At 33.7% G+C, this 132,068-nt stretch overlaps 9 protein-coding genes, 3 long non-coding RNA genes and 3 pseudogenes across 17 annotated transcripts; 6 read left to right on the forward strand and 9 right to left on the reverse strand.

Moving 5' to 3' along the window:
- Positions 1–12,176: 12,176 nt before the first annotated feature.
- Positions 12,177–13,367, forward strand: LOC146958523 (transcription factor bHLH118-like). Its single transcript, XM_085740043.1, has 3 exons — positions 12,177–12,577; positions 12,667–12,996; positions 13,098–13,367. The coding sequence occupies exons 1-3, from the start codon at positions 12,254–12,256 to the stop codon at positions 13,179–13,181; spliced, it is 738 nt and encodes a 245-aa protein (XP_085596169.1). The 5' UTR covers positions 12,177–12,253; the 3' UTR covers positions 13,182–13,367.
- Positions 13,368–19,812: 6,445 nt separating this feature from the next.
- LOC146958524 (uncharacterized) lies at positions 19,813–23,479 on the forward strand. Of its 2 annotated transcripts, none has more exons than XR_015024663.1 (3): positions 19,813–20,510; positions 20,613–20,845; positions 21,951–23,479. It is a non-coding gene; the product is annotated as an uncharacterized LOC146958524 (long non-coding RNA). The 2 variants fall into 2 exon arrangements; XR_015024664.1 differs by having other exon boundaries at positions 22,040–23,479.
- A 1,679-nt stretch (positions 23,480–25,158) lies between these two features.
- Positions 25,159–27,602, reverse strand: LOC146958525 (receptor-like serine/threonine-protein kinase At2g45590 pseudogene; annotated as a pseudogene). Its single transcript, XR_015024665.1, has one exon. The product of XR_015024665.1 is annotated as a receptor-like serine/threonine-protein kinase At2g45590 pseudogene (transcript).
- A 4,182-nt stretch (positions 27,603–31,784) lies between these two features.
- SBT1.3 (subtilase 1.3) lies at positions 31,785–35,014 on the reverse strand. The gene is made up of 2 exons (XM_085740044.1): positions 34,137–35,014; positions 31,785–33,645 (listed from the first exon to the last, which is right to left on the reverse strand). The coding sequence occupies exons 1-2, from the start codon at positions 34,918–34,920 to the stop codon at positions 32,081–32,083; spliced, it is 2,349 nt and encodes a 782-aa protein (XP_085596170.1). The 5' UTR covers positions 34,921–35,014; the 3' UTR covers positions 31,785–32,080.
- A 6,570-nt stretch (positions 35,015–41,584) lies between these two features.
- On the reverse strand, positions 41,585–44,838 carry LOC146958527 (3-ketoacyl-CoA synthase 6-like). 2 transcript variants are annotated; one of them, XM_085740046.1, is made up of 2 exons: positions 43,257–44,836; positions 41,585–42,042 (listed from the first exon to the last, which is right to left on the reverse strand). In XM_085740046.1, the coding sequence occupies exons 1-2, from the start codon at positions 44,656–44,658 to the stop codon at positions 41,996–41,998; spliced, it is 1,449 nt and encodes a 482-aa protein (XP_085596172.1). In that variant the 5' UTR covers positions 44,659–44,836; the 3' UTR covers positions 41,585–41,995. The 2 variants fall into 2 exon arrangements, with proteins under 2 accessions (XP_085596172.1, XP_085596171.1); XM_085740045.1 differs by lacking the exon at positions 41,585–42,042 and having other exon boundaries at positions 43,063–44,838.
- Positions 44,839–56,522: 11,684 nt separating this feature from the next.
- On the forward strand, positions 56,523–59,716 carry LOC146958528 (alpha-L-fucosidase 1-like). The gene is made up of 3 exons (XM_085740047.1): positions 56,523–57,204; positions 57,426–57,665; positions 58,878–59,716. The coding sequence occupies exons 1-3, from the start codon at positions 56,660–56,662 to the stop codon at positions 59,572–59,574; spliced, it is 1,482 nt and encodes a 493-aa protein (XP_085596173.1). The 5' UTR covers positions 56,523–56,659; the 3' UTR covers positions 59,575–59,716.
- A 3,713-nt stretch (positions 59,717–63,429) lies between these two features.
- Positions 63,430–67,672, reverse strand: LOC146958529 (PKS-NRPS hybrid synthetase cheA-like; annotated as a pseudogene).
- Positions 67,673–67,860: 188 nt separating this feature from the next.
- On the reverse strand, positions 67,861–76,716 carry LOC146958530 (cytochrome P450 704C1-like; annotated as a pseudogene). The gene is made up of 6 exons (XR_015024674.1): positions 76,288–76,716; positions 75,967–76,182; positions 75,446–75,645; positions 70,820–71,237; positions 68,344–68,547; positions 67,861–68,144 (listed from the first exon to the last, which is right to left on the reverse strand). The product of XR_015024674.1 is annotated as a cytochrome P450 704C1-like (transcript).
- On the forward strand, positions 70,795–75,433 carry LOC146958531 (uncharacterized). Its single transcript, XR_015024675.1, has 2 exons — positions 70,795–70,870; positions 70,990–75,433. It is a non-coding gene; the product is annotated as an uncharacterized LOC146958531 (long non-coding RNA).
- Positions 76,717–78,878: 2,162 nt separating the features above from the next.
- LOC146958532 (DEAD-box ATP-dependent RNA helicase 7-like) lies at positions 78,879–83,651 on the reverse strand. The gene is made up of 15 exons (XM_085740052.1): positions 83,502–83,651; positions 82,737–83,206; positions 82,251–82,433; positions 82,022–82,162; positions 81,761–81,872; positions 81,585–81,655; positions 81,341–81,495; positions 81,129–81,240; positions 80,920–81,021; positions 80,773–80,833; positions 80,518–80,686; positions 80,327–80,423; positions 80,107–80,201; positions 79,666–79,799; positions 78,879–79,562 (listed from the first exon to the last, which is right to left on the reverse strand). The coding sequence occupies exons 2-15, from the start codon at positions 83,007–83,009 to the stop codon at positions 79,342–79,344; spliced, it is 1,926 nt and encodes a 641-aa protein (XP_085596178.1). The 5' UTR covers positions 83,010–83,206; positions 83,502–83,651; the 3' UTR covers positions 78,879–79,341.
- A 981-nt stretch (positions 83,652–84,632) lies between these two features.
- Positions 84,633–87,168, reverse strand: LOC146958533 (Embryo-specific protein 3, (ATS3)). The gene is made up of 3 exons (XM_085740054.1): positions 86,957–87,168; positions 86,752–86,865; positions 84,633–85,152 (listed from the first exon to the last, which is right to left on the reverse strand). The coding sequence occupies exons 1-3, from the start codon at positions 87,086–87,088 to the stop codon at positions 84,829–84,831; spliced, it is 570 nt and encodes a 189-aa protein (XP_085596180.1). The 5' UTR covers positions 87,089–87,168; the 3' UTR covers positions 84,633–84,828.
- A 2,101-nt stretch (positions 87,169–89,269) lies between these two features.
- On the reverse strand, positions 89,270–92,278 carry GT18 (glycosyltransferase 18). Of its 2 annotated transcripts, none has more exons than XR_015024673.1 (2): positions 92,086–92,250; positions 89,270–89,300 (listed from the first exon to the last, which is right to left on the reverse strand). XR_015024673.1 is itself a non-coding variant. In XM_085740053.1 (2 exons), exon 2 carries the CDS (start codon positions 91,382–91,384, stop codon positions 89,879–89,881), a length of 1,506 nt encoding a protein of 501 aa, XP_085596179.1. In that variant the 5' UTR covers positions 91,385–91,668; positions 92,086–92,278; the 3' UTR covers positions 89,582–89,878. The 2 variants fall into 2 exon arrangements, 1 of the variants encoding a protein (XP_085596179.1); XM_085740053.1 differs by lacking the exon at positions 89,270–89,300 and adding an exon at positions 89,582–91,668 and having other exon boundaries at positions 92,086–92,278.
- Positions 92,279–94,571: 2,293 nt separating this feature from the next.
- Positions 94,572–95,143, reverse strand: LOC146958535 (uncharacterized). Its single transcript, XR_015020719.1, has 2 exons — positions 95,029–95,143; positions 94,572–94,925 (listed from the first exon to the last, which is right to left on the reverse strand). It is a non-coding gene; the product is annotated as an uncharacterized LOC146958535 (long non-coding RNA).
- Positions 95,144–108,474: 13,331 nt separating this feature from the next.
- Positions 108,475–111,165, forward strand: LOC146958536 (uncharacterized). Its single transcript, XM_085752242.1, has 2 exons — positions 108,475–108,591; positions 110,410–111,165. The coding sequence occupies exons 1-2, from the start codon at positions 108,475–108,477 to the stop codon at positions 111,163–111,165; spliced, it is 873 nt and encodes a 290-aa protein (XP_085608368.1).
- A 4,514-nt stretch (positions 111,166–115,679) lies between these two features.
- PBS2 (cysteine and histidine-rich domain-containing protein RAR1) lies at positions 115,680–121,469 on the forward strand. The gene is made up of 5 exons (XM_085740055.1): positions 115,680–119,500; positions 119,601–119,683; positions 120,441–120,592; positions 120,712–120,953; positions 121,053–121,469. Exons 2-5 carry the CDS (start codon positions 119,619–119,621, stop codon positions 121,146–121,148), a joined length of 555 nt encoding a protein of 184 aa, XP_085596181.1. The 5' UTR covers positions 115,680–119,500; positions 119,601–119,618; the 3' UTR covers positions 121,149–121,469.
- The last annotated feature ends 10,599 nt before the right edge of the window (positions 121,470–132,068 follow it).

The raw sequence follows: 132,068 nt of genomic DNA on the forward strand, positions 1-132,068 counted from the left end.
TGTCAAATTCAATTCCAATTTCCATGTCAATGTCAATTTCAATCCCAATTTCAATGTCTATGTCTATGTCTCTGCCAATGTCAATTTTCAATTCAAATCAATGTCAATTTACTCTTGGGCCAACAAAAATGGTCATGTCTATTTTTCAAATCAAGTCAATAACAATTTACCCTCAATTGGTATCTTGTTAAGCCAGACTTTCAATTGGTATCTCATTGCTGGTCAAGTGCCGGGTTCAATCCAAAAAGAACCACTTGTACCTGCTTGTATGCCTGTGCTTCCGGACAAACGGCAAGTTCGATAGAACAGTTTGTACCCAGCGTATGCTTTGTTATCGGTCAAACGGCAAGTTCGATAGAACAGTTTGTACCTAGATTATGCTCTGTTATCAGTCAGACGGCAAGTTCAATCTGAAGAACAGTTTGTACCCCAACTTATGCTTTGTTATCGGTCAAACGACAAGTTCGTTCTAAGAGAACAGTCTGCACTCCTCCACATGATGTGGTGATAATCCAACAAGCAAGTTCGATCCAAAGAAACAGCTTGTATCAATCCTTTTGTCTACGTCTCCAGCCAAACAGCCAGTTCAATCCAAAAGAACAGTTTGTGTCTGTCTATCTGTTTGTGTTTTCAACCAAGCGTCAAGTTCGATCCAAAGAACCACTTGTATCTGCCTATATGTCTATGTTTCCGGTCAAGTGCCAAGTTCAATTCCACGAACAGCTTGCACCTATCTTTTGTTTTGTATTTCTTGGTCAAGTGACTAGTTCGACCCAAAGAACAACTTGCACCTTAGTATTCTACTCCCTGGTTTGTCTACCCTGTCAATGTCTATCTGAATCCCCAGTAACATGACAGGTTCCATAGACTCCAGTTGTTTGTCTTGCATTCATAATCAAATATTGCAAAGCATTCATATTTTTGAAAATCTGAAAGCGTATTTTTACGTCCAAAAACAGTGCAAATGTTAATATTTAAGTATCTTCGTCCCGTCAACTCTAAGACTTCGTCTCTTGACTCTCCGGACAAAGAAACTTAAATAGGGGCAGCTGTTATACCCTAATTTTGGACCTAAAAATACTAGTCAATCTTTCTTTTCTTGCATTACAAGTCATTTGAACTATCTCTGATCAATTGAATCTTTCTCTGCATTTTATTTCAATTTTATTTGCAAAATTTACATGCAAGGGTATTTTAGTCATTTCCTATGTCAAGTGTCTCTCAGTCTTTCAAAAGTTTGTTTGAAGTCCTTTCAAGTAGTGTGAATAGGTCTCTGTATCATTCTATATCAAAACCCTTTCCAAAAATTGCATTTGAAGTCATTTTGGGTCAGTTTTGCCCCTAGGGGCATTTTAGTCTTTTCAAGTGTCAAAGTACTGTCTAAATCCTAAAAAAATTGTCTCTGAATCTTTTAATTTTGCTTGCATGAGTCCTTGATTCAATTCCTTGTTAAAAATCCATTTTAAAATTCGTATCTGAGTCATTTACAGTCGTTTTAGCCCCAGGGGCATTTTAGTCATTTCACACGAAATTTCGGCAGAGAGGTACTTTAAAGTACCTCATTTAGGCCATTTGTTCGTTTTAGTCCGTTTTGTCAATTTTAATCGTTTCACTTTACGTTGTGTTCCAATTACCATTTTTTAATTCATTTTTATTTTTATTTTTTATTTTTTAGTCCTAAACTTCTAAAAATTGCATTTTTGGTCCTTCTTTCCAAGTCATCAGGTCTGTACACATGTCAGTTCCTCATTTGTCCACTTGTCCAAGAGTTTGTTACAAAATTATGCCACATGTCATTTTTTTATTTGTCCAAATTGCACAAGTGTCAGCTATAAAGCCCAGTCATCTCAGTCAATGCCAACAGACCCATTCATTCAGTGCCAACTCACACAAACACATCACAATTTTCTCTCTCTTGTTAGTTAAGATCAAGATTCAGAAATCTGAAGAAAATCTTCGAAGTTCATCAAGAACTTCGCATGAAGTTCATCTTCTCCGAACCCTAATCTCTTCAATTCTCCATCAAATCCTTCAATTCACACGCAATTCAATCCCACAGAATCCTCACAGTCCTCAAAACAGTTTCAATTTCACAGGGAACGCAAGAATGCACAAAATCACATAGGAACCCTAATTTTCCTGAATCAACAATTCGAGGCAGACTTATGGATTTCGTCACAATTCTCAGTGAATCCATTGCTGGATTCTCATCATTGAACTGTGCTTCGCAATTCTAGTGCGAATCCATCACCTACAGTGACGAATTCAAGCACGATCACGAAGTCTGGATAGCGCGAAGAGAAGAAGAAAGAACGAAGTGAATTCTGGAACGGCAAGAAGCATCAGAAAACTCAAAAGCTTTCTCAAGAATCTGTGTTCGAATCTCCACTAAAAAATCCAGGTAACTTCGAAAAGACCTTTTCGTTTCACCTCAAATCTTCATCAAAGGTCCATAAACAAAAATAAACGGTGAATCCAGTGGATTAATAAGCCTTGAGACTCATTCAGTTGAAAAAGGTTGAAAGAAGTTCAGAAAACTTGAAACCGAAACCCTAAAGTACAAATCCACGAAGATTCACGGTTTATTTTACAAATACAAGTTCATATTCATAATCAGTAGAGGAAATAGTCCAGAGTAGAGCCTCATTTCAAGAGATTTCGAAAAGATTTGAAAAGCTTGAAACCGTAAGTTCGAATTGTAGATCTACAAAGATTCAATGAGTTTTAGAAAAAACGAAGTAGATCTTCAAACTCAGGAAGGAAAAACGAACACATCGGTGTAAAAAGCTTTCGAAAATAGTCAAGTATGGAGTTCCGGCACGGTGGTTCCGTCACCGGAAACCTAACCGTCGCCGGAAACTTCATCGGTGTTCATATTTTTCCAGAAAGTCACGAGGTTGAAGATGAAGGTTGGGTGAGAGCTTCTCTCACTAAACCACAATGTAGAGAGAGAAGTTAGGGTTAGAAATGAGGGAAAAACCGGTTCATGGCCTTATATAGGCCACTGAACCGGTTCACCCCATGGACCAACCCGTTTCCTACCCCTACCCGGTCCATTCATTTAGTTTAAGCCCAATTCCCATGTCTGTGCATATGCTGCTCTTTGCGCCCCCATCTCTGCATGCTTCTTGCTAATTGTTGCTGTTCATACCCCCTGCATGTTCAAAAATCTTAGAAAAGATTCCAATTAACTTTCCATAGGTTCTTGATGATGTTCTTGATGTTTTTATGACATTTTTGCATGATAAATTTTGTTAAAAAATATATGTAGCTTTTTCCTTGTTTTTTTTTTATTAGAATTGATCATTTTCTTGTCATTTTTAGTCCAAAAAACCCTTTAAAAAATTCCTAAAAATTCACGTAGGTTTCTTGATATTTTTGTAGTATTTTGTGATAATTTTCACATGTTAAAATTGGTTAAAAAATTAGGTGTCAATTTTCTTGCTATTTTTGTCATATTTTGTGCTAAAAATAAGTGGATCTTTGCTTGATTTTAACCCAAATGGCTTGATGAATGTTGGTGACCTATACTACTTGAGTTCATAGGATTTTTAGCTACTGTTTGTGTTTAATTTTGTTGCATAATTGTGAATTTTGGTAGGTTACTTAGCTTACAAGTCATTAGGTAGTTAAATAATGTAAATATGCCCCAAATTTGTTTTAAAATGTCAAGTATATCATGTAGCCTTAATTCCCATTCCAAAACTTGTTTCTAAACCTTTAAAATGTAATTGGAATGTGAGAATTATAGGTCACTTGGTTCTTGCATTTTATGAACAAATTTTAGCTATATTTGCACTATTTTCTATCCTTTATATTCTAGTATTTCTCTTACTCCATTTCTCTTGATATTGTCATGTGCTACTAACTCCTTTCATTTCATATTTCATATTCATTATAAGCATCTCCATTTCATCCCATTTTCATCTCTATTCTTCTTGCAATATAATTTGTATTAAGACTTAGAATGTAATGTTTAGGAGATTTTGTAATATTCTTTCATGCTTTTAATTTCTTGGCAAAGAGGCCATAGAATGTATCTAGGGTATGATGTAAAGGACAATGGACTCTAATGATGTACACCGACACAAGCACCGGCACATGCACACACACCACCATAGCTAGAATATGCATGTTTAGATGTATGTTTAGGATTGTATGTTTAGATGAATGCCTAGGGCTTTAAACTTAGAAAAAACCAATTTTCCAAACAAATGTGAACAACTTCACACAAATTTTTTTTCAAATAAACCTTGGGATCCAATATCCCATTGAATTTTCCTTTTATTTTCTAAATCAAAAATCCAATGAAAATAATCATACTTTGACTTGTTTTTGCAAATGACTAATTCAACCTCACAATTTTCCAATCTCATGCCCTTGAGGCCTCTTTCTATTCTTCAAACTCCATTTTCAAACTTAAAATCAACCAACAAAAACAAAAACATTTTTGGAAGAGAACTACGGTGGATTTGATCCCTTAATCGGGTACGTAGGCAAGGAACCAAAATTCCTTCAATTCAACTAAAATAAAAATCCAAAAACATTCTTCTCCCTCCAATTCTTCACTTAGAACATTCTTAGGTTTAATAAACATTTTCAAAATAGCATTTAAAAATAAAGCGCGCGCGTAGAAGTTAAAGACGGTTCCTATAGGTTACTATAGTCGTTATGGGTGCCTAACACCTTCCCGTAGCGAAAACAACTCCCGGACCTCGATTCTCAAGGGTTTTGCTTACTTTTTCCCTTCCCAAGAAAAAATAAGATATCACCGGTTTGAAAGGTTCAAACGTAATCAATGTTTGACACCCGAAAACCAAGATAAAACATAATGCAGGATGAATTTGAAATGAGCATGATGGGAGAGCTGAAGTTCTTCCTTGGCATTCAAATCAATCAATGCAAAGATGGAGTCTATGTTCATCAATCAAAGTACACAAAGGAGCTTCTGAAGAAGTTCAAACTTGAAGATTGTAAAGTGATGAACACTCCAATGCATCCTACGTGCAACCTGAGCAAAGAAGATGAAGGAACTAAAGTAGATCAGAAGCTGTATAGAGGTATGATTGGTTCTTTGTTATACCTCACTGCATCTAGGCCAGATATTTTATTCAGTGTATGCTTGTGTGCAAGATTCCAATCAGATCCTAGAGAATCTCATATGACTGCTGTCAAGAGAATCTTCAGGTATTTGAAAGGAACGACCAATCTTGGACTCCTTTATAGGAAATCCTTAGATTATAAGCTAATTGGATTATGTGATGCTGATTATGCTGGTGATAGGATTGAAAGAAAGTCAACCAGTGGCAATTGTCAATTTCTGGGTGATAATCTTATATCCTGGGCTAGCAAAAGACAAACAACTATTGCTATGTCTACAGCAGAAGCAGAATACATTTCAGCTGCAAGTTGTTGTACACAACTACTTTGGATGAAACATCAGTTGGAAGATTATCAGATAACTGCTAACAGTATTCCCATTTATTGTGATAATACTGCTGCTATTTGTTTGTCTAAAAATCCAATTTTGCATTCAAGAGCGAAGCACATTGAAATCAAACACCATTTTATCAGAGATTATGTTCAAAAAGGAATTTTAGATATACAATTCATTGATACTGAAAATCAATGGGCTGATATATTTACTAAGCCTTTAACTGTTGAAAGATTTAATTTTATAAAGAAAAATTTGAACATGCACTTTGTATCTGATTAAATGCTTGCTTGCTCCTGAATAGGATTTTAGGTTCTGAAGTTAGTTCAGAAGCGGTAGTCCATCAGAAGCTCTTTATTGAGGTTCTGAGGAAAACTCGCTTCTGATGATGACGTCAGCATCTGAAGTCCAGAAGCTGGATTTGTTGCTTCTGAATAGTTGAATTAGTGGAAACGTTGGAAGTTACCTTTTAAAAAGTAACTTCTGGCCCACTAACTTGGTAGTTACTCTGTGAACTTCTTACATGGCCTATATGTGTTGGTGTATAACTAAAAGGGCAATGATGATTTAAAAGCTTTGAAAGTACTTTTCACGCGCCCCCAATTTTGTCATTAATGTTATGTTTGTTTGTCTCTTTTGAATTGCAATCGTTTTACTTTTAACACTTTGACAATTCACACACTACTCACTCACAACAAACACATTTGCTCTCAAACCTCTTGCGAAGTAAGCGCATTCTCTCAACCTTAGAACCCTAAAATCTTCATCTTCTTCAAATCTTCGTAAATCATCAAATGGCATCATCAAGCTCAAAAGTTTCAGAATCTACATCAAACAAGCAAAGCGTATCAGAATCTGGGTCCATCTACAAAAAGAAGACTATGGATATTCCATGGGAATCCTTAATAGTTCAAGTAGAGTCACCGGTGGATTTTGCTTCACTCAAAAAGTATGAAGTAAACATGGAAGGTTTGATAGAAACTCAGATGATGTCTGAGTATTTCAAGATGCTAAATGGGCCAACATATGTGAACTTGGTCAAGGACTTTTGGTTAAAAGCTGAAGTGTACAATGAAAAGCCTGCAAAAGTCGTAAGCAAACAAGCGGGGTCAAAGAAAGGGAAAATGGTCATGGATATGAATCCTACATCATTTGATAGCTTAGAAATAAGGTCTGAAGTGATGGGCATTCCTATAACCATCACTGAGGACGTTATAGCTAAAGCTTGTAGGATGCATGCAGAGGGAAGATTCCAAGAAATAGTCAGGAAGGAAGATGTCCTGCTAAAAGGTTACTACAACTCTCTTCTGGGTGGGAAGAAAGATGCCAAGCCTTCAGAGATGGAGATTCACAACAGAATGTTGGTGAAATTCAGTAATGATTGCTTCTTTCAAAGAGCAGGAGGGTCTGACCAACCCAACAACCAACAGAAGCTAGCAATTTATTTCATGACCAATCTTGAAAAGATAAACTTCCCCAGATATGTAATGGATCATCTCTGCTGGGCCATAAACGAAAGCACTACAAGAGGAAGAAAACAAGTACCCTATGGAAGATTGCTTTCTGAAACCTTTCATCAAGGAAGGGTGCTGGAGTTCTTAAAAAGGACAAGGAGTGCTTCTGATAAATGTTTCGTAGTCTCTACTGCTGAAAGGACTATCAGTAGCAGGAGCTTATGCTCTATGAAGTTCATCAAAGAAGCCCCTAAAGATGAAAAGTGGTTAGAAATGACAACTGCTGAAACTGAGATAATCAGGGACTTTCCTCCCATCTTTAAGGAAAGTGACTCTGATTTCCTAGTTCAATCAGTAGCTGAGTACGCCTTGGAGGAAGATGCAAGGTCTCAGGAGGAAGCTGCTCTTGCTAAAGGGAAAGGCAAGAAGGCCAAGGCAGTTGCTGTGTCAGAAGCTGCTGTTTCTGAGGCACCTGAAGGGAAAAGGGCCAGAACTAGTTCTGAATCAGAAGCTGCTCCTACTAAAGGAAAGAAGGCCAGAACTAGTACTGAGTCAGAAGTTGCTAAACCTGTTTTTATCAAGGAAAAAGGAAAGATGCAGAAGGTTGGTGCTGCTTCTATTCCACAGAAGAGGAGAAAAGGTAAGGCAGACTTGGTAATCACTCAAGAGCAGCTGGATGAAGCTCTTGAAGAAATAGAGAAAGAGGAGGCTGATCCCAAGCTGAAGAAGAAGAAGGCTCCCCTTCAACTTGTGAGTCCTATGGTTGAGATGACAGGAATAAGGAAAAGGATGGCAGATGAACGTGCTGTTGATCTTATATCAGAAAGAAAGGATCAAAAAGCTCAATACACTCATCAAAGAGATGAAAAGCTCAAGGCTTTGGGATTGGAGGACTGTGATAGGTTCTACAAAGATAAACTGGCTGAAGTAAGAGCCATTGCTGGTAAACCTACTGAAGACAATGAGGAAGACGATATGATGCTCGTCTTTGAAAATGCTCCAGAAGAGGGAACTTCAGAAGCAGTTTCTCAATCTGCTGATCCACAGAAGATCACTTCTGAAGCTGGCCCTGCAGATCAAGTAATTCAGATTCCAGTCACCTCTCTCCCCATTTCACCCTCTTCATCATCAGCACCTGAACCAATAGAAGACACTTCTGTCTTAGACAATCTTGCTCTCCACTACTCAGGTGAGTTACCCATAGATAAATTTACTTCAGAAAAGGCCTCTGAAACAACTCCAGAAGCAGCTGCTTCTGAAAATGTTGTTTCAGAAAACCCCCATCAACAAACACCTGAACCACAAAAACCCACAACACCCCCACAATCACCAATAGCCATCATTGACCCCCAACTCAACAATCAAACAACAACTTCACCACAACAACCACCAACTGAAACTGAATTTCAACCTTTACCTGAACACTCTCCAGAACCAACTCCCATGGATGTTGACATCTCTCTAGTCAATGTTCAAGACTCAACCTCCACCACACACATTGATTCTAACCAGCCTTCATCTTCAAACACACAAACACACTTTACCATTCCAGTTCCTAACCCTGTTCAAGATTTGGAAATCAGTGATTCTGATCTTGAAATCCTTGAACAACCACCCTCAAACATCCTGGAATCTGGATATATTAATTCTGAGCTTCTCTCAATCCTGAGTCAGTTGCATAATCTTGTGGATCAACGAAGGACAATTGATCTCACAAGTGCATATGATGACTCCTGGGCATCTCTTCAGAACCGGGCAACTGAGCTAATTGAAAGCATAAGGGTTAAATGCATCAGAGTCAAGCAAGCTTCAGTCAGAAGGCTAATGGAAAATCTGAATCAGAGTCTTAGAGTAAGAAGTTCTACACTGCTCCTGGCAAACCAGCCTTTCTTCTTTGAAACGGATTACTTGACCAGAGAAGCCAGGTTGTGTAAGCTTCTGAAGAAACAGATGGCACAGCAGCAGCAAGAAGCTAGAGAAAGGGAACAAGCTCTTCTTCAGAGGCAACAACAACTTGAAGAACTGTTGAAGAAGAAGATTGAAGAAATGGAAGAGATGAAGAAACAACAACAAACCAACCCTTAGTTGCACACCCTTGTGTTTTTCTTTGTTTGTTGTCTGTTTTAAAATTTCTTAGTCCTTGCTTCTGAAACCATCTTGTCTTATTTCTCTTGCTTCTGAATGCTTACTGATTCTGACTGTTTAGCTGCTTCTGACAATTGATATGCATGTTCATATATTTTGCTCTGACTTATTTAGTTCATTTTCTTTTATACTCTCTCCTGTTTGAGTTTTTCTCATATCTTTTTGTCTTTTATGCTTAAATTTATTTTAATTTTTTTTGATAATGACAAAAGGGGGAGTATATGTGACAAGTATTTAAAGGCTCTGAGCCCCATTAATGGCATTTGAAATTTTTGAAAACCTTCTATCATTTTTTTTTACCTTATTGGTATAAGCTATGAACGAACGAAGGAGTATCAAAATTCAAGTAAAATTAATTGAACCATTCTTCTTATCTATAAATTAATTCTTTCAATGATTCAATTTTGTTTTTAAGCTCTGATAATATTATTGTGCGAAAAATGAATTTAATTAACCTGGATAGAACTTAGGGGGAGCTTACAAACCTCACCTTAAAGACTATCAGACTCAGGGGGAGTTTGAGCTTACAAACCTCAGATTCTGAGCTTACAAACCTCAGAACCCCAAAGTCAACTTGTTAATTAGATTAACAACAATTGATCAATTTTAAATACTTTTGTTTGTCATCATCAAAAAGGGGGAGATTGTTGGAACAAAATGTGTTTAACAATGAACCTTAAAGGATTTTGATGATAACAAGGTATTAAAAAATTGTAAATTGGACTAGCTAATATTTGTTCAAGTGTACAGAACCATAATTATAAAGTTACATCATCATTGGTTCTGAATGAGCAAATAAAGAGCTATGGAAACAACAAAAATTTGAAGCTTGGACGCTCCTGAAGGCATCTTGCTACTGAAGAGAAAAAGCGCTCCTGAAGAAATAGCGCTCCTGAAGTAAGCTGCTCCTGAAGAATAGTGCTTCTGAAGACAAGAGGTCCAGAAGCCACATCATCAGAAGCTGCGTCATCAGAAGCTGCAGAAGTCATATTATCAGAAGCTGCATCATCAGAAGCTGCCTCATCAGAAGCCATTTCACCAGAAGCTGAATATCAACTGGATTTGCAAAGAATCAAGAATTGAAGAATCATCAATGCAAAAGCTGTCTATTGGATTCGAAAACACAAACAAAGGATTAGTGGAGTTTGCAACGGTCATTTCAAAGGTGTTTGAATGCGTGTGTTTGCAATTTGGACGAAAGCGTTGACATTGTACTTTGTACGAATTGTACAACCACGTTCTCCACTACTCTGTTTTGTGTCCGCACTACAGGACAAGAAAACAGCTCCAGAATACGGTTTCGCCTGCATAGATGTTCCTTTGGATAAGGAATGGATTTCAAATTTGTTCTTCATAGGACAACAGCCAAATCAGGCAAAAGATTATTGGTGAAAGATCAAGCTTCAACAACGACTCTTTGGTGTGCTGGCAATTTCACAACGTCTCTCTCACACCTCTATATAAAGGAGTGAAGACTTAGAGAATTGGTAATGCAAGAACGCTGAACGAAAGACTCACAAGATTTTCACAAGTACCAAACCTCTGCTGAAATTGTTCTGCATTCACTTAGAATTTCTGTGTCTCAAAGTCATATCTTAGAAATTCTTAAGTCCATTGAGTCTGTATCTGATTTGTATTGTGAGCACCTCTGATTGTATATCAAGTGTTCAACCTTAAACAATTTTCTGTGTAATTTTGTTTAGTTAGGAAGTCTCTTGCAGTTGTGCTTGAGCAGGAAGTCTCTTGATTGTGTTCTTGAGCAAAGGAAGTCTCTTGCTTGTGTGCTTGAGCATTGGAAGTCTCTTGCTTGTGTGCTTGAGCATTTGTAATCAGATATTACTCATAGTGAAATCTCCTTGGAAGTGCAAGGGGGACTGGACTACTTCCGGATTGTGGAAGGAACCAGTATAATTGCTTTGTGTCGTTCTTCTTCTCTCTCTCTCTGTTTTATTCCGCTGCATTTAGATTCTGATTATCACTTCAGAAGCTGTCTCACTTAGCTTCTGATCAGTGTGTTCAGTTTTTAGGAGAAACGAAGAATTTTTCAAAAACACAATTCAACCCCCCTTCTTGTGTTTTTCTCACCTTCACACAACGCTTTGAAGTTTTTGTGAATTTATCATTTTGTTTTGTGTTTGTTGTTACGTTGTGTTTCTTTTAAACTATCAGGACCGTTGTTGTAACTCTGTTCTCTTCCTTTCGGTCTGTCTTGACACTCCTTATACGGGATTGGCTAGGAAGTTCAATTAATATATTTTATTTTACTTGTTCAAAAAATATATATTTTATTTTAACTTCTTAAAAAAAAAATAGGAACTTTATTGTAACAAATGAAAGTACCCGTAAAAAATGAAAAACTTTTTTTGAACCAAGAAAAAAATATGAAAAGTTAATGAACTACATTCACTCAAAAAGAAGCCAATCGATCAAAAACACAAATTTAATCCTTAATTTCCCATGGGAAAAAATTATCCGTAATTTATTTTCTATTTTTTCATTTTACCTATGTTTGGTTATGTTTTACAAGTTGTCTAGTATGAACCTCTTAAAAAAACCCAAAAATAGACTTTTACATGATAAAATTAGTGAAAAGATATATTATTATTATTATTATTATTATTATTATTATTATTATTATTATTATTATTATTATTATTATTATTATTATTATTATTATTACATGCAGGGGCCGGGGTTCGAACCCCGGACACCCCACTTATTCACCTTATAAGGTGAATTCTAGCCACTAGGCTACCTGACAAAAAAAAATTATTATTATTATTTATTTATTAAAATAGTAAAGTGTCCACACGATATTAATTAATTTCTTGAGGGGGAGAGTCTATTGCAATGGCCTAGTGCACTCCACTATTTAGATGAGGAAAAAATCTACTCGAATATTTTTTTCTATACAAATTTACACTTAGAAACCCCATTTTTTAAAATGTCCGATTTTAAATCAATGGATGTGAATAATTAGAGGTCAAGCAATGTGAATTTCTAGAACAAGGTCCCAGTCTGAATTGTGAAATACATATTGTACTTGTATTACTTTCACTTTGGTGAATGGGAGGAATATTTGCTTTTTATTATAAATTCATATTAATTAAGGCCCTCAATATCCCCTTTATTAGACATATCTTCCCCAAAACAATCCAACATATATATGATTCCTTAGCCACCAATAATTAGGAAAGTCTTTGAGCTGACCAAACCAAACATGTTTCCTTTACAACGATGCAATGAACTGGCGAAACCCTTATCTAATAGTCTCAACCACCACCCACAACATCACAAAATCTCGGAAGATCTGATTCTTGATGATTGTGATTCTCTTGTAATTGATTTTTCTCTTAAAAAAATAGATACTAACCGGCCACCAAACAAATTATTTTATATAGATCGTACAAATCATGGTAGTAATCGTAATTCTATTGAAGATAAGAAGAAAATGGTTCATAGGGAAATTGAGAAGCAAAGGAGACAAGAAATGGCTACACTTCATGCTTCCCTTAGATCCCTTCTCCCTCTTCACTTCATCAAGGTGAAATATATCATATCTATTTTAATCATTAAAGTTTTCTAGGTTATCATCTGTTATAACTTTAGGGTTATTTATTGTTTCTCTAACAGGGAAAACGTTCTTTATCTGATCAAATGAATGAGGCAGTGAATTACATAAATCACTTGAAGAAGAATATGGAAGAACTAAGTTACAAAAGGGATGAACTGAAAAAACTCTCTAATCCTAGCCTTAAAAATAAAAGCCATGTTTCTTGTAATTTCACTATCCACAAGAATAATAGAACTGTGGGAATTGAAATCAGTACTAGTACTTGCTTTATAGAGGAAGGTGCCCCACTTTCTAAATTTCTGGAACAACTGATGAAATATGGACTTGATGTTGTTAGCTGCTTTTCTATTCAAGTCAATGGAAGATTACTCCATAGTGTGCAGTGTGAGGTATATATTGTTTACATATTTTTTTTAATTGTCAAAACATGTAGATACTCTAATTAATATTTTGAGTTTTTTCTTTAATTATTGAGCTTGATGATTCACAGGTTATCGATTCCGACAGTGTAGATCTAACTGAGCTAAGAAGGAATTTTTCCAATATGAATCCATCATTTAGTTGTTCAGATTAAACACAATATTCTGCATGCCTGTTTACAAAAAATTGTCATATTTATATTCTCTCTTTCTAACTGGCTGATGATTTCTTATAGAGTGAGTTTGCTTGTGTGCAATGTAAATATTGAATCCATGTGGGCTCTCTTTGGTTTCTGCTTCTGTCTTGGGTTTTAGAAATTTACATATGAGCATTTTTCTCATTTCTTATTGTGTTTCTCAAAATTAATTGTGAAGTTTAGGATGAGAAATCTATTGCTGTTTTGTATCTGTGAAGTTTCATAAGCCACAATGAAAACCAAGTTGCATAAACATGTGGCTTGAAGGCTACCTCAGATTTCATGTTACATATATAGGAATCAATTGTATCCCAAAAACTTCAACTATTAGGTGAAAGTAAGGAGCAAGATGTAGAGGAGAGTGAAGGAGATGATGCAATTTATAGGTGAAATGGTTTTTATGAGTACAAAAAACTGATAGGCGAAACGGTTTTAAAGACTTGAATATGTTTTTAGTCTCTTAAAAGTATATAAGTTATATTTCTGAATCTCTTAAATGATTTTATTTGGTAAACAATAGTGCATAAGTTAGAGATGGTAAACAACATATAAGTTAGTTGATAGCAAATAAACTAGTGAATTGAATTAGCTGATAAATATGAAATGATATATAAAGACGTGTTTAAATAGTACTTAATTTTTTTTCTTCCAGTTATAAGATAGTAAGGGTAAAATAGAGAGCAAAAATGATAAGCTATAAACTTCAGCGCTACTTAAAATAGCTTATCGAATAAACGCTATAAGATACTAAAAAAATGTTATAAGTTTGTGAGAAAAAGTTGATGCGAAACAAAGTCTGTTTTGGTTGCATGAACTTATAAACGGTAAGTGAGCTGCTATAAACTCGGAAACTAATCTTGCATAACAGAACTTTTGCATCACATTTGCTCTTACTGTTTAGATTTAATCAACTTTACTATGTAGCTACTAACCTCGTTAGTCAAAAAGCTAAGGTAAAAGCCATTCATTCTTGGTTGTATGTTACATGAGCTTGGACTGTTAAATGCAGAAGGTCAACCATATCTTTGCCAACCCAATCGGTTCCATAACCAAATAACTAAAGAAACTAAATTTAGAGTTAACTAGCTAGTGCATGGCTATATGTATACTATACTGCCTTTTGCATGTATCCGCTCAGGCTTCTAGGTGTGGAATATAAACTGCGTATGTATACATAACTATAGCATACCACCCCTCTTGAAAATCAATATAGAAACCAATCATTTTATACAATCAAAAGTAATTACTAGTAGTTTTTAAGAATATATTCAAATGATCCATATCAATAAAAATATTCAAATGATTAATATTTCTTAATCATAATCAATATACAAATCATTATTCAAACCTATCAAGTCATTAAAAAATAATATTAATTATCAATAATATCTAAATACATACTCTATATATTTAATTAGTGTTGTGCGTTAGAAAAATTCATTACATAGAATATTACAGTACTGCTAACAAAAAAACAAATATATATATATATATACACATCCATAATGTGTGTGTGTAACACTTCCAAAATATATTTTTGAAGAGTCTCCACTAGTTTATATGCAAAAACAAGTATTTAAGCAAATAGTGTAAAAGTTAACTTTCATGCGTGTTTCTTCTATAGATAAAAATATAAGTGGTTAAATTGTTGAGGTTGGGGGTTAAAATTAATTAATTATTAGCGGTGAACATCGAATTGTGTACCTCACTCTTCATACATATTCAGGTTCCAACGTTTACATTACCGTATGAAAGACGCAACATATGACTTACAAATTCGTATGTAACTAGAAGAAGAGAGGGTTTATTAAAAAATAGAGACAAGGTGACTCTGTATATGATTTGTTCCATAAAAAATTATCATTATTCACATTATTATTAATATTTAATAAATTCTTGTGAGTTTTTTCGGTTAAAAAAGCAACAACAAAAAAGACGGGTGCGGATAATCGTACTCGGCGTTATTATTTTACAATGGTCCACATTTATTGTGCCAGTTAGGTTCCGAATCCACCTCTCTTTGCTGGATTTGTTGGAAGACTATTCTAACTGTTTTTTTTGTCTATCCACAAATGCACAAATCTTTTGGAAGATAATAACTTTTGAACGATATTATTTGCGTTTTTTTAGCGTTCATGAGAAGGCTTATGATAGAGTTACTAGAGAGATTCTTTAGAAATCCCTAGAAAAGAAAGATGTTATGATTGTTTATATTAGAATTATCAGGGATATATGTATGTGGGAGTTCTGACTAATGTGAGAACGTAGGGTGGGGCTGCCGACGATTTTCTTATAATAATAGAGTTGCACCAAGGATCAACCCTAAGCCCTTACCTTTTTACTTTAGTTTTGGATGTACTTACAAAACACATCCAAGAGTTAGCATCAAGATGTATGCTTTTTGCATATGATGTAGCCCTGCTTGGAGGATGTAGCCCTGCTTGGAGAGTCGAGAGAGAAATTGAATAGGAGGTTAGAGACTTGGAGACAAGTTTTAGAAGCGTATGATTTCCGCCTGAGTAGAAGCAAAACAGAGTTTATGAAATGCAACTTCAGCAAAAGGCGGAGTAGTTCTACTTTGGAGGTGCAAGTTGGAGATCATACCATACCTTGAGTTACACGATTTAAATATCTTTGGTCCATGGGTTAATATGTGTTTACCCCCCCTGTAATATAGGTCATTTCCGGTTTTCCCCTCTGTAAAATATTTTTTTTGAATTTCATCCTTGAAATTTGAAAATATTTTGGTTTTAGACCTTCATTGAAAATTTCACCCCCTGTAATTTGAGCAAATTTAGGTTTACCCCTCTTGTAATTTGAAAAAAATTTGGTTTACCCCCTGTTCATTTGAGCAAATTTCGGTTTACCCCCTGCCATATCTTTGATTTTGTACTGTCAAAGCTCATGAAGGTCCAAAACCAAAAATCTTCAAATTACGAGGACGAAATCCAAAAAAAATATTTTACAGGGGGTAAAACCGGAAATGGCCTATATTACAGGGGGGGTAAACACATATTAACCCTTGGTCCATTCTTTCAAAAAAAAAAAAACTTGGGTCCATTGTACAAAATGATGGAGAAACAAAAGCAGATGTAAATATTGTATTCAAGTTGGATGGTTGAAATGGAGAAGAGCATCAAGTGTTTTATGTGCTAAGAAAGTAGTGCTTAAGTTGAAAGAAAAATTCTATCAGACAACTGTTAGAATGACGATGTTGTATGGTACGAAATGTTGGGCAGTTAACAACCAAACACGAGAATCAAGTAAGTTTAGCGGAGATGAGGATGTTGCATTGGATGAGTGGTAAGACTAGACGTGATAAATTTGAGAATAACACTATTAGAGAGAGTTGTGGTAGCACTTATAGTATGGTAAAAAAATATGTTAGGTGGTTTGGACTTGTAGGGAGAATATCAATAGATGATGTGGTATGAAGAGTAGATCATATAGAGAGGAGTCAGATCAAAAGAGGTAGAAGAAGACCTAGAAAAACCATAAGTGAAACTATTATGAAATCTTTATAAGGTTAATGAGTTGGATTTAAATAAAGTTGACCTCATTTAGTAGGATAAAACTTGGTTGTTTTTGTTGTCGTTGTTTCGAGGGTTCGGAAGATAACTTATGGAGATAGTTTTTTAATATAAAGAGCAAATAGGGGGTCAAAAGAGCAACCTCCTTCTGATATATGGAAACCTGGGCTTGGTAGGCTTTGAGTTATGAAAAGAGCAGGGTCGTTGTTTTTTTGTGATGAATTCTACTCTTTACCCAATTGTTTTTGCTCATTCCCAAGTGAAATTCTCTTTCTACCCTTACATAAATTAACATGCGCCAGTGTATTCGTTACGTGAGTTAACTCACGCTAGTGTTAATTTACAAATATTGAACGTGAGTTAACTCACGTTTCATAATATGCAACTTTTTTTTCAATTTATTTAAATGGTAATATAAATAATATAATTAATATAAATGCTAATATAAATGGTAATATAAATTCTCAACAACGTTATTTAGATGACAAAATCATAATATAAATAATAAAAAAGGAAGAAATGAACATGAATAATACATATAAAACCTCATTTTATTATATTAATATACTTTGATACAATTACATAATTTGATACATTTTATTGGAATAAAGTAAAGCTGCTTTTTTGAGGTAAAAATAGACCAACTTTGGGGTAATAAAGGATCAAGGTTGGTGGAAAAAGAGATCAGCCTTCTTGTGGTAAAAAGACATCATCCCTTCGGGGTAAATGTAAATGTGGTTCTTTTTATACCCCAAGAAAGAGTCTTTTGACCCACGGTAAAAAGGTTTTGGGGTAAAAAGAAACAAATTTACTTTTACCCCAAGGGTTGACCTCTTTTTACCCCAAGTCGATTGGTCTATTTTCCCTCCACCCTTGACCCTTTTTTACCCCTCAATTGACCCCCAAAAAAGCTAAAAAAATAAAACAAAAACTATAAAGGTGAAAGAGTTGAGGAGAAGAAGGAGAGAATGTGAGGAAATGGTGAAGGTTTAAGGGGGTATTTATAGGGGGAATAGTTGTATAGGTTTTATATGCACTAAATGCAGTCAAAAAACTGTAAAAAAAAGTGTAAAAAAACAAAAAATCAATGTTGAATAACTGACCAAAGTCCAAAAAACGTGTTCTTGAGGTGTGACCACCGACCAAACTGGCGTGAGTTAACTCACGTTGCATGGATGGGCCAGCGTGAGTTAACTCACGCTAAGATGGTGGGCAGTTTTTTTTTTCGCAACCACTAATGGTACCATATGTCGCGCGCATTTTGCTTGACATTATGATATTTTGAATAAAATCGCGTTTTGAATAATTTTGAATAAAAATCGCGTTTGGAATAATTTCGATTACAAAGTTGCGTATTCGAATAAAGACTGATTAAATCTAACGTGAATTCGAATAAAAATTGCGTAATCAATAAATAAATTCGAAAAGTGAATAAATATATTATTGTTCCATTCAAAACAACATGTATTATGCATAATCAACTATATATGTTATCACATCAAATTCTCTCGTATAAGACGGGTCATCACATAAAGAATGAGGTACATTCCGTGACACTCATCTTATACGAAGGAATTTGATATCATAACTTATATAGTTGATTCTCAATAGTACATGTTCCTAACTTATATAGACGATTCATTACATTACATTAGATTACATTCGGGTTGCACCTTCAAACTACAACAATTGATGTCAGCTGGGTGAATGTTGGGGAACTGGCGTTTAGCCAGATTGAATTTCCATTTCAGGGTAAGACAATTGTTGTAGTTGGAAAGGTGCATTCCCTACCTAATCACGATCTTCTGGCGGAATCAAACTCTTGATAATATCTTCAGTTGATCTTAGCAACGTTACCTGCATATCGATCCACTGGAACATGCTGTGCTCCAAAAACATGCTCGTCACGTTTTCGTCGTTCGTTAATTCCATCCAACTGAATGATACTCTCCCCTCGTCCAGCGTTGGACGTTTATACCGAACGTATTCCACCCTCCTTGTGTCTCCAGGGTTGACTCCTTGGTTGAATTCATTCAGTTCATCCTTGAGGCCTCTTAACGTTACACCATGGCACCGAACCTTCAACCTCTGAGGTTCTCCGCCGTTGAATTGTGCATGAACGTCGATCCACCCGGCCATTGTTTCAAATCTACACAAAAAGAAATTAAAAACAATCAATGAAAAATTCATTCAAACATTTAATTAAACACTTGGAGTGCAAATTATACATAAACCCTAAAAATGATAACTACAACATAAACATGCAAACATCTAAACAATTAAGCAATATTTTGATTTCTTGGCAAAAAAATCAAAATTTAAACTAAACCCTAAAACTAAAAAAAATCTAATCTAAGTGCAAAAAATCTAACATAATCATGCAAACATCTAAACATCATAACAATTAAGCTCTATAAGTCATTTACATGTAACATTCTATCATTTCTTGCAAAAAAAAAATCAAAATTTTAACAAAACACTAAACCTAAACAATTCTAGTTTAAGTGAAAAAATCTATCATACCAACATAATTTAAGTGAAAACTTACTTGTTCTTGTTGTTTGAGTGTTTTTTGATTTGAAGTTAAAGGAATTTCGGGGTAATTTGAGAGAGATGTGATTGGAAATGAGGAAATGAAGCTCTGCCTGGGCATATAACAGCACGTAGCGTGAGTTAACTCGCGCAGCGCAAGTTAACTCACACAGGAGCAATATGGACATTTCACTTGGGAATGAGCAAATACGTTTGGGTGAAGAGCAGAATTCTTTTGTGATTGTTCATCCAACCCTCTAAATTACAACATTTTACTGGAAGCAAAATTTTCAGATAGTGTATTTCATATGAAAATATTTGGTAATGTATTTTGACATATTCTAGCATATAAAAAGGTGAACAATCACCTTGCTTTTTGGTTTTTAAGTTTTAATGCCTCAACAGAAACAATCTATCAAGAGCTTGTGGCTGTAGCTGTCCGAATGGCTCGAATTGGCTTGGGACACTGTAACATTATGTTTGTGAATCTAGGGTTTGTTTGAATTGTCTTAGTTGAGCTTATCCATTGACATCATACTTATTTCTAATCCTAATTAACATTGCAACAACCACTCCTAACCCTAACCCTAATGTTTTTGGCTCCAAATCATTCTGGCCGTTGGATGGATCAATACTAATCTCCACACAATCTATGAGAGTGTATTTCCCATATATACGTGTTTCCAATGTTTTGTGCTTATGCTCATCTGTTAACCTTGCCTTCATATCGACATCAAATACTCAGCCTCCCAATTATATTGGAAATAACAAACAATTAATGTCATCTGTTTTCAATATCATGCCTTATGAACTCACGCGCATCACATCAAAGCCAAATGAATGAAAACCTCAAGTTTGTTCTCAATTTCACTCTCAAACCATATAACCCTTCTTCACCGATTAAATCTTCTTCTTTTGGAATCATTTATTCTTCATTGATTCTCAATTTCTTTCCCTTTCCAACGTTTGAGATGTTTCAATTTCTTATCTTTACCAAAAATCGTTCATATTTTTCCAGAATTGGAGGTCTTGAATATTCAGATTTTCCCAATATTGTTCCTCTATTCCTTTCACCTTCTTCTCCTCTGCTACCCTAACCTCCCACCACTATCGACCTTTCTTCCGCCGCCGACAACCTCACTGCCGTCTCTCCCTTATGGACCTATAGGATTTACGTTTTTCATTTCTCTGTCGAGTTTTGCATCTCCATCAAAAAAAAATCAAGGTAAGGAATTCTTCAAATTTGAATGCTTTTGTAAATGACAAAACTTATTAAATCTCTTTAAATTTGATTTATTAATATTGATTTAACCATCCTCTTTTTCAGCGACGATTCGATTTCGACCGTTAAGCTAATGCTTAGATCTGCTTCTTTTATGGTATTAGATGATTTGTTGTGAATTTGAAAGTGACTGAATCATCGAGGAAACGCAAACCCATCAGCGACCACAATTTAAAGTCATGTTAAGAGTAGTAAATCATTTTGTAATCTAATGATCAGGGCTTTAGTAATTTTAATAACTTCGAATTATGTGGTCCATAGGAAAGAAATTATAGAAGGTATGTATGTTCTCTCTAACCTATTTCTCTAATCATGGTTGTGTGATATCCTGTGAAAAGTGTTCATTCTTTTGGAAATAAATTTCCAGTAGCACCTGATTCAGTTAACTCTTTAATATGATTGTGTTTTCTTTGGTTTTTTCAACTTTCAAACTTCCTGGAGAGGCAAGCAATTGCCTATATATTGTTTTTTTTTTTTTAACAAAGTTGCCTATATATTGTTACTTTCGCTGCCAATGTGAATTTAGTGTCAGCCACTTGGGGAATGAATTTGCTTTCTCGGTTTGTAAGAACAAGAGGTGTGCAATTTCTTCATTTGGAGTTTTGAATGTCTTTTATTGACTTTGCATTAATGTTGAGCTTTGATTTTGATCAGCAACCCCGTCATTCCATGGGTATATTCTCCTATACCTTTTCACATGGATTCTTGGCATCAAGTCTCCCAAGTCAATCCCATTATTTCAGAGTTATGAATGTATTCTGGATAATTTGACATAATCAGTTTGAGTCATGTGAATTTTATTCATGTTACTTTTTTTTTGAGAGAATGTTACATTTCTCTGTCACTTCTTGCACTATCCATCTATTTTCTTTTAAAACGTTTCATGGTCTCTTGGTTTCTTGAAATTCCAAGGTTGTTCTATCTTTTCTTCTTATTTTGTTACATTATTTTTTTGGGTCATGAATGTTGAGTACAAACATTTTTCTGAACACTTTATCCTGATATCTGTGTAATTTATAGTGCTAATGGTTTTCTTGGTTGTTTAGAATTATTTTAGCATTTGATTATAGCCATAAAAGGAGCAATATAATTATGAGTAGTTTATAGTGAACCTATCAGTATGCTTTCATTACATGTAGTGATTTTTTTAAGATATTTAGATGAGAAATATTGATGTATAGAAATCTTCATCCATGCAACAATCCATGTTTTAAAAAGCTTTTTCACTATAGACAAAATAAGTGTGAACAATCCATTGGTTAGGCTGCCAATGGATTACTTTTCTTCACTATAGGAAAATAAATTATTTATGTTGAAAGACAATTTGAATTTTCCTTTTCTTCATTCAAATAGTAATCCTTTAAGCATTTTTTGTTATGGTAGGTAAGCGTAACAAGCCTTTAGGCTATCTGATATAGGAGACAAATTTATTCCCAGCTTTTCAAGTTTATATTGTATGTAAATGTATGCAGACATCATACATTTAAGGAGAAAAAGATGAGGATGACGAGGAGAACATATATCACGACAAGTGATATTTTTTTATTTTAATGTATTTGATAGGCAGGTTATATGGATTGTATCAACACCACTTCAAATGTAGTATATAAAGAGGTGTTTCAAAATGTCAAAAAAAAAAAGTGTGAATTGTTGTATGTCCTAAAAGATAGTTTATGTCCTAAAAATTGTTATGGGTGAAGAAAGAGATTTCTCCAAGTATGTTGACACTATTTCAATCATTGACTGCTACTCCAACCCGATACTTTTTCTCTTTGATGAACTAGTATGAATCAATGTTTTTTTTTATCTCTGCCTTTGAGTTTTTGAAAAAATCAATATATCATGAAAATTTGATTGTTCAGAATCTAAATGTGACAATTAGTTTTCAAAGGTTGCTGGATATTGTGGAATTGGTGTTTATTTTATGTTTTTTTTTGTTTACAATGACATCAATTTAAAGGAGCTGGTGTGGAGCCTGAATTCCACTTGCTGTGAATAAGAGATGTGACGCTCTACTTTCCTTTAGGTTTAAAATTGCTGGCATAAATTACATCTTCTATTATCTATTTGATCAAATGCATTATTGAATCTTACTTTCACCAATTATCTTTTATTTGGATTGTGTTGAATGATCTCCTTACTGTTTTTCTTCTTTACATTATGTTTATTGATCTGTCAACTATAAACAAGAAGAGTTGATGTTGTTGTTCAACTTATTATGTCATTTCATAAGTGACTTGATGGCATAATTATTTATTGAATAGCTTCTTGACTTAATCTATAGTCTAATATTGTATATGTGATAGGTTTTTATGGTGTTAATTAGTATATATGGGATACTCTTTTTATGTGAAGTATATATGTGATACTTTTTTTTGAACAAAGTATATATGTGATTCTTAACTGCATTTTTTTTGGGATCTTTGTATATTTCCTTCAACAAAGCAAGGATGCTAGATGGTCAACAAATATTTTGAAGGAAAACGATGCATTTTCTTGGGATCTTTGTATATTATCCTTCATCAAAGCAATAGCTAAAATTAGATCTTTTTCAAGGCAAGTCATGTGCTTAATTAGTTTTGACTAGGTGGTTCGCCGTGGCAGGTTTTGCATCAGGGGGGCTGGTTGTGTTGTGTGTTTCTGGAGTCGTTTCTGTTTTGGTTATGGAACAGAAGGTGTAGCAAGCGCACTGCTGGCCTTAGCAGGTTCTGCTGCCTGCTGTTTTTTGGTGGAGTGTGCAGCTATTCTGCGAGTTTTGGTTGGGGATTTTGGGGTTTTTTATTGGTTAAGGATTTTTGTTTTCAATACCCTCTCTTATGTGTGCCTCACTAATTAATTTTGCCATCTCAAATGACACACTATTGCAAGCTCTCTATTGTTGTTATAAATTAAAGAATGAGATGGTTACGGTAGAGGTTCCATTGTTATTACATATTGAAGAATTGAATGAGAGTATTTGACATAAGAAAATAAATTTATTGTAAAATATTGACCTGGCCCTTTGTGAAATTTGGGAAAAGATTTATTTTGTATTAAATAAATGTATTAATAACAAGATTCATAAATTGACAAAAAAGTAATTGTTTACCTCTTATAAATTGAACCAAAAAAATAGAACTAGAAAGATTATTCGTTAAAAAATATTAGCTTCTAAATGTTTTCTTATCTATGTAATATTAATAACAAGATTCATAAATTGACAAAAAAGTACTCCCTCTGGTCCTTTTTACAAGAGACAAATGAGTCAACTAAAATTGATGTATTTGGTTCAAAATGTAGACCAAATACATCAACTTTAGTTGACCCATTTGTCTCTTGTAAAAAGGACCGGAGGGAGTAATTGTTTACCTCTTATAAATTGAACCAAAAAAATAGAACGAGAAAGATTATTCGTTAAAAAATATTAGCTTCTAAATGTTTTCTTATCTATGTAATTGATCATATTGCAATATATTAGCTTCTCCATTGTTTATGACCCGGGCGGTAGCACGGGTAAAAGTTCTAGTAAGTTTTATGAAACTGTTTTGAAAAACTTTTTAAAACAGTTTTTGACATTTTTTTAGCTTATTTTCTTAAATTCTTCAAGATAGTTTATGAAAACGGCTTATAGCATATACAAATTCAATCAAATTTTATATTGTGGTAAAAAAAAAAAAAAAACTTTTGCTATAAGCTCCAAATAAATTGTTTATCCAAACGGTAAATTAGGATCCAAGGAAATGGAACAGTAGCAACTGAATCCTAATTGTTTAAATCTTTCAGTACAAAAAATAAAAAAATAAACAAGTTGATTATCATTAGAATATTGCAAATCGAACATTTATCACCTATTCTCTGAGTTTGCAATTTTTCTTTTAACTCACAACCGGTTTTTCTTTAAGTTTTCTTTTTCTATTAACATAATGTCCAAATGTAGTCATCAGCACCACATTGCACAAATAAGAAAAACATCACGCTCAAGATTTATCATGATGACTAATAATAATAATTTTGTTGGCTGCAAAATTGCATATCAATGCTGCAGCAATAATTGAGCAAACAAATTATTTCCATTCATGGGACACGTATAAGCTTATACAGTGATCTGGACAGACTAAGAAAGTTGACCAAACTGTTGGAGCAACGTTCTGTTAAGGTTGGGTATGAGCATGTGGGGGTTGGAACCTACAAGCATTCTGGCGATTAAGTTAGTAAGAGAGCAAAGAGTGAGAGGTTCAGATATAAAGTGTGTGTGACTGGTGTTGTTGTGAGGGGAGGTACTTATACCGTCACTGGGGAGTAAAACATAACCATTGCAAACGGCACTCTTCAATGGCATGTCTCGTAGCCGTTGGAAGTCATTGAAGTTGGCGAGGCGTTTTGGATCGCGGGAGTCCTATGCCAGGCGGACTGAGTCTTATGAGTTATGGTGAGTGTCATTCCGACAGAATGGGCACTTGGGTTCAGTCCGGAACATATAGAAAGCACACACCTTGTGTGTGCCTCTGATCAGAATATACATCTACGGAAGTTAACATTCCGAATTAAGTCAAAATTAGCACAAACAACAAATTATAATGGACGACCCAAAAGAGTAGTCGGTATATATATATATATGAAAGGCAACACGCTTTTTCTTTATCAAAAGTTATGTGAACTACAAAGATGACCCTACACTAAAGCATTGACCATAATTTCCAAAACACGCCTAAAAGTCAGTGTGACATAACATGATTCTCTATATACAAAAATCAATCCTAAGGACAAGTGAAACAAATGGAGCCTACATGATGTCCAAAAGCATATGGTATACTACAGTAGCCAGAACACAGACTTTAATCTTGTGCAACTAATTTTACGGTGCACCCCGCTGCACATAAATTATTTTGGTGAGAACACAACTTTCCCAAATGTGGGATTTGGATTCTCTATAGCCGAATGCAGAGAAATTTTCTCCCTATCTAACGATTGTCACAGTTGCTGCACCGTACAGCTGATGTACGGTTATCAAACTAACTACCACTGGCCGTCATGAACATTCTTTTCGATTCTTGAATTGGAATCGAGATTGTGAGTACTCAGGTGGCAATTGAGGTGGCTCCAATTCCCCGCTAAGCATTTCCACAATCTCTTTCATTGAAGGTCTCCGATTAGGCGACTTAAGCAAACAAAGTAATGCAATTTGGATGCATAAAAGAGCCTGCTCTTTATCATCCAAAACCAACAATTCAACTGATGGATCAACAAGTTCGAGCAGTTTCCCATTACGCGCACAATGTCTAGCCCAAGAAACCAAATTCGCTCGCTTAAACTCTGACATATGCTTGAATCCATCACCACCACCACCAGCATTCACCTGAAGAGGTCTTCTCCCAGAAACAATAACAAGCAATAACACACCAAAACTATAAACATCAGACTTCTCTGTTACATCACTATAACCATTTTCAGGAGCAACATAAAAAATAGTTCCTCTCATACTTGGAGTACTACTAATCTCACCACTCTTGTGAATTTCTCCACTATTACATGAATCATAACTATTCCAACTCACTCTCCTTAATTCCCCACTTAACCATGAATCACCACTACCACGTTCCTTCCTACTACGGTTTTTATAACTCATTTTCTTCACATCACTACCATCATCATGATCATGAACATGATCTCTCTCCCATTTCCACCAATTATCACCATGTTTTCCACCCTTTTTCTTATTCTGGTTCTTGTTCTTGTTTTCAAGCTCTTGACAATACTCCTCCTTCCACCATTCTCTTATTGGTCTTCTCTTCTCTTTTTTCAAATCACCCTTTCTCTTTCCTTCATCCATTGATTCCCACCACTCCAATTTCTTCTTCATCTTACTTTTCTCTCCCTTTCGACTTCCACCCACCAAATCATCATTCTTTGTTCTTTCTTCCTTCACCTCTTTTCCAATCCAATCCATCACATAATCCTTCACACTCCCACTCTTCTTCAATCCACCACCAACAACACCAACCATCTCCCTCTCATATTCCTCAAAGCTAGTATTAACACTCTCTGTTTCAGCACCATCACTCTCAAAATCTTCTCTTCTTCTATAATCACTGATTTCGAATTGAAAGGTTTTGAACCTAGCAAGTCCGAAATCGGCAATTTTAGCAGAAAACGAATGATCGAGCAGAATATTACTAGGTTTAATATCACCATGGATTATTGCAGGATCACATGAATGAAGATACTGAATTCCTATTGCTATATCAACAATTATCGAAAAACGCGTTTTCCATATCGTTAATTCAGGGCTTTTGCGACGGAAAAGCGCGTCGTGGAGGTTACCGTTTTTCATGAGATCATAGACAAGAACAAAACGACGGCGTTTAGGATCAGAGGAGAAACCGATAGCAGGGACAAGGTGTTCAGATTGGAGTCTGGAAGCGAAGAAGAGTTCGTTGTGATACTCGCGTTCTCCTTGGCTGCCGACGGCGCCGAGGGAGGTGGAGTTCATGAGTTTGACGGCGATGGGTTTACCGGAGGAAGGGAGGGTGCCGGAGTAGACAGGACCAAAGCCGCCGTGGCCGAGGATAGTGGAGAAGGAGTTTGTTGCGCGGCGGAGGAGGGAGTAGGAGAAAGGGTGAGGAGGGTTGGAGTCAGAGTCGGAGGAAGGAGTGGTTCGTTTTTTGTTGCGGAGGCAGTGGAGAAGTGCGAGGATGAAAGAGCAACCGGGGATGACGGTGGTGGTGTGGTTGTTGTTAGGTTGAGACGGTGGTGGTGATGATGACGTGGACATTGCATTGGTGAATGAGTTTTGTTGTGGACTTGTGGTATTTATTTTGGAATGGGAAGGTATTTGACTTTGTGTTGTGCGTGTGAATAGAATTGAAGGAATGGAAAGGGAAGGTGCAATTCACAACACCTCAGGAAATACAGAGGACGGTGTTCAAAACTCTGTTCTCTTTGTTTATTGTCGACATCGAGCGAAAGGATTCTATTTGCTCCCACAAAAACGAGGGAGCTTCTAGGGTTTATTTAGTTAGTTAAAAAACCAACCAATTAATTATTTTAAAATATTCTTTAAGAAAAAATTATTGTAAAATATACTCTTAAATAGAGCTATGAATATTTTAAAAGGTTTCTCACTTTATCAAATTTTGTTTATATTCAGTCAAAAAAAATATATTTATGTTACTACTACTCAAAATATATTATGGACCAAATTAGTAGTAATAAGTGGTTATAAAAAAGGATAGGGATCAACTAGAAATGAAATTGTGAAGATATAAAGACCTAATTGATAGTAAACTGTTAAATTTAGAGACCAACTTGATAGTTTAATAGAGTCGGAGATCTTTTTGAAATATCTGTAATCTCTCTAATCTATTAGAAGATGTCTTACAAAGTCAGAGATTAATTTGGTGGTTTACTCTAAATATAATGGAACCTTAGAGTTTGTTATATAACTAGCAAAAATTATGTGCGGTCTTATATGATTAAAAGAACGACTTCTGACGAGCTTGAGTGTGGTGATGAAACCAATATGAAGGCGTTTAAGGTGAATATAATCATACATTGAGTGTTACGATCCATAAATGATGAAAGAATAATTATTGATCGACAGGTCTTATAATTGTTGATCATTGGTCATCATTAAAAATAGGAAGTGTTAATCAGACGAATATGACAAACTAAACTTTCATAGATTTATGGTCTTGTGGGTGAGGTTTATTACCTTAAAGAGTTCAGCTTGTACTATTGAAACATTAATCTCTTAGGTTTTTATGAGCCCTAAATCCCCTTTAGCAACAACGGTTGCACTAGTTATTTCAGGCTACAATAACAAACTTTTTATTGGCAATAATACCGGTTAAAATCAAATTACGAATCCAAACGTACAACTGCATAAGAAGCCTCACCCACCAAGCATAAATGTGAAAGTTATAAATAAATTTTAAATATTTAATAATTATTTAACTTTAAGAATTATTGATACATAATTTTTTTAACCAATAATAAAATGTTTAACCAATCAACACTAAATAAAATGATATACTTTTTTTTTTGAAGGAATGAAATGATATGCTTGATGATTTTCGTTTAGTAATTTTTGATGATTTTTTAAATTTTCTATTTCTCATATTTGAGCTACGTATTTAGAATGATACTAGTTAATCATGGTCAACTGAGAATGGTATTACTACCATTTCATCTGCCACATTTTTTTTGGTGTAATTCATATATGCTACAAATGAATTTGATATGTTTAGAAGACATAATAAAATCCCTCAAAAAAAAAAAAGAAGACATAATAAAAGAAATATCCTACTATTGTAAAATAAAATATTGCAAATTGGAAAAATTAAACGAAACAAAAACTCAGAAACTTTAATTTGTATTTTTACTCCTATGTACTTTTTCTTTATTAACTCTTCAATTTTTTAAAGTAAAATAGACTCTAACAATTGAAAATTCAATCAAATGTAAGTAAATTTTAGTTAAATTTCAATTAAAATATTATTCTACAAAAGATTCATTCTTGAAGTTCATTAGCTTGTAGTAGTACTTAGAGGATCGACTTCCTACAATTAAATAACTTTAAAACATCATCCATAAATTAGCCAAATAAAATGATTTCAAAGTTTTTTTTTTGAAGGAAAAATAATTTCAAAGTTATTTGTCAAAATAAATAAATAATTTTAAAGTTGAAACTTGATGGAACCCTAACCTTATTCTAAAGACGATATTGTAGACCACGTGTGGTTTGCACAAATGGGACCTATATAATCTACTACGGTACTTTTGACTTCGGATTTGGTTTATTAATTAAAGGAAATTCAAAAACGTGTACCGTACCTTCTAGATTGAACAGCTCCTCTTGTTTTTTTTTCGTGACAACAACAGCTCATTTTCTTTAATTTTGTTTCTTTGATCTAAACAGAGGTTAGCACAAGAGCTACACCAACCATTACATTACTAATTGGTGTTTATTTATGGGTATTAAGCTATTGTGTTTAATTCGATCTATATGCGTAACACGTACAAGTTTCAATAATTCAAACGTGCAGGTAACTATCATTGTATCTATTGTCAAGTGTCAACATAAAAAAACTAATATTGAATATTTTTTTCTTAAACTGTCATTATAACAAAATATCAAATTTATTGGCCGGCACTATTTTTATTTCTCATGTTTTTCTGCCCTTGTACCTCTTTTATATTTATCTGTGGTAGCTATATCCGTTTTTGATATTTTGTTTTTTCATATGAGGTAAAAGATATCTAATTTGAATTATCGTAAAGGGGAAAATACTAACATAAGAATTATTTATTTATTTTTTAATATTCGGTATCCAGCCTAGGACCGATTAATCTAAGATGTCTAATCCTACCGTTCACTTGCGAGAGAGTCATTTATGGACTAATCCACTGAAATTAGCACCGGAAAATCTAACTTAAAAGTTTTAGAGGTGCATACTTCAAAGTCTCAAACCAATATTACCAAATCAACCCAAGTGAATTTACTGTAACATACCAACAACATTTGTCATTCGAAAAACGTTTGGGAATTAATCAAAGTTAAAGAAAATCTAAGGACTGAAACAAAGGAGCAGATGTACTTAATTATGTTAGAGTAAAAGAGAGTATTTATCAATGGATTATTGATATGATATGAATAATGTTTACATTTTAAACAAGAGTGCATAACTGTAACTAACTATAATAGTTTCTTCTCCAACTAACTAGCATACATATAATTGGGCCACTGCATAGATCGCTAACACATAATTAATACAAGACCCAAACACTTGACTCAATACATTTGATTGTACTTCCAACATTCCTCTTCAATCTAAAGTATCTAACTGTACCTAAATCACTTATCTTTTCGAGGAGTGAATCGAGTGATATTTGTACAACCAATTTTATACAACTCTTATGACAATTGTTTTTCTCCTCTTTTTATTGGACAAAAACAATGGAGAAAGAAAGAAGAAGAGAGAGAATAAAAACACATGTGAGTATGAGAGAGAGTTGTTTCAAAAAAGAATAAGAGAGAGAATAAAAACACATGTGAGTATGAGAGAGAGAGGGAGTTGTTTCAAAAGCTGTCAAAAAGTATATGTATAAATATCATTTCTCTTCTCACATGAGAAGATCATCAAAATAGAGACATATTAAGATTGCATCAGTGATGACAATTGATCAATCCTTCTATTTTGTTTAAGTCAATACATTGAACAGCTCCTCTCATAGATGCATTTCTTTAAGGTTTGTTTTGAGAGGGGTTTTGGATAGTTTTGGAGGGAAGAGTTTTAGAGGCTTAAGTTTATATTTTGATATATTTTATATTTTAAAAATTTAAAAGAACATTATAATTAATGATAGTATAATATTTCAATTAGACTTAATTGATTTAAAAATATTTTACAGTGTGTAATTTAAAAAAGAAAAGTAAGTCTTATCATCGCCTTATAAATCCTCCATCCAACACATACCTTAAGTGTTTTCCTATGTTTTGAGAAAGTTATGGATTTACATAAATTACATGTTGGTAAGTTAAGAATTATACGAAAAACACATAAAAATGTCCATATAAATTTTCTCCTCAATGTACTCTGATTAATCTGTGAAGCACTTCATAATTTTTTTTTTTTGAAAGAACACTTCATAATTTGATCATCTCAAAAAACCAAGTCTGGTTCCGTCACTGATGATGCATGATATCAATGGTGAATTTTTTTTTTTACAAAGTGAACAAATTATTGTAAAAACTTTACATGATTTTACTATATGAAAATTTTACTTGTATCAATCATTTCTTAAACATTAAATAAACATGGCGATGAGACGGTACTAAAAGGTTGTACATATATTTGATGTGTTGAGACACGAGTTTGAATCCACAATGTCTCTTTTATCTTCATTTAGTGTGTGAATTTTGCTTCCAATCCAAGCTATTTAGAAAAGAAGAAAGAAAAAAACAATACATATGACGATGCCATCAAAATTTGTAAATATTTTTATAAAGAAAGATGCTTACATTTTTTACTTATACTAAATTTTCACAGTACAAAATCTTGTAAAATTTTAAAAGCAGAGGATCGATTTTTACCGAAACCTGCATCCAAAAAAAACGACAGGTTCCTGATGGACCCAACCTATTCTGCTCTTGCTCACATGCAAGGAGTACCTTGTGTCTCACTCAAAATAAATTCACTACCATAAGATGTCATAAAAATTTAAAGGGGAAGCAGGATATTGAATACAAAACATTAAATGCTTCTCACACTATTGTGGTAGATATTAGTATCATTTTTGTCACATCTGTTTTTTTTTTGGTGGAATCATTTTTGTCACATCTAAATGAGTAACTTATGTTATTACAAGAATGGTTCTATACCTTCTCTTTTAATGGATTCTCAAGTAATTTGATGATAGAAACGCAAATTTAAGATAAACGAGTTCACTTACTTCAAAGCACATAAAATTTGCTTATTACAAAAAAAGAAAAACTGCTGAATAGTAACTAGTCTTGGACTCCTAGGGGAAGAACCTCACATTGGTGGCATATAAGTTATCACAATCGGACTTCTTACTTTATGCACCCTATCTTTCCACACCAAACCTCCAAATTCTGGTTCACTTTGCCTAGATGTCACTTTGAAACTGATCTTGTAAGATAGTTTCTGATATTTTCTTGTAAAATTCAATGTATCTGGCTCAACTTTAACAACAGCGCCTTTAAATGGTGTAACAATGACATGATATTTGGAAACAGCAGGACCAACATTGGTAACAGTGCGGTGAATCGTCGAAGCAAAATTGGTTGGTTTTGCTGGAAACACAACTGATATAGCAGGATAGTTCAAGTCACTAGCACTAGCAAGAGTGTGTTTGCAATTTCTGTTTGAATTTTTAGAAAAAACTACTAATTCTGAAGGGCTCAGTTTCTTTGAGCAAAGAAACTCAAAGTAATCCTGAGGTTCGATATCATATACTAAACCTGGATCAAGAGCTTTTCTAGGATTAATATGGCCAGCACCATGATCATAAGGTGTTGAAAATTCAGCAGAAGAAGCATCTCTAAGAGGTTTGATAGTATTATCATGAACATAAGCTGTTGTCATGATTGCAGATTTTATAGCAGCTGGACTCCATTCAGGATGTTTAGCTTTGATCATAGCCGCGATTCCACTTACATGAGGACATGACATTGAAGTTCCGGAAAGTATGTTAAACTTAACCCTTCTATGATCTATTGGTAAACTTGATGGACCAGTAAGTCCACTCCAAGCAGCAAGAATGTTCACACCAGGTGCTACTATATCAGGTTTTAGAATTTCAAGTGTGAGTAAACTTGGGCCTCTTGATGAAAATGCTGCTACTATAGGAGATGGTCTAATTCCTAATCTTGTGTTATGAAAAGCTAATGTAGCTGTAGCTTTTTTAGTTGTTAACACATATTGTTTGATATCTTTGCCTTCTTTTTCTCCTACTGCTACTGCTGGAAGTAGGTGACAATCTGCTACTAATTCTTCTCCATTTGCTGCAGTGTTTGTAAGAATCATTCCTACACCTCCTGCATTTTTCACTACCTGTCCCTTTTGCACTCTTGGACTAATTCCTCTATCACAAATCACAATCTTTCCCGTGACAGTTCGACGATCCAAAGTACCTTCCAAACACAAAGATCTTGGATCAGGACTGCTTGAGTTGCTTCCCATGTAAACCAAAGGGTATTGTTTTCTAACTGAGAGCACGGATTTTCCTTTATAGATTGATGCTCCTGAGAATTTTCTTCCATTTCCAAGGCTAACATCTGCAGGAAAATCTCTATCCATTGTGCTAGCTCCAACCGTGGTGATCCATGGTGAAACATTTGTGAGACTGACAGGGTCAGGTCCTGAATTTCCAGCTGAACATGAAACAAAAACACCCTTTTCCATTGCTCCAAATGAAGCTACAGATAAACTATCATGGGAGTAAGATGAGACTCCACCACCTAAAGAGATGGATAAAACATTGACTCCATCAGCTACAGCTGTATCAACAGCTGATAGAATATCTGAGCTGAAACATCCACCAGTCCAACACACTTTGTAAGCTGCAATTCTTGCACCTGTACATAAAGATAATGGATGGTTAAACAATTTTCATTATCTCAAGCTTCATTGACATTTTAGCTTTTGAACATAAAGATAGTATTAGATGGTTAAACATTTTTCATTCTTTCTAGGCTCATTGACATTTTAATTTCTGTCCATAAAGATAATGCATGGTTAAGCTTTTTTCATTCTTTCTAGTCTCACTGATATTTTATCTTCCGTCCATAAAAATAAAAGATGGTTAAGCATTTTTTTAGCTTCTGCCTTGTATGGTGGTAAAACTATGTTCATATTCTTTTTTAAATTTTCCAATCTGGAATTGTACTAAACATATCTTCCAGCTTGCATGGGAAATTAGAGATAAATTTAGCTAATAGTTAGTTAAGACTTAAGAGTTTGTTAGTTAGTTATTAATCTTGTCACCTTCTTCATTTTCATATGAACTGATATGTATAAAGAGAATCTCTTGTATTAGTCATCAATAAACAAAATATTTTAGTAATACCTGGTGCCATTCCTCTTGCTGTTCCATAGGCATAACCAAGAAGATTAGCACCATGAACCGGAGATCCGGCAACAGTAGCTGCAGTGTGAGTTCCATGACCATCTTGATCTCTTGGTGATTTGTAATCTTCTTGCTCATCAATCTTACCTGTTGCTGCTTCATATCCATGGTAGAATATTCTTGCACCTACAATCTTCTTATTGCAGTGATGTTTCCTGAATCCCCTACCAGTTTCACATGCACCTTTCCAGTGAGAAGGTACTGGTTTCAGTCCTGTATCAATGAAACTCTCACTCTCAGGCCAAATACCAGTGTCCAAGACTCCAACTATAACATCATGGTTAGCTAGTTTTTCTGCCCAGCTTCTGTTGGTGTATTGAATTGGTTCAAGACCAAGGAAATATGGACTTCTTGTTGTGTGTAGTTGGTACTTTGTATCAGGGAATATGGCTACAACACCAGCTTCAGATTCTAGCTTTTTTGCTTCTTCTGTGCTTAATTTAGCAGCCATTCCATGAAAAGCAGTGCTGTAACTGTAAATGATTCTCTCTTCTTCATTGTTGTCCATTTCAGCTTCTACTGATTTAGAAAGTACTGATTTCACTTTTGATGAATACCACTCTTGGTGACTGGAAAAGATGTCTGGTTTTGCTGATTGATCCATATGAATGATGTAAGTTTTTTTGACAAATTCAGCATGTGTAGTTAAGAGTATACTCAAAAGGAAACAGGTTGTTAAAATGCAACTCATCTTTTCAATTGGAGTGATTTGATACTTAGCCATGTATACAAGCAAGGAAGATGGAAACTAAGATTTTTGAAGCATTGGTTATAAAGTGAAATGGATAGGTGAAGAAAATTTAATTATAAGGGTTTATGCTCTATTCTGAGTGAGATATATTTATTTAAGACTTAAAGAGAAAGGATAGTAGTGAGTGATATTTAGTGTGCCAGCAGTGCAATGGAAATAAAGATGAACGGTTGATTCTTGTTGAATTGGTAAATTGAAGGGTGAATTAAAAGATCTACCTATAGAGGTTGGTGATTGAAGTTAATATGGGTATGGTTCTCTGACTCTACTTTTATTGTGTTATGCTATTCTAACAATAAGTTGGTTCATGTCTGTTAAAGGGCCTCAATATTTCCTTTTTTTTATCAAATAGTTATTCAATTGTATACTCAAAATTTGATTCAATACTAACTTTTGTACTACTAGTAAATTTTAATATAGGACATGATAATGTTAAAAAGCTAAAGGTCTACTGATTGAGGACTCAACTAAATTTACTTTTCTTCACTTTGAGATGGATTCCTTTTTTTTAACTAATATGAAAAATTTAAGGGAGTTGGGTTGCAAAAGTTTACTAGGGTGAGGACAATTTCCAAGGTTAAAAAACCACTTCAAAGTTGCAGTAAAAAAAAACACTTTCAAAGATAATTAAGACCTAAGGGAGCGAACAACAACGGGTCAATTATTTAAAATTATCAAGAGATTGGACACAACATGTCGTCCAATCATGTAAATCAAAAACTTTAAGAACTAAATATATATCTCATCTCTTTGATGTATCCAACATTTTTCTCATTCACGGTCGACTTACACTTGAACCTAACAATGAGTGGTACAAGACCTAACCTTACTAAATGGATTAACATTTATCTCATTGTACAAGCACTAAGCACTCAAATCACCATTCACCATAAACATTGGGCTACGGAAAATCTGAACAAACGCTTAAAAAATAGAGTCATATTATCAAAGATGAACATAATATTACATATTACAACTAAGGACAACAAATTCTTAAATGGATTTATTTAGTCCTTCCTGCATTGCATGTAAACAAATCTCTGATGAAGGGTCCCCACATTCACAGAATGCATGTAATAAATCTGAGCACCGCTGAGTTAATTTGGATTCCCCAAGTGCCAAGTGGTCAATTATTCCTCCACTTACTCAATTATTTGTGTTGAACTTGCACTATACTCATCTTTTTTTCACTATGCATAGTGTAATCTTCCATTGCAATTTTTCATTTTTTGAGCAGTTCACATTGTACATTTACTATGATATGATTGTATGATACTGAGATATGCTAACTAAATATTTAAAATGCTATGTTAGAAAATAATGGTTTATTGGTTGCTGCTTTATAATGATAGAAGGAATGGTCATAGAAAGTAGCAGAGTTCACAATCTATGTATACATGCACACGTAGTAGTCCAGAACAGACTGGTCCCGTGTAAACCTTGCAGGACATAAATGTAGTATTTATTACTGAGGAACGAAAGTTGTTAGAACATAATGAACGAGCATTAATTTAGTGAAAATAAGACAAGTTGTATGGTTTCATTATCTTCTTTAATGCTTTTATATAGTACTACTACTAGTTATTTAGTCTCTAATATAGTACTCCCTCCGGTCCTATTTACAAGAGAAAGTTGACTTTTTAGATACATTGAATAACGTATGTATCTAGTCAAGAACCTAAACCAAATACATAAATTATTTAAAGTATCTAAAAAGTAAATTGTCTCTTGTAAATAGGACCAGAGCGAAGAGGGAGTAGATCATATCTGCTTGTCTACAACACACTTTAACAAAAAGCAAATTAAAGGGAATTGCTTCTTTAGTGATTGCTTTATCAGTAGCAAAGAAAAGGGACAACTTTTGGTGTAGACTTTTAAAGAAAGTATATGCATAATTGTATCTACAGCTCTGCACTTTCTAATTTTATGATTTCCTGTAATCAAATGTTTAGTAAAAAAAAAATATCAAATAAGTGCCACTAATTGTTTCTTTGTTGGATACGTGTGTTTATGTTTCTAAGTGTATGTTTAGATGAGCGACGAACTTTATTGAAACTACGAAGTGTAATTTTTGTCAATAAGACAGACAACTCAACGACCAATCTAAATATTCACTAAATCTAACAATCAGAGGATCGAGGTATGGAGACATAATTGAAGTTACGGATCACTAGAAGAAAAGTTAATTATACTAAAAGGGTAGGTCTAGAGTAAAGCCACAACAAGTAGGGTCGGAAATATGTTAGGCCAGATTATAGGGGTCCACGACCTAACCTACGTCAGGTTAGGTTAGACTTTTTTGTTAAATAAAAAAGGGAAATGTTAACTAAAGCTAATGCTTTTTCACAAGTCTATTTAACGAAAAAAGGGACATGGAAAAGCCTTTTAGCCTGCCAGACTGATCTACCCAAGTAAATCTATAATAAAGTATGAAGGGAATATGAATTTTTATTTTTTGGCTGAATTAATGTAGACCAATGAACTTTAAAATAAATGAGAAAAATTTATAATGAAATTTTTTGAATATAAACAAACTAGAACCCCCCTAGTGATTTATTTTTTCAATAGACAAAAAATCTACATTAATTATGAATATGAAATTTTTTTCTGGATTAATGTTAAATGTTGACGATATATGATATTTACTTTAGATGAAATATGATATCGTACATCTTCAAATTCTCGAAAACATTGTGTTGTAAATATCCAAAGAGAGTTCACTCTCATTCTCCTATTAGTTCAAGTATTTAACCATGTATTGGATTATTTCTTCTTTTTAAGCAAGATTACTTATTTAAATAGGTTCATATAAAATATAAGCATTTAAATATGTTAAGATATCAAATTAGACTTTCAAAAGGTTGGACACAATCTTAAAAATTAAGTTTATGACAAGTTACTTGTTGGCTTAGACTTTAATTTTTTTTTTACAGATCGGACCAAGCTTACAAAGCTTAACTTAGTTCAACCAATTCCCACCCCTAACTACGAGTATATATAAATTGGTTAGTGGTAACAAATAAGACTATATTTATTGTTCGCGGGAGATTAAAAAAGAGTTTAATGAGTTATACAATAGTAACATCTAATGAGTTTCTTCTATATTTTCAAGTTCTTTGCCTAATAAATATTTGGTTTAAATGTGTCATTGGTCCATGCACTTTCATCAGATTTTGGCATTGGTCCCTGCACTTTTTTTTGCTTGGCATTGGTCCTTGCACTTTGTAAAAATATTGGTATTGGTCCCTCTGTTAACTTTCTGTTAAAAAAAAACACAAAACTTACGGAGTGCCACGTGGCCCAATCATTTCACGTCACGTAGCACCAATACCAATATTTTTACAAAGTGCAGGGACCAATACCAATATTTTTACAAAGTGCAGGGACCAATACCAATAGTTTTGTGTTTTTTTTAACAGAAAATTAACAGAGGGACCAATACCAATATTTTTACAAAGTGCAGGGACCAATTCCAAACAAAAAAAAGTGCAAGGACCAATGGCAAAATCTGATGAAAGTGCAGGGACTAAAGGCATATTTAAGCCTAAATATTTTAATTTTTTTCGCAATCATGTTTAGTATATTATAGAATTCTCTCTTGCAAAAGTTTAAATTATTTTAACAATAGATGAATTAAATTATAAATTTTTATGTTTTTGACAGTTAAAAATTCATGTTTAATTCATACTTTGTTAAAAAAAATTGTGAGAGATTATTATAATATTTTAAACATTCATATAAAAACTCCAAGAATTGACTATGACTATTTCTTTCTCCTCAAATCTTTTCTCTGGTCACATTTCCTTCTTCCTGCTACTCTTATTCTCACTAAGAAGTGAAAACACAATTTTTGTTTTAGTGGCTTTAAAATATAGTTTGTGCTAGCACAAGCAAAAACCATTGTTCCATCGTCTTTCCACTGCTCCAAGAGGCAGAGAGCAACAAGAGGTTGGCACCAAAAGGGTGCATTTCACCATAAAATATTGTAACAAGAGCAAAACAATCTACTGAACAAAGCAGCCTTCAAACCAGTAATGTTGAACAGATAGGAGAAATAATGATGATTATTTTGATCAAGTGATAGAAACGTTTATTCTTAAAATTGATAATATGAAGAAGTTGATGCAATGAATGTATGATACACCTTTTTTTTTCCCGAAAGAAAATGTATGATACACCTTATATAGTGATTATCTATATAGTGATTATCAGGTAACTAATATATCCAACTTCTAATAAATAAAAATTAATTTCTTTTTTTTTTGTCAAGTAGCCTAGTGGGTAGAGCTCACACAAGTAGCCTAGTGGGTAGAGCTCACACAATAAAATGTGGAGAAGTGTGGTGTCCGGGGTTCGAACCCCGGCCCCTGCATATAATATGCAATATCCCTACCAATTGAGCTAAGCTCATGGGGATAATAAAAATCCCTACCAATTGAGCTAAGCTCATGGGGATAATAAAAATTAACTTCTAACTACCCTAAACAATACTAAACCAATTAAAGATGAAAATGACACAAAGTGAGCAAGATCAAAGTTGGAGAAAGTGAGCAAGTGAATGATCGCATGAATATTTTTACACTAAAATATAAGTCATATTTATATGATACACATAAGAAAGTGAATGATTGTATGCATGTTAAGAATTCATTCACTAATAAAAGTTATAAGAATGTGTCCCTTCGGAGACATCCGATAAAATTGAAACGATACAATAAAGTTATAAGAATGTGGAAGATCAAGAATGAACATCCACCAACTTTATTATTCATAACAAATAAAGCTATTTTAAGGTGGGATTTAGTATGGGAAAGGGTAGTTGTTTCCCATCATGGGAAAATAGTTTTTGACCATTAGATTAAAAAGGAGTACCGATTTTATCATGGTCTATCCACACTATATTTTTTCTCTCTTTCATCATTTTCTTAACCTCCATCAGACTCTACCGTGAACCCCCCACCACCACTGACTTCAACCTCCATAAGTTAAGATTTTAGATCTGGAATAATTAGCAACACACCACTTCCGATCTTCAACCTTCAATATTGAAGGGGATAATTAGCAACATCATATTCAGATCTGGAATTTTACAATATTTCCCACCCTCCCCGTCCTCCTTTAAATGCACACACCACTTCCAACGCCATCTCTTCGTCTCTTCCTCTCTCCCTTCCGTCCGACGAATCCAACCTCTCCGTTGCAAACGATGTTGCTATTAATCACACGGCAACACATCTGTAACAAACGTCGTCGGAACCGTCGTCTGAAAAGAAGATACTCATCGGTCTCTCCTTTAATTAACACACTCAAAACAAGAATTAGCATCAACTGTATAACTTTTAACTAATTATCCCCTTTCTTTCTGAAGCCCAAGAAATCAATTCACGCAAACATCAGACAAACACTTTCAGAAAATTTCATTGCTATACGATTTTAGATCTTTTTATTATTCTTTGAAATAATTAGTTAAAATCAGGTCCTGTTTTCCTTTATTATTATGACTATGATTTTCTATTTGTCACCATGAGATTTCTACCAAGTTTGTTTAGTGGAAAATGTTAAGTGATTGTGTTGGGGGTTTATGAGAAAAGGTAGAGAAGTGGAGAGGAGAATAGTGATGGAGGGTTGAAGAAAATGGTGAAAGAGAAAGAGAAAAAATATAGCGTGGATAGACCATGATAAAATTGGTACTCCTCTTTAATCTAATGGTCAAAAAATACTTTCCCATGGTGGGAAACAACTATCCTTTCCCATACTAAATCCCACCCTATTTTAACGTTCATTGTTTTCTTAAAACCCACACCAATTTAGATTCATCCATTCGAACGGATGTATCGTTTTTTCTCGTGCCCTGAATGAGTAAATTAAAAAAAAAATATGTATTTACTTTTGTCTAGGGACGAAGCTGTTTTTAATAATCAAAAGGTGTAAAAAGAAACTCTCTAAAAAATAAAATTACATACAAAAAAGCCTATCAACATTATTCCTCAACTTGGGAAGTCCTCTAGGCCCAAATCAGTTAGAAGAGTCATGATAAAATCAAGCATTTGGACAGTTGCTCTTTACACGCATCAAAATCGTTTGAATTCTGCTCTTCCCCCTGCACTTTTCGCTCGCGCCCTGCAGCCATCCCAAAAATGCTCTTACGTTAGTTAACTAACACAAGCGTAAAATTATGCGTTACTTAACTAACGCAGCGTGACTTAAGTCACGCACGTGTAAAAACCGTTTTTTTACACTTGCGTGAGTTAACTCACGCTAGTTTCCAAATTTCAAACGTGAAAGATGAATCACATGCATACATAGTTAAACATACACAACCTGGATACATTAAACTATTATTATCATTCCAACACTTTGCTTATATTCAAGAATCAGATGCATAGATAGTTAATAATCATGCTCTTGGAATCTTGCCACGTGCCAAATTGTAGAAGACATAAAGATATTATGCTCCTTGCTGCTTGCTACGTGTTGAAGCAATGACATAATTAGCTGCTTGCAATGACATAATATATGACGCAAATATTGCTTGTTGCTCCTGCTTTTGATTGCACAGATACATGTAGAATTCAAGCAGAAAGCTTATTGTGCAGACGAAAACCAGCGTGAGTTAACTCACATGGGGTGCATGAGTTAACTCACGCAAGTGTAAAAAACGATTTTACAGGTGCGTGACTTAAGTCACGCTGCGTTAGTTAAGTAACGTAAGGGCATTTTTGGGATGGCTGCAGGGCGCGAGCGAAAAGGGCAGGGGGAAGAGCAGAATTCAAATCGCTTTTGATCAGTTAATTTTGTAGGTAAAATCCGATCAAATTGTGACTCTAACCGGATATTTTCAACAATGTGAGCAATTTCCACGTGGTTAAAGAACAATTATCAATGTTTTTCGGCTTATCACTTTGAAGGTCTATGAATTCAAGCCCAATCCAGAACTAACAAGCCAATCAGCCTAGAGTGTACTACACATCTCTGGCTCAGATTCAGTCCACTAAATATCCCTGCCAGCAAACAATATTGGCTTGGGTGCATTACTGTATTTAAGGTTTCAAAATGGGGATAATTTTCGGTGCTGATGCCGATTAGTCATGTCCCCTGCAGAGTAAATAAATGTTTCTGATCAGCCTATATCATGATTCCCAGGAGATAGGGTAGAAAGGGATAGGGTAAAATTGACTAACCAGTTCAATGGTCTCACTTCCTAGCAACAAACAATTAATGATGCAAAACTAAAACCTACAAATTATAAATGCATACTTGATCTTTATCTTAGCCATGTTTAGACACGTACTCAAAAAAGTAAAAAGAATACAATAATTAAATGATCTAGTACAATTTTATGTGTGTGTCTAAATATTGTTTATTTAAAGTTGTGACAAAAATATTTCCCTATAGTAAATTATGTATACTCAACTAGGACATTTAAGAAATGCTATGAAGGAGATCAAAATTTCCTACTTCCCGTAAGCTTTTTTGGTTGAAAGTTGATGCTACAACTTTGAGATTTCCGGTTTGAATCTAGCGGCAATCATATAACAAATTAACCAATATCTCTATGTTGTAATGCAACAGTTAGCACTCTTGAGACATTGGGTGTGTATGTTAGTATGAACCCACGACACCCCTTTCCTCTCTACTTTTTTATGTATGTACAAGGATTTTCAACAGTTGAAGATGTTTTATATTGAGTAGTGATATTTGTACAACTCTTTGGTACAACTTTCATGCCAACTTTGATTTTCTCTCTTTTGATTGGTCAAAAACAATAGAGAGAGAATAAGAAGATAATGTGAGTATGAGAGAAAAAGTTGTCAAAAAGTTGTTAAAAAATAGTTGTACAAATATCATTTTTCTTTTATATTAGGTCATAGTGTAAAGGTTTTTTTACGACGTCAACCAATCAAACTTGTTTTTTTGTTAAAAAGAATCATATTTAATTCATCCTTTGATAAAAAAAAGTTTAACTTTTGTAAGAGAGAATTTTATAATATACTAAACATGACTGCGAAAAAAATTAAAAATTTCAAATGAGACACAAACTATTTGACTTTAAAAACTACAGTACTTAACTTTAATCATATCTATTTTTAAAATCAGACATATGAATAGTTGTGGTTTAGTGATAAGTCGGATTTTTTACTCATGCGGTGCATCAAAATTAAACTCTAAAAAAAAGCAACCTTAAGAACTTTATAATTCATATACTAGGTTCCTTCAAAAACAAAAAAAAAAAAATTAATTCATATACTAGGTAGCAAATACTGGGTATTGATGAATGCAATCACCCCATGGTCCCTTATGAGACTCACCAAGTATTGGCCTAATACACTTCAAAACAACACTGCAACACTTGGTCCCACTTCCCACTCCAACTTGCCAAACATTATCACCTTTCTTCACTTTTTCCTTGGCTTCCAAGTAAGCAAGTTCATACCATAATGATGAAGAAGATTGATTTCCAAACCTATGCAGTGTCATCAAAGCAGCTTCAATCTCTTTCTCACCAAGCTTCAACCCTTTTCCCACCTCTCTTATCACACCCCTCCCTGAACATGGCAAACAAAAATGTTGTATAACAGTCTTAAAATCAGGCACATAAATCCCTTCACGTTTCATAAACACAAACCTCTTTTTCATCACAGAAACTAAATACCAAAATTTCTCTGAAACTGGCAATATTTCAGAACCAATAATTGAAATATTTGAACGAAGTGTTTCACCAGCTACATGAAGCACATCCCTCTTGAGTGTCACCCCAAGTTTTCCATCTGAATCTTCTTCCCTTATACAGGAAAAATAAGCTTTATCATCAAAAGCTCTTTGTGTTCTAAGTGTCCTAAGTAACAAATATTTTGCATTTTTACTTGCTTCTTTTTTGTTTGAAAGAAGAATTGCTGCACTTCCCATTCTAAAGAGACAGTTAATAAGCAACTTTGATTTTTCCTTACCTGGATACCAACCGTGGGACAAAATCTCTGTGCTTAAGACAATAACATTAGAATTTTTATGAACTTTGAGAAGATTCTGAGCTAAATCAATACAAATAGCACTAGCACTACACCCCATACCAGAGACATTATAGCTTTTAATGTCACTTCTCATAGCATATTTGTTAACTACAATGGAAGTTAAAGAAGGTGATGAACAAAAGCCACTACAGTTTAAGATAAGTATGTCTATATCAAAAGGTGAAAGCTTTGTTTTTGCAAAAAGATCATCAATGATAGGGAAAAGAACCATGTGAAGTTCTTTGATGGATTCAGAATGATGGGTTTTTGGTGGTATGTAGTGTAAGGAAGGAGGGAGACAAGTTTCTTCACTTTGGCCTGAAGAGTGAAGTACTTTTTCCATGAAAGCCATGCTTTCATTGTCAAAACATTCAAACAATGAAGCATTTTCAAGGAATGTTGAGAAAGGTACCCTACAATAGTTTGGTGGTTTAAGACATGAGAAATCAATGAGGTAAACAGGTGAGGGTTTTGAGAGGAAGTGTTTTAGAAGGAAAGAAAGTAGAAGAAAACATAGGAGAAAAACATGGAACATTGGATCATAGTTTTGGAGAGATAAGAATGCTTCAACAAATGTTGCTAGTGTTATGCTAGAAAGCCATAGGAAATGTGAGAAGTGTGAAACGAGGTAGGTTGATAAGAGAGTGAAGTTGGTGCATTCATTAAAGATAGAGACATGGTTTGGCTTGGAAGTAGCTTCCATTACTATAGCAATAATGGTGCTCAGTTTCAAGGCTTATGATCAAGAAGCTAGGCCTATGAATAAATAGATGGTGAAAATAACAACTAATAAGAAAATCGAAATCTCTGACAAGAGAGACTTTCACAAGTTGTGTTTGAATTTTTAACTATGAATGGAGTGATTCAATGAGAAGGAAAAAGTATGGTAAAAAATATGCCCAACGTATCTTTACTTGTTGCGGGGACAGGTGAGGTTAGGTGAGAGGAGGTATTGACCGCTTAACAAGAATTGTTACAATCTTTAGGACAGAAGGAGTAGGACGTAAAATATATATTAAAAAAAAAAAGTAAATAGTCATTTTGGTTTAGAGATATCTAACGAATAACTACAATAGTCTTTTAATATATCAAAATTTTAAAATAATTCTTGATTGTGCACTGTGTTAGTCAAACTAATCGTTGATATTAGTTGTTCACTGCCTCTAACAGAAACTAAAAAGTTTTTTTTTTTTTGAGCAAAGAAACTAAAAAGTACTTGTCTTTTCATCTTTTAACTTTTCTTCTTTTATAAATAAAAATTTCATATACAACAACCAGTAATGGACACTAGTGTTGCTAGTTCATCTAACAAGGGTGCAACAAGGACTATTGCTGCTACAAATACTTTCTCCTTACAAGTGTCCGAAGCCATAAATGTTAGGCATGAAAATGCAAAAAAATAAAATGCAATGAAAATACTCTACAAGATGTTTTAGATAATGGAAAAGAATTGAATATCCAGCCCTGCAGTTGTATGGAATTCGAGTCTATTGAAATGGTTAAAGAATTTTATAATTCATTTGCAAAGAATAGAGGTTTTGGAGTACGTGTTTGTTCAACTAAACCGGAAAGAGCAATATTGGTGTGTTGCAATGAAGGTCACCCCAAAGTCAAAGTGTCTACGAATGAAGAAAATCAAGATACCTTGTTGAAAATTGTCTTATATGAGATGTCATAAAAAGATGCATGATTTCGCAAAAAGGGGGGTTGTGCTTTATATGATCTTTTAACCAAATAAAGAACACTCCCACTCATATTGTAATAGAGTTATGCTATATGGTACGAAACAATTTGTCGTGCATGCCACACGAATGCACACTTAACTTTACAAACTCTTTGTTTATGGACTTGTTTTATTATTTTAATATTAATCATAGCAAATAATTCTTATTTCTAGTGCCACCGCCAAATCACCTCTATACTTGCCGTCATCTTTGACACCGCCATTGTCATGTTGCATCCCATTGCCATGGCTTATACAAAAATCATGAGAGAGATCAGAGCAGTGAAGCACAAAACAGATGAGAGGTAGGTAGTGGCAAGGGAGCAGAGCACTGTAGCTTAAAAAGAAAAGAAACAGGTGGATATCATCACAAAACAATTAAAATATTCATCTTTTCACATTAAACCATATTGTTTCAAATGGACGAGGATTGTGCATTAGGAGCAAAATAAAAATGGAGAAGGGGATGTGAAGATGAAAACACAGCATAAAAATGGAGAGAACCGTGTTTGATAAGGTCAAATAAGCATAAGAAACAACATTCGCGTGATTAGCACGAAAAAAACTATCGTGTTATTTAGCATTTTTCATTGTAATAAAGTACAACCGCATTGTCGATCAATTTTATTTGGTTGTGTTTTATTACAAGATGAGTCAGAGAATTCTTTCACATAGCTATTTAAAATGGCAAAAGTTATGGTGCATAAGTCATTTTCTTATGCATGGTGCATAAGTGTTGGAACAAAATGTGTTTAACAATGAACCTTAAGAGTTTTGATGATAATAAGGTATTAAAAATTATCAATTGGACTAGCTAATATTTGTTCAAGTGTACAGTACCATATACAAAAAAATTACATCTTAAGTAGGTTCTGAATGAACAAAAGAGAGCTAAGAATCAACAAAAAAGAAGCTTAAAGCGTCTGAAGAGAAATGCTCCTGAAGTCCAAAAGTGCTCCTGAAGAAATTGCTCCTGAAGTGGTGACCTCATCAGAAGCTGAAGTTCATCAGAAGCAACTTCATCAGAAGCTGGAAATCACCAGAAGCTGAAATTCATCAGATAGAAGAATTAAAGCTTCAAAAGTTGTTTAATGGATTCGAAAGCATTGCAGAAGACTTGGAATGTGAAGCAACGGTCATTTTGAAAGGATTTGAAGGCATTGGATGCTTATCTTCAAAAAGTGTTGACAAAGTACAATTGTACGAAGTGTACAACCACTATCTCCACTACTCTGCAGTGTCCTTGCTACAAGACAAGAAAACAGCTCTGAAATACAGCTTTGCCTGCAACAATGTTCCTTCACAATGGGAATGGATTTGAAATTGATCCTTCATAGGACAACAACCATATCAGGCAAAAGATCATTGGTGATTGATCAAAGCTTCAAACGACTCTTTTTGACGTGCTGGCAATTTCACAACGTCTCTTTCACACCTCTATATAAAGGAGTGAAGATTCAGAGATTGGTAATGCTGAACACAAGACTCATCAATATTTTACAAGTGCCAAAACTCTGCTGAAATTGTTCTGCATTCAAATTTCACTTAAAATTTTTGTTTTTAAGTTCATATCTTAGAAATTCTAGAGTCTTAAGAGTCTATATCTGATTTGTATTGTGAACACCACTGATTGTATATCAAGTGTTCAACCTCAAACATTTTTCCTTGTAATCTTGTTTGATTAGAAGTCTCTTGCAGTTGTGCTTGAGCAATAGAAGTCTTTTGATTGTGTGCTTGAGCAATTTGAAGTCTCTTGCTAAGTTTAGCAGTGAGCAATTGTAATCAGATATTACATTTTAGTGAACTCTCCTTGGAAGTGCAAGGGGGGCTGGACTACTTCCGGTTTGTGGAAGGAACCAATATAATTGCTTTGTGCCTTTCTTCTTTCTCTCTCTGTTTTTATCCGCTGCATATTAGTCCTGAATTTCACTTAAGAAGCAGTTCTCACTTTGCTTCTGATTAGTGCTTTCATCTTAGGAGAAAACGAAGAAAAGGCTAACACAATTCAACCCCCCCCCCCCTTGTGTTTTTTTCACCTTCAATAAGGACTTCACAACCATCAGATTTCACTTATGTGCTTTTTCAATACAACGGCTACAGTTTCACACTTTCTCACTCCATCCAACGCTTCAGATTTCTCCATCAACGAAACTCTACTACTCTTCTTCTTCTGCACCACCGCTTCCAGATCCACCGGCGCCGGCACAGGAGCCTCCGCATTCGAATATCCCTCCGGTGGAAAACCCTATCGTATCCCAAAGCTTCACAACGCTTTTGCCGTTGGCGATTTCCGATAGCGAAAATATATCGGTAATGTTACGACGACAACTGCGTAGAAATCCGTCACCGTTGCCAGAGCCTTTTAATCGGAAATATTGACCTGATCTATTTTCATCTTCTTCTTCATCATCGCCTTCAGATTCCGAGACGTGGATGACAACGAGCAGGTTTCGTCATCGTTGTCGCTGAAATCATCTTCGGCTATGAGAGGAGGAATAGAAGAAGTTTTTTGGGAATCTGATGATGAAAATGGTGTCGAAGAGTGAAGAATCAGTGGGAGCGAAGAAAGTGAAAGAGTTTGTGGCGTTTGAATTAGGATAAAGGAAACCATTAAGTACATCTAATGGTTTTGGAGTACAATTCACAGAAACCATTTCCACAACAAAATGATTTTGGAGTCCAACTCACAGAAACCATTTCCACTGCAAAATGGTTTTGGAGTCCAACTCACAGAAACCATTTCCACTGCAAAATGGTTAATGTGTTGGGACTTATGCAGGGTGCATAAGGATTTCCTTATGCACCATAACCGCTCCTATTTAAAATATGGCTTGATGTAATGAACGGGAAAAAAAAAAAAAAACCTACATCTATAATGGTCTCGTTTGTTTTGGATTTTTTTAAAAAAAAATCATTTATTTTTTATTTTTAAGTGTTTGTTTAGAATTTTTAGAAAAATCATTTTATCAAAAAAAAAACCTATTTTGACCCTAAAATAAAAAGTTATTAGGATTATCATTTCTTAAAATCTATTTTTTTTTCAACAACAAGGAGATAACACATGTGCATGTTAAAACACATTTTTTTTAAAAATGGAATTTTATGGGTAATGAGCAATCAAAAAAAACTTCAGATTTTTTTTAAAATCTCTAAAAATTAATCTCTAGATTCTTTTAACACAAAATCTATTTTTTTTTAAAGGTAAAACAAACACACCCAATAACTAATCAAGATTAGCAATTGGAGCAGTTGGGGAAAAAGTATTTCCAGAAACTCAACATCATCTTTGCTTGTGGCACAAAAGAAAGAAGATTCCTGAAAAGTTTGGCACAAATATATCACAAAAAGTCTATATTCAAAGGTGATCTAAAAAAATGCATTAGAGATTCTCGTGTCCAAAGTTTTGAAGAAGAGTGGAATTGTGTACATATTGGAGAATCATAGATACCAATTTATAATAGAAGCACATTTTAAGCACATTAATACTACTCAAAGAAGCAAAAGTATTAATGTTTTTTTTATTCTTTCGTGGATGCAACAACAGCTTTGCAATAATTTATGGTAAAGTTTGAGAAAACAGTAGAAAGAAGGGGAGATTATGAATCCAAACATAAAAAGCGCATTTTAACTACTGGATGAGCATGCTTCATTTGTTTATAAAAGAAACATTTTCTGCAAATTTCAAGAAGAGCTTGCAAAGGTCAACAATCTCACTAAAAAGAAGATTCGAAGAGAAGGACCAAGATATGAGTATGAAGTGTCTAATGGTTACAACCCTAAAGATGCCTTCATTGTCGATGTAGATTTAGACTCAGAAGTTGCTAAATCTGGCAGCCAACTATATGAACTCACGGGCTTGTTATGTAGACATATACTAATGATTTTTCAATCAAAAGGTAATATGCAAATCCCTGATCATTTCATTCTGCAACGTGTTGGACCAAGGATGCTAACAAAGGAATTGAGTTTAGTGATACTTAATGTGGTTTTGATACTCGGGTGCATGCACAACAAAAAGCAAGTCAATTAGTTGCTCTTGCTGAAGAATCAGAGAATTTATACAAGTTCATTTTTCTAGAATTCGGTAACCATCGTGTTTCGGCTATGAAAATGAAAGCAAATTTATCATTTGGTGATAGAGTACAATACTTTTTAGAATTCACAGTGCAGGTATCTGAAGAACCCAGGATATCAAGAGGGACAGATTGGCTACCAGCAGAATGTGATGTTTCAATTCGTCCAGGATGGTTTTGGCATAAATCAGAATCACCAAAAAAACTAAGTGAGCTACTTGATGTTTATTTATTACAAACTAGACTTTTCTATTAAAAAACACAAGTACATAGAAACAACTCCAATGGAGCTACACCCGTTTGTTCCAGTCTCAGTAGTGGTCAGTCATCAGTGCCTTCCCTTCGTCTTCTCTCGTGGAGCTTCCACTTAGACTTCTCGATCATTCTCTTTTCTTCTAAATTTGTTCACTATCAAACATTTAGAATGTAAAGTACCAAATGAGCATAGAATCAAATGAATCAAGGTTATTACATAAGCATCAATTAAACAAAACTAACCATGTTGTTCATAATTCAATTTTCTACCATCTACCTTAGAACACACAATTCACATACTACAATATGATGGTTTTGATACCCACTTTCAAATGAGTGAATTGCACCATGCATATTTGAAAAATATTTAGGTAGTCACGAATATTTAGACACACACAAATAAAAATATATTTCATTTCATTATTTTTAAAACATATTTTATATAATTATTTTCTCTTTCTATTTATTTCAAGTGTGTGTGACTAAAAGGTGTGTTCAAATGCTTATGTCAGACTCAATTGTTTTTGAACAATTTATATCAAACTCAAACTTAAAATAGCCAAACTTTGCAAAGTCTGTCCTTCTAACTTCTAAGCCATTCCCATAATCGTGATACACGGGAACTAACTATTCGATTAAGCCAAATCATAATGCTGATTTTTTTTTGTGGTAGACTATTTTTTTTCCCTCTGCATGTTACTCGTTGTGTATCAAACTAGTAAAATGTTTAGTTTAGCGTAATTGGAATAAAATCTCTCAAAATGCAAAACAAATCAACAGTTTTTTTTCCTTGGTGAATTTTTTTTTTTTTTGAGGGATGGTTCCTTGGTGAAATTGAAATTCCAAACAACAATGGTTAGTTTTTTTGTTTGTTTTGTTACAAAGTTTATCAAAACAACAAAAAAAAGGAGGAAAACAGGAAAAACCAAGAACTAATCCTTAGAAAAAAAAGTTTCTGCTGTGTCAATCTTGAAAGAAGACTCATAATATCATCCAAAGGAGAAAGATGGATGAGGAGGTCCACAATCGATAAAGCTCCAAGTTTGGCCAAAGAATCGTTTAGTCATTGAATTTAATTATTTTAATTACATAAAAAATGGACTTAATTACACTTGTAGTCCAAGTATCGCGATAGAATGTGATTTTGATCCTCCATTTTTTAACTAGTAAGTTAGATACTACATATTTATCTTCGATTGCAATTGCGTGGTTCCCTTATTTTCTCTATTTATTTATTTTTGGGTTAATTAAGTTTTTAGTCCCTATAAATATTCACAATTTTGTTTTTAGTCCCTACCAAATAAAATCACACTTTTTAGTCCCTGTGCCATTTTCCTTAAGCATTTTAGGGACCAAAAATGTTGACGGAAAAATTTTATAGGGACTAAAAATGCTGATGAAAATTTGTATAAGGACTAAAATGCTGATGGAAATTTTATAGCGACTAAAAAGCGTGATTTTATTTTGTAGGGACTAAAAACAAAATTATGAATATTTATAGGGACCATTTAATTAATTAACCCTTTATTTTTTGGGTAAAGATGAGATTGAGGTCCCCACATTTTCCATAAATAAATAACAAGTTGTGTCAAAAAAAAAAATAACAAGTAAATTAAAAATCCGAGATTCCAAACGAATTTTTATGAAGAGCAATGTTATATCTCTAGAAAAAAAACATCAAGAATTCTTCAAGAATAAAGAGCAACCAATCACAATGCACTATTTGCCACAATTCAAGGAGGTGTGGCTGAAAAATAGGAAGTAGACAAATAAATCATGCAATTAAAACTTGCCACATGTGTCTTGAAAAATTCTTGATGCTATTTTTCTAGATAAATAGCATTTTCCTTTTATGAATAGTATTAGGAGTTTCATGTTATATATGTATCGTGTACATGTTGATTGTTACTCTTTACATAAAGTAAAAATAAAGCAGTATGTCATCCATATATTTAGTAAGGCCATTATTTATTTCTGTGAAAAGCATTCACATGCAGTCCATCATCAATTTGTAGAGTGAGCATGGTTCTATATTTCACCAATTTATTTTGGTTTGCTAGTTTAAAGTTGTGGCTACCTAATAGAACTGCAGAAAATATCTTCATATGTATGCAAAACTTCTTGCCAAGGCTAACTCTTGGACCCGTATGTGCTAGGAGGTCACATTTATAGTAGAGTTACATACAGTTGTATTGTGAGACTGTTTGAAAAATAGCTAGGTATGGCAACGGGACGGGGCGGGGTGGGGCGGGTTTAAGTATTACCTCCCGCTTCCATGCACCCGCCCCGTCCCCGCCCCCAAACCATACTGGAGGTAAAAAAATGAACACCCAACCCCGCCCTCAATGGGGACGGGTCTCCCGACCCAGCCCCCACCTGCGAAAACTCTATTTTTTATAAAATATTTAAAAAATGCACATTTTTTGATTTTTTTCATAACACCAAAAAACAATAATTATACTAATAATTAAATATCTAATAAACTTTTTTCAAAAGAGCAAAATAATTATAATAAACATGTTTCTAAAAATTAATAATATATTAAAATAGGTTGGTGTTTATGGAAATAAGATTATAGAATTTAATAAAGTAAATTTCAAAAAACGGATGCATGGCGGAGGTGGGTGCGGGGCGGGTATAAGCATCCCCGCCCCCCGTACTAAAAACCCAGATCCCCCGTCCCCACAACAAATATATTCTAATCAACAAAAATAGTACAACACTTTGCCAAAGAAGTAATTCTATTATTTTTAGGGTTAATTAAGTTTTTAGTCCCTATAAATATTCACAGTTTTGTTTTTAGTCCCTACAAAATAAAATCACACCTTTTAGTCCTTGTGACATTTTTCTTAAGCATTTTAGGGACTAAAAATGCTGATGGAAAAATTTTATAGGGACTAAAAATGTTGATGGAAAATTTTATAGGGACTAAAAAGTGTGATTTTATTTTGTAGGGACTAAAAACAAAATTCTGAATATTTATAGGGACCATTTACTTAATTAACCCTTATTTTTATTATGTTCTGATATCGATTATTTTTATTATGTTATTAGTAGTATTTAAAATATTTTTTGCGTGTTGAAGTGCAAGGTAACAATTCAGTTTGGGAGAAACCGAGCGAGATGTGGTTGAAGTGCAATGTAGATGCCGCGTTCCATGATCGTAACCATATTACTGTTGGAACAAAATGTGTTTAACAATGAACCTTAAAGAGTTTTGATGATAACAAGGTATTAAAAATTGTAAATTGGACTAGCTAATATTTGTTCAAGTGTACAGGACCATAGTTAAATTTTTACATCATGAATTGGTTCTGAATGAGCAAATAAAGAGCAAAAGAAACAACAAAATTGAAGCTTAGACGCTCCTGAAGGCAACTTGCTCCTGAAGAGAATAAGCGCTCCTGAAGTAAAGCCGCTCCTGAAGTTAGTAAAGTGCTCCTGAAGAATAGTGCTCCTGAAGACAAGAGGTCCAGAAGCTGCGTTATCAGAAGCTGCCTCATCAGAAGCCATTTCACCAAAAGCTGAAGATCAACTGGATTTGCAAAATTCAAGGATTCAAGAGTTGTTTCATGGATCGAAATTCATCAAAGGACAGCTAAAGATTAGTGGAACGTTACAACGGTCATTTCAAAGGTGTTTGAAGACATGTGCTTGCAATTTGGACGAAAGCGTTGACATTGTACTATTGTACGAACTGTACAACCACCTTCTCCACTACTCTGTTTTGTGTCCACGCTACAAGACAAGAAAACAGCTCCAGAATACGGCTTCGCCTGTAAAGATGTTCCTTTGGATTAGGAATGGATTTCAAATTTGTTCTTCATAGGACAACAACCAAATCAGGCAAAAGATCATTGGTGAAAAATCAAGCTTCAACAACGACTCTTTGATGTGCTGGAAATTTCACAACGGCTCTTTCACACCTCTATATAAAGGAGTGAAGACTTAGAGAATTGGTAATGCTGAACGAAAGACTCACAACATTTTTACAAGTGCCAAACCTCTGCTGAAATTGTTCTGCATTCACTTAGAATTTCTGTGTCTCAAAGTTTCATCTTAGAAATTCTTAAGTTATTGAGTCTGTATCTGATTTGTATTGTGAGCACCTCTGATTGTATATCAAGTGTTCAACCTTAAACAATTTTCTGTGTAATTTTGTTTAGTTAGAAGTCTCTTGCAGTTGTGCTTGAGCAGGGAAGTCTCTTGATTGTGTTCTTGAGCAAAGGAAGACTCTTGCAAAGTGTGCTTGAGCAAAGGAAGTCTCTTGCAGGTGTGCTTGAGCAATTGTAATCAGATATTACTCTTAGTGAAATCTCCTTGGAAGTGCAAGGGGGACTGGACTACTTCCGGATTGTGGAAGGAACCAGTATAATTGCTTTGTGTCGTTCTTCTTCTCTCTCTCTGTTTTATTCCGCTGCATTTAGATTCTGATTACCACTTCAGAAGCTGTCTCACTTAGCTTCTGACCAGTGTGTTCAGTTTTTAGGAGAAACGAAGAATTTTCCAAAACACAATTCAACCCCCCTTCTTGTGTTTTTCTCACCTTCAATTACATCTTTTGCGTGTTGTGTTAGAGACTCCCGCGGGCAATTTATTCGGGCTAAAACAAAATGGAAGCGGGCAAATATGACAATTTTGGAGGGGGAGGCATTAGCCTTACTCGAGGCCCTTCACTTTGCTGATGCGAACAGATGGGACCGGGTTGTGTTCGAGTCCGACTCATCTACTCTAGTGCAAGCTTTATCTTCTCCGTGCCATGGTGATTCGGAATTCTATGCTATTGTTTCTAGTATTATTTATCAGTTATCTTTACATTCCAACTTCGAGGTGAAGTTTGTTAGGAGACAAGCGAACATGGTTGCTCATAGCTTAGCTTAGCTAGGGCGGCCTGTTATTGGGCATGTTATTCTTCTCCTTCTTGTATTGAACATTGGTTGATTAATGATAATAGTTAACTTTGTTTCTGTCAAAAAAAATATTTTTTTAAATAAGTAATTAGTATTTACAATCTTGTTACTATTAAAGTTTTTTTTTTTTAAAAACGTTACTATTAAAGATATATTTCGAAAATATATATTTAGTGATCATTTTAAAGAGAAATATGAAATTTATAATTACAATATTTCAACACCAGATACGTGTGCGTACACATAAGATCACTGCTCCTTTTTTCGATCGATTACAATTGTGTTAAATTAAAATAATTTTTCTTTATTATTAAAAATTTGATATATTTTGTAAATATGTATGGGAAATGTTAACGAGTGTCTCCAGGTCACTCTTTAAGACCTTTAAATAGTATTTTTTTATGAAAATATGTGTAATCAATGCATTGAAAATCAAAATATTTAACTCTTTTATAAAATAATTTCTTCTTTTAAAATTCTTGAAGAATGCACCGGAAGCACTCGTTAACAAGACATCATTGCTAAAACAGAGTAGTACAACACCTTGCCAAAGAAGTAATTACATGATCACGTTATTATTACTTATCACAACAAATCTATAATAATCCCAGAAAAAAAAAAGTACACCACCTTGCCAAAGAAGTCATTCCATTATTTTTAATTTGTTATCAATACTCTCTTTAAACCTAAATATATGTCGCATTTTAACTATATACACTATTCACATAACCTATTTAGAGCATATTATTATAGATCAGATCTATATTATAGACCAGATTTATAATGATCAAATAAAGATAAATGTTAGTATAGATAACTAAAAATATTACTAGTCAAAAGTATAAAATAATTAATTATGGTGGAACTCACTTAATGATAGAACTTATTATCTATTTTTTGTGTTTATCTTTCTCCAAATTGTATACTCAATTTATTCATCCATATGGAGAGATCCTAACATAAAAGTTAACTGGGTTTAACAAACTAAACCAACATAAAAGCTAATTGGTCTTAACAAACTAATAAATATCCCAGTAGCACTAACATGACTTAATAAAAAATGAGCATAATAGATTAAAAAGTCAAATAGATTTAGTTCAAAACCTTGATCAAAACTATGTGATTTTTTTAATCACTTTTGCTTATTTATATGACCCACGTTTATTACTGGGAAATGCTAACGAATATCTCAGACACTTTTTACGGACCTCAAATGGTATGTTTTTATAAAAATTTGTGTATCGATTGCAATGAAAATTGTCATATTTAACTTTTTGAAGTAATAATTTTAAATTTTAAATTCTTAAAAAGTGTTCGAAAATACTCGTTAATAAGACCATTAATTAATATTTTATTACTCGAATCTTTGTGAAATCCGAGCCACTCTTTTATAATTAAAATTAACAAATCAATGGTCACATGTGAAATGGTCCGTTTATGATAATGGGTTTACCTTAGACCCCCCGCACAAGCAAAATGAAAGCGACGCATAGAAGCAAACCTTTTTTATCCTCGTGGAAAGTGAATGAGAACAGAAAAATCAACATGTGAACCATTGTAAAGTGCGATGATGACTATAAGACAAATAATCAACTGAACATAACACACATGATGATTTTATCTTCACTTCACCTTTTGTCTTAGCTCTATTCAATATTCATCCCATTTTTCAACTCTTGTTCCCATTCCCCTCAACCCTCAAAAGAAAACCAAACAAAAAGAGAAAAAACAATCAAGATCACCATGGCTAGACTATGCTGTTCTTTTTTCTTATTTACACTATTACTCCAACTAAACAATTTCTGCATTTCTATGCTAGAACAAGTACCAAGTCCACCATTACCAATTCTCCCACTCCCAACATATTCACAATTAAAATGGCAACAAAGGGAGATCATAATGTTCCTTCATTTTGGTGTCAATACATTCAGTGACAGTGAATGGGGCACAGGCGATGAAAATCCATCAATATTCAATCCAATTGGACTCAACACAACCCAATGGGCCAATGTGGCAGCTGAAGCAGGAATTTCATTGATGATATTAACTGCAAAACACCATGATGGATTTTGTCTCTGGCCATCTAAGTACACTAAACATTCTGTCATTAGTAGTAAATGGCAAAATGGTAAGGGTGATGTTGTTAAAGAGTTTGTCAATGCAGCCACTCATAAAGGAATTGATGTTGGGATCTATCTTTCACCTTGGGATAGACATGATTCTAGATATGGTGATGATTTGCTTTACAATGAATACTATTTGGCTCAATTGCAAGAGCTTCTTAAAAAGTGAGTCTCAAATTTTTCTTTTGTATATTGTGATTGCTTTGTTTGATCTCATAGATTAAGTGCATGTTTGGATCGACGGTAAATTTAGAAGAATGGTCGTACATTACCGTAATTTTAATAAAAGTTACGCGTATCACCGTGATTTTATCAAATTTATTGTCAATCCAGATATCCAATGATAATTAAGAATTTGACATTATATTGTACACTTTTTATTATAGATATCAAGATGTTAGGGAAATTTGGTTTGATGGAGCAAAAGATCCCAAGGCACAAAATGTTACATATTATTTTTCAGATTGGTTTTCTATGGTGAAAGAGTTGCAAAGTTCTATCAATATTTTCTCAGATGCTGGACCTGATGTTAGATGGGTGGGGGATGAAACAGGGACTGCAGGGGACACGTGTTGGTCTACCATTAATCGAACATCTCTTTCAATTGGAGCTTCAAACATAACTCAGTAAGTGCTCTTATTTTTCTTTTTTAAGCAAAAGCATGCCAAAAAAGTGGTTGATTCTACATTTTGCCACTTACACTGAAATCTATGGTGATTAACATAGCTAGAATGATAAGGTACGGAATGTGAAGCTTGAGTGCTAACTTTTCTTTATAAAGAAAGTGCATGATCTCCACTCAGATCAAAAGGAAAGAGTAAAGAAACTGCATTCTTTTGTGATCTATATTCCTTTCTAAATCAAAAGGTAGGTAGGTACTAAATCAAATCAACCATCCTAAGCAAAAAAAATGTGGGTTACCAAACCGTTGTCTCATAAATCATGTTTATGCTTAGTTGTGTAATTTTTGTCCCTAAGCAACCAACTAATTAAGTCTTCAATTATTTCGATTGTTACATTTCGTTTCAATAAGTCCTTCCAAAATTTAATGGTCCAAATGTTAATGTTAGAATGCTAAGCTAGATGTGAGGTTAATACTTAATTAGTCAAACATGACAACAACAATTAGGGCGCATGATTGAAAGAGAGAACACTAACAAAAGGAACTTTATTTTAGGAATTGAGGTATGTGAGATACCTAACCCTAAGATTGATGATAAAATAGATTATAATTTAGACAAAAACTCTCCAATTTATATTCCGATCAAAAGTATTTTTTTTTTTTATAAACTATGATCATTATAATTATATTAAACAGTTTTGAGGTCTTCTCAAACTTTCAAAACAGTTAGTCAAGTTTTAAATATAAGCAAAAGTAAAATGCATTTGGTCTAAATTTAAATCAAATACATTTGACTTTTTGGTTATATTTATGACCGAAGATGTACCTTAAAATTGAATGTAATATGTCGGTCTCATGCTAAGGTCAAACTTAGGTTTTGTTAAGTTTATCCTAAACTATTTCCAGCCATATGTGTGAGAAGAAAATTGCATAATCATGATACATGGGGACCTAAATATTCAATTAAGCCAAAATAGTAGTGTTGACTTTTTCTTTTTCTTTTTTAGAGGTATAGACTATTTTTTTCCCTCTGCGTGTTCCTCATGTGTGTATCAAACTAGTAAAATATTTAGTGGGATCGGAATAAAATCTCTCAAAAAGCAAAACAAATCAACGGCTCCATCATGAACAAATTATATTAACTCATACACTAGCATACCTATAATATTTTTATTATACTTTTTAGGATTAATAATTCATGCTAATCACAATGCAGGTATCTGAACACTGGTGATCCAAAAGGGACAGATTGGCTACCAGCAGAATGTGATGTTTCAATTCGTCCAGGATGGTTTTGGCATAAATCCGAATCACCAAAAAAACTAAGTGAGCTACTTGATATTTATTACAAATCTGTTGGGAGAAATTGTGTGTTACTTCTTAATATACCTCCTAATACAACTGGTCTTATATCTGAAAATGATGCACATAGATTAAAAGAATTTAGAAGTGCAATTAATACAATATTTCATAAAAACATAGCTGAAGATTGTTATGTTAAAGTTAGTAGCCTGAGAGGAGGAAAAGAGGGAGGGTTTGGTCCAGAAAACATGTTGGATAGTGACCATTTGTGGTCATATTGGACCCCACGGGAAGATGATAAGGAAAAGGACCATTGGATTGAAATTTGGGATAATGATGGAAGTTTAAGATTTAATGTGATTAGAATACAAGAAGCAATTGGACTTGGTCAAAGAATCGAACGGTATGAAATTTATGTGGATGGTAAATCAATAATCAAAGGGACAACAATTGGTTACAAGAGGCTTCATAGGCTTGATGGAGATGTTGTGCATGCTCGTGTTGTGAGAATTAGATTTATAAAAGCTAGAGGAGTGCCTCTTATTTCTTCTATTGGATTACATTTTGATCCTTTTTGGCACTCAAGGTTTACTGCTGCAAGAAGAAGATAATTATACATTGTTCTAGGAAAATGTTTATCGTTAAGAAAAAGTTTGACAAGAAAATAAATGATTATATGTGGCAGCATGTAACATAGAATTTGATGGGTCAAATCTCTTATTATTATGCATTCTTCTCTTTATTTCTTGTATAGATCTTTCGTAACAAATAGCACTGTTAGTTGTTTTATGTCAAAAAGAACCAAAAATAAAAGTATTTTTATTTTTCCATTCAATGTTTTTTCATATATATTTTTGTCTCAAAGTATCGTGATTGGATGATAAAATAAAATCCCACTAACTACTTTTCTTTTTTTGACAAAAAAAAAAAAACTCATTAACCATGGTCTTGGTCGAAAAGCATTTAGTACACTAAATTTAATTATTTTAATTACTTAAATAATATGCTCAATTACAATTCATGTGTCACAAATCACAATTGAATGATTTTGGTACCCACTTTCAAACGAGCTAATTGGACAATACATATTTAGAAAATATTAAGACGGTCACAAATATTTAGACACGTCATTTAAACACACACACACACACATATATATATATATATATAGGGGAATGCTAATACACACCCACCTTAAATTTAGAAGGTGTGCATTAGCATCCTACACCTATCTACTTTTGACAAAAAATACCCCTTTTCTCTTTTTTAATTGTCCTTATATGAATACCCTTTTAAGTAATTTCTCACTAATTAAAAGTTTCTCTTTCTTTCTCAAAAGAAACCTTCACCACGTCGGAAAAAAAAAAAAAAAACCTGCACTTGATTTGTTTGTTAGAGAAGAAGGTGGATAAGCCATGGAAACTAGCCATAAGCAATTGAAACCAGCTGGGATCCAAACGCAATCCAACCATGACCAAAAAACAAAATCTTCATATTCTTGATAAAACAACATGGTCGGTCATGTCAAAAAAACTCACACCACACCCTCAACAAGCGTTGGGAAAGCGCCGTTCCGCCGGCATCTAGTTCCGATTCCGACCTTCCATCCTCCGTGCACTACCCTCAAATGGAATACGGGGATGCGGAATTCCTTTGACAACGGAATACGGTGGCGCGTAGCTGGAGATTTGGGTCCCTTGTTGTTGGCGTGTTATTGCAATGAATGAGTGGGCGCGTGGCTTGGAAGGATTCTTTGAGAAAGAGAAAGAAACAATTAATGTGTTGAGAAATTATTTAAAAGGACATTCATATAAGCACAATTAAAAAAGAGAAAAAGAGTATTTTTTGTCAAAAGTAGCTAGGTGTAGAATGCTAATGCACACCTTCTAAATTTAAGGTGGGTGTGTATTAGCATTCCCCATATATATATATATATATATATATATATATATATATATATATATATATATATATATATATATATATATATATATATATATATATATATATATATATATATATATATATATCTTGTAAAATATATATATATATATATATATATATATATTTATATCTCAAACTCAACCAAAATTAACAAGTTATGTCAAATTCTTCTTCTTTTTTTGGGTGGAACGTCAAATTCTTACTTTTTTTTTTTTTAGGGAAAGGTGCTTATAGCATTTCATTAAGAATCAAAGATTCAATACAATTGGGTATATAAAAATAAATAGCGGGACTTGCGAGAAATGTGGCTTCCCTTGCAAGAGTGTGAGCCACCACATTAGCTTGTCGCCTAATAAACTCCACCCTAGAGTTCGTAAATTTGAACGAGAGTAAAGACCGGGAAGCTGTGATGATGTTACCAAATTCGGTTATATCTTCCCGACCCGAATAAAGAGCTTCTTTTGTGGTTTTAAAGTCGACCTCAAAATCAATATTATCAAGCTGCATATCACTCGCCCAATGAAGCGCATGGTAGAGGCCCAAAGCTTCCCAATATCAACCGGATAAACACCAATAAAGCTAACTGTTCTAGCCAACACAAAAACACCCCCTTCGTCTCGGATACAAATACCAATGACGGTTTTGTTTCGGTGACTAGAAAATGCCGCGTCTACGTTGCACTTCAACCGACCATGCTCGGGAGGCTTCCACCGCTGCTGGGCAGCAGTTGGAGCATCGCTAGCAGCAACACTAGCAGCTGCCAGTTGAAAAACAGCAGGAGCAGCAGCTGTTACTGCAGGGGCATCAGCTGTTACAGCAGGAACAACAGCTGTTACAGCAGAGGTATCAGTGTTAACAACTGCTAGATGCGTACCAACAGGGGCTGCATTCATGTTTGCAACAGCAGGGCCATTCGCAAGTTGCCAATCATCAATTAAGGACCGCGCTCTTTCCACAACTGTTGCGCAAGTCTCTGTAATGTCATCCCACACCTTTATGTTCCTATGCTTCCAAAGGCTCCAACAAATTGCAGCCATCCGTTGGGAAAGTGTAACAGATAAAGATTATAACAAAGCAAAAATGACCTCAATGGCTGAAGACGTCAATGTCACCGCACCTTGAACCTCTTGCCATAAACCTGCTATAGTCCAGACCTGAACAGCAAAAGGGCACTCAAAAAATACATGAGATAAATCCTCATGATTAGAATCACAACTTACGCACTGAGTGGTACAATGAACACCTTTATCCAACAACCGAACACGAGTTGGTAAACAGCCATGACACATACGCCAAATCAGATTTTTCACTTTCGGGTGGGTTTTAAGCTTCCAAATTCCATCCCAATATCCCGGTTTGTGAAGGTGGGAGAAATCAACTAACTCACTGACACATAAACGGTACGCACTACGCACAGAATAACGCATGTTCTTCTCAGCCTTCCAAATAAAAGTATCTTGTTGAACCTGCTCAAATAAAGGAGTGTTAAGAATTTTAGAAGCTAAATCCTCACTGAAAACTTGTCGGACAACAGGTTCATTCCACCGTTTGAAATAAGGATCCATAAGACTATTTATCGAAGCATGATTCACAAGATTAGCTCCTGGTATGTCACTTGGTATTGATTTCCCATTTAGCGCCACGACTCATTCAGAATTGGGATTTGGCCACCATGCCCAATACTCCATCGCGCTCCTCCATGAACTTTGAAACGAGCCCGGAGGATGCTACGCCACACATAACTCGGATTATGGCCAAGAATAGTCGTAAGGTAGGAATTGTTCGGGAAATAACGCGCCTTAAAAATACGAGACACAAGGGAATTAGGTTCCGTCTGAAACATCCAATCTTGCTTGCCCAACATTGCTAAATTGAACGCCGAAAGATCCTTAAAGCCCATGCCTCCTTGAGTTTTATGCATCGACAACTTTTCCCAGCTTAGCCAATTGATACCGCGGTGGGAACTACGACCGTGACCCCACCAAAAAGAGTTCATCATTTTTTCGATGGAATTAATTAAATTAGATGGCAGCTGAAATATACTCATAACATAAGACGGAATAGCTTGCAAGACAGACTTTATCATGACCTCGCGCCCTGCCTTCGACAAACATTTGCTACTCCACGAATTGATTTTTTGGCCTATCTTTTCTTTTTTGTGGTAGACTGTCTTTGTCTATCAAATTAGTAAAATATTTAGTGGAAACGGAATAAAATATCTCAAAATGCAACACATATCAACAGTTCCATCATGAAAGTGGTTCCTTGGTGGAATTGGAATTGGAAGCTTTTCTTTGTGGAAGTTGTTGTTACTTGGTAAAGAATCACTTAGTCACACAGTTTAATTATTTTAAGAGTATTACTTTTCCCACCCTATGTCTTTCCTAGCGCGCCCTATTTTTTTCCAAAATTACCCTCGGGGATTTCCGGATTATATAATCCGGAATGAAGCAGTGCACAGAACTAAAACAGAACTGAAACAGATTTTCATGTCATCGTGGTTTTTATCATTTTTTTTTCAATAAATCATTATATATGTTTGTATAAAAGACAATTAACTTAAATATTATATCAAAAAATGATTATATATATATATATATCATTATACCAAAAAAAGTTGAATTTATATCATTACACATTTCACCTAATGATATACATTTCAACTAAACTAATGATATATATCTAATCTATGGCGCCGAAAGATCAATGGGACTATCATCCACTTCAACCTTCACACCAGGAGCAGGACCAGCACCAACCCTCTCATCGGGATCAAGATTTTCAACAACGTACAACTCTTCATCATCTTCTATGACCTCAACACCCGCCGCCTGACTTAGCTCATTATAATCTGCCATCCGGCTGACATATCTATCAGGCCATGTGTCTGCATCCTCTCGATGGTATTGTCTCCATAGAGCGGAAGTGGGAGGAATCGGACAACCATCCTTCAATTTCAAGGCCATAAAATGGTTGTCATTCACATATGCCAGACATATCAACGGATCGATAGTTGGAGGCGGCGGTGGACCACATAGAGGGAAAAAGGTTTCTGATTTCCCAATGGACAACACAACAACCGTTTGGTTGAATTTCTGTGCGATGAGGAACCCCATATCCGGCATTGTCATCCATTTATCCGATGGTGCAATGCCAATACCGGAGTAGGATAGAGCATCCAAGACCTCGTTATACCGCCTATCATCATTAATCATCCTCCGATAGCGGTCATTTTCTACACCGATAAACTCTTTGTAAAGGTTGTACCGGACTAATACATGATCATCAACAGTCAAGTTACGTAGGACCGCAACTGCTTGGAACCCACAATGGCCATCACCGGGTACATCCGTAACCTTTTCAATAAAGCCATGCATCCAAATTGGGATTTGGTCTTTGTTTGGTATGTGGACCTCAACGGGTGTTGGCTTCTTAGGATTTTTTGGAATTGGCTTAGGAGGAGTAGGAGACATGTTGCTTTTCCGTGCTCTCTTTCTACTTGTCCCTGTTGACCATGTCTGTGAACCCTGTGTTTCTTGCTCTTGGGAGTCAACAATCTCCCATAGGGAAGGGGACTGCCTTGTCGATCGAATGCTTTGCTTATCTTTCTTTGGAGCTCCTTTGGTGGTGACCTTATTTGGCGGTGGACGCATAGAGGTGGTTTCTGGTAAAACAAATTGCCGGAATTGTTCTTTCAAATGCACTTTCATGTTGTAATCGGCGTCCTTGAACCGCGCCTACAATGTGTAACAAAACAGTCAGAGGAAAACCAGTCAGAAACATGCCATTTTGTTACTACTGGTGACTTCCGGATTATACAATCCGAAATAGACAAGCTAATCCGGATTGTATAATCCGGAACTTCCCGATACACCCTTTGCATGAGCCTTAAATGCACTTGCATGGGGCGTAAATGCTACTTATCCGGATTACATATTCCGGAATACAACTGTTATGTCCGGATTATATAATCCGGATTGCACCAGTACATAATACAGAAACAGATATCCTGGGCAGAACATAAACAGAGACAGTTTTGAAAAAAATACCTGGAGAATATCCCATTATGGCAATAGAGAGATGTCTTCTTTTTTAAGCTTCGGGTCAACCTCGTACTCGAACCCCAACCTCTTCCAGTGGGTGTGAATTTCTTCCAAACGAATGGCGGTGTCGTTCTTGATCTTCAAAGCTAGCATACATGCACACGGTAACCCGTATGTGATCAAACTCAAACAACCACATCTTGATTTATCCGTACCAATTTCAAGTGCTTTATTGTACTCCACTACGAGATGATGCAAAGCTTCCCTTGAAATGTTCCAGATCAACCTAGACCACAACACCTTGTCTTTGAACCGATGTTCAAGCATGATAATGCTCGTCTGAAATGAAGCATGTATTGCGGTATGTTGCAGCTCTAGCATGGCATGAACGGATTTCCAGTTTGTGCTCAAATCACCCATACTACTACTCAGATACTTTTTCAACCGAGCGTGTGCAGATTCAGCTCTGTTTGTTGTAGTATTCCCCATATGAAGGTGTTTGTCAACCCAAAACCTCACAAACTTATCCTTAACCGGATCCAAAATTGTCTTTTCAACATAATCCAAAAACTTGGGAAATTTTGTGCATACAACTTTGAACCGGGTCCAATTATCAATATATGCTTCCTCCGTGTCGGAGTCCACAATAACCATCCATGCAGCCATCACAGTCTTCACAACCGAACCAGGCTTAATCGGTTGCCCATTCTTGCCTTTGAGATCCGTCACTTTGCAATCCACTTTACACTTTGCTCTCACATTTTGCCCAATGTGATATGAGCACAACAGAGTAGTAGCTTTAGGGAAAACCTTTTCCACGACATTGATCAAAGCATTGTCCTGATCAGTGACAACTACTTTGGGATAGAGATCTTTGGAGTGCAACATCTCACGACACCTCTCAAGAGCCCAATAAGCATTGTCTTGCCTCTCAGACAGCATATAGGCAAAAGCAATAGAGTATGTTTTCATGGTAGAAGTATTACCGACAAACTCAAGCAATGGAAGACGATACTTGTTTGTCTTGTATGTTGAATCCAACACAAGCACCGTGGAGAAAGTGTTAAACAACTTGATAGACTCTGGATGTGTCCAAAAAACATCACTGACTTCATCAGAATCATGATACTTCCTACAATGAAAAACGTAACCATTATCAACCAAAGACTTCAAGAGATGTTGCATGTCATTCCTCGTATCCCTAATGGACCGCCTATATCTGTAAGTAGCATTATAAACGTGTTTGATGGTAGTTGAAGTGGTACGGTTCCTCTTCTTTAAGTTGGTAAGCATTTGCCTCGGAGGAACATTAGATTCCACCATCTCTTCAAGGTGAACACGTTCATTTGGGTTTAGACGACCGACGGTTTTATGACCTTTCAACACATCTGTCATGCCATGGTTGTGTTTACCATCACCAACTTTGAGGCTCCACTCACCACCAGTCAACTAGTAACCTCTCAGCCTAAATGGACATTCACATTTAACCGAACCAGCTATCCCACGCCGACTATTTCTCTTGTACTCAGTGTATGAACCTCCCCTTTCACATATCAAAGTAACAAATGCATTTCTTCCGTTGCCACCGTTATCGGATTTACCAATAACAGTGGAAAACCCAAGCTTCCTAGCTTTCTCCCGAACCCACTCCAACAAATCATTCCGTGTTGCAAACTTGTGTTTGGTGGTAAAATGTTCGCGCTGGTCAATACAAACAGCAACAACTGGAGGTGGTACAACAGGAGGAATATGAGGAGGAGCATCCACTACTTTCGGGGGTGGTGGTGGGGGATTCTCGGATTTGGCATCTCCGGAATCATGTGCATATTCAAGTAAAAGAAGCTCTTCCACAACAGGAGGTTCATTCTGAGGTTCATCATCATTCAGGTCCATCATCATTCGAGGGATCAACAGGAACAACCATAACTAAAAACAGTGCAAAACAGAGTCAGAAAATGAACACAGCTTCTCTACTGCTGGTGTCCGGAAAATGTTATCCGGAATGCATGAACACAGTCCGGATTACGTGTTTCGGATAAGTACAGTGAAGATCATACAACGTGATCAAATCTTAATCGCCTAAAAATCGACTAGGGAAAGGTTTATATACACATTACCTTTGCATTCAGACGAAAATGATGATGTTAACACCCTTTTATGGCCAGATTGCTGCTCCAAACCAAGATTTCGCCCAAATGGAGTGTTTTTTAGAGGTGTAGGGAGTGTTTTTGATAAAGGTGGTCTGCTTCAGCTAAGTTCTGGAGAACTATATATAACCTAGCTATCCGGATTACATATTCCGGAAAAAGACGTCTACTTTTTCCCGCTTGTTTTGAATACAGGGCGTGCGGAATATCTTCTCCGGAATACAGCTCTTATGTCCGGAGTATGTTATCCGGATTGTATTTCAACTGACCAACCCCAAGTTTCGCAAGTCCTCACGAGACAGGGTGATTTTCAAACGGTACGGATTATACGTTCCGAATATTGTCCGGAATATATTTTCCGGATAAAGGGTATTTTGGTAAAAAAAAATAGGGCGCGCGAGAAGGCCATAGGGTGGGAAAAGTAATACTCATATTTTAATTGCATAAAAAATAGTCTTAATTACACTTGTAGTCCAAGTATAACGATAGAATTTGATCCTCTATTTTGTATCTACGTGTTTATCCTCAATTGCAATTGTGTGGTTCCCTTATTATTATTTTTTTTTTTTTTGGTAAAGATGAGATTGAGGTCCCAATATTTTCCATGATGTTATCCAAAAATAAATAAGAAGTAAAAGAAATCCGAGATTTCAAACTAGTTTTTTTTTTTTTTGGTACAAATTTCAAACTAGTTTTTATGAATACATGTTATGTATATCATGTACACGTTGATTATTAATTATTTATTTTTACTATCATGTACGTTAATTATTACTATTTACATAAAGTAAAAAATAAAAGTAAAATAAAGTAGTATTTCATCCATATAGTATTGTAAATGTGTGCCATTTAGTAAGGCCATTAATTATTTCTGTGAAAACCATTCATATGTAGCCCATCTTCAATTTGTAGAGTGAGCGTGGTTCTATATTTCACCAATCTATTTTGGTCTGCTAGTTTGAAGCTGTGACTACCTAACAGAACTGCAGAAAATATCTTCATATGTCTATATGCAAACTCCTTCCCAAGGCAAATTCTTGGACCCGCCTGTGTTAGGAGATCACATTGATAGTAAATTTACATAGAGATATATTGTGAGACTGTTTGAAAGAACTTATAAAAATAGGATATAACATATTTGAATACAATTTAATTTTATCTTTTGTCGTAGAAATTGTTTGTACATAAGCACTTATATTATATAATAAGCGATTATGCTACAAGCGCCTAATTAAGTTGTTCATACCTGGAAGGCCGTGAACTTAAAAGGGCTTTCTCTCTGAAAATTTCCATTTTCATCAAGCCATCTCTCTGGTCTGAATTGCTCAGCATCTTCACCCCACAAGAACTTCATCCTTCCCATGACATATGGTTGAAATGAAACAAGATCACCTTTCCTCACACTATATCCATCCGGCAACGTGTCATCTGAAAAACAATACTTGCTTTCCTATAAACAAACACCATAACATGAAATTAGTTAAGAGGTTCAATTTTTATATGACTCTTCTAAAGTGAACAACTCATGTAAAGTGAGTGATCTAAATTGTTAAAGATTAAATTAAAGACTAATATTCGTTAACAACTAGTAACAGAAGATTTAAGAAAACGCAACTTGCAACCAATGGAGCATGATTGTTTGTTTACGTAGTTAGGCCAATTGTGCCTACCTCTGCAACTATAGAGCATCTATAGTTTTGTATATTACTTAAATGAATTAGGGTTTATAACGTTACAAGACATATATAATATTACCGTTCAAATTACAACAATACTCTTGAACTGTACCGCAGGGTTGTCACCTCCACAACAAACAGTTTGGCCTAACACACGTTTGGGCCAAATGCAAGGGCAGGGGCGGAGGGAGCTTTGCACCAATATGCTAGCTTAGCTCCGGAGGCCTTTGCCCCTCTTTTGTGCATATGCATAATTAATCATAGATGGTTTGATACAGCAGCTTCATTTTCCTCATTTTATGTTTGATTTTTTGTTTGTTGTCCTTTGTGTATAGATATGTTTTAACATTGACTTTTCAGCTCTCAGGACAAATTAGTAGTATTGGAAAGTAATATATATATATATATATATATATATATATATATATATATATATATATATATATATATATATATATATATATATATGGCATATCAAGTGAGATGACTAACTATTGTGAGAGATGGGAGGCTTAAATTCTGACCCTTAGATTCATCTTTACGGTGGTATTCAATTGTAATAGCCACATCATAAACTTATGTCACCTTCATCTCATCTGCGTCTTTTCCTTTCTTCTTTTTCAACCAAATTAAACCCTTTCTGCATCTTCTCTCCCATATGTTATTGTTGCAATTTTATCTTTCAATTCTGATTTTTCCAATTCTTGGCAAGGCTTGTTCGATGAATCCACTGTATTTTATTTATCAAAAAAAGAATCACACTTGTTTAATCAAACCATCAAATTATCATTTGAATTTACCATTCGTGAATCAGCCCTTTTGAATGTGTTGTGAGCTTTGATGGTAAATACAACTTGTCTTTACTTTGGATTATTGTTGTTCACTGGTTCAATTTTTTGAGGAATTTGGGTTTAGAGTCGTCATAAATCTATGCCTTCTCCTTTGCAAAACTGACTTCTTTAATTAACAGTGATTCCCTTTTTGCAGAACCGGCTCAATTCGCGTCAATCCACCATGAGAAATTTCAACCCGTATTTGCAGTATCAGTTTTCGGCCACAGATAATCACTAAATTGGTTTTAGATGATCAGATCTAACGATTGAGTGAGCGATTCAAAAAATTATTCGATGATTGATTATGTTCTTCATCTCTATACATCTCTATGAGTGGCCAGCCATTGATGAGTGGTTTTGGAGTTGAAGAGTTTTTTTAAAAATCTGTTTGTAGAGTTATTTATTGGTTCTAATTTCATGAATTTTTCCTTTGATTAAAATATAATAATATAATTAGTTCTCACTTTAAATCCAAAATAAAATTCAGTAAAACATTTATATGATATGTTGAATTAAATCTGTATCTGGAATGGGGAAAAGAAAGAAAAAGGATCAGTTTCACATTGTTGAGATGAACTGGAATGGAATACAAAATAATAATATATGTTAAACTGAATCTAGCAATCAAATTGTTGAGATGTGATGCAAGGAAAGAGTTGGAACTATAATCGGAAGAAGAAAGAGAAAGAATAATCCCATGTATAGAGAAAGGAGAGACCACATAAAAATCTGAACCGTTAAGATTGATCTAAGGGTTGTGGTTTAACCCTCTCATCTCTCACAATAAAACTCCTCTCATTTGATATGTCCTCTATTTTTATATATAGAATAAAATAAATTTATCTAATAACTTGCAACTAGCCTTATATTTAAGGGGGAATTAGTCACTTTAGTCCCTGAATGGGAGAGGATTCGTCACTTTAGTCCCTGAATGAAGAGAAATTGCAAAACAGTCCCTGCATGGTCAATTTCATGGACTAAAGTGACTAACGGAGTCTACATTCAGGGACTAAATTGACTAACGAAGTTTGCATTCAGGGACTAAATTGACTAACAAAATCTACATTCAGGGACTATTTTACAATTTATCTGCATTCAGGGACTAAAGTGACGAATCCCTTCCGATTCAGGGACTAAATTGACTAATTCCCCTATATTTAAGAGCAGTTTTTTCCTTTTAAAAAGAGCATATAATTAGGGACAGAGATAATACCACTGGAACTGGTGGATGGAGCCTGAGTGTTTCAGTCAAAGCTGCATGCAGGTACTGCATCTTTTCCATGCTTTCTTCAGTAATTCTGGCTGCAAGTTCATCAATGGTTGATCCATCTTCTACTTTTGTTGCCTCCCTAATCTCTTGTGCAATTTTTTCCTGAACATGAGGATGCTTGCAAAGTTGGTAAAGAAACCAGGAAAGAGTGATTGCTGTTGTATCTTTCCCTGCAATGATAAAACTCAAAATTATGTCTTTAAGGTACTTTGAATCTGTCTCATTCAATTCCAGAAACCTTGACAAAATGTCTCCTTTCAACTCAGAAGAGTTATTTTGTGGCTTTTGAGATTGTTCAATCTTGCTTTTGATTACTGTGTGCACGTATTCGTCGATCACTCTAAGGTTTTTTTTTTAAGTACTGCTTGTTGTATAAATTCGTCATAATAATTATCTCTGAATAATAATCAACATATATAAATACAAGCCTCAATAAAATATAACTAAAAGAGAGAACAATAAACGTATCTGTTCTTCAAATTGCGATAATTTGATGTCGGCAAAATCGAAGTAAACAAACATGAAACCATGAAAGTGATAACCTGCAAAACACTAAACCATTATTATGTAACCTGAGGCGTGACATAGTCACTGTCCTTGAGGATTTTATCCGCCTCATAAGCGCATATCCTCCCATGATACAACAGTTCTTCCCTGATATGAATCATATCAGAGGTGACAGAACAACTTGAATTTGCTAAACACATGAGATATAACCCAGGAAAAATATTGAAAAAGAAGAAGTTTTGTGTAGGTGAAAAAGTGGTATTTTACTGATCAGGAAGTGTTACTCCAAATTGCTAAGAGAGAAAGTATATATTTAAGTATGCTTTTGTGGATGTGGTGATCTCTAATGTACAAAGTATGTTTCTGGTTGTTTTTCAAACGTAAAAAGACCTCTCTTATTATAATATATATTCCCAAGATATATGTGTGAGAACATGCCACTAATTCCACAAAAATAGCCACATGACTAAAACCATTTTTTCAGTTGAGAAAATTAAGGTAAGGATTAATTGACTAAGTAAGCATACTGAGATAAGGATTAATTGACATGGTTAGCTTATTTAGAAAATGATAAAAACATGTGGAAACATCATTTTTGGATGGACTTAGATAGAATTAACTTTTGAAATAAAATAAAACTCTAAAATTACAACAATCCCCCACATATTTCAAAAGTTAAACTAAAAGGTAAAAAAGAGTTTTTCCTGGGTAAACATCGTAGATGTAATGCATCGGAACGGTGTAGCAAGCTATGGAACCCGTCCTAGATTAATAAGATTTAACACACAGTGAATTGGTTTAGCAAATTATGGAACCCAAGACACTTGTTGTATGCCAGAGGTCTCATAATCACACTACACCCCCACAATTCATGCTGTTACGCGGTTGTGCGCGAATAGGCCGTGCGCGTGCCTGGTATTCATGAGTGCTCTAGAGATTTTGCCAAGATCTCATGCAAGCGGCCCCACTTGACACTCATATAGGCGATTTCATCAAGTGTATGCTGCAAGTCATACACCACCCATAAGGGATATGATAATCGTTGAAAGCATTATAGCTTATCCTCTCCATATTGCAGTGTCTAGCACTTACTCAAATACACCATAGGAAAGAGACTAGGATTAAATTTAGCGCTAGCAGAACTAACATGTGACTTGTTCTTACCACATTGAACCTTCTTCATGGGATCTCCAATCACAAAGGTTGGGTTCCTATCACATGTCAATTTCGATTGGCTTAAGTCTCAATCCCCTCGATGCTCACAAATTTATTTCATCCCAGGGGCTTTATTAGTACGTACTTTACACACATTGATGAAGACAAAAATTTCTTTCATCAAAGAATATTGACTAAGACGTCTCTCAATCAATTAATCTCATATTTACCAAGTTAACAATTATAAACTTGTTCTTCATAATAAATTCATACAGGTCTGCTTAGGTGTCTACTAAGCGACAACAAATTCATCAGTAAGATAAATCTACTTATTGATTTATTCTCATTGGATTCATATCTATTTGACATCTTTGTATTATTTTAATACAAAGGTTTATCCATTCTGTAAACAATATCTCATATATTATGAAACTAATTTACATAATATATTTCATCAGATCTACTTAGATAAATACTAAGCGACAAACCCCCACATTGGGAAAATATGACTCTGTGTGAATTTATATTATACAGGTTTACTTGAATAATTTTCAAGTGACAACGGTTCCACAATGAAAAATAAATCCCATAAATATATATTTTCTCATAAACAAATTTCATTAAACATCATTGTCTTGTTCTAATACAATGGATAACCCATACTATATTTTTTCATAAATTTATCAATAAAATAACTCCTCGATCTTCTTTTATATAAGTGTTGGCATCATAAGAAATGCTCAACAATTTAGATCCAAACCACAAACTGAATACACATAAAATATACTCTTAAAGCAAATCGTCACTGTTACCACTAAACCACAAAAACTAACAGAAACTATCAATGTCACAATATCTAAAAACATGATAGCATATATATTTGTCAACTACAAATGAGTTGCACAATACACCATAAACACAAGTGATAACTATCAACCTTTGAAAATACATTGGCTATATATTTCAATTTTGATAAACCAAACCAATTTTATCTACTGCCCATCACTAATTAACACTTAACATATATAGCATTAAATCTCAACATAGAATATGAGTTCAAAAGTAGGGAAAACTAAGTGGTATCCAACTAACACTGTCACAACATTCATATTTCATTCCGGCACAGTTTTCAGATTTGTTTGTTGATTAAAGTCAAAGCTATGCATCATGTTTCTATTAACAACCACATTAAGCCCCAATACGGCCCTCCAAAGTAATAGTGACATTATTAAAAGAATATCAATGGATAAATTAAACTCAATCATATGCAACCATTAAATATGAAAAGCCACTCTTTTTAGATATAATAAAGTAGAAATAGCATATAGTTCAATAACACTCTAGACAGTTCATCCCATTACTTCTTAAATTTAATATAGTGTACTTCAAAGTTATTCAAGTCCAGGATGACATTGGTTTTAAACAAAACATTCATTTATAAAAAGAACCAAATATTATGATTCATTTTAACCTATTCAAAATCAGTAAGCTGAAAAACATCCAAGACCCCATATGCTATATGTTCTCATGGCTTAAGAATATGTGAAGATATACACACAAAACTCATGACAAAATAATAACCGTATCATAGATCCCTAATGTAGATCATGTAAATGATATACTTGCACATTCTAATAAGACTAAAATACTGTAAAATGCAACATACCATGAATGACATTTCAGCTGCCACGTTTTCTCCAAAACAGGACACGGCATCCTCATCTCCATGGTCAACCAAATGAAGGGTTCTTGCCATCCAATGTCACAAGATAATCTAATAATTTTGTTCGTTTGGGTTTGCCATCATCATCTACAAGAGCACTGTCATTTGCAACCTCCTTTATTCCTTTCATTTTGCACCTCATTTATCTCCATGCTCTTCAAAGGTTAATTCACGATAACAAACTTGGCTTTCAGATCAAATTTCTAGCACATAACAAATAAAATAATATCAAATTTATAACCTTTCAAAAACAATTGACCCGATCACATTTTACTTCAAATTAATATGAATTACTAAACTTCACATGGTAATTTGGAGATAAAACCATATAATATTGATATTGGTTCTTATGCTTCATGATTCTTTTTACAGCTTTACCATTAAACAATTAATAAAATCCTCAAGATTGTTGTATAAATTCGTCATAATAATTATCTCTAAATAATAATCAACATATATAAATACAAGCCTCAATAAAATATAACTAAAAGAGAGAACAATAAACTTATCTGTTCTTCAAATTGCGATAATTTGATGTCGGCAAAATCGAAGCAAACAAACATGAAACCATGAAAGAGATAACCTGCAAAACACTAAACCATTATTATGTAACCTGAGGCGTGACATAGTCACTGTCCTTGAGGATTTTATCCGCCTCATAAGCGCATATCCTCCCAGGATACAACAGTTCTTCCCTGATATGAATCATATCAGAGGTGACAGAACAACTTGAATTTGCTAAACACATGAGATATAACCCAGGAAAAATATTGAAAAAGAAGAAGTTTTGTGTAGGTGAAAAAGTGGTATTTTACTGATCAGGAAGTGTTACTCCAAATTGCTAAGAGAGAAAGTATATATTTAAGTATGCTTTTGTGAATGTGGTGATCTCTAATGTACAAAGTGTGTTTCTGGTTGTTTTTCAAACGTAAAAAGACCTCTCTTATTATAATATATATTCCCAAGATATATGTGTGAGAACATGCCACTAATTCCACAAAAATAGCCACATGACTAAAACCATTTTTTCAGTTGAGAAAATTAAGGTAAGGATTAATTGACTAAGTAAGCATACTGAGTCATGGTTAGCTTATTTAGAAAATGATAAAAACATGTGGAAACATCATTTTTGGATGGACTTAGATAGAATTAACTTTTAAAATAAAATAAAACTCTAAAATTACAACACTGCTTCCGTTCCAATGTTCAGGAACCGCTGAACCTTCCAGAGAAAGTTAACATACCGAAACATAATAGCAGCACTAGCTTCATCAAAAGCATTAGAAAATTGTGTGCCTTCTCTATAGGTTCCACACATTGTGTCCAATTCTACACCAAGAATAACTTTGAATACAGAATCTAGAGTTGATTTCATTAATAGGTCCTGCCAATAAGCAAGATATGCAGATTAGACCAAGATTGTTACTACCTCTGTCTCTAAGTATATGATCTTGTTGACTAAATCATAAAAATTAAGAAAGTTGATTGTAGTATTAAATTTACTACTACTGGTTGCAGAAAAAGATGTAACATAATACGTAATTATGATATGTTGGTAATGAAATATTTAATGCAGTTAAAATTTAAAAAAATTGTCTTATATAAAGTGACAAGGGAAAATTTCAAGAGGTTATATAGTTAGGGACGGAGGTAGTATTACGAAGATATAAGAATTTTTTGTATTTCAAACCAAGCAAAATTTTACCTGCAGCTCAATAATATTGTTTGAGGTTGCAGCTTCAGACACTATCCCTGCAAGTTTTACTGCATTAGATTTGAACACTGAGCTGCTGAAATCTCTCAATAACTTAGTTGAGAATTGATAGCTTGCTGATTTTCTCTGATGTCGCCACTTCTCTCCATCTACCGTAAATATACCATCTCCCAGTAGATCTTCCAAGACACTATGGTGATACCAACCCTGCAATAGATGAAGATGTTTTAGTAACTATGAGTTTGGGCCAAACCTAGGTGGAACATTCTCGCCTTAATGACATGTCGACGTATTAGTAACTATGAGTTATACCTTGCCATAGTTTGAGAAGTTCGTCGCCAGTATATGCTCAATATTAGCAGGATCTGAAGTGTACACTTCACTTCTATTGAAGCTAAGCAACCTATAAGTTTTTCTTTTGCTTGTGAGGTCAGTCATGTACTCAAGCAGCCTATGAAAGTTGAACAGTTGGTGCAAGACTGTGCCAGCAACAGGGTGATATCTTCTTTTCTTCTCAAAAAATCTACTGCCATGGATTTTGATGATAAAACCAGCTAAACCAATTGCTATTAGTATTGGAAAAAGAGGTTTCAGTGCAAAGGGAAAATCAATGAATTCCATTGCTTTTTTTTTTATTTGTTAGAGACATAGTTAGTTGCTTGTAACTAATTATATATCTCTTCTCTAATATTTTTTTCTAACCAATATGTGATCTTTTTTTTGTCCCAACCAATATGTGAACTTCAATACTAGGGGACTAACATATATATATGTAAAGGGCAATCCATAATACGGTGTGATTTTTTATACGCGCATGAATGATATATTGAAAGTTTGATGTCGTGGTTGCATTAATTTAAGTAGTGAAGGAGGCGTAATTCGATTTCCACATTTAGAAATTCATTCACCTAATCATGTTTTCAATTTTGATCGGTGTTCAGACCAAAAATGTAATTATAAACATGTTAAGAATATCTAGAAGAAAAATTCTATGGTGAAGTCATGATAATGACTTTTTTGATGAAGTTAAATTTACCATATCATATAGTATATAATTCAGCAATACTGTATTATGAAAAAAAATACTAATATACAGGATTTTGCAGCAATTAACCACCAAACCAACACTATAAGTACCTTAATTTTCTTAAGTAACTCATAGCATGTCATCACTGGCATGCAATGGTCTCTGATGACTTAATTTACTTTGGATCCCTGCAAAAACCACAAATAGTCACTTGTTAGCTAGTGAGAAATGAGAAATGACTTGTACGAAAAGAAGGAAAAATAAAGTAAGGAAAAGGAAATCAGGTGCATTAAAAAAAAACAGCCAGAAGATGATGCTGAGGCTATTCTGCCACTGCTTCTCTTACTATTCCAGTAATTTAGTCTAAAACTCCAAATTATTTTATTAATCTTAAGATGAATTTAATTTAATTTAATTGAGACTTTATGATAACGTTTAGCCTTAGAGTGGTCCACCAACAGAACACTAACTTAAATGGCATCGGCCGTTATATTATTGGCTAAACAAAATAGCTAAACAAAATAACTTTTTCAAAAAAGTCAGTTTCGTGACTGCACCGTAGAAGTGCCCTATCTAGAAACCGTGAAATTAAGAGGAATTTTTATAAATTTAAGTAGAATCAAGACGGGTCGTTTGATTGTCGGGATAAGGAGACGGAATATGATACATTTATCGTACATGCTTAAATCCTATGTTTGATACACCAAAGAGATAAGATAAAATAAACCATTTTTCTATCATATCATAACTTGTCTTTGTATTGTTTATCCTGAGTATAGACTAGTTTAAAAATTATCCTGACATGATTAAGAATTCATTCCTTATTTATTACCATGATATTCTGTCGTTTTTAAAATGTTGTCATTCCTTACTTATTTATAAACTAATTACATGTCGTTTTTAAAATATTTAATTAATTACGAGAATAATTTTTTCATTTAACTATAATAAAATAATGATATAATCTTTGTTATCATGTGCACATCAAACACATATGATTAATGTTTATCATGTTCATATCATATCTCATCTCTATCCAGTTCTATATCATATCTTATCTCTATCTTATTTTGACCAAAAAACGAGTCCTAAGGAGTTTTAAGACAATGGGCAACGCGGAGGTTCTTCATTCCAAACCATTCACGTAATCATCATATTATAATTAACATCATTGCTTTGTCATTAATGTAGTTTTACATTTTCAAAAACCAAGATTCATGTGGTAACAATAAAACTTGTAAAAAGAAAATGATTAGATTCTTGTGGTTACGATAAAACTAGTAAAAACCAAAGGAAATTTTAAGATTTATTTGATTTGTGAAATTATATGTTTCGCTTTTGATTATAAAAATATTATTTTATGTTCATTTTTCAAAGATCTGTATACTAATAGTAAAATAAAAAAAAAATCTAGAACTGTTGAGTTCTAAAACATATTTGCACCAAAGCAAATTTTTCCTTATTTTTTTGTGTTCTACCTGAGTTCAACAATGAACCTTCAAGTTCTGGGGTCACTAGTGAAAACTACTATGTTGCCCGTAAGTTAGAGAATGACAGTGGAATATTTACAAAAGGACACTTTCACGGCTGAGTCGGATAGATAACCAAGTCTACAGAATGTGAGGAACATGGACAAAGTTATGAATTTTGGTCGTGGTGTATATATTTGATTAAATTGACGGTTAGCTTGGCAAAATCACGATAGACAAGCACAAAGTGAATACCGGTCACATGACTGAAAGATGAAGTAAAATTGCAATTAAAAATCTTCTTTTTATACTATTTAGTGAGTAGTTGTATAAGTTTGTTAAGTTTTTCAAACAACAGGGGTCATATGTATGTTAATGTTAGTTATGTCGAATTTCTGGTAGCAGGCTTTGATTCAAGCTTGATTTTCATTCCTTCTGGACATGGAGCTTTCCAAGCTTTAAAATGAAATTGTGTTACACTTTGACAAAATACGGAAACTGATTTTTAACAGACTTACCAAACATATAGTATCTCTGTCTTTGCTGTTAGTTTCCAAACAAATGCCAAGGACACTTGTGAAACTTTGCTGTTAGTTTCCAAACAAATGCCAAGGACACTTGTGAAACTTGTGTTAATAAATAAAAAATGCTAAACCTAAAACAAATTATGTTAATGAATTGAGGACACATTCAGCTCATCTGAACTTGAATCCTCCAAAGTCAATGAAGTTCAGCCACAACCAAGCCTCATGTAGTTGAAGCTCTCACATTGAACAAAGTGAACATTCCTGTCAGCTTCATCATACTGAACTAGTCATCTCCATTGAAGCATCATGCAGTTATGTTCCCATATTGAACAAAAAGTAGGCTTCACCATTTGTTCCCACCCCAGTTGCCGCCACGACCTCTACCACCACCATTGGAAAACCTATCACTTGAAAATCTACCGTTCCTGCCACCACCTGAAAACCTACTACCCCCACCACGACCACCACCATCACCAAATCTACCCCCTCTTGATTGATCTCTCTGTTGCAGACGTGGCAATTCTTTCAACACCTCTAATCTTACATCTGAGACATTTTCCTTACCTAAAGAACAAATATGATTGAGTTAAAATATGAAAATAAAAAAAAATAAAAAAAATGTCTAACTATACTCTTTAAAAGTGATGATTCAAGCGAAATTCTCTACCAGCAAGATATGTATCTAAATCTTCGGCTGCTACATCAAAAACAACACCATTTCCATCTGCAGTGATAGTAAGACCTTTCACAGCCTCAACCTTCTCTTCAGGCAAAAACCTCCTCAAGATTTTATATGCAAAACTGACAACAGTAGATGAAAGAGCAAGTCAGACAAGTTGAACGGGTTCCTATAACTGATAATTGTGCAGAGTACATAATGAAACACAGACACGCATGCAGAATTATAATATCATGAAAAATAATCCTAGTTTACATTATACTGATTAAAGTTAAATGTATATGCCATAATTTGTAACCACCAGGGTCTAGCAAAAGTGGTTGGTGCACAATGTGTGAGTGTTGTAAATTCCAGATACTGAGTTCAACTCCTACTGATAAAAAACTGACATAATAAGTTCGTAACCAAATTCATTTGTAAAGTTCTTACGTTGGGGTAAAGATAGGTTTCCCGTTCTCGAGAAGTAATGTAACATAGTTCTCCATTGAAGAGAGAAGAGATCTTTTCTTGATCTCAGTATAACCCTGCACATACATGATAAACCTCTCATAAAAAAAGTAGAAAGAAAAAAAAAACATGAAGGATTTGGTATTTTTTAAAATAATTGCAAGGAAAAAAATGGAGAAAAAGAGGAAGAAAAATGACTCACAACAGCCTTGGCAAGAGCCTTTGCAAATAAATCAACAACTGATAAACCGGAGTTATTCAAAAGCTCCTCAGCAGCAGACTTGAATGCAGGAATCACACTGCACTTATGACACATTTTAAGAGCAAAATACAGCATTAAACAAAATAGGCAAATAAAAACATACCTATCTTTGTACCAAAAGATAAACATACCTATCAGACACCTGCATAATCATTTCTGCAGCTTCTCTGCCAACAGCTTTGGCAATATCATTGGCCTGAGGGGCAGATATATGTTCAAATTTAACACCTGACTCTCTCTCTATTTTAGGTATATTTGACCTCCTTGGATCATAAAGCATAACAGCAACTCCAGTGTTGCCTAAAAATGGAAAGAAAGAATAAAATGTCGTATAACCCAAAATTTTATAACCGCAATGTAAAACAATAGTAAAATCTGATGGATACCTGCTCTTCCTGTGCGCCCAGAACGATGGATATAGGCTTCTACGTCCCTTGGAGGTTCACACTAAATCAAGTACAAATATCAGCATACAATGTCGTGATGAATTTACCAACGATCCATAGTATCGCATGCATAAGCATCAAAAGTACCTGAATAATTAACTGAACATCATTAATATCCAGACCCCGCGCTGCCACGTTTGTGGCAACTAATGTCATGAATTTCCCAGACCTGAAGCCAGACAAAGTAACCTGCCAGTGACAGGACACAATCAAAAGAGAAAATTGAAAAAAAGAAACACATCAAGTTCATAAGTATACTGAAGTTTCAACTATAACAAAATTCATTAATATCTCACCTCGCGTTGTGCTTGCTGAATGTCACCATGGAGAGCTCTTGCTCCAGGCAACAACTCTGCAAGCTGAGATGCTGATTCCTTTGTCTCGGTGAATATAATCGTTCGACCTTCACTGAATTAGAACAGTGTACCGAACGAAACAATGAAGATTAAAATTCAACAGGAAGATCTATCTTATGTGAATATAATCCAAAATCGAATCATTAAATCACCTGCTGTAACATCGAATAATGTCTGGGATAAGCTGGGACCTAGCAGAACCAGTACAAGGAAGAATATAATGCCTAACACTGGTACTAGCCTTCATTTTTGTATTTCCAACAAGGTCAGCAGTTTGCTTATCTTCTTTAAGAAATCTTTTTGCGATCTGGTAAAAACAAAAATAAGATAATGTCAAAAGACCCCAAATATAACATACAATCAGCATAAAGAAGAAATTATCACATAGAAATATACATTCTTAACCCATTCTGGCAAAGTAGCACTGAATAGAAGTGTCTGAACTTGATCAACATTTTTTACCTTACCTGCAAAGATATAAATTGTTAAACACACAATTGCTGCAAATTTTGACACTGTTAGCAGTATCCCATGCATTGGGAGCAAATAAATAGATAAATAAAAACACACACCTAGAATCAATTCAACATCTTCAACAAAACCCATCCTCAACATCTCATCTGCTTCATCGAGGACACGAAACTTTAGTTGGCTGAGGTCAATACTTCCCCGCACTATATGATCCTACATTGGTGAATTCAACAGTGAAACAATAAAGCAATTTCCAAATATTGTCTTAGACACAAAATCTTTCTTACAATCTACCCTTACACGAATTGATATTCATATCAAGAAAACAGCTACATATAATCAATTAGTATCACACCAATTACCTTTATGCGGCCCGGTGTGCCAATAACAATATCGACGCCTCTCTCAAGCTTGATTTCTTGAGCTTTATATGGAGCTCCTCCATATAAACAACAAGAAGTCAATCCCATTGCCCCACCGTAAACTTCAAAATCAGCATTCACCTAATGCACAACACCCCACACACAGTAAGCAACAGAATAACATCCAGCCAGCAATGCAAGCACAAGTACAAATTGCGGCTGTACCTACCTGACAGGCCAACTCCCTCGTAGGTAAAAGCACAAGAACACTTGGTTTCGGAGTCCCCCCATAGCCACCCTTCCTTGATTCTTTTGCATTGCCATTCGTCTCTTTTGTTTTGGCGTTTGATTCTTTTGCTTTGCCATTTGTTACAGATTCTAATATGGGCAATACAAAGGCAAGTGTTTTACCCTGCAGATTCACAAAAGTAGACAATTCGGATCAAATAAGGGTCTGTTTGTATTGTCTTTTGGTTTATCTACTGGTATAAGAGTAATTAATTAATGATGCACTTCCAACTATAATACATCAGGACAAAATGGACTGAAATTACACACAACTTTAGCAATTTTATAATAAATAACTACAAAACATTGATACGAACACTCGACATGACACTTATACTGACACGTTATCATCGGACACGCTTTCAATGTAAAATGTCGATGCTATAGATAAAGAAAGGGAAAAGAAATGAAGAGAATGACACCTGACCTGACCAGTGCGAGCTCTACCAACCAAATCACAACCTTGAAGAATGATATCAAAAGTCATAGCCTGAATAGGAAACAATGACTCAATTCCCTTTTCCTTCAACTTTTCTCTCAACGGATCAGATATCTTAAATTTAGAAATCCCATTGGGATCCTCCACCTTGTTTTCCATTACTACAAATTCTTCTTCAGACTTTGCTTTTTTCTTCTTATTCTTCTTTTCTTTATCCAACTCTAAACTATTCTCATTATCGTCTCCATTGGTCGTCGTCATTGTCTCTAACACGGAAGCCTTACGCTTCGTCTTCTTCGAAACCACATCTGGAGGTTTTCTTGTTGTTGTTTTCTGAGATTGAACCTTCTGGTTCGGTTTGAGATTGGGTTTTTTTCTTGTTACGTTTAGATTCAGCAGACATGGCGGCGTAGTGAGGTGTAAAATGTGGAGAAGAAAGAGGAGTGATGATCCTTGCCCTGCGTTGGAAACATTCTTCAAATCCAAATATATATACTTTTTTTCTTCTTATAACAATCTTTTTTGTCAGGTACCCAAATCCGTTAACTAAATAATTGTCGCTTTATTTTTTATTCTTTATTTCATTTTCAAAATATTTAATTATTTTCCACAATATATATATACACTCATTAATCCTTAAAAAATCTCTATTAATAAAATTTGAGGTGTTTAGAGATTATTTAGGCCCACTCATTGTTACATTATCATGTCTTTTTACGAATATGAGAGTACAGATTAAATTTGGTCACTCACAATGATTTAAACCGGATATCCTCTTCACGTAACTATAGAGATTAATCCCTCAAACCTTATGAGGCCTAAACGGACGGCAAATTCTTCCTAAGAGTTTTAACTCTGCTGCATACTCAATGCTGGATTCGAACTATGGTTTTGTTGAATCTATGAAGTATAGCTTTTTCAAAATTCATATGGTGCCATGTAATTTTGTCAAATTTACTATCAAAGTTGGGGAATTTGTTACTTGTCTGTTGCGGATTTTGCCTTTGAAAAAAATAAATAATTCAAAATCCAGTTACAGCCTTTGTAACTTAATTTTTCATGTTATTTTTTTTTATCCTGTTAACTCTATATTTTGGTTGAAAGAGCTAGTCACATTTAGTGTCCGACATGTGTCAAATAAGAAGATTCTTGACTTTAGAAATGAACATTTGGCATATGATCGTTTCAAATGCTTATATTAATGAATTAAGATCTAATTTGTTTCTTGTCGTTCAATTTAGTCTCCGACAAAAAAAATAATACCAAATTAGTCCCTAATATTTTTAATTTGGAGAAAAATTAATCACTTTGTAATAATGAGTCGGAGATTAATTTGTCTTTCATACAAAAATGTTTGAAACTAATTTGGGTTTATTTTTATTTTTATGAGGAACCAAATTGAATCATTGTGACCAAAGAGCGCTTACATGGGATATGACGCATGTCTCTTTTAGATTAACCAAAGTCCTGAGTGTCACCTGAATTTTGTCAAATTAAGGTCAATCCAAAAATGCACTGTTTCATTAATATCACGTTCATTTCACGTTGGGATGCAAGAAAATCAAATGATGTGCCTAAAAGATGTTATTAAAATCGTTTTGATTTCCGAAAAGCTTCTGCTTACGAAAAGGAAGAACAAATTTGATTAACAATTTGTGATGAGAAAAACTCAAATAAAACATATCTACTCAACTTAGTAACGATTTTGATTAGCTCCAAGTCTCCAACCGTGCAGAAGCATATCAGTAATCCATGTCTATCTCTATGATAATCGGCAAACCATTGACCATTAATATATGAGAATATCAAACCCTACTTTTGTGTTGCACCAAATTAACCTTGTCTAACTCATCTATCTTCATATCCTATGAAACATAAATTGCATTTTTCTGTGCCATAATTTATCAAAGTTTTATTATAAAACAAAGAATTTGAAAAGGAGCTGGAAAACCACATAATAAGTAATTAACCAACATGACCATCGGTTTTCCACATCTTGTGTCTCTACTTCTGCATACAATACTTAACTACAAAGTTTCCCGGTTACAAGTATAGGAAATGTATGGGAAAGTACATAAACTTACAACCAGAAACTCAGAACAAATCCTAGAATCACTAATATTAGCCATTTCTGAGCACTTACTTTATATGAAGAAGCAGCATCATTGCACAAATTAAACCCATACCATGTATCCCTGGGAATGAAAGTGTTGTAATAGAAAGTTACAGGCCCGCCACTATAACCATTGATTTTCACACTTTCAGGTTTCCAACCACTCGAGCCAGATCTATAGAGGTACACATAGCATATCTGATATGCACATGGACCATTTATCTGAAATGAATCTGAAGAGCAGCTCTCGAATGTACCAGAAGATGGATCATCCAGTCTTGGAGCATATATCTGATAGCAAGTGGAAGGGGAAAAAATGAATTTTTAATTATATAAAATAAAACCTTCCTTAATTAGCAAGATGCATAAACAAAACGAGGGTTTTTCTAGTCAGATTCTACTTTGAGTTTGTTCTATGCAATTTACAAACAGTCTCAAGCCATGGATCTGTTTGTTCGGTGAATTTGCCAGACTCATCTTTCGGACAAGATCGTTTATGCACCAATCTTTGCAGATAGAGTCATTACATGTTAACAAAAAGCAAGCAAGATTCTATACTTAATGCTTGTAAACTATAAAAAAGCTTTGTAGTTTGTCCGTTAGAGGTTCCAACTTAATCTCGGCCATCAAAAACAAAGCATGTGTTAGAATGTATGATAGAGGCTGGATCAGAAAATATATTCATGGAATGAATGTGCAGATAGAGTTGCTACAGTTGACAAAAAGCAAGCAAAATTCCATACTTAATGCTTGTTCTTGGGATTTTATTTTGGGCCAACTCAATCCTATAAAACCAGCCTCTAAGGTGAATGATGTCTCCTACTTAGGAACATACACCTCCCTCACCCACACTAGCAATTAGCGGATCTTGGATAAATTCTCATATCATCTTAGAACTTTAGGTTGGGTCTAATTCAAACCTACAAAACTGGCTTGCAGGTTGATGGATGACTCCTGCTAATAAATATATTTTCAGACCATATTTCATCCAATTTGAGACTTTCAACAACTGTGAACAATAAAACGATGTGAGTCAAAGGTTCCAACTTAATATTAGGTCAAAGTAACAAACAAAAATGAAGTCAGTGTTAGAATGTGATAGTAACTGGATGAGAAAAATAAATTCTTTATTGAATGAATGAACATTGAACAAACCCCTCAATATTCAAGATATCCAAGATTCTCCCTAGTCCCAATTCTTCTAATCCTCACCAAATGACATATATACCTAACTAACCAACTCAGTCGGCTTTACCTATCAAATTGTTAGCTTTTCCATACACAACAACAGCTATTTGTGCAGTTTAGAGCATTTAAGCGATATATATAGACTAGAGCATATAAGTTATATATATATATATAGACTAATGGCCTGTTTGGATTAGGCTTATTTTAGTTTATCTACTGGCAAAAGCACCTGCAAGACTGTTTGGAAAAACATACAACTTATGACAAATTCATAAGTTGTTTTCAGATTATTTTAATAAGCTCTCCAAGATAGCTTATGTGGATAGTTTAAAGCTTATGCAAAAGCAATTTAACTTTATTTTATCTTTTGTTATAAAAATAGCCTATACATTAGTGCTTATCATGATTAACACTTATACTATAAGCTGTAAATTAAGTTGTTAATCCAAACAGGAGTTAAGTAATCTAGGAAAGGCCCAGCAAAACAAAATATCTAGAAATAGCAGTCAACTCAAGACTCGAGACTCATCTCCATAATAGATGCTAAAGCTGTCAAAACAACACCAGCAAATGAAATAGAAACAAAGCGCCTAAAAAGTGTGATTTTGTATCTAGAGACTAAAAACAAAATTCTAGATATTTACAGGGATAATTTGATCTAAAAAAGCAATAATAAAAATAGATAGAGAAATGAAAGAAAACCTGGTTTCCATAAGCATCTCCAAAAGCAATACTAATTTGATCGGAGGTATACCTAGGAGACGAACAACTAGTTGATATAACAACAAAGTAAGAACAACTTCCCGCGTTCTTCATCTATAAAACAAACAAATTCAATATTATGCATGCATAAACGAGAAAATAATAATAATAATAATAATAACAAAAATGGGTTTTATATATTTACCTGAATATAACTGATATTGAAGGATTCATTGGCATGAGGCAGAATAGAAACAGAATGAGACTCTGATACTGAGACTGAGAGGGTTAATCGAAAAGCCAGCGAGAGCACAAGAAGGAGAAAAAGCTCTTTCATCGTTTTTTTAATGATGAAGAAAATTAACGAGAGCAAAAAGAGTGGAATTTGTTATGTGAAGTTGAATGGGTTTCGATGATAACTTCGCGTGATACAAAGGCAGAAGAAGAGAAGTATCGACAACCAAGGAAGGAAGATGGCAAATTTGTCTTTATTTCGTTTGTCCACGAGTTGCACGGGTAATACATAATCAATTTTCTTACTGCCAAAAATATTTTTAAGACATACGTTAACAAATCTAAAATGAAAATTTTGTTTAAAAAATTCTGTCAATTTATTATTCTAAAGATTGAAAATTAATGTTTTGTAAATATTTATCATTTATGGAATCCTTAACATGTATGCACAAGTTAGCATCACCCATATTTTTTTTATTTTTTATTTTTACCTTTTAAATACATAAAAAAAGTCAATATTGACTTGATCCTTTGAATCCATTTGCATGTCAATTTTTAAGATTCAAATTTATGATTCATATGTAAATATGGATGAAAGATCCTAAATTTGAAAATGTATAGTTTTGAAAATACATGTGCAAAGGATTAAAATGATGTGAAAAAAAATAAATTAAATTAAGGATTGCGAGAGTAATTTTGCTTACTTTAATTTTAAAAAAATAACCAACTCACCCTTTGAAATTGTAGAGGTCGAACAATTATATTCTTTTTTTGTTAGAGTTCGAGCAATTATATTCTTGAAGTTCATGAATGAGTGGAAGAGACCTTGATTTGAAATTATGTTGAACAACTTATCCTTGTGTTAACTTGTAGCTAAGTAATTGTCAAATTAGTACTTGAATCATATTAATTATGAGTAAATCACTAAATTGGTCTCTGAATTATATTACTTATTGTTAAATTAGTTCATGTTAAATTCAAACTGGAGGGGTTTTTTTTTTTTTTGCCTAGTTGTAAATTTCAAATGGTATAAATGTTTGACCCCTACAATTTTAAAGGGCAAATTGGTGATTTACTCATTTAATTTTGGTTGCTTTCTCATATAAAACTTGTATGTATACATAAATAAAATTACCGTATAATTGACATTTTGAGTTCATTTTAAATCATTTCTCATATTTTCTCATAAAAAAACAAGTCTAAGATTTCACAAACGGCTGCTCTATGTGCCAACATCAATGTCAAGCAAAGAGAAAGTTCTAGCCTAGAAAGTTGAGAAAAATACTCCCTCAATATCAACAAGTCCCTGACAACGACACTGGAAACTTGACAAGCCTGCAAATGTATTGTTTTACTGCGTGATAAAAATATATCGATCACACAAGGATTTTTTAGTACCAGACGTATTTTTCTAGGTTGTTTAAGTAAAAAAGGTTGAATATTTGAAGGTTTGATGATTATGATTTTGGAAAATATACAGTTTATAAAAAGCTTATGGGATTTATTAATTAGATTCCAAACACAAGCAAATTCCTCCTATTTTTATGGAAAATCGAAGTCTAAAGATGAGGTGAATAGATAACCAATGTCTCGTCTTCGAGGTTTCAAAAGTATATTCTAAACCGATTTGACCTTCCTATTCCCATGGTTGCTATATTGTTCCTCCCATTAAGGGCTATTACCCTATATAGTCTCAAAAGCGTTTGGCCTATTTTATGTTTCAAAGCTCTTGTTGAGTTATAAAAGTTCAGCATCAACCTTCACCTTTCGATGCATCATTCATACCCAGACATTTCTTAGAAATAGTAAGATTGAACTGAATACTCTAAAACTCCACGACAGAATAAATAAATGGTATTATGAAAAGTTTATCACCGAATTACTTCAATAATTTCAAGACATGAGGAGAACTACTCACTCATCAAAGTGATGACCTTAAGCAAAATAGAAATGTATAAACTAGATAATTTATCGAAAATACAAGAACAAGATTACATAAGTTTCTATGTGTACAATGATGAGAAAAGCTTAGACCGCTAGCCAATTAATAGGCTCTGAGGCCATAATTTCGTGCAATTCAATAGCCACCAAGACATAAGTGCATTTTTTTGTTTGTTGAAGAAGCTAAATTAGCTAATCCAAATAAGACATAAGTGCATATTATTACATGAGACCATTGGAAACCAAAAAGTGTAACCATCAAATTTCAATTTAGCAGGCTATTACGGTCGTAACCACCGTTACTCATTGTATCTGTATTTCTTTCTTACGATCACATCATCAATTTATGACATAATTGTCTCTCATTTCTTTCTCTGTCAATTTGCATACAACCATATGAGTGTACACCAAACATTAATCTATTTAGTAGGATTTTCTAAAGTGAATGAAATGTAAAGTGAAAAAAATCAAGAGTTGTTAATGTAATAAATTCATAATTTGTTGTGATGTATCAGTGATGTTTATTTTAAGTTGTTAATTAACGGTTCAATATTACTGATTGTACCCTTTAAAATTAGTTGTTTACTCTAGAGGAGTTTGATCCTAATGATATAGCTTCATCTGTACAAATTGCATGCCATGCCTCAAACAAAGGTTCTATGAAACAAGCTACTAATACTATTATTATACACCATACTAGTACTAGTATATCAATATCCATAAATGTATAACTACCCACCGTTGGAAAAAAAAGAATCACAATATTAATTCATCAATATATGGTACATCCTATATAAATAAAATAAATCCCGACAAAGCAAAGACAAAAAACTCTAACCTATCAAATTTATGTGAAACAACCATGTTGTATCCTTATTTATTTATATATTTATTCATTCTTTTTTATTTTTCTTTCTAAATCTAACAACGTGCAATGCATTTTACCTCATACTCATTTCCACTTATGAAACCCAGGTTGTAGTTGTTCCTTGAATCTTGTTAACACTCCTTCAATGGCATAATCAAAAGCATCTTTAACACCTTCAATCCCTTCATTATGTTTTGCATAAACCATCCTTGGAATATACTCAATCACTTTCTCCCTCATTTTCCTCACTTCTTCTTTCGTAAAACTCTCAAGCACGGTTTTCACGGATGTCCCGTTTTTAACCGCGTTTCGGTCTATATAGACCGAGTAACTCCCCGGTTCATCTGGTAAAAACCACTGATACTGTAAATACGCGGTTCGCCGCCAGAAAAAAACCGGTATCGAACCAGCCACCATACAATCGAAAATCGACCGCCGCGTGAAACTATCTCCTCTCGGTTGCAAACAAAAATCCGAATCAAGAAAAGTTTCTGTGATCGCCGATGTTCCATTCGCACACTTTGAACCACCGCAGTCCACGGCGCGGCACGAGCCACCGGAGTTACGACATTGATTCAACAAAACTGCTCTGAAATCGTTCCGGAAATTGCTGCGAGGAGCTCCGGCGAAGCAGAAGAGTGATTTACGGCGGCGATTACGGACGAAGCTCTGCCAGCGAGTGATGTCGGAAAATGAACTAGGGTGGAATCCAGTGGGGTAAGGTATACCGATATCGAAATAGTCCCATGGATTACGCTCTATCAGAAGACGAGTGATGTTTCTTAACCCTGGCTTGTAGATGCAACTAGAACCCCAATCTTCATCTTTGGAGCGACGAAAATCCCATGTGATGCGTCCCATTGTAATGAAGTGATCCCAACCGTTTGATTTTTTGTAATACGGTTGTTCATTCAGCCACAACAGCATCTTTTCGCAGTGACTATCGCGATCCTTCGCGGTGGAGGTGTTCATCCATAAGTATTTTCCCACTGCGAGTCCAACGTAGAATGGAATATAGAACCCTGCAGCGGATTCGGGTTCCATGGTTCTGCACTTGTGGTTTAGCATACGGTTGTGGAAGATGATTTCTGAAACGAATTGGTCCGTCCAATACCACGACGGAAGAAGATTCTCCGGCACAATTCCTGCGAGTCCGGTTGCGATTTCTCCTAATCCATCGTTGGAGAGAGCGTTGCAGCGAGAACTCCAGGGATTGAGATTATCGCAATTATCAAGGATTTCTTGGTTGAAGAATTTCGGTAAATCATAAACGAAAATTCTACCGGAGCTGCACTCATCGTTGTTGATAGTGGGAATAGAATCCAATACAGTGTAGTTTTGAATTCTTCTTCCACCATCAACTACGGCGAGACGAGTGGGAAAGTTGTGGTGAGGGGCGGGAATAGTGGCAGGGAATCTACGGAGGTTGCAGAAGAGAAGGATCTGGATGAAGACGAAGATGAGGAAAATCCATGCTCGTGGATTTTGAAGGTTAAAAAGTGATTGAAATGTGGTTTTGAAGGAGGTTTTGGTGGTGGAGAGTTTGAACGGTTGTGATTCCGGCGAGTGGGGAGGTGATTTAGGAAGCATGAGAAAGTAGAATAGAAAAAATTTCCGGCGTAATTGAACCGAAAATTTTGGTGGATTTTTTTGCAGGTGGAAAGTGTTGCTTTATGGTTTTGTGTGAAGATGGTGTAGTGGAAATGTGGCTATAGAGAAAAAGAAAGAATTTAACTGACACGTGTCTGGTACTTTTACTGGCTACAAGTGCAACCGACAAGTGATTCTTTGGAATCAGTTCTTAAAGGACGCGTGGCGGCTATAGTTGCGACTGTTGTGCCTTGATATAGGCTTTTCTTATTTCTCTGCATGTTCTTTTATACAATTTCATTTTATTTTGTTAGGTAGAGTATAGAATAAAATAATAATTAAATACTAGTAATAATTTTATTTTAATGTTTTTTAGTCATTTTTTTATGGGTAGTGTTAACTTGTGCCCTTAGGGCACATGTTAAGAAATTCCAAAAAAGAAATATTCCATTAAATTTTGTGCATTCAACTCATTAAAACATTAAAGATTAAATTTAATGCACGCATTTCAATATATTATTTTTACATTTGGCTTCTAAACTTGTGCCTTAAGGGCACAAGTTAACATTTCCCTTTTTTTATTAATACTTTTTAGTCAATTTTAATTTTACTAAATCCCAAACAAGAGCAATTATCGTTACCAACACACAATATGGGAAGCACCTCCCCCAAACTATTACAAAATCAATTGTGATGCTAACCTGAGTGTTGAGGGGCGTTGGGGGCTATAGGCGATGTGATGGCAGCAGCAACGTGGGTTGAACGGGGAAGCAAAGAGGCACCGATGGCAGAAGCTGGAGCTATATAGCTTGGTTTGGATTTCGCCTATCAATTGGGATTTGTTGAATCTGATTGTGAAGTTGTAACCAAAGAAATATGTGGAAGCTACTGCAACTATAGATACTAGACCCATTGACCCGTGCTACCGCACGGGTCCTATCACATATAAGTTAATCGAATCAATGAAAATAATGTAACCATACATAGCCGATAGAAGTTTTATATCATACATAACAAAATGAAATGGTAGTTAACAAAATTGAATACTTGTTAACAAAATTGCACAGAGTCCTGCACTGCTCGATCTTAAGTCACATCATAAAGAAAAACGGAGAGCATAAAAAAAGTGTCATTACCATAAAGAGTGGAAACATAAAATTCAACAAAAAATATATTGCATCAATTTTTTTCGTGATGCAATATTTGTTGTTAAATTTTCTGTGCATATTGATGCAAAGCTGATGAGTCATAGAATAGTCTAATTTAGTGCATTATTTAGTTTAGTTTTATTTATGATTTGATTTGATTTTATTGCATTTTATTTCCTTTTAGAATATTTTACTTTAAATTGCTTTTTATTTTATTTTAGGAACGAATATATGGTGGAAGGTGTCTTGGAGCAAAAGAAAGAGGACTGGAGCAAATACAGTGCGAAAATACGAAGATACGGAACAAAAATATGTTCCCACCAAGTCAGAAGCTTGACACGGCCAGTGCCAACATGTGGCACGGCCGTGCCACCTCCAGAGGCCTCTTTTGCTGCTTTTTCTTCGGGCCCAAGTTACCCTGTTGCAGCTTTACAGTTTTACCCTTTTAGTTGCTTAGTTTCTAAGTCGATTGTAAAGCTATAAATAGAGTAGCTCTCCACCATAAACATTCACCTTTACTTTGAATATTTCAAGTCTTTATTTCAATAAAAGTTCTTTACTTTATTTACTTTCTTCTTTGCAATTTACTTTTATCGCATTCTCTCTTCTTCCCCCCATGTCTACGATGAACATGAGTGAGTAGACTTCTTTGTCTTGGGATCGTTGGATAAGTCTAATGACGTAATCCGGATCAAGCCAAGCCTTAAACCCTAATTATTTGTTACCTTAATTCCTAATCTAAATTCACCGTTTTAACATGAATTAATTATTATCAAACTGTGGAAGCGAACGCGGAGGGTTTGATAATGGTTAATTCATCATCACAGATATCAATTCATAAAGCGAACGCGGAGCTTTGATATCCGAGCAAGTGAATTTAGACAAGGTTTGCGAAACATGAGAATAGTATAGCAAACCTTGGGACACATAAAGTTTTGATCTTCAAGGGTCCCAAAGGCAATCACCCATGAGAATAGGTGTGGTTGTTGGAGGGATACATTCACTGACTTCGAGAGGAGCTGTGATATGCTAAAGAGAAACTTGTCCTTAGTAATTAAGATTAACGTATAATTATAAGTTTAAGGCTTGCTTGTGAAAAGATTCGTTATTATGATGAACCAATGATCCCGAGGCTTTTTAATATTATTGTTATTTACTTTCAAAAACTGCACTCTCCAACTTCTTATTTCTTTCTCCTCTAATCATTTTCTAAAAGTTAATTAGATTGACCAACTCCCTAGCGGAACGATACTCTACTTACTACTATTACTTTGATAGGCCGTGCACTTGCGGTTTGGCCCTATCAAAAGCTTTTCCATATAGCGTGACAAATGTGTTTAATATATTTTTCGTGGTTATTTTTTGTTATTGGAGCATATTTGATATATAGCATATATAGCATAGTCGATTAACTTCTCCGTGTATTAAGTTTTTCGTGACCAATTGATATAAGTACGTCATAAATGCTTTTAATAGATAGTAATTGGTAGAGTAATTAGTGCATAATGCATAAAAGCAATTAAAAGCAATTCTTATAGGAAAATATGCAAGTTAAAAGTTTTCAATTGCCATTAACTACGTTTTCAAGCCATTAACTACATTCTTAATTGTCATTAACAGTGCGTCATTCGTTGTTAATTGCATTAAAAGTGTATCATTCGTTTTTAATTAGCATCAAGTAAGTTATTCGTTTTTTAATTAGTGTTAACTACGTTCTCATGTGACGATATACCTATTTTGTCGGTTTCTAAGAAATAAATATGTTGATCTCTTAAGACCTTATATTGCAAATCAAATGGCCTTTATCGTCCATGGTTTGAGACATGATCACTACATAATTAATCAAAGAGCCATGATGACTATTATTATTATTTCTACAAATCGGTGACTGTATTTTTTTCACTATTTTTATTCTAGTTTTAGTATTTGTTTAGATTGCAACAATAAGATTAATAGATGAACTTATTCTGGTTTCTTTAAGAAAATATAATTAATCTGGTTTTCAATCGCAATATATAAAAGTCTACAATAGATGAAAATAATGAATCAACCAAAACATAGCATCCTTCAATTGAAAATAATAAAAACATATCAAATAGGAATTACATGACATTAGATAGCACGTAATCAAAACCATCAGACAACTAAAAATCAAATGTGCAAAATAGGAATGCATTGGGGGCCAAAGTTTTTGCTCCAAGCCTTAATGCCTTCCACTCATACAGATTCCTTGCGATGCAAAACATTTTCCAATCCCCTCCAAACTTGATTTCGTCCTTGTCAAAAAGAATGACCACATTGAACAACCAATGATGTCCGCTATCGTCAATAATTGTCAATTCGTTGCAATTCTTGTCAACGATGCTATCAAATACTTTAGCATAGGAGAAAGTCTGTGTAAAGTAAGAAAACAGACACATAAGAGATCTTATAAATAAATCGACATTGACAGATAACAAACTGAAATATGTGACTAAATCTATAAAGATTGTATACCAGTTGATCAGATGTTACATCTGCAAGTGTTAACCATTTGGTGACACTAAATTTAAAACAGTCGCATATGTGGGGATAAGGAGCGGGGTAGTCGATCTGGACAGATCCAGGTGCTGTATTAGGACCGTAAGTTAATTGTGCTTGCCTTAAACGTAAAGGAGGGAGATAACTCGAATACTTGATTTCATAGTTATGGCGATCGTGAACCCGAATCACAAAAAGTTGAGGGAAAGCATAGATCAAAGATATCCAGCCACCATGCTCTAATTTATAGGCCTTGTTCAATTCTTCTATTCCATGAGAGAAATACAACTCTCATCATATTTATCCACGACAACCTCAATTTGATTGAGTCCTGGATCGATTAAAGTGACATACCTATTCAACTCATTGTTTATCTCCTTGTTGAGAGTTGTACCCAATATCAAGTGTGTCTGTATTGGAAACAAATATCAAAATAAATCAATTATGCTCTTTATAGCAACTAAATAGCAAAATATTTTCTTTCTTCTATTTTACTTTCTAACAGTATGATTGAGTTCCAGGATTTTTCGTATAAAATACCTCGTCTGGGTGGTACTGCACATGATATGTGCGCCACTTTAGCTTCAGCAGTTGCATAAATGCAGGATCTTCAACGTGATACTCCCATAGTGCAACATCTGAGAAGGAACAATGTTAATATATTATTGTTGTTCCATAGCTACAGTATATTTCATTCATCAAAAAATAAGAGTAATCAGATGATATTAACATAAAGTTTCTATTAAACAAAATATACATGAGCATGAGTATAGAGCGAAATCCGTGATATTTTTTGCTGTCGTAAGGTCTAACATCATAGAATTACAGGATCATATGTTTTTTTAAGGCTTTGATTCGAAAATATGCACCAAAGTTATAAGGAGAAGACAACATTTTATAGAATGATAATTAATGTGAATGACCATTGTGCTTCTATTGGTAGTAATTCTCATTCATTGCGAAAATTAAAAGCAATTAATTACCAGCCTATTTTATAGAAATATTTAAAGTAATTCCTGTTTAGTCGAAATACTTTTTTTTTTAGAGAAGTTGAAATACTTTTTGGACAGTGGCATATCATTTTATTTAAAGCAATTAGTTATAGCAATTTAATTATAGTTAATGGCATATAATTTCGACTTTATTTAAAAAATGTATGTGTGAAACATTGTAATGTCAGTACGAAGAACACCTTTTGATCAGCAATTAGTTAGGGGATTGTTGACCGACTTTATTTGCATTAAATACGTCTTCAATTGCATTAACTAAGTAATATGAGAGAAAATTTTTAGACTTTGAATCAACGGGTGTGATCAAGTGTGAAAATAGAGGTTGAACGGATGAGATTAGATTAGTCATTAATACATGTTTAGGAGGGAAAAATGCTAGGGATTAGGGCAAAGAAGGGTGAATTAGGGCAAACATGATAGCCAAACAAGTCTAGCTTTTATAATAAAGGATTTGGGTAGATGGTGAACATAACTACAGGGTTAATTTTACTAAAAGGGTCAATAATAATGTGGCCCACTATCTAGCTAAGCAAGCACATCGAAGGGAATAGGATTTTTTTTTTTGGTGGTCGGGGTTTGAACCCCGGGCCTTGCATATATTATGCATTGTCCCAACCAACTGAGCTTAGCTCACGAGGACGAAGGGAATAGGATTTAGATAGATGATGTAATTTTCGTTTTATTCAAAAAAAATTACTAAATCCAAGTGTTTTGAATCCTCCTAAGATAAGTTTTTTGTTTGAGGGGAAAATAAGTACTTTAATCATTCCAGTCAAAAATTATAAGCAACAAAATAGTTTAGTTGAAGGTCAAAATATTAAGAAGCATATACGTTGGTATTGTATCATAGCATAATATTTTCACAAAAGAATTGAAAGTGTATAAATAAGAGAAAAAATAGGACTTAATTTTTGCATGAAATTAGAAACATAATTTGAGTGTAGATAAACATTAAATGCAAAAGTGTGAAGGGAAATTAGGCAATAGAATTAGGTTAAAATTAGATTTAATTTTGCGAGACGGGTTAAGATTTATAAGTAAGAGAAAATTGTCAGTGGCTTAGTGGTGAATTCGTTGAGAAGAAGCCATTTGTAACACCCCGTTTTCCCAACATAAAAATTTCATAATAAAAATCAGAGTAATTCAACTTAAACGGAATGTCACATTCTTTTTCTAAAAACATAAACTGAATAAATAAATATTTATCCCTCAAAATCCAATATCATATTATTTTAAACTTCGCAGCGGAATAATTTCAACAACTTAAATAATCTTTGGCACAAGGGCCTCAATATAAAATCTCATAAAACTTAGTTCAACATCAATTCTTGAAAGATTCATAAAGTAATACGTAAGGAACAGAAAGTAAAGACATAATCCCATCCCGTTACGTATCAGAGCACCTAAGACACACTTGTGAGGAGTCCACTCACGACCGCAACTAATCTTGGTTACCTGCAAGTTACTCATACGAAGAGCAACATTTTCAAGCAAAGGGGTGAGATTTCACCAACAACAATATTAAGCATATAATCCATCAATCATATTTAACAACTTAAACTTCAGTAACTAGTATCATTAATCTTCCTACATTAGTCATAAACTTCATCTTATATTATCATAATAAATAATCATAAACATCATATATCATCTTAATCATAACATCATATATCACCTTAATCATAACATCATATATATCATCATAAATATCACAAACATCATCATGTATCATCATTAGTAAACATGTAGCATCTTATCATAAATCACATAGCATCATATCATAAATCACATAGCATCTTATCATAAACAACTTCATAATCAATCATCATAAGCAACTTCATAATCAATCATCATAAACATCATAATCATTCATCATCTTAAGCATCATAATCATTCATAAAGCACTTCATTAATAGCTCATCAACTTGACATCTTAACATCTTAACAACTCGACAACTTGACATCTTAACATCTTAACAACTCGATAACTTGACATCTTAACATCTTAACAACTCGACAACTTGACATCTTAACATCTTAACAACTTCGACTCGACTATGCAACTTCAACTTCTCAAATCATCTTGACAAATGTAAATGCATGTGGTACCATTCTAGGGCATAAGCCCTCATCGTCGTGGTTGAGCATAAATATACTCCTATGGCATAAGCCCTCATCGTCGTGGTTGAGCAAAAGCTCCATCGTCGTGGTTGAGCAAAAACTCTAGGGCATGAGCCCTCGTCTTTAAATGAGTATGCATGGACTCAACATCTTACGTCTTAGAAACTTCATGAACATCTATGACATCTTAACATCTTAACATCTTGACAACATAACATCTTAACAACTTGATGACTTCATAACGACTCGACGACTTAACAACTTTTATCATCTTAACATCTTAGCATCTTGACAACATATGGATCACATAAATAACTCATGTCATATCATAATATAACAATATCAAATGATAATAAACAACATCTTAAAACATCATATTCATCAATCATAAACAACATCATATAACATCGTATTTAAACATCAATAATAATTCACTATGTATCTTTGTAAAAACATAATAAATTATCCACAACATATTTTCTTGTCAAACCAAAGCTACTGAAAAGATATCACAAATATCAACAACTTTTATGTTTACAACAAAGATCAATTCAAAACAGAAACATATGAACAAAACGCAAAAACATGAAACAAAGAATGTTGTCACTATGCAATTCCGCTGAGACCTCCCTGTAGTGTTTTCATCATAACTCAAAGACCATTCATCATTTTCACGTCAAACCAAAGCCACTAGAAATCTAACAAAATTATCTAAAACTTTCATGTTTACGCCTAAGACCAATTCTGTACCGATCAATACCAGTTTTCATTTTAAATTCGGAAAAGTTGTGCTGAAAGTCCATAAAAATTCACTGTGACCTACGTGCAGTAATTTGACAATAACTCAAGTTCTATAAATTGTTTTGATGTGAGACTAATGGCACTAGAAAGCTAACATCCATACCTACAACTTTCGTGTTTACACCTAAGACCAATTCCGCACCGATCAATACCAGTTTTAATATCAAAATTCGGGCAGAATGCAGATTTTCTCCAAGTTTCACCTAATCTCATGGTTCTAACCTCAAAACTACTTCCAATAATCATCCTATGGATTATCTAAAGTCTGTACACAATTTCTACATCAATTCAGCAAGTTTTCATCATCTAATCATCAAATCTCTCTCAAAACCCTAATTCTCAAATTCTCATAAACTCAACCTACAACATGTTAAATCTAATTATCAGAATTATAGACTTAATATTACTGAAAATTCTCTCTCAAAACCCTAATTCTCAAATTCTCATAAATTCAACCTACAACATGTTAAATCTAATTATCAGAATTATAGACTTAATATTACTGAAAGTTAGTCTCACCCTTACCTTAGAATTATCGATTGGCAGCCCTTCTCTCTTCTCTTTGTCTTCTCTTCTTTTCTCTTCTCTTCTCTCTAAACCTTGTTTTCTCCAAAAACTGATCGTACGTTCTATGTCTTTCTAAACCTAATTTATCTTATTTATAACCCCTCATCTAATTTCTCTTACACCTCAAAATTACTCTTTTCCTCATAATCTTATTTATTTCTAAATTAAATACATATCTCTCCCACTTAATAATATTAATACACCAAATAACAAATATACCTCTTCACCGAATAACAAATATATTTCTACACCAGATAACATATATATTTCCACACAAAATAACAAATATATTTATACACTAAATAACATATATATTTCTACAAAAAATAACAAATATATTTCGACACCAAATAACATATATATTTCTACACAAAATAACAAATATATCTCTACATCAAATAACAAATATATTTCTACACAAAATAACAAATATATCTCTACATCAAATAACAAATATATTTCTACACAAAATAACCCCACAACTTAATTTATTTTATTTTCGAATCTTATTTTATTAAACAATATAATAAGTCACAATGTCTCATAAACTTCTCTAAAATCATATAAATCACATAAATCTTATAAATCACACTAATCATATAAATATATTCTAAAACTCATTTAAAATAATTAAATAATCGAAACGGGCGTTACAACTCTACTTCCCTTAAAAGAATTTCGTCCTCGAAATTCAAAGCACAGGAGAAAAATGAATTTAATTATTACTTAAATATCTTAAACAAAATAGTAATTTCAAACATTACACAAAAATCACATTAATGTTAGTCAGTCAAACATGATCACATAATAAAACATAACCATTAAATAGAAAACACAACGACAATATTCTACCCTCACACGACACAACGACTCATCTACTTGGCCGAACGGACCGACCTGCTCTGATACCAATTGTAACACCCCGTTTTTCCAACATAAAAATTTCATAATGAAAATCAGAGTAATTCAACTTAAACGGAATGTCACATTCTTTTTCTAAAAACATAAACTGAATAAATAAATATTTATCCCTCAAAATCCAATATCATATTATTTTAAACCTCGCAGCGGAATAATTTCAACAACTTAAATAATCTTTGGCACAAGGGCCTCAATATAAAATCTCATAAAACTTAGTTCAACATCAATTCTTGAAAGATTCATAAAGTAATACGTAAGGAACAGAAAGTAAAGACATAATCCCATCCCGTTACGTATCAGAGCACCTAAGACACACTTGTGAGGAGTCCACTCACGACCGCAACTAATCTTGGTTACCTGCAAGTTACCCATACGAAGAGCAACATTTTCAAGCAAAGGGGTGAGATTTCACCAACAACAATATTAAGCATATAATTCATCAATCACATTTAACAACTTAAACTTCATTAACTAGTATCATTAATCTTCCTACATTAGTCATAAACTTTATTTTTTATTATCATAATAAATAATCTTAATCATAACATCATATATCACCTTAATCATAACATCATATATATATCATCATAAATATCACAAATATCATCACGTATCATCATTAGTAAACATGTAGCATCATATCATAAACCACATAGCATCATATCATAAACCACATAACATCTTATCATAAACAACTTCATAATCAATCATCATAAACATCATAATCATTCATCATCTTAAGCATCATAATCATTCATAAATCACTTCATTAATAGCTCATCAACTTGACATCTTAACATCTTAACATCTTAACAACTCGACAACTTGCATCTTAACATCTTAACAACTCAACAACTTGACATCTTAACATCTTAACAACTCGACAACTTGACATCTTAACATCTTAACAACTTCGACTCGACTATGCAACTTCAACTTCTCAAATCATCTTGACAAATGCAAATGCATGTGGTACCATTCTAGGGCATAAGCCCTCATCGTCATGGTTGAGTATAAAAATACTCCTAGGGCATAAGCCCTCATCGTCGTGGTTGAGCAAAAGCTCCATCGTCGTGGTTGAGCAAAAGCTCCAGGGCATGAGCCCTCATCTTTAAACGAGTATGCATAGACTCAACATCTTACGTCTTAGAAACTTCATGAACATCTATGACATCTTAACATCTTGACAACATAACATCTTAACAACTTGATGACTTCATAACGACTCGACGACTTAACAACTCTTATCATCTTAACGTCTCAACATCTTAACATCTTAGCATCTTGACAACATATGAATCACATAAATAACTCATGTCATATCATAATATAACAATATCAAATGATAATAAACAACATCTTAAAACATCATATTCATCAATCATAAACAACATCATATAACATCGTATTTAAACATCAACAATAATTCACTATGTATCTTTGTAAAAACATAATAAATTATCCACAACATATTTTCTTGTCAACTCAAAGCTACTGGAAAGATATCACAAATATCAACAACTTTCATGTTTACAGCAAAGATCCATTCAAAACAGAAACATATGAACAAAACGCAAAAACATGAAACAAAGAATGTTGTCACTGTGCAATTCCGCTGAGACCTCCCTGTAGTGTTTTCATCATAACTCAAAGACCAGACATCATTTTCACGTCAAACCAAAGCCACTAGAAATCTAACAAAATTATCTAAAACTTTTATGTTTACGCCTAAGACCAATTCTGTACCGATCAATACCAGTTTTCATTTTAAATTCGGAAAAGTTGTGCTGAAAGTCCATAAAAATTCACTGTGACGTACATGCAGTAATTTGACCATAACTCAAGTTCTATAAATTGTTTTGACGTGAGACCAACGGCACTAGAAAGCTAACATCCATACCTACAACTTTCATGTTTACACCTAAGACCAATTCCGCACCGATCAATACCAGTTTTAATATCAAAATTCGGGCAGAATGCATATTTTCTCCAAGTTTCACCTAATCTCATGGTTCTAACCTCAAAACTACTTCCAATAATCATCCTATGGATTATCTAAGGCCTGTACACAATTTCTACATCAATTCAGCAAGTTTTCATCATCTAATCATCAAATCTCTCTCAAAACCCTAATTCTCAAATTCTCATAAACTCAACCTACAACATGTTAAATCTAATTATCAGAATTATAGACTTAATATTACTGAAAGTTAGTCTCACCCTTACCTTAGAATTATCTATTGGAAGCCCTTCTATCTTCTCTTCTCTTCTCTTCTCTTCTCTCTAAACCTTGTTTTCTCCAAAAACTGATCGTACGTTCTATATCTTTCTAAACCTAACTTCTCTTATTTATAACCCCTCATCTAATTTCTCTTACACGTCAAAATTACTTTTTTCCTCATAATCTTATTTATTTCTAAATTAAATATATATCTCTCCCACTTAATAATATTAATACACCAAATAACAAATATACCTCTTCACTGAATAACAAATATATTTCTACACCAGATACCATATATATTTCCACACAAAATAACAAATATATTTCTACACTAAATAACATATATATTTCTACAAAAAATAACAAATATATTTCGACACCAAATAACATATATATTTCTACACAAAATAACAAATATATCTCTACATCAAATAACAAATATATTTCTACACAAAATAACAAATATATCTCTACATCAAATAACAAATATATTTCTACACAAAATAACCCCACAACTTAATTTATTTTATTTTCGAGATTAAAATTAGGGTTTAATTAGGGTTAAGGATAGCTTGACGGGTTAACATTTATAAATAAGAGATAAGAGATTTAATGATTTGTTTAAAAAGGCGATTGATATTGGATATCAATTAATGGATGCAAAATAAAATCAAGAAAATTGTCAGTGACTTAGTGGTGAAATTCTTGAGAAGAAGTCATTAAGACTCGAGTTCGAATCCCTACAAATGTTTTTTTCAATAAAGATTTTTTAGATTAATTGCGTAGAGAAAACTCGAGTTCGAATCCCTACAAATGCTTTTTTCAATAAAGATTTTTTAGATTAATTGCATGGAGAAATGAGGGAAATTTTAAGATTAAAATTAGGGTTTAATTAGGATTAAGGATAGCTTGACGGGTTAGCATTTATAAATAAGATATTATTTGTCTATTTTTTTTTCTTCAAAAAGAATATTTCTCTATTTTATCTCATAATCACATTATTTGACATTTTTTTTAAGAAGACTATTAATTTGACGATATCAATTAATTATACAATTCATTAGTATGTTGTTTTTTTAGGGAATTTGTACCCCTTCGATCACTATTATAAACAAAATTTCACTTTTTAGGTTCATTCAATAAATTATGTATGTGGTCTATTTAATGGACCACATACATCATTTATTGAATGAACTTAAAATAGATTTTTGTTTATAATAGTGATCAGAGAGGGTGTATGTTGTTACAAGCTTCCATTTTTTTTCCCATTTTCTAGATGTTCTAAGTTTCTTTTGCGGTCAAAATAATAACTTTTCAATATCGTATAATTATGTGTCTGATGTATTCCTTTTAGTCTTGCTTTTACTTTTTAGGGCAGTAGATTCTTGATTTTGAGTCCATTTGGATTGACATATTTTAAAGTTATGTAAAGTAACTTATGTAAATAAAGAAGTATTAATGTATTATTTATAAATTTGTTGAGGTAGTTTATGAAAAAAATAATTTATAATATACAATTTCATTAGTAAGATCTTATGAATTAATATAAAAGTTTATTTATTTGCACAAGTTATTTTTCATAAACTTAAAGTAAGTTCAATTCAAACAAACACTTTGATGTCCACAAGTTCTAACGAGCGAAAATATTAAATTTGTTATGATATATTAACATTTATTTTGTGACAACTTTTTCATAAACTTAGAAATATATACCCCTATCATATATTGGTCTGGTGTTTTGAAGATTTTTTTTTCTTTTGCTTTTACAAAAATACCCCTATATACATAAAGTTATCAAAATAGTAGTTGAAAAAATGATCTTCAAATATCATTTCACTAAAAAAAAATGTCTTACGCAGACTAGGAATAAATAATAGTTGGGCTATCTACTTGATGATTAGCATTGAAAAGAAACCTTTGACTACATACATGTGATCATGTTGGGTTTCCAGGCAAAAGGCAATAGTTAAAAAAAAAAAGGTCTCGCTAACCATTGCCATCAGAGCAATGGTTAAGGAAGCCAAAAGTAACATGTTTGCATTGGTTTCAACAACATTTTGACTTTTAAAAAGTGAAATTTATCACTTTTCACTATTTTCCAATACTATATTTCTATTTTTATCCCCTTATCCAATGCCATAAGGGCAATGGTTAGCATTCTCCAAAAAAAAAATAGTATATGTCTCCTCTCCCTTTTTGAATGGTGTTACCATGGCCGTTTTTGAAAACTTGATGGTTTAAGACGAACCTACAATTTGAATTAAACTTTTAAAGTGATTTTGACGGAAGAGTTTGGGATTATGGAAGGCTAGGAACTAACTCCCTTTATAACATCACAATAAATTATAAATTGGTCATCAAAGAGCTAAATCTATTACCGACAACCACACCTCCCATTTGAATTTAAATAATATTTTTAGGGCCTAATAAACCCCAAATTTTTTTGCTGAGGCCCAAATTTTGTATTTTTTTAGACCTAGGACAGTCGTCCTCTTCTCCCTGCCTCAGATGCGGTCATGGGTATAAAAGTATAGAAAGTAGGAGGAAAAGATTAATTTTAAACTTTTTTGTAAAAGAGAAGTTCTTCACCATCTAAAAATACAATAAAGAGAAAAAAGAAGAGACTCGGAGACAATGTAAAAGAGAACAAAAACATAAAAGAAAATACATAAGTTTAAGTATGCTTTTTACTCTCTTAAATAAATGTATGATATAATGGGAATCATAATATCAAGATTTTATATGAATTTTGCTAACATTTGTTTTGCTAACATTTTATCATAACAAGAATAATTATATTAAAATCTAGACATTTTTTAAATAAAAAATATTGACATTGAATGCAATAGAAATGTGGACCATAATAATGATAAAATAATTAGCTGTAAGTTTTTTGAGGAGAAATAATTAGCTGTAAGTTGATGTCCCAGTGGTGATCAAGCTGTATTGAAAAGGTGCAGCGGGTGATATGGCTACAAAACACTTCGTAACGATGTCGGTGCCCCATCTGTCCCCTGTGCAAAGTAGGAAGTCTACAAAACTATTTTTTTAATCGGTGCTTGGGACAAACTATATTACTGTAGAAACTAATATTTAAAATAAAATTTGTATGACTTCAAAAGAACAAAAAAAAACGTATAGTTTAAAAAATTTGTATGACTTTACGGATGCGTTTGGTTGCGAGAATAAAATAAGAAGAGAGAAAGAGGTGAGAGAGAGTAAGGGAAGAGAGAAAGAGGTGAGAAATAGAGTAGATTTGATGCATTGTTTGGTACAAGTGAGAGAGAAGAGAAATAGAGAAGAGAGAAGTGTTGATTATTTTTAAAAGTACAAGAATGTCCTTAAAAAAATCCTCTCATCAAATTATTTTATTTTAATTTTAATTTAATTAATTAATTGAAATGCCTCAATTATTAAACTGAGTTTATTTTATTTTTACTTAATTATAATTTAATCAATAAAATAATTAATGGTTTATTAATATTAATTAAATGAACCCAAGTCACATGATGATATAATAACAACAACATAGGCGTGTTGCACTACATCACAAATTAAAGGGTGAAAAGGTAAAAATACTAAAATGAGCAACTTCTCTAGACTTTCTCTGCTGTTTTGGAGAGAAGAAAAAACATGTGGGCCCCATCTCAGATTTGTCTCTCTTCTCTCTTTCATGTCTGTGCCAAACAAGAGAAAATGCTAGTTTCTCCCCTATTTCTCTCTTTGATATCTCTCTCTTCAGCATTTCTCTTCTACCAAGTATAAGAGAAACGATTAGTGTATATTTTATTTAAAAAAAACGATTAGTGTATATAATCATGCGTAGAGAATATCTTATTAAAAAAATAATAATAGTTTAGGTTATTTTTACTTTGCATATATTATACATTGTACATATCAACTGAGTTAAGCTCACGTGAATAGTTTAGGTTATAATCACAACAACAAAAATCACACCATGTATTCTTTCTCCTCCTTTTCCCCGCCTTCTTTCTCTCTTCATATTTTCACATTTTCATTTTCCTCTATTTTTTATATAGATTAATTAAGTAAATGATCCCTATAAATATTCAGAATTTTGTTTTTAGTCCTTACAAAATAAAATCACACTTTTTAGTTCCTATAAAATTTTCCATCAACATTTTTAGTCCTTATAAAATTTTCCATCAGCATTTTTAGTCCCTATAAAATTTTTCCATCAACATTTTTAGTCCCTAAAATGCTTAAGAAAAATGTCACAGGGACTAAAAAGTGTGATTTTATTTTGTAGGGACTAAAAACAAAACTGTGAATATTTATAAGAACTAAAAACTTAATTAACCCTTTTTATATCATTTGGGTGACATTAGTTTTTGACTTTTTGCAACCCCGGTAATATAATGCATTTTAAATAAGAGAGAATAATAAATTAATGATTAAAATAAATTGTGTAAATGAAAGAGAGTGATTGATTAATAGAAGTACTATAAACAACATCATCGATATCACCAAAAACTAATGTCATACAAATGCAATCTCTCCTTTTCTCGTTTTGTTTCTTTTCATATATTGTAGATGGAGTGAGTGAAGTTTTGCATGTCTTTTAGTAATTGGTTAAGGGATTTGCTGAAAGTCCAACCATACCCACTCCTATTCTTACTAACGTTTCATTTCTTAACTGAACCAGGTTAAAAGATAATCTGTAAATATTTTTACTCTCAACTTTAGCAAATAAATCTTCTTATAGTTCACGATTATATATGTAAGCATGGGAAAATAACACAACTATACTGACTTTTAAAAAATGGAATTTAAGATAGAAATAGTAACAACATTATTAACAATTAGTCATAAATATTATGGGTGATGCACATTTGGATCAACTAATACTAAGATCAAATGGATTTATAGACTTCGATCATGGTCAGGGCCGTTTCTTGCCAAGCGCAAGGAGCTCTACAGAGTTGAGCCTCCAATTTATGGGGGACTCAATTATTTGTAGGGGTACAAGCATAATTACTGGATGTAGTGTAATGTTTTCTTTTGTTACGTAGGTCTAAATCAAACACTTATTATTTGACAAAAATAAAGAGTAAATGGACAAGTTAGGTCAAACCCACACATCTATCAACAAACAAAATGTTCAACAAAACAAATTAAAATCAAAATAATCCTCATTGTTTATTTGCAATTGTTTAAATTATCATTAATTATTTTTATTAGGGGCCATTTTTAATATGGGCACTTCTACGGTGCAGTCAGGAAACTGACTTTTTTGAAAAAAGTTATTTTGTTTAGCCAATAGTATAATTGTTAATGTCATGTCAGCTATTGTTCTACTGGTAGACCACTCTAAGACTAAACTTTATGCACAATATACACAAACACAATGGATTAAGGATAAGGGTATTATTGAATTGGTTACTACTCAATATGAACTAGTTTCTGCAGATGACATGCATTTTTTATTGAAATTTTCATGGTTCTTTTACTCAACTTTGTCTCCTGCATCTTCCTTGATTCAGCTTTTATGTACAAGCCCTTTATGTTAAGTTGTTTATTAATCCTCAAAGTTTTTATACAGTTTCTATACTCTGTGATGTGAATGAAGCCTTCTCAGCAGTCTCAAGTAGACCTGAAGATAGATTTCCATATAGCCATAGTGGAGGAAATGAACTTTCATTTTCTATATAAATGACAAATCATGATGTAGTAAATTTGAAACTTAAATGTGTGTGGTTATTGAAAATAAAATGAACATCTCTAAGGAGAAATGATGATATTGACTTGTAAGGTAATATGGCTTTGATAATGTTATTTGTAACCACATGCATCCATCCTAATTGTAGGCGAGTTCAAGCAGTTGTGAGGAAGGCTTCAGATTTCTTGAGAATGCCAAGGACTTACCAACAAACAGTAAGTACATAAACCAAACACAAATTTTATTGGCTATAGAGTTAACTTTACCAGAAAAGTCATTCTCACGACTTCACCATAATATTAGAGTCGAGCCTCCAATTTTATTGGAACGGCCCTGATCATAGCCAAAAGGTGTGGTTCTTCAAGAATTCAACACAAATCTCTATCCACAACGGCTAAAGAAAATAACAATTTTTATAACCATTAAAGGATGTTTAATATTAAATTATTAGTTCTTCAATAACCTGCATCAGAAATCTAAATGATGTTTGAGAATATTACTTTGATAAATGCTACAAGGATGCTTGAATGCCACATTTGTTAGTTATTGGAAAACATATCACAAACCTTTGTAAACAATGATGAGAAAAAAATTCATTATCTGAACCATCTTTCAAAGATGTTTTAATATTAATTTTTTTTAGTGACTGAAATATCCATAACAATTTTTAGTAGTAAAAAAAAAGTAAATGCTATCATCTGCTATACGTACATTTTAAGGAAGTCTATATAAATATATTCTTCTAAGTCTTGCATTTAATTTTTAAATAGTTAAAGATATTTCTTTAAGGCATAATTTTTATATGGATTTATCACATATGTAGTATTGTACATGTTAAAGCAACTAAAAATATCATTTTATATATATACGGCTTTAAATCAACAATATTACTACCTCCGATTCTTGGCCAGAAGGGATTTTATCCAACACAACACATGAATCATCGTTATTATTGCATCACATAGGAGTAGTATTTCAATCATGGAGAAGGAATGAGGAATGATGAACTGAAAGAAAGAAAAATCGGCACTGAATAGTGACACCAGTCCATGTATTAACTAATTAACTCGCTGTCCTCGTGAGCTTAGCTCAGTTGGTATGGACAATGCATAAAATATGCAAGGTCTGGGGTTCAAACCCCAGCCACCACCAAAAAAAAAAAAACTAATTAACTCGCTGTGAGTTGTATTAACTCGCTGTGAAATAGCGTTCGATAAAACTCGCTGTGAAATAGCATTCAATAAACTCTTGTATTTTTTTGCTAACATTTGGTTCTTAAGAAAAAGAGTTTTGGTAATTCGAACTTCGACCATGAACTAAGTATAATCTTGCTAAAAATTTTATTGAGTGGAACAAAAATATAAAAGAAAATAGCATAATACAAGAGGACTAAAACCAAAACTGGCCTATTTTTGCAGGGACCAAAAACTATAAAAAAAATTGCAGGGACTAAAACCAAAACTGACATATTTTGCAGGGACCAATACCATATTTTAGCCATTTTTGTTTGATGTTTGCAAGTTTAACATACAGTCATATGAAATATGAATTAAGGTATCATTACTTGATACAAATCTAGATTAAAATATCTTTATTTAATTTATGGAGGATTGTTGATCATTGATTTTTGACTGTAAAGAAATTAAATAAAGGTATAATTTAGAAAAAGTCATGCTAAGTTCTTGAGCACTGGTTAATGAACAAAAAAAAGTAAGTTTTAAATTAAAATAAATACTTTTTTTACCTTTGAAAAATTGAGTATACAATTTCTAATACAATACCTACTATATATGATTCTTTATCCAATATCTAAAGCATCGGCTAACACTTTCCTTAAAAAAATATATCATCAGTGAAATAATATACATTAGTTGCGTTGAGAAAAGCTTACATTTAGAAGAGCTCTTGATTTTCGAATTAATGGAGACCTATAACTTATCTATTGTTTGGCAAACGCGGTTATAAGTGGTGAACATGAAGAATCATTCTTGCATTGTATTCGAGATTGTACTTTTTCTAAAACTGTTTGGCAGCAATTCGGATTCTCGGATGCTCAATTCTTCGCAATCAATTGTGCTCATGATTGGATAAAAGGTAACGCCAATGGACCTCGTGCTCACATCTTCCTTGCTTGTCTCTGGTGGTCTTGGCGGCATCGAAATAATATGTGCATCAACAACGATACATGGCCCCTCACGCATCTCAGCTGCAACATTCACAACTCAGCCGAAACAAAACAACAAGCGTTTCAAACCGCACCAACAGCAGGTTCGGACCGTTGGATTAGTTGGAACAGCAGCAATTTTAACTGCCACATCCTCAACGTCGATGGCAGCTGCCTAGGTACGCCTCTTCGAGCAGGTTATGGAGGCTTAATCCGCAATAATGCATGTCTGTTTCTGAATGATTTCTCAGGTCACATCCAAGATTCTACTTGCATTCTTCTTGCTGAACTAACAGCCATTCATAAGGGTCTTAATTTAGCAGCGGACATGGGAATTGAGGTTTTAGTTTGCTTCTCGGATTCTCAGCTATCTGTTAACCTCATCACAGGATCAGTTTCTAAGTTCCACGCCTATGCGGTGCTAATTCAAGACATCAAAGATTTATTGGCCTCCCGGAACTTCAGCATCTTTCACACGTTTAGAGAAGGGAATCAATGCGCGGATTTTTTGGCAAAACTCGGAGCCTCATCAAATGATTGTTTCTTGGTTCATCAGTCTCCTCCGCATGATCTCATAAACTTGCTGCGGATTGATGCTATAGGAACGGCTTTCTTGAGAACTTAGTTCTCTGTGTTTCTGTTTCTTTTCTTGTTCCTGGTTGCTTTCCTTTTCTTTTTGTATTCTTAGCCTTTTTACCAAAAAAAACGCGGTTATAAGCTCTTGATTGAGAATCCTAGCTTCTTACTCATGATAACCCGCTTCTACACGGTTAAATATTTTCCTAGTAGGGACTTATTGGAAGCTGACTTAGGTCACAGAGTCCAAGTTTTACATGGAGGAGCGAATAAAGTTACTCCATATGGAATATCGATGGAAAATATGGTGACAGTAATGGTATTAATGTTGAAGCTGCTATGTGCCTCGACTTCACGATTGATACACTACTAGGGGTGTCTCTTACTCAACAACGATATCATCTCACAGGCTCATAAAAATTCCAAATCAGTTAGGGTCCAAGAAAATAAGAAAGACTTTCTAGAATTACAAGTGGTGAGTCCTCTAGAAGGGATTGTCCATCTTCTTTAGATTCTCTTTTGTACTTTTGCATTTTGTTACATTCCAATTTCCATGCATTTTGCTTTCAGTTTTTGTTTTAAAGGTTTGCTTTCTGTTATTAATTTTGCTTTTAGTTTTTTTGTTTTTGTTTTGAGCAATTCTGTTATTAATACTACTTTAGGACTTAGAATGATTTATGCCCACAAGACGTTACTAACGTTATTTATAAGTTTTTCTGTGTTGTTTATAATTTTAATAAATAACGACTCTTTTGATATTTATTACTGTAACCAAAAACAAGATATTTATTAGAACAAGGTTTCTAAATTATCAAAGATGACTCTAAATTTGAGTTATGACAACTCGAGATCAAAGAGAAAAAGAAAAGATACTTGATCAATATTTTTCTCTGCATTTTCATTCATATATTTGTGTTATTTTTATAGAAGCCATGTGCTATGGACCTTGTTGCACCCCCTTAAGGTCGGTGTTGCTCAAATATAGTCGATGTGAACTACTGCGAACCAAACAAACCCAGTAAAAATTGATGACCTAACCATTTTACCAATTCGGTCAAGTCAATGCTTGACTTTATTAGACATTGACCAATTCATTTTTAAAAAATATTATAAGTTTGAAAGCAGAGAATTGAACACATACACTTTAACCAAGAATAGCAACGTAGACCAACCCGTTTTGTTTAAGTCCACCCCCACAATTAATCCGCCAAAAACGGGTTAGGGTGGACCAGCTTGAGGGGTGGGCTCAACCACTCACACCTCGCCCCGTTCCTTGACGGGTTGGCGATCTGGTCCGTCTAACAAAAAATAATAATTTTTTTACAAATTTTTATTACAAAAAATCGTTGTTATTAAAAAAAAGGGTAAAAACATCATCAATCGTTCAATGCTACACCCAACAAATCAACCATGATGAAAAATCTAACAACATATTTTTTGAAGGAAACAACATATTTATTAACATAACCAAAAAAATATAATTAACAACCTTAAGCAGGCAGTGCCACCAAAATAAATCCATAACCATGAGAAAAAAATAGCAACATAAAGTAAAATACAAAATAAAGTCAATCGTTTTGGTCATCCATTAGCAAAAAATATTGGATTTAGATCACCTAATATTATTGACTAGACTAGTTAAAAAAATAGTTTTGTGAAAGCTGCAGATCAATTCATCCAGATTCATTGTTTTGACTGGCTAAATAGAGTGAAACAACTAGAAAGGATGAAATCAAAATCACAATTCAGCCATCTAAAATCACAACTAGAACAGATCGACTTATGAATCAAGTCCGTTTTGCGATCCTGACTGCACTTTTATATGTTGATATCGTGTACCTTTTAATTATTATAGGAGTAGTTGTGTTATTTCAACATTTTAGTGACAACTTATGGGACAACCTTATATTTACAAGAGTGGTGATATTTTAACAACTATTTGGTACAACCTTTGAGACAACTTTGTTGTTCTCACTTCTCATTGGTCAAAAACAATAGAGAGAGAAAAAGGAAGAGAGATAATAAAATCATAATGTGAGTATGAGAGAGAAAGTTGTACAAAAGTTGTACCAAAATGGCTGTACAAATATCATTTCTCTATTTACAAACATCAATTCTTTTTGATAAAATTGTAAAACTTCTGATTTATTATATTTACAATTAAAAAAGTTGTTTCTTAATTTTTGTGTTACAATTAAAAATACATTGTTCAATATCTAGTTAAATATGGTATGACCTTGTTTATGTATAAAATAACCATGCTATGATTTTGATGAAACATGTAAATTTTTATAGCTGTTAATTATGTCATGGTCAATGAATTAAATTGTAAAACTATGTTAATTTATCTGATATATTTTATAGGTTTTTTCTTTAGTAGGATTTATATTTTATGGGTGTCATAATTTTATCTTTTGATTTTTGGAGATTGAGTCAAGCAATTCTATCGAGTTAAATACTACACATAACACATATACATTTGATAGGTATTTTTAATAAAAAAAATAGTGTAATTATTATTTGGTCAAAAGTAACAACTTATAGTTGAAGATAAAACTTCTATTTATGAATTCTTAAGTAATGTCTTTGGAGCATTGATTTATAACACGTGTTTTATTTATAGTTTACTAGCGTTCAAACGGATAATGTTTCTTTTACTACGTTAGCGCGTGTATGTTATAAAAATGTGTTTTTTTAATGTTGATTAGTATTATATGTATGAATGTTTATAACTTTTAAATAGTATGTTTAACTGTAGTTTTACCCCTCTATTTTAACTAATTTAGAATTTTAATCCCCTATTTTAAAATTCAAAATTTTAGACCCTCTTCAAATTGACTTCAATTTTATTTTGAAAAACGTTATTCAAGATTTAATTATACAAATTGTTAAAGGGAAAATACATGTTAAAGGGAAAATACATAACAAAGTAAAGCGTAGCACCATAAGTGCTTGGAATCGATTTTAACAAACATAGAAGCTACTAGATCGTCTACCCGTGCTACCGCACGGGTCATATATTTTTAGAAACATAATTCAATGATTTATATTTTAATCGTAAGTTTAACGATAAATCACTATGACTAAGCTACGTTAAATATTTGATGAAAGTCGAACGTATTCGAAGAAGTAAACCACGAACTTGGCAATAGTAGACATACGCAATCAGCAATGTATCGTAAACTAATGCATTGGCAATGTCATCAAACACATAACCAAAATACAGCTTGATGGTGATAATGTTAACAACATTAGTCATGAATAGTCTCTATTGAAAATGGTCCCAGTGGTATAAGTCATAAACAGTCTAAAATGGATCATAAAATAATGCAGCACAAAGTTAGGATCAACAATTTGCATACTCAAGGGTTCCACTTTGGTGCCATAGTTGTGTGTCATTGGTGCCATTGGTGCCATCTCCACCACACACACACATCACACACACATCCCCACACCCATCAACACACATCAACGGCCAGGATTGCACCAATGGCATCAATGGCACCCAAGCAATGTCATGGAAGTATTTCCCTAGAATAATGGCCAGCAATGATAATGGTCAGCCGAAATGCAATGTTTTCTTCAAATTAACCTTCCAAGAATAACAAAGACAGCAAAATAGTGCGGCATCGGTATATGGTTTAATGACAATAACTTAATTAAAACATGCGAAGAACTGAAATATGGGTAATTTAATTGAACATACCTTAATATAAAACGATATAAATAAATTAATAACCCCATATCAATGAATATAAACCGTTGACACATCCGTGTATTAAGCTTGAATATGTGAAGTGGGAAAAAATCACATTGTGAATTGTGAATTTATATGGAAAGCGGTGAAGAAAAAACAAAGAAGGAAAAGATAAATGTTTAATGGGAACGAACCTCGAGAAAAATCATGGATAGGTAAAAAAAAAAAGAGGAAAATATTAGGGTTTTTGTTGAGGTAGCATGGATAATCAAAAACTAATTATGCAAATTTAGAACCAAAATTTTAGGATTGAGTTTTTGCAAACATAATAAGGGATTAGTGGAGGGAAAAATTAGGTTAAGTTACTGCAGACTTAATAAAATTAATAAATAAGGATACATTCTTGATTCAACTTGAATCGATTTTGGCACCCTAAATCACGTTAAAGAATTGATATCCAAACATATATATTTAAACCAAAATTGCTTTTTAACACTCATAGAATCACGTTTGATGTACTATAATGTGAAACCAAATAAGCACGTAAAAAAAATGTGTTCAAATGTGTGTTATAAACTACTCTCTCTTATCCTAAATACAACAACAAAACATTTTGTTTTCAAATTCATAGAAGAAGGCATGTTATAGATTAGTTCTTCCGATCTTAAATATAAAAAAATATAAAAAATTTGATATTAAATAAATGATATATTTTGTTGAAAGAGGGGATGCAAAATTGCACAATTAGCAAAATATAGTGGAGAAAAGTGCAATTAAGCCTTAATTATAATCTAAATATATTAATTTTTTAATGAATCTAATAGACCATTCTTCTTTTATAAGTAGCGAGTGGAATATATATAAACAGGGGTGAGTGCCAAACCAAACCTCCAGAACGTTCGAAGTGTAGTAGAAACTGTGAGGAATCTCGGAAACCCAAACCGTTGAAACTTGTTCGAGTTTTGCGTGTTTATAAAGAATACAGAACTCTAATCTTCTTCTTGTCGAGTCTTCTTGTAGTTAGGGATCGTGTTAGTTTTCAAGAATGGAGAACACAGTTGTTAAAGTTCGATGTCAAAGGATTGGTTGCAATGCTATGTTCTCCGACGACGACAATCTCGATGGTTCCTGTCAATACCATGATTCGGTACTCAATCTCTCTCTCTTCGTTTGCCCTAATTTTATTCAATAACTTATGCCCTAATTCTTTCAGCTTTTTTCTTAAAATTTGTTATTATGTGGATTGAATTTTTTTTGTTTTTGTTGAATTGAGGTTCTGCTTATGGTACTTTTGACATAGTATGATATATTGATATGTTAGTTCTGTTCACACATGTTTTATCTAGGATCCCAGAAAACAGCCACATTAGTAGTACTTTGGTTTCATTGATTAATCAACCAATGGTAGTTTTTGTTTGTGTTCTCTGAGCTTGTGAGCTCAAATCCAATTTTATGAAATTATCAATGATTCCATGCCCTAGAGAAAATAAAACATTGTCCTAGCCTCGTGCATGCTAGTTTCTATCTGTCAATAACTAACCCTTCATTCTATGATTTTCACCTCCCTATTTGTCGCCATAATTGATCATATTATTCTTCATATGTGGTGTATTTCCATTTTGTTATATCTAGTGAGTAGTGTAGTTAGTATCGTACGATTGTGTCTAGGTATGCAATTAAATTGAAGACTTCCTGTACATATTGCCGCATGAATCAATGTTGTATCTGAATATAGCTTGAATAACGACTAAATATGTCGAATTGAATGAATAGCGCATCTGAAAGGAATCAGGCGATTCTGAAACGAAATTAAATAGCACATATTTGCTAAAAACAGCATTGTGTGTGAGTGCAGAAATGGGCCGGGTCTGATGACCCTGTTCTGGAAGGGGAAAAGATTGTAATCTGCAGTCGGTGAGGCAAGAAATGGACTGGGTTGCGCGACGCAGTTCTGAGAGGGCCTCATAGGTTTACTTTTTGTCATTTTCCCTCCTTTTTTAGATGGATAGAAAGGCGTGGAACCAAACCCTCCAAAATACTCAAATCAGACATGCAAGATTCATATTTGTTCCCACTCCCTTATGCACTGTGCCTATTGTTTTCCTTACAAAGTGTCGGTGTTCTCACTAATCCTCTGTTTTACCATGTTGTTTGGTCCCCATGTGTTGTTCTAAGCCAGGCTCTCATGACTTGAATTTTGAAATTCATATATGATATAATAGCTTATGTCACTTCTTTTTACTTAAAAATGTCACTTTTATTTATCATACATCTGACAATTCACTATAATGTTGATTCGGAAAATAGGTATTCCGAATCAAGATTCAAATCTCGATTGATAACCTCTCTAGAAAGCAGAAAGAGCTCCTATTATGCTTATTACTTATTCTTTGAAAGTTGAAACCATGTTTTGTCTTAGATAAAGTATGATGAGAGAAAATGGAAGAGAAAATAAGAGAAAAATTGGTTTTCCAGGGTTTTGTACATCAAAGAAAATAGAGGCGGAAGAAGAGTTTGCATGGGCCATACCTGCAAAACTTCTATTCGCTCAATGTAAAAAAAAAAAAAAAAACAATGAAAGCACTGTGAAAATGAACTTATGAAAAAAATTACCCTCACGATTTTTTTCCAACACACTATGAGAGGGGGACCCACGGGTTAACGGAAGCTTGGTTTCTTAAAATTTATCATGCTGTATTAATCTCATTGTATCTACCTTGCTGGTCATTCTTTACACATCAAACCACGGACATTCAGAGTAGTTAATAGCGGCGCTATAGCGGCCAATAGCGGCCGCGCGGTGCGGTGCGGTACCGGACCGCTATGCAATAAGCCATGGCGTAGCGTTATGAGATAGCGGCGCAATAGCGGCCGCAACACTGCATAGCGGGCAGTCTAGCACCGCTATTTCATTTTACGTGAAAATACAAGATTCTCCTTGGTTTTTAAAAAAAACAAGGGTATTTTTGTCATTTTTGTCAAACCCTAATAACTTCAGTTTCTCTCTTCCTTCTTTCATTCTTTACGCCTTTCATCTTCTCACCCCAAAACGCATTTCTCTCAAAAAACGGACGATCTGTGCATCTTCTCACCGTAAAACGCCGCCGTCGCACCGTCATCCGCCGTCGTTCCTTACCGCCGCCGTTCCTCAGCTTTGTAACTTCTTGACCTCGTGTTTGCTCTCTTCTATAAATCTTCCTCTCTGTTTTGTTCATAAACATATCACAAACATCCTCTGTTTTGTTCATACTCTATTCTGCTTGTTCATAAACATATCACAAACATCCTCTGTTTTGTTCATCCTCTATTCTGCTCTCTATTTCTTTAGGATTTAATGTTTTGAATTTTGGTCAAGACTTTTGAATTTTGATATTATGTTGGAGACTTGAAAGCTTTCGTAATGTTTTGAATTTTGGTGGTTTGTAACTTTGAATGATTTTGAGTAAAACCTTTCATAAGATTTAGGTGGTTTGTAACTTTGTGTGATTTATGAATGTGTCATGAGATTTGAATGTTATATTTAATTTTATATTAGATATATGTTTGTCTATAATTTATAGTATTATTTATATAATTTGTCCTAAAAATTATGAAATAGCGGTCATAGCGCTAGGCGCTATCCCGCTATAGCATTTTTGGGGTCGGCCGCTACGCGCGCTATCCGCTATTAACTACTATGCGGACATTAGCCATAAACAAACAGACAACTGATTTGATACGCATCAAACCTCGAACATTAGTCCTAAACAAACAGACAACTGATTTGATTATTTTTAAGAAAGTGAAGCTTTAAATGAAAAAAAAAAAAGTGAGAATTTGAGAATAGGGTGATTTGGGGAGTGGAAAGAGTTATATGCTTGGGACATGATAATTGGATGATATATGAACGCAAAGGTGTGGGGGAACTACTTGATGCGGATGTTGTCATGTGTAAGGGTTTGCTTTGCTATGATTGTGGTGTGGGTAGCGGACATCTAATATGACCATGGTTCTTGCCTGCCTTTTTTTTTTTAAACGGAAAATGTTAGTAATTAGTTGTTAGATTAATATTTACTCCTTCATCTGGGTTTGATCCCAAGACCACCAACTTCTTAACCCTTAGCTCAAACCAGTCGAGCTACCCAACTCCCCCTCTTGCCTGCCTTTTTATTTGTTTGCCATGCCCTAAACACCAATTAAAGGTCCTATCAAATGTATAAGGGTATTTTGACATTCAAATATTTATGTTTTATTTCCTCACATTTTATAGTCTACCAGAGGTAAGAAAATTATTTTTTATGTTTTCTTTCTCTCTCCAATCATGCAAAACCCAAATCTTCTCATTTTCTGAGCACAACACTTTTGGAGAATTATTAGTTTTGATGTTACGGATACTTTATGAAAACTGGCATTCCCATCCATTGTTTAACCTTGGAGAAATATGTTAAATGTTCACCTACGGACTCTTGATTTAAATGTTACTATTTGTGCATTGTTGTTTTATGAGGTTTGCTAACATTAATTTTCATGAATTAAGTAAAACGGTGATTTTTTTTTTATTTTTTGTTGAGATGATAAAACTTGTGACTTTGTATCCATTATGTTGATTTATCATTTATGACTCTTGTGGAATCTTACTGATTCACTTTCCTTCTGGCATGCTTGGGGCTTGGATTTTGTTGCCGGGTCATCTTGATTTATTCAGGGAGTAAGTCTATCCTATTAATCTTTTTCTTCCCATTTTTTCTTTTGGGCAATCATCATATATTAATTTTGCAATTGATCATAACTCTTAATTTAATTTTCAGCCTACATTTCATGACGGTATGAAAGAATGGAGTTGCTGCAAGAAAAGAAGTCATGATTTTAGCTTATTTTTGGAAATTCCAGGGTAAGAGATCTCCTCTGTTCCTTTTTTCTAGTCTCCTGTTTTAGTATATTGAGGATTTGGTCTGTAGTTAAATGTTCAATTAATAAGGGTCCACTTATTGTGGGGATTGTGAGTTTCATTCTTATGAGTCCATTATCCATTGTGAATTCATATCTTGAAGGTACTTTTTGTGGCATAGTGAAGGTACTTCTAAAGTTTTTAAATCAATAATAAAATAAGTCATGAATACTTACCAGTGACACTGACAATTGCAGTCGAAAGATTATTGCGAGGCTTATTTGTAGATGTTCACCGAATGTAAGAGGGACATTTACTTTAAAATGGTGGATTATGTAACATATATTTATCATCTCTTAAAGGGGAATGTAGGTTTTATTATAATTAAATAAGAGATCAGCGTAAATTAAGATTTTCTTTCGAAAGGAAAGTGTAATTTATGCGGTATAATTACATTTGTCTATTCCTTTTCATATCATTTTGAAAAGGAAAATGCTAGATATCAAGAATGGATTTTCTTGATGAATTCAAGAATGACATGGCAGAATAATCACCCTTAGATTTTAATCTTATTTATTAAAGTTTCATAAAAAAAATATATATAACACCCACCACCCCATGATTTCCGGCCAGGCTGAGATTTTATTGGCTAACATTAATTTCGGGACAAGTTCTTGATAAAATCTTTCTTGATAAATAGCATTGCTCTTTTGAAAATGCTCTGCATGTATTGATTAGAAATTTCTTTATAATAATGTAGTTGCAAGACAGGAAAACATACAACAGAGAAGCAAGTAATTGCACCGGCTAAGAAAAAGCCTGTGCCCCCTCCATCCGCGGCTTCCTCAACCAACGCGTCCACAAAGGACTCTTGTTCTAGGTGCAGGCAAGGATTTTTTTGCTCAGATCACGGTAATCATGCGTGTGTACTTTTAACTCTGTCTTAAGTCCTATTTGTTATTTTTGTGTATTCCCTAAATCATGCTTCCCAATTTCATTTTTTCTTCTACCAACCCTCTGCTATTTTTCAGGTTCACAAAGCAAACCTGTAACTATTGTTGGAGACAAATCTGAAAATCTTGCTGGAGATGCATCTGCAGAAAGCAATTCAAAAGTTGAGGTTGTGAAACCTCCTAAAAAGATAGTTGGCATAAACGAGCCTCAAATATGCAAAAATAAAGGATGTGGTCAAACCTTCAAGGAAAAGGATAATCATGACACTGCTTGCAGTTACCATCCTGGCCCTGCCGTTTTTCATGACCGAATGAGAGGGGTTGGTATTATATATCCCACTGAATATTCTTTTATATTTTGTAATTGTGATATGGCTCTAACTTCTGTTTTTCATTTGTCATATTATATTATTTTGCAGTGGAAGTGTTGTGATATTCATGTAAAAGAATTTGACGAGTTTATGAGCATTCCTCCATGCACAAAGGGATGGCATAATGCTGATCCAGAATCCTAATTGGCGAAGATACCAACAAAGATTTCTCTTCTTGCAGTCGATGTTTTTCTTTATTGAATGGAAAGTGTGTTGTTGGTTGATACTGTAATTTTGTCATTAATTAGAGTAATTTAACCCCCTCCTCCCCTCTATTTATGTCCATCATCCCATTTCAATTGGTCAACCTCTATACTTAACCTTAAGAAGTAACTCCATGAAATTGCTGTGATGGTGTAGGATGTGAATTTGTTATGTGTTCCATGAATTTCACAATTTTCTTTTGCATGACCAGTTTGGACTCATTTAATTTGGAAAGAATCAACACCCTGGTTTTGAACAAAATATTTGTATTGGCATTAAAATAGATACTTCATTGTTCAATCTTCACTGCAAATTGTGTGGCTGTTGCCATGATTTCGGTGTTCGGTCTGTTTTGTGTGCTAGTTTTTTTATTGGTTAATTAGGAACATAACTAACTCTGTTAGACTTGCAAATAATAGAAGCTAATAAAGAAGTGAATATTCGTATTTGGTTAACATTAACCAATGGAGTTTCACATTCAATTTGTTTTCATTTACATATTTGGTTGATGTGTAATAGGAATTTCTTGGTGTGATGTGTTCATCTGGTGACTTAAGTTACAAGCAAAAGGTTGGGAAATTAGATTTCTCCACTTTCTGGATTTGATCCTTTATTTTTTGGTCAAATGAGATTTGATCCTGAATGAGATATTTATCATAGGAGAGTAAATGGGGCCAAGACTTGATCCATCTGGAGCGAAGGCGTGCAATGTGTGAGAATAGTGAAGAGAGTGAATTTTATGGGAGATTTTAAAATAATTTGTAGTTTTAAAATATTGAAGACTTTAAAATAGTAAAATTTCAAAAATACTATGATTCACTGCAAAGGCCATAGTTTCTCCGTTGTGAATGTGGAAGCCTCTCTTGAATTTGACATGAGTGAATTTTCAAAATGTAACAAAAAATAGAAATAAATTCAAGAATTTAGTTTCTGGAACATGGATTTACGTATCTTAAAAATCAATTTCCAGAGTGCGTTTACTTCTGTTTGTTTGACTTTTATATTTAGTGCAAATTTTAAATTAAATTTTCACAATTAACTTACCTAATTTAAAACATAAATGGTAGTCTTTGTACTCGTGAGCTTAGCTCAATTGGTATGGACAATGCATGATATATACAAGATACAGGGTTCAAACCCCGACCACCAAAAAAAAAACATAGATGGTAATCTTTGTTAAGAAGAAAATGTTATGTTATGTTATGTGTGTGGGGTGTGGGGGTGGGGGAAACAAGGGTGTATGGCTTAAAAAGGGGATTTCAAGAGCAAATTTCAAGTATGCGTAATTGGATTTTTTTTTTATGTTGAAATGTCAACTTTTACTTATAAGAATAACAAAGCAAAAAAATGTTATGAAAGAGAGAAGAAAAACATTTGTCACATTGTATTTGGTCAATGTCACATGACATTTACACAACAATGTCACACAAATGTTGTTCATATGTATCATGGGAATTTGGGTTGTTCGTGTCAAGTCATCAACCGAATAATCTCCTTGATACAACATTAGAATGCATGAACATATTACACACTTCATTTTTAAACCAAAAAATTAAATCGTTCACCAACACAATGATTCTATACATGACTATATTGTGTGGTTTATACTAGTTTTTAAGTTTGAACCATGGACCTCTTTCATAAAACTTCTTTGATGCCCCTTGGCTCATTTATCAAGTTACGAGGAACGATTCTATATATAACATAATTATTTGTGTTTGCGGGTTGAGTTAGGTCAAATTTGACCAAACTCAATAACATACCAACTAATTGTCATTGGTTTTGATGAGGAGACCAACCCAATCTTTTAACATCAAAATTGAACTAAATCAACCCGCTCATGAATAGTTGGGTTGGATTGAATTCTTCAGTCATGTAGAAAAAATAACTTTCACATTCTAAAAAAACTATAACTCAATGAACACATTTGTGATCCTTGAATATTATAAAAAAAAATTAGTATTTAAACCGAATAAAACACATCATCACATGCTTAAAAATTCAATCAAAATTTGAATCAAATCCAACCGTAAATACATATTATCAAAAACAGAAGTGAAGGGTTTAAATGAAGGTAAGGTTGATTGGCTGAAAGAAGAAAAGAGATCAACCTCTCGAATTAGATTTGAGGTTTAATTTTTATGTTTGATAAATATATGTGATAAAAAAAAATAGATTAAGTGTAGGCTGGTTGTGAATTGGGCACATATATACCACCTCAGTGAGTTGAGTTTGTGGGTTCAAAATGGTAAACTCAATACCCGAATCTAATACATTTAGGTTTAAATAGGTTGGTTCGGATTGAAGTCATTCTTGTATAGGTTCGATTAAAATACAAAATGAATTTTAGCAAGAAAAAAATGCAAAATGAGTTAGTTTAGATGGCCGAATTTGGTTGACTCGTATCCGTGACAGCATATAATTACAATGACATTTTACTGACATCACATTGACCAATGATCTTAATTATTAATCTCCATATTATCAATGGTTAAAATCGAGTGCAGATCCTCTCCATTTTGTGAGGAAATGGCAAATCTCAATTTTCATTAACAAAAACAAGACATGTGGAAAAGTAATAAATCAACGGTTCTGATTTATTCAAAGATTATTTAATCTTTTTATTTTATTTTAATAAACAAAAACATTGAAAACCACGCCAACTCCTTCTTTCTCTCTCATATGGAATTCAACGGAACGTTGACAAATTCTTAAGAACCCATTTCCGGAATGCGACGCCATTATCGTCCCCGACCACACCTCATCACTCCGTCGTACTTCTGCCATAGTCATGTCACCAGACATGAGGTTGTTATAACTGTTCCTACTCGTCTTGTGTTGTTGTGGATGTTTCTGGTCGCTATCGTGTCGCCGGTACCCGTAGGGGTTGGGGCTCTTGTTGTCGTCGCTGATTGCTCTTCTATGTGAGTTAAATCAGAGATGGGTGTCACAATTGGTCTGTTTATGTCCGGTCTCAAGTTTAACTCATACCAATTCAAATTGGTTATGATTTATTAATAATATAATAGAAGAGATTATGAGATTAAGATTAACAATCAATAATTCCTATAGACACAACACAAAAACACAGAAGAATCATAACAGAAGAGTTTAAGATTAAATTTTGAAGCATAAGCAATAAACACAACAGAAAGTTGCGGCAAGCTGGAAGCTGCGATGCAGCTGTCGACGGAAGTTGTGAAGGTCACATGCAATGTTGAAGAGGAAGGGTGTCTTGGTGAGCACAACAAGTAATTGATAGGATTAAGTGTCTAAGATAAATCTAAGCCATTGATATCTTCCATTCCACGTGTCTTGTTTTTGTTAATGAAAATTGAGATTTGCCATTTCCTCATAAAATGGAGAGGATCTGCACCCGTTAAAATCACCCCACAATTTCCTCATATTTTCTCAATTGAGACTTGAGAGAATACACTCACAAGAGTCATTTTTATCCTTCTTTTGATTAGATTTTAGTAAATGTTTTTTTTCTTCCTTCTTTATGCATTATTTTAGTCGATCACGTAAGGGGCACTGCATTATACCGTTTTTTTTTTGGTTACATAAAGTTTAGGTAGGTTCGGCTCCGATCACCACCAGGGTCAGGGCACGCCTCCGGGCCCAAATGGCACTTATAGAGGTACTTACAGATCACCCACCAACACTGCCCTCACATAGGTAGAGGGAATCGAACACACAACCTTCTGCAAGGAAGTGACCCGTTCCTTACCAACTGAGCCAACATGTGTTGGTCTGCATTATACCGTTTGATTTCGTAATTTTATTTCCTTTACAGTAAAAAAAAAGGTATATATTGGTTTAGTTATAATCTATCTATGTTGCGGAAAATAGTTAATTAGTCGCAGATATTTAGACACTACCTATTTGAACACAGTTATGAAATACGGATACGAGATACGATACGGCACTGATACGCCGATACGGAAAGATTTCAAAAATCAAGATACGATACGGCTGTGATACGTTAATAAAAAAATTATATAATTAAATGTACAATATAATTATAACCATTTTTTTTAATATGCAAATATATTAACAAACAAAAGAAACCAGTCATTTCTCTAAAAAAAATCAGTCATAGGCTCGAAGCACATCAAGATAAATATAAATAATATTGACGATTAAGAGAGTGATGATTAGTCAATTACATACACAATATATCCCAAAAAGAGCATCATCAATGCTATATTATATCCAAAAGGAACATTGTTAGTGTTATATTATATCGATCCAAAAAAGAAGCACTGTATCTAAAAAAGAACACATCAGTACTCAAGAGTTAGGTTATTTTAATTAACATTAATTGAGAAATATCGGGGTAGATATCATTGTAGAATAATTATCGGATACTCTCCTGATACGTATTGGGAAATATCGGATAATTATTTTTTTAGAAAAATAAAATTTAATCTTCGGATACGTATCGGGAAGTATCAGAAAATTATTTTTTTAAAAAATAAAATTTAATCTTCGGATACTCTTCTGATACGTATCGGAAAGTATCGGGCAGATATCGGTGCAGGATACGCAGGGGATACGATACGTCATCCATTTTGAAGTATCGGGGCTTCATAGAAACATACTTAAATACTTGTAAACGGTTAGAATTAAAAGAAAATAGAATGAAAGTTAGAATTAAAAGAAAATAAAAAGTGTGCTTTATAATTTATATACATATATAGACTGGCATCCTTCGGAAAAAAAAAAAAATACAGACACGCATGTGTGGAGCAATGGATTGTACTGCACAAGACCTAATGTCCACGGTAGGTATAGTAAATGGAGAAACTCTGCTATGATCACAACACAAATAAAAAAGATTTAGACACGCTCATATAAAATATTAAAATTAAAATAATTTAGTCACATCAATTTATATTATTAAATTTTATTCTCTTTTAATCTTTTCTATTTTATGTGATTGTGCCTAAAAAAAATTATTTGGCGTTGCATTGTGACCATAGAAGAGAGTTTTTTTTTATAGTAAATGGGTGTATTCTTTTTTTTTACGAGTCTATACAATGCATGTATGAACGTAATCATATTACTCGTTATATTTTCAAATTATAAAACTTTCTAGCTCTTATGGGTCCCTCTAATGTAAGATATATAGTTTCATGAAATATTTAATATGTGGACATCATTGAAACTATCATAGTCCCATTATGATTATTGTTGTTATGTATGGAGAGCATAAGTTGCATGTAGGGGAAAGGGCATGGGCTTCACGGGTCCTATGATGGATATAATCAATTATCAATCACTCTAGCTAGCTATTTCCACTTCTTTTTTTTTTTTTTGAAGGAGCTATTTCCACTTCTTTTATGTCTCAACCACATATGTGGGCAATATTATTATTATAAGCTTAAAATAAACAAACAAACAAAAACAATTATACACTGCTAAAGAAAACTCATTTTGGAGACTATATACGATTCTTGCACGACAAATTTTGATGCAAACATCATCACAAGCTGCCACAAAAACAACTTCCACCATTACATTCCGCTGCTCACACGCAACCTCCAAACTGTAGCATCAAAAACCACTACAAAGACCAACAACATTTGACAAACAGTCGGTAATAAAACCTCAAACAACACCATTAGCTCTCCCAAGTACCTTCATCCAAAAACACACCTCCCAAAGAAACAGCAAAAATCGACCAAAAACCCCCGATAACATCATACAACAAGAAAATTGCTCCTCGGAATTAAACTCACAACTCAAACGACACAAATGCTCAATATACCTAAACACCTCCACCAAAAAAGACCTACAAGTATATGAAAACCCTTATAACATTTGAAAAGATATTTGCTGCATCAAAAACCTCTTTCACTACCCATCTAGTATGTTACAAAGATATATTCATCAACTATCCACTATAATAACTTAACCAATATCATATTAAAATTGTCTTAACAATCTAAATTGTGGCTGAACTTTGATTTGAAATTGTGTTATTATTTTTCTTTTTATCATCGACAGTTTACTCGTATCAATTTTTTTATATCAAATATCATTTTTCTATAGATAAATACGTGTCTGCGGTGTCACATTATATACAACATCTATACAACATCTGGGTGTCATTTGTTTGTGCTAGAATCTCGCGTTTTTTTTAGTAATTGAATTTGTTATGACCGTGGATAATGGATCCTTCTATGTCGTTGCTTACTCGTGTTTGTTTGGGGTTGTTGCTGCGTTGCTTTGTGGCTTGATTTGGGTAGTTCTTTTTTGGGTTGTTTTCGAGCTAGTTTTGTTTGCACTATTGTTCCACCTGCTGACTACCTTGAGATTTGTCTTCTGGATTCTGGTGAGCCAATCGTTTTTGCTTCGAGATTGGAAGTTAGCTTCTAGTTACAAGTTTTTGGGATGGTTTAGGTGTCTTCTCCGAAGCTGCGGGAGTTGAGGGGTGCCTTAGTGACTTGTTTCTTGAGTCTGGTAGGCCGATCGCTTTTGATTCGAGATCGGGAGTCAGTTTCTTGACCCAAGTGTTTTTGGCTTGTTTTCTCCGGCAATCTGAGGATTGATTGGTGGTGGAATCTGAATTAGCCTTGAATTTTGCTCAGTTGTGGTGATGAGAAGGTGATGTGCGGTTTGTGGTGATGAGAAAGTGAGGTGTTGTGTTAGGGGTTTCTGCGGGTGTGATGGTTTTTCGGATTTACTTTGGTGTGAGTAGCAAGCGATAGGTGTATGGATTTTGTTTCTGTGGCCATTCCCAATTGACGGTGAGGTTTTGGCTCAACTTCTGACTATGTTGATTTGCAGGGGTTTAGCTTGGTTTTGGTGTTGATTTGGTGATGAATGTTTGTTTTCTATTGGTGTTTAAGATGTACGGTTATGCATTTTCTTTTGGGTGTTCCGCCAATATACGACGCATTTTGCTTTGTAGTTTCTGTTTTACCAGTCCTTGTTCGTCTTGTGCAAGGATTTGGTTATTAATAAATTATGCTGTTTCAAAAACAAACAAAAAAATCTATATTTTAATTTTGAAATAACACAATTTGCTTCCTCCTAACAGTGAAGTGTGAAGTCAGTGGTCCACTACATTATTTGCTTTCTTCTAACCGTGAAATAACTGTCTGCAAACACTATTTACCTTCTAACTCTACAATACCATCTTTTAACACCCTATCATAACCTATCACTGTTTCTCTTCAACTCCATTTACGTTGACTTGCTAGTTAGCTATTCATGAGTTCTTTGCTTTACTTTTCTGTATCATTATCGTGGGTGGATATCAATTATAATGGGCTTAAATAATGTGGTGTTCTGTAGGTTAAGGCTGACTAGTTATTAGACTACTACCTTTTATTTAAAACTTATTATTGAATGTAAATGCTTACATTTTTTGTTTGAAAAGTAAAGTATTTGCCATTAGTAGGAACAAAGTATTGGTGGTATCGTCCGAAAAAAATAGTAATAATAAAGTATTGGTGGTTAACTTTATGGCACACACAAAAAATTTGGATGTCATGTGTTAGTCCGAATTTGTTAAATTTATACTCCCTCCATCCTAAATTATAAAGGTAGTTTTGGAAAAATAATTGTTTTGAATTATAATTTGTTTTACAATACTAATAAAACATTATTAAAAATATTATTTACCAATGAAACATTAATGATATCTTTTTTGTTATACTTTTAATTATTTATTACTTTTTTTAAATTTTTTAATTTATTTTTTCCATTTTATTTATTAAGGATAATTTTGTAAAACAACTCATAATATATTTTTTCAATACAAAATTAATTGTATTTCTTAATATATGTGAAATGGTCAAAATTATCCAAATTTAAACTATATACATCAATTTTGTGTGACTTTTTGTTGAAATTAGTAATTTAAAATTTCTTAGCTCTTACACTAAGATTGTTGACGAATGAAAGATGGTAGCTTCACTCTTTCACTTGCTCCTCATCACGCTTCCAAGATCCCTAAAGAAAATTTATTTTTAACGTTTTGAGAAATAAATTGCTATAATTTTCAATACATAATTTTTATTTTATACTTTTTTTAGTGTATGCTATCTAGTATATATACATAATCCCTTCGAAAATTTAGGACACACATATGAATTGTCTCTCCTAATTTTTAAATGATATCAACAGTAATATATTTGGCAACGATTAGGTTTTTTAGTTGCATAACAGATATTTTAATCATCAGTTCAAAAAATTTAATGTAAATTTTCATATCAAGTAATATAAATTGGGTTAAAGTATTCACTCAACTAAATTTATTTATTTAGTTTTTCAAATTCTCTAACAAATGTATTAGTCTATTTTACTATACTCATGCCCGTAATAAAAATGTCAAAATGTCTTTTAGATAAATTAAAAGGCTTTGAGTTAGAATACAACTTTGAAAATGCAGCATTTATGTAAAGGAAAATGCTAACAAGTGCCTCTAAGGTACTTGATAAGAGATTTAAAATGGAAATTGTCTTGAAATTTGTGAACTCAACACATTAAAATATCAAAAATTAACTTTTTTTTTTATATAAAGGTATGGGTGTTCAAAACCGAATCAATCCAATAGAAAACCGCAAACTGAACCAATCTAAACCGAAACCACAAAAAACCGCATTTGGTTCGGATGTATTCAGATCAATTTTTTACTAAACCGCATGGTTTGGTTCGGTTTGCGGTTTTGATTTTACCAACCAAATCAAACCGCAATATAAGAAAAACACTAATTAAATATATATCACTTGGACTAATACTCATAGAAACTCAATGAAAACTTTAATAAAATGACATATTTTTTCTCTTGTTAAGTTTCTTCTTTATTTTTTCTTTCAAAAATGTATTTATGTACTGCTTAAACTCTTAGAGAATGATAAAAATTGTAGTCTTGTATTTTTAACAAAATAAGATTACTTTTTGTCCGCATTTAAATTTCGTCTACGTAGTTGGGAACATTATTGGATGAAAATAAAATTGTAATATTGGATGAAATTAAAAACATTGATGAAAACATGTTGTATTTTAGCTTTTTAATTTGATTTTAATGTTGGAAACAAAAAAAAAATCATTGTCTAAAAAACCGCACCAACCGATCCAATCCAAACCGCATTGGTTTGGTTTGGTTTGGTTCGGATTTTATTTTAAAAGTCAATCGATCCGAACCAAACCGCATGCTTATTTATCTTACGGTTCGGATGACTTTTAACCTCAAAACAAAAACCAAACTGCACCGCAAACACCCATACATAAAAGTTATCGATTGTTTCTATTTTTTAATCGCACTAAAGACACTTTTTGGCAAGCCCATTTATGTAATACCACATTTGAGAAAGTTTTACTACTCCTTATTTACGGTTCTTTCAATTGATTTATCTTTATAATTTGATGAGTTGTGTTATTTGAACATCCATTTAGATGACAACTTTTGTGACAACCAAAATTTTACAAAGAAAATGATGTATTGGCACAAAAATCAAAGCAATAGAGAGAGAAAGTAAAAACATAATGTGAGTGTGAAAGAGAAAGTTGTCACAAAAGTTGTTAAAAATAGTTGTTCAAATATCATTTCTCTAATTTGATACACCCTCCGGTCACAAATATAAACAAAATTTTAATTTTTAGGTTCATTCAATAAATGATGTATGTGGTCTATTTAATAGTCCTTATACATCATTTATTGAATGAACCTAAAAAATAAATTTTTGCTCATATTTATGACCAGAGGATGTACCACATTTTACATTTTAGAGTAAAATTTAAAACCATTGATCCGACATCTTGATAACAATTTATTTTCAGTAAGCTTTGCCGAGATAGTACTCACAAACTTGCTTTTCTAGGAACTTGGACCTTATTAACCATGTTTGAAAAAGTTAGGTGCTAAAATAAATATCAATCCCTCCGTTTTAAAATAAATGTTGTTTTATGTTGTACACACATATTAAGAAATACAACAATGTTGTCCATAGACATATGACAATGGATGCAACAAAATATCATAAGTTTTTTCTTGATTTGAAGGGGTGAAGATCCTCTCCATTTATTATCCTCTCCATTTCTACCATTTGGAAAGATAAAGACACATGAAAAAGTCAAAAGTAATTAATCATAGTGGGACCCACTTTATGGTAGGACCCATTACCTATTTTATGTGTCTATCTCTCTCCAAATTGCATACTTCCATTTATTTTCTAAATCGAAGCATTATCATTAGTTCTTTTCTTGATTTAAAGCTACAGTGATATTTTAATATTAATTTTGTCTTAAGTGTAGGTGGGACCCAATAACGGAGCCACGCCGGTTGATCGTACGCTGCTGACGGCGAATTGCCGGCGGATATTGTGCCGGTAGAATCCCTTTCCTGATCACTCTCTCTGCTGCCTATGCCTCTGTGCACGTTGCTGACTCTACTGCTCTGATACTATCCATAGATGATCGTAGACTTGATTCATTCAACTCGTTATGATCGTGCCACGTGTAATTTAGTCTTCAATGCTGTTGTCTGACCAATGTTGCTTTTCTTCAATCCCGTTCTGATCTTGCCACGTGTACTCTATGTTTTCCTTGATATCTATTCTGTCGTAAAAATGGAGCTATTGATTGATCCTCCTGTGTTCAATTCAATAAATCAAATTTCATGTCAGCAATAGTTGTTTTATTTTAAAAAAGCAAAAATAAATTTTAATAACTTAAACAAAAAACAAATATTACTCCCTCCGGTTTCAAATGTAAACAACTTTTCACTTTTTAAGTTCTTTCAATAAATGATGTATGTAATCAATATTATATACTACATACATCATTTATTAAATAAATCTAAAAAGTAAAAAGTTGTTTACATTTGAGACCGGAAGAAATACTTTA

The sequence above is a fragment of the Medicago sativa genome, chromosome 1 (genome assembly GCF_051527215.1).
Source record: "Medicago sativa cultivar Bolivia chromosome 1, Bolivia_mono, whole genome shotgun sequence".
Lineage (NCBI taxonomy): Eukaryota > Viridiplantae > Streptophyta > Magnoliopsida > Fabales > Fabaceae > Medicago > Medicago sativa.

Bases quoted from the DNA above. Each gene is read 5' to 3' on its own strand.
- LOC146958527 (XM_085740045.1), bottom strand. From the start codon at position 44,658: ATGGAAGCTACTTCCAAGCCAAACCATGTCTCTATCTTTAATGAATGC.
- LOC146958528 (XM_085740047.1), top strand. From the start codon at position 56,660: ATGGCTAGACTATGCTGTTCTTTTTTCTTATTTACACTATTACTCCAA. The intron at 57,205-57,425 runs GTGAGTCTCAAA...TTTTTATTATAG, and splicing joins TTGCAAGAGCTTCTTAAAAA to ATATCAAGATGTTAGGGAAA. The intron at 57,666-58,877 runs GTAAGTGCTCTT...ATCACAATGCAG, and splicing joins GGAGCTTCAAACATAACTCA to GTATCTGAACACTGGTGATC.
- SBT1.3 (XM_085740044.1), bottom strand. From the start codon at position 34,920: ATGGCTAAGTATCAAATCACTCCAATTGAAAAGATGAGTTGCATTTTA. The intron at 33,646-34,136 runs GTATTACTAAAA...CTTTATGTACAG, and splicing joins AGCAAGAGGAATGGCACCAG to GTGCAAGAATTGCAGCTTAC.
- LOC146958532 (XM_085740052.1), bottom strand. From the start codon at position 83,009: ATGACGACGACCAATGGAGACGATAATGAGAATAGTTTAGAGTTGGAT. The intron at 81,656-81,760 runs GTGTGTGTTTTT...ATATCTTTGCAG, and splicing joins AGATGTTGAATTGATTCTAG to GTAAGGTAAAAAATGTTGAT. The intron at 79,800-80,106 runs GTAAGAACTTTA...TACTGTTGTCAG, and splicing joins AAACCTATCTTTACCCCAAC to TTTTGCATATAAAATCTTGA.
- GT18 (XM_085740053.1), bottom strand. From the start codon at position 91,384: ATGCTTCCTAAATCACCTCCCCACTCGCCGGAATCACAACCGTTCAAA.
- LOC146958523 (XM_085740043.1), top strand. From the start codon at position 12,254: ATGTTTCCTTTACAACGATGCAATGAACTGGCGAAACCCTTATCTAAT. The intron at 12,578-12,666 runs GTGAAATATATC...TTTCTCTAACAG, and splicing joins TCCCTCTTCACTTCATCAAG to GGAAAACGTTCTTTATCTGA. The intron at 12,997-13,097 runs GTATATATTGTT...GATGATTCACAG, and splicing joins TCCATAGTGTGCAGTGTGAG to GTTATCGATTCCGACAGTGT.
- PBS2 (XM_085740055.1), top strand. From the start codon at position 119,619: ATGAAAGAATGGAGTTGCTGCAAGAAAAGAAGTCATGATTTTAGCTTA. The intron at 120,593-120,711 runs GTAATCATGCGT...GCTATTTTTCAG, and splicing joins ATTTTTTTGCTCAGATCACG to GTTCACAAAGCAAACCTGTA. The intron at 120,954-121,052 runs GTTGGTATTATA...ATTATTTTGCAG, and splicing joins TTCATGACCGAATGAGAGGG to TGGAAGTGTTGTGATATTCA.
- LOC146958536 (XM_085752242.1), top strand. From the start codon at position 108,475: ATGGCTTTGATAATGTTATTTGTAACCACATGCATCCATCCTAATTGT. The intron at 108,592-110,409 runs GTAAGTACATAA...ACTGTTTGGCAG, and splicing joins CAAGGACTTACCAACAAACA to CAATTCGGATTCTCGGATGC.
- LOC146958533 (XM_085740054.1), bottom strand. From the start codon at position 87,088: ATGAAAGAGCTTTTTCTCCTTCTTGTGCTCTCGCTGGCTTTTCGATTA. The intron at 86,866-86,956 runs GTAAATATATAA...TTTGTTTTATAG, and splicing joins TCAATATCAGTTATATTCAG to ATGAAGAACGCGGGAAGTTG. The intron at 85,153-86,751 runs GTTTTCTTTCAT...ACTTGCTATCAG, and splicing joins GAGATGCTTATGGAAACCAG to ATATATGCTCCAAGACTGGA.